A 144,179-nucleotide genomic window follows, 5' to 3' on the forward strand; every position below is an offset into this window, starting at 1 on the left:
GCAGTCATGCATGTCTTCACTATGCCACCTTTAAACAGTGGCAATTTTTTTGGCGCAAAAACTGTCTCACAGAATAAAATTTGACTTTATGAACCTTGGACTGCCTCTCCAGGCATGCCATTTTTTGATGCATTTAATACAATTATTACATCTCCATGGCAGCAATTTACCATGTTGCAATGACCACAGTATCATTAGCTGTGATGAACGTAGTGATATCCTGTCACCATGTGATAAGTGTCATGGCCATAGCTGCCATTAAGTCCTTTACTAAATGGTTTAACTACACAAATATTGGTATACCGGCTAATATAAAAGGACAACTTGAAGGTAACACAAATAGGCTGAAAAGTAACTTGCTGCCCAAAATGGACGGAAATAATGAGAAGATTTGTGAAAAATAAAAGTACCGGTACATATTATTTCCAAAGACATAAAAACCAGATGCTCAGAATGATGTCACATTACTTTAATTCAATTGTTTTTCTTTTTGGTAACACTTTTGGAAGCCATTATATTTCAATTATGTGTATATTATTAAAAGTCATCATTAGCCCAGACATTACATTCAACACATCTTGCACTCATGTTCGCTCAGCCATAAACTAGGCCCATAGACTTTAGTGGTAACACATTGCTTTACATGCACAATAAAATAATGGCAGACATTCATTTGAGCACTGAGTAGCCAGTAAAAAGTTCATGATACACATAACATGTTCCATCTTCTATGAAGGATAGTTTGTCCTGTTTGGTTGTGCAGATTTTCCCTCAGTTATAATACAAATAAAATGGCTTATGACATTCCAGTATGTCTCATAATACTTGTGTCCTCCTATTCTTGCCCATGACTGTACCTGTTATGAGAGGCCAGCTCATAGCTCATCACGTCAAAAGAAACACAAAAAAAAATAGATATGTGTAGATTAGTTCTTGAAGCTGGCTGTGTATTGGTCGCAGCATACATTTCTCATGAAATAAGGTGACAGATTCGTCAATGTAACTTGAAGAGATATTATGAATGGTTTAGATAACACCATGGCGGAGGGCAGATTATAAGGCACAGATGCTGTTCAATACTGTATGAACCTTGGCACACATTTGTTGCACTCTTGTGTGTCATTAAATGTGTAACAATGGGATTTGCCAAACCATAGCAGAAGAAACCGGCTCTTCCTGACGCTGTGGTTTGTGTTTCTTGTTTACTTTTCTGTGGCCCTGGCCACCAGAGATAACCATGATGGAGTCCGCCTTAAGCTTCCCTGTTCTTTGTCTTCGGCAGCTTTGTGGTGGTACATTGGGGTCACTTAGAAGATCATACAGAGTGCAATCTTCCCTCCCTATATCACATGAATTTGACCCATGAGACGGCGTGAGAGAGCCAGAGGAGGAAGATAAGTCACTTTTTTGTGCAATGGACCCCATGGAGCCCCCAAGCCAAACGGCGCTGTCATTGTTGCTGGCCGTAGAAGTGCTGGCCTCCTCATTTTGTACATGAGCACTGCGAGTGTCCTCCGTTTTCTCTTCCACATTTGAAGTCTGGCTAGATCTACTTGGTGTCCTCTTGTGTTTTTTGTTCACAGCAGTCGCCATTACCAGGAACTTGACAGCACCATGGTGTGCATGATAAGACACCATTCCTCTTCCTATAAAAAGACATGAAACTGATGATTATTTATGGCAATGTTATACAGGTATAGGTGACACTAATATATATATATATATATATATATATATATATATATATATATACACAGTCCTATGAAAAAGTTTGGGCACCCCTATTAATCTTAATCATTTTTAGTTCTAAATATTTTGGTGTTTGCAGCAGCCATTTCAGTTTGATATATCTAATAACTGATGGACACAGTAATATTTCAGGATTGAAATGAGGTTTATTGTACTAACAGAAAATGTGCACTATGCAATAAACCAAAATTTGACCAGTGCAAAAGTATGGGCACCTCAACAGAAAAGTGACATTAATATTTAGTAGATCCTCCTTTTGCAAAGATAACAGCCTCTAGTCGCTTCCTGTAGCTTTTAATCAGTTCCTGGATCCTGGATGAAGGTATTTTGGACCATTCTTCTTTACAAAACAATTCAAGTTCAGTTAAGTTTGATGGTGGCCGAGCATGGACAGCCCGCTTCAAATCATCCGACAGATGTTCAATGATATTCAGGTCTGGGGACTGGGATGGCCATTCCAGAACATTGTAATTGTTCCTCTGCATGAATGCCTGAGTCGATTTGGAGCGTTGTTTTGGATTATTGTCTTGCTGACGTATCCATCTCCGGCGTAACTTCAACTTCGTCACTGATTCTTGAACATTATTCTCAAGAATCTGCTGATACTGAGTGGAATCCATGTGACCCTCAACTTTAACAAGATTCCCGGTGCCGGCATTGGCCACACAGCCCCAAAGCATGATGGAACCTCCATCAAATTTTACAGTGGGTAGCAAGTGTTTTTCTTGGAATGCTGTTTCTTTTTGGACGCCATGCATAACGCATTTTTTTTTTATAACCAAACAACTCAATCTTTGTTTCCAAAATGAAGTTGGCTTCTCCAAATGTGCTTTTTCATACCTCAGGCAACTCTATTTGTGGCGTACGTGCAGAAACGGCTTCTTTCTCATCACTCTCCCATACAGCTTATCCTTGTGCAAAGTGCGCTGTATTGCTGACTGATGCACAGTGACATCATCTGCAGCAAGATGATGCTGCAGCTTTTTGGAGGTGGTCTGTGGATTGTCCTTGACTGTTCTCACCATTCTTCTTCTCTGCCTTTCTGATATTTTTCTTGGCCTGCCACTTCTTGGCTTAACAAGAACTGTCTCTGTGGTCTTCCATTTCCTTACTATGTTCCTCACAGTGGAAACTGACAGGTTCAATCTCTGAGACAACTTTTTGTATCCTTCCCCTGAACAACTATGTTGAACAATCTTTGTTTTCAGATCATTTGAGAGTTGTTTTAAGTAGCCCATGATGCCACTCTTCAGAGGAGATTCAAATAGGAGAACAACTTGCAATTGGCCACCTTAAATACCTTTTCTCATGATTGGATAGATCTGGCTATGAAGTTCAAAGCTCAGTGAGGTTACAAAAAACAATTTTGTGCTTCAGTAAGTCAGTAAAAAGTAGTTAGGAGTATTCAAATCAATAAAATGATAAGGGTGCCCATACTTTTGCAGCGGTCAAATTTTGGTTTAATGCATATTGCACATTTTCTGTTAGTACAATAAACCTCATTTCAATCCTGAAATATTACTGTGTCCATCAGTTATTAGATATATCAAACTGAAATGGCTGCTGCAAACACCAAAATATTTAGAACTAAAAATGATTAAGAATAATAGGGGTGCCCAAACTTTTTCATAGGACTGTATATATATACATACATACACAAACATTCAGATATAGCTTTACAAATATGTTAGCTACACAGTGGCATAGTCTTGACTTTTTAAATTGAGTTTAATGGTTTTTGTTGCCCTTTATGACAAGATATCACAGGGCAGCATGTTAGCAATGTAATGTTAAGTTTTGTACATACACTGTAGATAATGACAAAGTAAAATGTCCATATACATCATAAGATATACTAGAAAATGCACTTACATTCACCACAAATTGCGTCATCTCTTTCCTTCTCTGCCTAAGTTTAAACAGTATTGTTGAAATGCTGTCCATACCAAATAAAATAATGCTATTGCACCAGTATCATAAGGAAGGTTTAGCTGCAAAGGCTGTACGTCACAGGACTAGAGAGTAGAAATACACTAGGTAGTGCTATGTGATTCAGCATCATTTTACCTGGATTATAATTAATGGTGATTATTTAGGCCACACCCCTTAAAACATGGCCCTTTTCAAGTATGAGTACGTGCTGGGCAAGCCGTGCGCGATTCATCCAAACCGGAACTGCTATTATTACACTCTGGGGTCTCTTCAGAAACCCTTCAACTACCAAGTGCCAATGGGGCGTGAACCTGAGCTGCTCCGATTCTCCATTCAGGGTCTTTAGTGGCATGACCTTGTGAGACTGACCACAACACCTGGAGGTAGACGCGAATGTGTATATCTCACCTATCAATATATTTGGATGTTTTTGGTTATATATCAAAAGAAAACAAAAAAAATAATGAAAAAACTGAAACCATTTGAATGTGTATCATGTACACATTATTTACCAAATCTACAGTGGACTCGCACCTATAACAAATAGGCAACTTACATTGTGGGACACCCATGGTTAAAGGCGTGTTTAATCCTACCTGAGCTGAGACCTCTCTTACAAGGACCCAACAGCAAAAGCTGAGGGTTTTTACTATATATGCGTAACAGCAGAAGTTCAGATTTAGATGCATCTGTGGACTGGACAACATTTTTGAAGTGCCGTACAAATTATTCTTAAAATGCCATATTAATCTAATTTAATAAACTTATTCGTTTATAAATCTGTTTTAACTAAGGGATCTGTTGGATAAAGGAAAAAACTTCCTCCAAGCTCTATTGAATTCTTAACAGTGTTAACGTCATTAAAAGCAGAGTCTAAAAAAAACATGACAAAAAGAACACATTTTTTCAGGAAAATAAAAGCTGGTCTGAAAAACCAGCAAACAAAACAATGACAGTGTCAAATGAGAAAGATCATCAGGATTCTTATGTTCTGAGTTGCAAGACAAATAAAGAAGTTGGTGAGAGATTCCATTAACTTGGCTAAGTTATCAGTTCAGAGGAAAAACACTGAGCCCATGTTTTCAGCTTCACCCACATCACAAATACAGATATGTGAATTGGCTGGCATTCAGCAGGATGACCTCATATGTGCCACCCCACAATAGGCGAGTATGATTAAGAATAAAGGTGCTGGCATCCTGGCCCATGCCAGTCCAGGTGAAATATGTTGTTTGCATCAGCCAAACACAGCACAGTTTACCTTCAGTAGAGAAAGCACTTAAGTTTACAGAACATCTTCCTAAAACTAGGTTTTGACTTTAGATCTACTACTTAGACCTACTAAAAAACACAATATAAAATGTACACACTTGGCAGCAGAACACTTGGCAGCACTGAAAATATTGGTCTCCAGGAAATATTTTTCTACAGCAGCACTTACCGGTTACTTTTGGAATTCCTTGTAGACAGGGGACCGGAAATGCTACAATGACTCCAAGGTTTGTCCCAACCATTAGTAATCCATGACAAACCAGCAAGCTGGTTACAGATACACGCTGTTGACCTGAAATACAGAATACAAAAAACTTTAGTCAGGACGACTTAAACAATAAGAAAAATAGCAGAATGGAAAATCTGGAATCAGCATGGTTCAGAAAGAGCCACAGAGTAAGCAACACTTTCAAATAGATGACAAATTTAGCAAATATATAAAACTATTTTAGGCTAAGGCTCCACATTGCGGAAAAACAGCTTTTTTTGTTGTAGATTTTGTTGCTTATTTTGAGCCAAAGCCAAAAGTAGATTGAACATAAGGCAGAAGTATAAGGACTTCTTATATATTTCCCATTCCTTTTGTAGCCATTCTTGGCTTTGGCTCCAAAAACTGCAACAAAAACAGCTGCATTTCTGCAATGTGGGGCCTCAGCCTTAAAAATATTTTAGCGGCTTTGGCATAAATATCTCCTCGAGTCTACTATAGAAAGCATTACTGAGATGCACCGGCTTTCTCCAGTAAGGGGCAGAAGAGAGCAGCCCTCCCTTATCAATAAACTGGCGCTACCCCACTATTTTACCAAGACTAGTTATCGTTTAGTGATTTATCATTATAAGTTGACCAAGAAAAGGAGGGAGGAAGAGACATATGTACAAATACAGACATGACTGCAAGTCCATGATGGCAATGGTAGGTGACAGTACACAAAAAAAAATAAAATTGTTTTTCCTAGTGGGTGAAAATATTAGCGCTTATAAGAGAAAGCCTGCATGGTTAGTACAATAAAATTTTAAGAGTAATGTTAAGTTTCCATGTAGTTTTTAGTATATTTGTCAACAAATGTAAAATAATAAAAATATAGGTCACTCCACTAGACAACTGACAGAGATACAGATCATGCTTCTTATCCAAAGAACACTAGTAGCAGGGACACTTAGGGTTAGTTCACACGGGGGCAAGGAGGTGGATTTTGACAGCGGATTTCGCCTCTAAATCCGCCTCCATACAATGGTGGTCTATGAAGACCACTAGCGTTCTTGTTGCCGCTAGCGGAAAAAAGAAGTGAGCTACCCTTTCTTCAGGCGGATTCTGCGGCAGCAACCTCCACAGTCGGCCCATTCATTTGAGCAGACTCCGGAGGGGGAAGCCGCGACCGCGATGGTCGAGACAGGCAGGTTTTGACCCAAGAGTGACGCGGCTCCCCGCGTCACTCTCGGTGCCAAAATCCGTCCCACGTGTGAACGAGCCCTTATTAAAACTATGCATAAAAGGGATTATTTTGGCCAGAAAAAGAGAACTTTCATGTGAAACTCGACAGTTTATTCTTGTTCTTAGAAATGAAGGCTATTCCATGAAAGAAATTGCCAAGAAACTGAAGATTTCCTACAACAGTGTGTACTTCCTTCAGATGACAGCACAAACAGGCCCTAATCAGAGTAGAAAGAGAAGTGGGAGGCCCCGCTGCACAACTGAGCAACAAGACAAGTACATCAGAGTCTCTAGTTTGAGAAATTGAAGCCTCACAGGTCCTCAACTGGCAGCTTCATTAAATAGTATCCGCAATACGCCAGTGTCAATGTCTACAGTGAAGAGGCAACTCCGGGATGCCGGCCTTCAGGGCAGAGTGGCAAAGAAAAAGCCATATCGGAGATTGGCTAATTAAAGGAAAGATTAATATGGGCAAAAGAACACAGACATTGGACAGAGGAAGACTGGAAAAAAGTGTTATGGACAGACAAATCAAAGTTTAAGGTGTTTGGATCAGTTTGAGGTGTTTTTAGGAAACGACAGTCGCTAAACAAAGGAAGTGCACAAAAATTTGCCAGCAATCTTCACTTCCTTTCATTCAATTGTATTTTTTTCAGGTGCTCACCCATGTTCTCCTCACTGTCCTGTAAGACAACCAGCTAGAGCCTTCCCTTCTGCCCAGTATGCAGTACAATAAAAAGAATTACTCCTGGCCCTGAGATCAGCTCAGTCCTATCACATTAGTCACACTTATAGCAGTCACAAAGACAAAAACAGATTGCTGATAATAAGATAATACCTATAATAGAACCTTACTGAAATGCATCATAAAGGGATTTGTTTAAAGAGGACCTTTCACCACTTTTGGGCACATGCAGTGTTATATACTGCCAGAAAGCTGACAGTGCGCTGAATTCAGCGCACTGTCGGCTTTCCCGATCTGTGCCCGGTGTGAAGAGCTTACGGCCCCGTACCGTAGCTCTTCTATGGTCAGAAGGGCGTTTCTGACCTTTAGCCAGGAACGTCCTTCTGCCTCGCGGCGCCTATCGCGCTGTGCTGTGGAGCGGGGAGGAACGCCCCCTCCCTCTGCTCACACAGCTTGTCCGTAGACTAGCATTATCAGGAGAGGGAGGGGGCGTTCCTCCCGGCTCCACAGCACAGCGCGATTGGCGCCGCGAGGCAGAAGGACGTTCCTGGCTAATGGTCAGAAACGCCCTTCTGACTGTAAAGCGCTACGGTACCGGGACCGATAGCGCTTTACACCGGGCACGGATCGGGAAAGCCGACAGTGCGCTGAATTCAGCGCACTGTCAGCTTTCTGGCAGTATATAACACTGCCTGTGCCCAGATATGGTGAAAGGTCCTCATGGTATTCGAGTAGAGAAAAACTGCTAGGAAAAGAATCATTCACATATCCACAACATTTTTCTTTTCAAATTCTATAATGTGTTTTTCTAAGTATAAAATAAAGAGTTAGTCCCAGAGGTTTTCCAGTGCAGGTACCATTTTTAGACATCAATAAAAACTGGGCTATATCTTACAACAACTGAGCCTATTAGATCACTTCATAAATGCTGAAACCTCTCCAAAAGACCAACGTTAATAAGATCATCTCCTCATCCAGACTGCATTTTCTATGACGCATTTTTCAGATTTCCAACTAACTCTGAGAAGTCAACTCCCTTAGAGGACCACTTTTTAATACAATTTTGTGTGGCTGTCTCAAAGAGAGTTCACTATACATGTAAACATGCACACATACAATATACATACATGCTGTACATACAATGCGGCCTAAACCAGGGGAAGAGAGCACGGCTGGGAGCAATGAGGAAAGTACTGGCTGGGGGCGCACTGATAAGGGTGGGTTCACATCTGCACCCAGTCTCTGGTTTAGCCAATCCAGCTGGTTTCCGTCTTCTACCGTGCAAAACTGGACAGGAGACAGAAACCCGGAGGTCAGCTTTTAAACCCATTTATTTGAATGGGTTTGCAAAGGTGACCGCCCGTGTGCGTCTTCTGCCTGTCCGCGGGAAAACCAGTTTCTTTAGCCAGACACAAAGTCGGACTTGCAGGACTTTGTGTCCGGTTTATAAAAATGGTTTCCCCATGGACAGACAGAGGACTGAAACCGGCTGGATTGGCTGAACCGAAGACCGGGCGCAGATGTGAACCCGTTCTAAGCGGATATTAAACTGTTTGAAGCCACTGCTTAGGGTACATTAAATTGTATGGGGCATTGCTGGGGTTATTTAACAATACATTTGTACTGTATAGAATTTGTGATGTGGCCCTTTAAATTGAACTTTTTGACCAATGTGCGGCCCATTTGCCTGGCCAAGTTTAAGACTCCTGATCTAGAGGGATGAATGCCCTGAATAGCAATAGATCTGCAAGAAGGGGAAGGGAGCTGTTGTGCACCTGCTTACAGATTAGAGCATCTATGAGTAATTTTTCCATGTCTGCCCTGACTTTATGAAATGGAGTTGGACGTATCTGCACACTTATTTGGGAAACATTCAAGCATTGTTCAGAGGCACCTGGAATATTCTGTGACTAACCCCTTGGATCTCAATTATATGAACACATGTGGAAACAAACAGCTATATCAGCCCACAACATGGCTTCCTTGACAGGTCTCTCCTGAAAATTTAACTCAATAATTAGCATACTAGTAAAGTTTCACGCATACAATAGAGGTTGCATGGTATGCAGGTATAGTTAACATTTTTTCTAATATTTTATTGCACTAGTCCATCAGTAGTTCAACAAGAAGACTGAATTGAGTAAAGGTACATTTTCTGTACATTGAGACGACTAGTCAAATCATCAACAAATGAACAGTGGTTTGATCAGATGTGCATGACGGGGGAGATGAATGAGCAGGGGGAGACATCTGACCTTAAAGGGGTTGTCCAATTTTTGAAAAAGATTGTTACTTTCTTCCAAAAACATCACATCACCAAACCTGTTCATGAGTTGTCTCTGTTGTCACGGTGCAGCACTACTAAATTGAACAACTGTGATGCCATAAACAAGTTGTGGGTAAGTGTGGTGCTGTTTGTAGCACTGGTCACATAATCTCAGAACAACTTTAGCACAGTTCTCCCTCCCCTTCTCCCTTTTCACTGTCTCCTTTGCATTTCCATCTGCATACTCTGATATACAGCCAGTATTTCTGACACCTTTTTGACAATATGCAAATGAACTCTGGAGTAATTGGGGCTTTGCCACTGCTCCAAAAGTTAAATTTGCATATTGACATACAGTAAACAGCGATATCTTAGCAACAGAGACTCCAATTCACAAGGGGTTAAACACTGTTAGATAGGTTAGGCTGGCCTAAAACCATCTGTGTTGATATGCTGGTTTCTGGTTCTATGTAAGCATATCCTCAGATAAAACACTTCTACTTTCCCTGCATCTAATACTCATCTACTGTATGAAAGAATATTTTCTTTTTGTAATCAATGGTGTAATATCCATGCATTGCTACTGTGTGTTATTGTTCAAAGAAAAACCGTTAAGAGGTATTCCCATCTCAAGGCTCACATTCAGACTTGTACTGTAAGTGAACTGAAGTGTTTTACCTAATATGTTGCTTTACTCTATCTTGCTCTGTTCTCCAGATACAGCTAAAAAATGCAGTTTTCAACAAGCACAAGCATGCTGCTGCACTAAGCTAAAAACTAGGAAGTGGAGGGAAGAGGAGACAAGAGGACAGGTGAGATCCAAAAAGCCCTTTAAAATATAAGTATTATTATTGTTTATTTATATAGCACCATTAATTCCATGGTGCTTTACATTTGGGGGTTTACATACAATACACAAAATATACAGGTAGATATAATACTAACAGTGACCGGCTGGCACAGTGGGCGTATCAGGAAATTGAAGTGGATTTTTGTATTGTAGTTCAGTTAACATTTTTTATATAAAAAAATAATAATAAATCCATACCAATAATACAAACAGAGATTCTAAAAACAGCCAACTGACAACGCAGAACTGTCCTCATTGCTGTCATATTTGTATCTTTAAATATGATGCTTCTCACATTGGGGTGATTTATCAATATTCTCTAAAAAATAGACAGCATAAACCTTGTAGAAGAGATAGGGAGATGATGTGTGACGTGTTCACCATGGTGATGGATGCTGTGACAGATTGGATGCATGTTCATAGCCATGTTAGACACTTCATCTTTCGCTTACTTTAGCCCAATCTTTAGCACCCAAACTGAGCGGCACATCACCAATAACTATGGCAAGGTTTAGACTCCACCTGATCTCAACCCCTTTCCTAGAAAGCTTTAAGTGTATAGAATGTGAAAAATATGACACACTGCATGAACAGTTAAGCCAGTGTATTTGGCACAAATAGTAGCAGAATTCTGATACTTTTGCAATCCTGTGCAACTGTATTCAATATGTGACTATCACAGTTTGCTGCAACCTAACAATGCCTTAGGTCCGTCCATCGGAATATATTATGCAGGAGATTTATTTTTCTTGGTGCTAGTTCATAACCCATCACTATTTTTCTTCTTCCTCAAAGTGAGGTTACCAGGAGGAACATTCAGTGACACATATGGCATTGAGCGATAACCCTTCACCCAGTCATAAGCACGAACCATGGCTTATCATGTCATTGTATATGTGGAAAACATATTAGAGGGATATTTCCTACTTCCTCCAAATTTCCACTGTAGGCTGTTAATGTTCTTGCTGAACTACAGCAACAAGTTTTATTCTGTTGAAAAGACCAATTAAATATTTTCATATGAGATTAAAAAAAAATAATAATTCTATGCTTAATCTTTACTGCATAAACACTATAGTTTACTTGCTAAAAGACAAGGTTCTAAAAGACTGCACTGTGCCAGAGGATGTATGGAAATGTGTACCAGATTATCTACTATATTACCGTATTAAGACAACAGGTAAAAGTGAGCATTTATTTGCAGTGGGTCGTTCGGAATCTCTCTTTTGATGTACATCAACTTTAAAGGCATTCAATCATTAAATTGCTATTTTTTTCTGACTAGCATGTAGGAATAGCCTTAAGAAAGGCTATTCTTCTACCTTTAGAAGTCTTCTCCGCACCGCCATTCGGTAGAAATTCCAGTTTTCTTCGGTATGCAAATTAGTTCTCTTGCATCACTGGGAGGGCGGTCCCCAGCGCTCAAACAGCACTGGGGGCGTCCCCAATGCTACGAGAGAAATCTCCAGCACCGCCTCCATCTTTGTCTGGAACGGCCTTTCTGCGCGTCTTCTTCCAGTGCTGGCTTCAAACTTCTATGCATGTGCAGTTGGCTCTGCCAGCGGACCTTGGGCAGAGCTGCACATGTCCGCGGCCATTTTTTTTAGTGGCTGCTTACGCTCGCTTACACTCATTTGCATTCTGAAGAAAACCAGGATTTCTTCCAAACGGCGGCACGTAGAAGACATCTAAAGGTAGGAGAAGAATAGCCTTTATTAAGGCTACTCCTACGTATTAGTGAGAAAAAAAATAGCAATTTAATGATAGAATCCCTTTAACATGTAAGGTACCAGGATATTGGACAGTGCTTTCAGTATTCACAGGTAGGCATATCACATGGTACCCAAAGAGGAATCCAACCATCTATAGCAATAATCTAAGACTTTTAACTCCACATAGCCTTGAATGACTACAGACCTTGTAGATCTTTGGACAAGTGATATGCCTGTCCCCCTCCCCTTTCTCCCGAGGATTCAATTATATTTTATGATAATTGAGTGAAAAAAAACCAAAAAAACCCCAACTTTTTAAAATATTTTCTCATACAACCAACTATACTGAAGCCAAGCTGCGTATAAGGTTATATAATAGGTGTCTGATACAGTTATATATCATTATTTGTTACAGCACTGAAGTCTTGTACTCTGCATAATGCAGATGGGTATTTTAATATCGTGTTTCATTGTTTTGATCAGGGAATATCCTGTTGTTTTGGGGCAGAGGGTTCCAAACTATGGAAGATGTATGGTATCGTAGACAATTGTGTGTAGAGCAGCTGGTAGGAGGTTCGGTGAGAGACGTATGGAGAGGACAAGTTGTGAACAGCCTTGTATGCCACTGTTAATATTCTAAATTGAATTAGTTAAGCAATGGACACCCAGTGAAATGAACACTTTTCTTTACTGCATTGGTGAGGGAATACCTGACTATCACATAGGAGTATAGACCTACTGTGTATCAGGTTTCCACTGTAAAAATTTAGTTTTCCTGTACTGGAGAGGGGTTAACAGAAAATAAGCCACAAAAATACATGAAGAAACCTACAAGTATGTTGGTATACTGCGTATTGCAAAACATCAACCTACCTGATAGCATGTTGTGCACTGGGGTTGCTATGTTTATATCTTGAAGATGTTCAAAGGTCTCTGTATGGAACAGACGTAAAGTTGAGCCAGATGTAAAGGCAATCCAGATGCCAACCCCAGCAACTGCCATGTGTGAAATCACCATGCCCTCTTCTTGGTGAGCCTCAAACTGGTGCTGAGAATGCAAGGCAACAAAAGGAACAGAAAATAGTAGAAATGTCACCATAACATTATTGCTATAACAAAAAACGAATGCAATATGTAAATATGTAATGTAGGGAACATTATAATTTTACAATGTAGTTTAATTCACTCTACAACTTACCTATCGATTGAATCAGATCATTATTTTCATATTGCCTTAATAAACCCCAAATCGATATTTTCTAACTAGCATAGTGTCAACCAAAAAACCCCAAAACAAACAAAAAACAGTTATGCAGACAGTACCTGTACGGCAACTTTGATATTAACATAGATATAATTACCTCTATGCTATAACTTTCCTGGCCAATGATGAATATCTGTCCTCCAGAAGCAGCCCAAATAATTCTCTCCATTACTAACAAACTGCGAACAGGTAAAACACCCAATTTGATCAGCTCTGGAGACTCCGTGATCCAGGATCCATCTAAAGAATAGAATAAGTTAGGTTCATTGTATACATTAATGCCATCACAGTGATTGTAACCTCGTTGCTGTTAAAGAGGACAGAGACCTTTTCAGATGATAAAGGGATATGCTGAGCATGCTACAATAATGTAAATACATGTGTTGCTGTTGGAGCCACGTCTAACTATTATTACATTTACCATATATATATATATATATATATATATATATATATATATATATATGTTATTCTACAGTAATCTCTCTGTAAATGTTCTGCAACCTCAGTGCCTTCAAAAATCTGGATAATGTAAAATGGTAAGAGTGCCCTATGGTATTTGAGCAGCGGGAAATTACATCAAAGAAAGGACAAGCATCACAGAAGATATTCCTGAAGCTCACAAAACAAGGAAGAGAGAAGAAATCATGACACACGGTTGGTGATTTATAAAAACTGGTACATTACACGCCAATCTTAATAACCCCTGCAGAGAATGGCACAGGCCTGATTAGAAATTAGGCGAAGCCTCTGACAATGTTTGCCAACACTAAAATCACATTTCTGTCATCATTTACCCCAGAAAACTGGTATAAATTACGACAAACCTGGTGAGACAGTGGCTTCACCCACAGCACACCCTTGCTATGTCTATTTTCAGAAAAAAAGCAGAGAGTGGTGTAAATACGCTATTTGCTACATTTTTGGTCATGAATGCCATTTTAAAAGTCAGAAAACCTAGGTTTTTTACTTTTTTACTATACTTTTCTGGAGCAGGGATTGGTAAATATGACCCAAAATGCCTTCAAGTACATGTAATCTACAGCTGAAAGAGGACCCTTCAACACCTCCACCAAAGCCAGCTCTTTGCATCCTTAATATCAATATACACGACTGTACCCTATAATATTAAAGTTTAATGCTAAAACATAACTTTTAATAAGACGATTAAAACCAACAAATCAGTGCTCCAGGCCTAGATATGTGATATTCCTTCTAACTGGCAATTCCAGATATCACCACAAACAGCAGACTAGACCCCAGTGTATACGCCCCATATATATATAAAACCACTCTCGATATTTATAGATGTGTATCTAGAGTGATAGATGCTTACCGTATTTTACCCGTCTCGGGTTCATATATAAGGCGCACCGGACTATAAGGCGCAGTCCGGTGCGCATTATATGTTATTGAAAGCGGCGGCAGGCAGACTTTGCCAGCGGCTGCTTAACCCCCCGCGTGCCAGCCGCATCTATTGGAAGCGCTCGGCAGGCGAGGAGGGGCTCTATCAGCAAAATCATGCTGATAGAGACCAACCGTAAAAGTTAGATTAAACTACCCCCCTGTTTTAAAATAAAAGCCTGAAACAGAATGTGAAACTTACCGAGCGGTGCAGGGTGGGCGAGCATTCAGGCCTCCTCTTCCTCCTCCTCCGCCGCTCGCTAACTGATAATGGCCTGGGCGCATGCGCAGTAGCCGTAGTAGAAGCATTATGATATTGCGCATGCGCCCAGGCCATTATCAGATCGCGAGCGCCGGAGGAAGTGGTCAGGACATCGGAGAAAGAGGAGGCCTGAATGCCAGCCCGCCCGCCCTGCACCGCTCGGTAAGTTTCACGTTCTGTTTCAGGCCGGCGTGACAGCAGGGCTGCCGGACACTTCCCATTCATTTCTATGGGAGCCGGCATGCCAGCGCTCCCCATAGAAATGAATGGACTGCTTTTTTCCATTCATTTCTATAGGGGGCGCTCGCATGCCGGCTCCCATAGAAATGAATGGGAAGTGTCTGTCCATTCATTTCTATGGGGAGCGCTCGCATGCCGGCTCCCATAGAAATGAATGGGAAGTGTCCGGCAGCCCTGCTGTAACGCCGGCGTGTACGGCTGTGATACACGCCGGCGTTCCGTAGTGTGAATGCCCCCTTACGATGCCTTTTATGTATGTATGGAAGCGGCACGCAGACTTTGCCGCCGCTTCCATCCATATATAAGGCACACCGGACTATAAGCCACACTTACGATTTCTGAGGAAATCGTAGGTTTTTATGTGCGCCTTATAGTCCGGAAAATACGTTAATACTAGGCGCTCGTTTCCTTCCTTTGGGTCTGCGCTGACAATTTAGTGTGCAGTTTAGTCACTAATGTATCTATATGTCACAATAGCAGCTAGTGTGCATATAGCAATGACATAGGCAGGAGCTCGGGTAGTGCAGCAAGTTTTCAACTATTGGGTAAGGGTGCTTGTAGCTATTTAGCCCGGTCAGCCCTTCTCTTGATCACTTGATAATGTCCTTTTAACTGAAGCCCACTCTAGTAACCCTCTTACTCCCTGATGGGTAGTTCAGGCACACCCCCTTTTTGCCCTGCACTAGTCGCTACAATAGTTGTGTTCACTAGGTAAATCTAAACATATTCCTCAACGCGTTTCTCTAGTTGATCATCAGGAGGCAGATACAGTCACTAGATGCAGCATAGATGTGTGGTAAAAACCTCAATTCCCGGAGCCTTGATGGTAGACCCCGGTACTTGTGTAGGCTTGACTAATCAATTAATCCTTATTCCTTCCATTATAGCATTACTATAACCACGGCCCCGGGAGATAGGACAAGTGACGTCACTTACTCACTGCCAACAGGGCAATCCATTCAGCTAATTGCACTTTGCTGTTAAAGCTCTGTTTGTTATCTCTCTATGTAAACACACTGATAACACTGAATCCGTTCTGTACAAGAATGTGTATATTATTTGATCTTCTTAAGAAGGAAAGGGGAGGGAGGAGAAATACAGGAAGAGAGAAGCAGACTTTGCATGCAGCCTGGCTGAAAGACTGAGGTGGGAGAACCCCTTTAAGTCTGTGTCGAGAGTCTGTCCAGTGTAGATCTGTTACAAAATCACAGCTGCAAGTCCGATTTAAAAAAAATGGACACCTAACAGACCCCATTACCAATGAGGTCATGTTGGCGATGTTCTTGTTGGTTATTTTTGCGCTTCATTATTACATTCTTCTGGTTCTTCAGCAGACCAGAAGAATGGCCTTCAAGGCACAGATGTGTATGTGGCGTTAGGTTCAGTATTACACAGTGCTTTCCATTTTCACTATGACGTATTGTGTAACTTTCACAACGGAAAGATTGTTGGACTGTTATCCAGGAGGGACCTCCGTGCAGTTTCCTGCTGGTACAGAATCTGTATCAAACATGACCTTAGTATGTAAAGTTATTGTACAGTCATGGCCAAAAGTTTTGAGAATGATACAAATATTAATTTTTACAAAGTCTACTGCTTCAGTTTTTCTAATGGCAATTTGCATATACTCCAGAATGTTATAAAGAGTGATCAGTTTAACAGCAATTACTTGCAAAGTCAATATTTGCCTAGAAAATTAACTTTATCCCCCAAAACACATTTCAACATCATTTCAGCCCTGCCTTAAAAGGACCAGCTAACATCTTTTCAGTGATTGCTCCATTAACACAGGTGTGGGTGTTGATGAGGACAGGGCTGGAGATCAATCTGTCATGATTAAGTAAGAATGACACCACTGGACACTTTAAAAGGAGGCTGGTGCTTGGCATCATTGTTTCTCTTCTGTTAACCATGGTTATCGCTAAAGAAACACGTGCAATCATCAAAGCACTGCACAAAAATGGCCTAACAGGGAAGAGTATCGCAGCTAGAAAGATTGCACCTCAGTCAACAATCTATCGCATCATCAAGAACTTCAAGGAGAGAGGTTCCATTGTTGGCAAAAAGGCTCCAGGGCGTCCAAGACAGACCAGCAAGCGCCAGGACTGTCTCTTAAAAGTGTTTCAGCTGAGGGATCGGGCTACCAGCAGTGCAGAGCTTGCTCAGGAATGGCAGCAGGCAGGTGTGAGTGCATCTGCACGCACTGTGAGGCGGAGACTCTTGGAGCAAGGCCTGGTCTCAAGGAGGGCAGGAAAGAAGCCACTTCTCTCCAGAAAAAACATCAGGGACAGACTGATATTCTGCAAAAGGTACAGGGAGTGGACTACTGAGGACTGGGGTAAAGTCATTTTCTCTGATGAATCCCCTTTTCGATTGTTTGGGACATCTGGAAAACAGCTTATTCGGAGAAGACGAGGTGACCACCAGTCTTGTCTCATGCCAACTGTAAAGCATCCTGAAACCATTCATGTGTGGGGTTGCTTTTCAGCCAAGGGAATCGGCTCTCTCACAGTCTTGCCTAAAAACACAGCCATGAATAAAGAATGGTACCAGAATGTCCTCCAAGAACAACTTCTCCCAACTGTCCAAGAGCAGTTTGGCGATCAACAATGCCTTTTCCAGCATGATGGAGCACCTTGCCATAAAGCAAAGGTGATATCTAAATGGCTCAGGGAACAAAACATAGAGATTTTGGGTCCATGGCCTGCAAAATCCCCAGATCTTAATCCCATAGAGAACTTCTGGTCAATCATCAAGAGACGGGTGGACAAACAAAAACCTACAAATTCTGACAAAATGCAAGCATTGATTGTGCAAGAATGGACTGCTATCAGTCAGGATTTGGTCCAGAAGTTGATTGAGAGCATGCCAGGGAGAATTGCAGAGGTCCTGAAGAAGAAGGGTCAAAACTGCAAATATTGACTTGCTGCATTAACTCATTCTAACTGTCAATATAAGCTTTTGTTACTCATAATTAGAGATGAACGAACACTAAAATGTTCGAGGTTCGAAATCCGATTCGAACAGCCGCTCACTGTTCGAGTGTTCGAACGGGTTTCGAACTCCATCATAGTCTATGGGGAACATATTCTCGTTAAGTGGGAAACCCAAATCCGTCTCAGGAGGGTCACCAAGTCCACTATGACACCACAGGAAATGATGCCAACACCTCTGGAATGACACTGGGACAGCAAGGAAAGCATGTCTGGGGGCATCTAACACACCAAAGACCCTCTATTACCCCAACATCACAGCCTAACAACTACACACTTTACACATTCCAAAAAACCTCTATCAAAGTGGGAAAATACCTGGAAACGTGTATTTGGCCCTTGGAGTGAGGAGCGCTTGTCACCAGCAGTGAATTTGGCCCTTGTAGTGAGTTGAGGTTGGCACCAACATTGCTTTTGAAAATCAGGGTGGATTGAGCCTCTAACCAGCAGAGTTTGGGAAAATTCATGGTGGAAGGAGCCTCTAACCAGCACAGTTTTGTGAAATTCATGGTGGAAGGAGCCTCTAACAAACACAGTTTGGGGAAATTCATGGTGGAAAGAGCCTCTAACCAGCACAGTTTGGGGAAATTCATGGTGGAGGGAGCCTCTAACCAGCCAAGTTTTGGGAAATTCATGGTGGAGGGAGCCTCTAACCAGCACAGTTTGGGGAAATTCATGGTGGAGGGAGCCTCTAACCAGCACAGTTTGGGGAAATTCATGGTGGAAAGAGCCTCTAACCAACACAGTTTGGGGAAATTCATGGTGGAAGGAGCCTCTAACCAGCACAGTTTGGGGAAATTCATGGTGGAGGGAGCCTCTAACCAGCCAAGTTTTGGGAAATTCATGGTGGAGGGAGCCTCTAACCAGCACAGTTTGGGGAACTTCATGGTGGAGGGAGCCTCTAACCAGCACAGTTTGGGGAAATTCATGGTGGAGGGAGCCTCTAACCAGCACAGTTTGGGGAAATTCATGGTGGAGGGAGCCTCTAACCAGCCCAGTTTGGGGAAATTCATGGTGGAGGGAGCCTCTAACCAGCACAGTTTGGGGAAATTCATGGTGGAAGGAGCCTCTAACCAGCCCAGTTTGGGGAAATTCATGGTGGAGGGAGCCTCTAACCAGCAGAGTTGTGGGAAATCAGGGTGGAGGGAGCCTCTAACCAGCAGAGTTGTGGGAAATCAGGGTGGAGGGCGCCTCTAACCAGCAGAGTTGTGGGAAATCAGGGTGGAGGGAGCCTCTAACCAGCAGAGTTGTGGGAAATCAGGGTGGAGGGAGCCTCTAACCAGCAGAGTTGTGGGAAATCAGGGTGGAGAGAGCCTCTAACCAGCAGAGTTGTGGGAAATCAGGGTGGAGGGAGCCTCTAACCAGCAGAGTTGTGGGAATTCAGGGTGGAGGGAGCCTCTAACCAGCAGAGTTGTGGGAAATCAGGGTGGAGGGAACCTCTAACCAGCAGAGTTGTGGGAAATCAGGGTGGAGGGAGCCTCTAACCAGCAGAGTTGTGGGAAATCAGGGAGGAGGGAGCCTCTAACCAGCAGAGTTGTGGGAAATCAGGGTGGAGGGAGCCTCTAACCAGCAGAGTTGTGGGAAATCAGGGTGGAGGGAGCCTCTAACCAGCAGAGTTGTGGGAAATCAGGGTGGAGGGAGCCTCTAACCAGCAGAGTTGTGGGAAATCAGGGTGGAGGGAGCCTCTAACCAGCAGAGTTGTGGGAAATCAGGGTGGAGGGAGCCTCTAACCAGCAACTTCGACACCCAATACGTGTAGGGCGCAGAGGGATCGGAGAGGACAGGGCTGTGGTCGGAAAGGTATTCCCGCAACATGCGCCTATACTTCTCACACCTGGTGACACTAGGACCTTCAGTGGCGGCACTTTGACGAGGGGGTGCCATCAAGGTGTCCCAGACCTTAGACAGTGTGCCCCTTGTTTCTGTGGACCGGTGAGCACTTGGTCGCCTACTGGAGGAACTGCCCTCCCTGCCACCAACGTCACATGCTGGAAACATCTCCATCATATTCTACACCAATTGCTTGTGGCAAACATTGATGCGATTGGCCCTCCCCTCTACCGGAATAAAAGAGGAGATGTTGTTTTTATACCGGGGGTCAAGGATAGCAAAGATCCAGTACTGGTTGTCCTCCATGATTTTGACAATACGCTTGTCAGTTGTAAAGCACCCCAACATGAACTCAGCCATGACTGCCACAGTGTTAGTTGACATGACTCCTCTGGCCCCACCGGAAAGTTAAATCTCCATTTCCTCCTCATCCTCCCTTTCTACCCATCCGCGCTGCAACAATGGGACGATTCGAAGTTGCCCGGAAGCCTCCTGTATCACCATCACATCATCGGACAGCTCTTCTTCCTCCTCCTCCTCCATTAAACGCGATGAAGCGGACAGATGTGTGGACCTACTCTCCAGCTGTGACGGATCGGATGGTATCCCTGACTCCTCTGTGTGATCTGAGTTATCCCTGATGTCAATCAGGGATTCTCTCAGAACTCACAAGAGCGGGATTGTAAGGCTCACCATCGCATCTTCAGAGCTCACCCTCCTTGTGGACTCCTCAAACACCCGTAGGATGTCACAAAGGTCTCTCATCCATGGCCACTCATGGATGAGAAACTGAGGCAGCTGACTTTGTGGCACCCTAGGGTTTTGTAGCTGGTACTCCATCAAAGGTCTCTGCTGCTCAACCACTCTACTCAACATCTGAAACGTTGAGTTCCAGCGTGTGGGGACATCACACAAAAGCCGGTGTTGTGGCACATGTAGGCGTTGCTGGAGTGATTTTAAGCTAGCAGCGGCTACTGTCGACTTGCGAAAGTGGGCGCACATGCGCCACACTTTCACCAGTAGCTCCGGAACATTTGGGTAGCTCTTTAGGAAACGTTGCACCACTAGGTTGAAGACGTGGGCCAGGCATGGAACATGTTGGATTCCGGCAAGCTCCAGAGCTGCTACCAGGTTCCGGCCGTTATCACAAAAGACCATGCCTGGGCCCAGGTGCAGTGGCTCAAACCATATTGCTGTCTCATCGAGGAGGGCATCCCTCACCTCGGAGGCAGTGTGCTGTCTGTTCCCCAAGCTGATCAGCTTCAGCACGGCCTGCTGACGTCTACCAACGCCAGTGCTGCAACGTTTCCAACTCGTAGCTGGGGTCAATCTAACAGCGGAGGAGGAGGCGGTGGAGGGGGAGGAGGAGGGTGTTCTTCTCGTGTCCCTGCCAGGAATGTTAGGCGGGGAGACGAGGTACACCGGGCCAGTTTGGGAAGCAGTCCCAGCCTCAACTACATTCACCCAGTGTGCCGTCAGTGAAATGTAGCGTCCCTGTCCGCATGCACTTGTCCACGCGTCGGTGGTCAAGTGGACCTTTGTGCAAAACGCGGAACTAAGGGCCCGCCTGATGTTGAGTGACACGTGCTGGTGCAAGGCGGGGACGGCACACCGGGAGAAGTAGTGACGGCTAGGGACGGCATAGCGAGGTGCCGCAGTTGCCATCAGGTCCAGGAAGGCGGGAGTTTCAACAAGCCGGAACGCCAAAATCTCCTGGGCCAGCAGTTTAGCGATGTTGGCGTTCAAGGTTTGCGTGTGTGGGTGGTTAGCGGTGTATTTCTGCTGCCGCTCCAATGTCTGAGAGATGGTGGGTTGTTGTAAAGAAGCGCCTGATGGTGCCTTTGATGGTGCAGGAGAAGGAGATAAGACAGGAACAGGGGAGGATGAGGGAGAAGTCAACAAAGTGGCGGAGGCAGATGAAGTGATGTCCTGGCTCGTCCTCTGGAGTGCATCACCAGCACTGTGAGCAGTGGCAGAGGGAGAGGCAGTGGCGTGAACGGCGGGCGGCCTTTGTCCTGCCGTTGCTGCCTGCCACTGATTCCAGTGCTTGGATTCCAAATGACGGCGCATTGAAGTGGTGGACAGGTTGCTATTCTCAGAGCCCCTACTCAATTTCGAGAGGCAAATTGTGCAGACGACACTATATCTGTCCTCGGCGCATTACTTGAAAAAACTCCACACCTTCGAGAAACGTGCCCTCGAGGTGGGAGTTTTTCGGGGCTGGGTACGAACTGGAACATCTTGGGAGATTCCGGGTGTGGCCTGGCTTCGCCTAAGCTGCTGACCTCTGCCTCTAGCTACTCTTTTTGGTGCTGCACCTGCCTCAACATCCACACTACTTTCCCCGCTTGACATCCCCCCTGTCCAGGTCGGGTCAGTGTCCTCATCATCCACCACCTCCTCTTCCAACTCCTGTCTCATCTCCTCCTCCCGCACAATGCGCATGTCAACTGGCTGCCCTGATGGCAACTGCGTCTCATCGTCGTCGATGAGGGTGGGTTGCTGGTCATCCGCCACCAAATCGAACGGAGATGGAGGAGACTCTAGTGTTTGAGCATCTGGACACAGATGCTCGTCTGTTAGGTCCGTGGAATTGCGAAATGGAGGGGCAGGTTGAGGGACAATGAAAGGAACGGAGAACAGCTCTGGGGAGCAGGGACAGTTGAGGTTATTGTTCTGGGAAGATTGGGAATTTTGGGAGGAAGGAGGACAAGACTGTTGGGTAAGAGGAGGAGAGGAGGCAGAGGCTGACTGTTTGGTGGACAATGTGCTGTAAGCGTTATCCGACAGCATTGCAAGACCTGTTCCTGGTTCTCGGGCCTACTAAGGTTTGTACCCTGCAGTTTAGTTAATGTGGCAAGCAACCCTGGCACTGTGGAGCGGCGCAATGCTTGCTGCCCCACAGGAGTAGGCACGGGACACCCTGTGGCTTCACCGCTAACTTGCTCCCCAGAATCATTCCCCCGACTTCGCCCACGTCCCTTTCCGGGAGCCTTGCGCATTTCAATATGCTTTTCTTGCTTAAACACACTCAGAACCTGGGTGTATATGCCAATACCAATAAATTGAGGGTGTATGCAGGCCCCAATTTATTGGGTGGGATTAACACTCAGAACCTGGGTGTTTATGCGAATATAAACAACTTAAGGGCGGATGCAGCCCCCAATATATTAGGGGAATTCACACTCCAAAACTGGCACTATATGCCTATAGCAACAATTGAGGGTTGTATGAAGGCCCCAATATATTCTTTGAATTCCCAGTCAGAAAATGGCACTATATACCAGTAGCAAAAATTGTGGGTGTATGTAACCCCAATATATTCTTTGAATTCCCAGGCAGAAAATGGCACTATATACCAGTAGCAACACTTGTGGGTGTATGTAACCCCAATATATTCTTTGAATTCCCAGGCAGAAAATGGCACTATATACCAGTAGCAACAATTGTGGGTGTATGTAACCCCAATATATTCTTTGAATTCCCAGGCAGAAAATGGCACTATATACCAGTAGCTACAATTGTGGGTGTATATAGCCCCAATTCTATTGTTAGGGCACTTCCAGTGTATTCAAGTTAGTTTCTGGGGTGGAGGTGGGGGGGCACACTGTTGGAACGTGGATCGGGGGTATATAGGGTATACGGGAATACACTTTCAGTGTATTCCATTCAGGAACCTGGGAAAGCTGGGTTGCGGCGATTGAGCCCGTCAGTGCCACGTTACACTGACAAGCTTCTCCCTGGAATTGAAGGTATATGTAACCCCAATATAGTCTTTGAATTCCCAGTCAGAAAATGGCACTATATGGCAGTAGCAAAAATTGTGGATGCATGTAACCCCAATATAGTCTTTGAATTCCCAGTCAGAAAATGGCACTATATACCAGTAGCAACAATTGTGGGTGTATATAGCCCCAATTCTATTGCTAGGGGACTTCCAGGGTATTGAAGTTAGTTTCTGGGGTGAAGGTGGGGGGGCACACTGTTGGAACGTGGATCGGGGGTATATATAGGGTATACGGGAATACACCGTCAGTGTATTCCATTCAGGATCCTGGGAAAGCTGGGTTGCGGCGATTGAGCCCGTCAGTGCCACGTTACACTGACAAGCTTCTCCCTGGAATTTAGCTCTTATAAGAGCTGTTGGTTGTCTTCTCCTTCCTATCCTAGCCTGTCCCTGCCTACCCAGAATCTAAGCCCTAGCTAAATGGACTGAAGCCTCCGTTCTCGGTGAATTGCAAGCTCAGAATGACGCGAAGCTGGGCGGCGCTGTTCTTTTAAATCAGAGGTCACATGTTTTCGGCAGTCAATGGGTTTTTCCTACTTTTTTCAACGTCACCGGTGTCGTAGTTCCTGTCCCACCTACCCTGCGCTGTTATTGGAGCAAAAAAGGCGCCAGGGAAGGTGGGAGGGGAATCGAGTAATGGCGCACTTTACCACGCGGTGTTCGATTCGATTCGAACATGGCGAACAGCGTGATATCCGATCGAACATGTGTTCGATAGAACACTGTTCGCTCATCTCTGCTCATAATATGATTGCAATTATATTTCTGTATGTGATAAAAACATCTGACAAACACACATAAAAACCAGAGGGCAGCAGATCATGTGAAAATATAATATTTGTGTCATTCTCAAAACTTTTGGCCATGACTGTACAGCAATACAATGTAGAAAAACAGAATGAAATAAGATGTAATCTGTAACACAAGACCAGTGTAAGAGAAATCCAAAGTCTAGATATATATATCACACCATATGTATGCAAAACTACAAAGAAATGAATTAAAGATTAATTTAATTTTATCCACAAAGAATGAAAAAGGGAAAAATACAACATTGTTACCTTCTGCTTTAGAAAATATTAATGTGCTACTGCTGACTTTGTCTTATGTTCTCTCCATATAAAATACCAACTAAAGGTTTAGAATGTTGCTATGTGAGACACAGAGGCATATTTAAGCCATCAGAATTAGATGGCTAGTGACTGCACAGTACACTGTCATTATCCTGCCAGAACAGACTGTGCGGCACCGACATTCAGTGTGGTTAGGATCTGGTGCCATGAGTCCTGCAATAAACTGCAAACAGGTCTCTAGTGCAAATGGTGAATGGTATACATTAAAACTGCCACAGATTTCACAGCCAAGAAATCTGACATTCTATACCATATCCAGGACCATATGACATCATTTACAAATTAAATTTAGAATATTCTCATATATTCAGAGCAAAGAAAACCTTCGCATCGTATCCTCACAGCAGCAATGAAAAAGCAATACTCACATTGTGAAAAAAAATCTTAATCTTTTTTTTTTTTTTTTTGTAATGTGTGGCCTTAGCCTACATGTCCTCACAGAGATGCATGGCACATTCATTAACAACTAATTACAATATTACAACTCCAGTGGTGGAGGGGGGGGGTTACCTAATTTGCTTACACTGCAACTTGCCTATTTATGCAAAGATTCAGCTGCTCTCTTATACCCAGAGATTTACACTGCCAGTATTGCCATTCAGGAGTCTGGCAAAGCTGAGTGGTCACTCCTGTAGAACATTTAATTAGGGTAAAAAATATAAAGCTGAAAGAACGTGTTCACAAGCTGAGGCTGAGGTTTTTGCCATGGCTTCCCAAAATCTCAGCAAAGGTGCTGCGGTTTTGATACAATTTCTGGAGACCAGGGCAAAAACCACACAGTGGCTGCAACCCATCACGTGTAAACTAAGTTTGGCTTGCACAGCAATCCGGTCACAAACTTGTTGCTCTATGCAAAGGCATTGTGAGGCTCTTTACATAAAAGGGAGATTGTGAAGCCAGGTAATAAAACAGCTGTTGATTTTACAATGTCCTCCAATGAGAAGTCGTGTACTCTAGTAATCTGCTCAATATGCCTGCTAACCAGACAAACTCATCACTGGAAAATAGGTCAATGCTTATGAAAGCAAACCCTGTGGCTGAACACACCACAGCACTGCTCAGCATACAGCCCGTGGAGATACATAGTACGGGATCAATGCAAGGGTTTAGCAAAACAAATGATGACATTAGAGGTTACTAATCGGTTAAACTAAATTGGAATCACTTTTTCTTTTGTTATATTAGTGGTTAACTAAAAGGGAAAATAAAATAGGATGCCAACACTAAAATTTTTCTATAAGGCTATATTCACACCAATATTTAGCATCTGTGACTGTGTGCCAAAACCAGGAGTGGAGACTACACAGTGATAAGTTATAATGGAAAGATTTGCCCCTGTTCTGTTACGTCACGTACTCACTGCCGGTAGGGCAATCTGTTCAGCTAATTGCAGTTTTTCTGATGAAGCCGAGCCTGTATCTCTCTATGTAAACAAACGGATGACACTGAGTCTATTCTGTACAAGTTTGTGCATATTATCTGATCTGCAGATGGATTATGTGTCTGTTTGGGGGGAAGGGGGGAGGGCGTACTACCGGAAGTGAGAAGCAGACTCTGCAAGCAAAGCTGAAACAAGGAGATTGTAAAAACCCCTTTAAATCTTATATGTCAATTTGCTTAGTGGTCTGAATTGAACATGCAGATGGCCCATCCAAATCAAGATTACAGTTCTTCTTGTATTATTTTCAGAGATATCACCAGTAGAAAACTGGGAGTGGGAGTGGGTAAAGCCACATATAAATATGCCAATCCCAACTGTGCTTTCAGCAGGTGATATCTCTGGAAACATTGGGGCATAATTGTTACAGAATTTAAACTAGATATCCAGGATAAAAAAGCTTACCTTGGGTTTGTGACCTGCTAGATAGAATAAGTGGTGTGGGAGTTGTGCTACATTTAAGATCATTTATGCCAGTCTTCATAAATATGCCCCAATACATTGTTCATATTATAAAGTGGTAAAAGTCCCCCCTTCCACAAAATAACTTCAAGTAGGCAATTGTGCCAGGTGCAGAGTTTGTACATCTTATTGTGCATTGTATAACATGCAATATGTGGTTTATGACTACAAGTGTGATTATGATATATTGCATGTTTCATGTTACACTGTCACTTCAGTTTAATACTTTGTAGAAGGAGTGTGGCATGATGATTCTAACCAAATGGGTGTAATCCAGCTGCGTCTATTGGTTGTGTCTCAGTCAGTACCCTTTTAGCATCTTGGAACACAGTTGGCTGGAAACTTCTCATAACAAAGGAAGGCAATCTGCAGTTCTGTTGCGGCAACTTATCGGGTGCAAGACATTGAAGAGAGCCAGACAACTTCAGAAGGCAAGTACAAAATGTCTAGTATGTACCTAGGAGGTGGTTCCTGTGGGAGCAGAAACCAGTGTAAGGACTGGGCAAACACTGTGTATTGCTTTGGGTCCGCTACTAAGTTACTGTGTGTTCAGAGTGTTGAGTGAACTCCTGGTGGTGATCTTTGCTACAAGTGAGCAACTTCTTAAATGCACAACTTTCATCTTAGCAAAGCACTGTATCAACAATCGTGTGAAATGTATTTCTCTGGCCAACGCAAAGTTAACAGGGGTATGACTACCTTGTCCTGGGGAAGGTCAAGACAGTTCTGGGTGTCAAAATGCCACTATCACCCCCTCACCTCCTCCCATCACCAGCTTTTTGAATTTAACCCTGAGAACACATGGGCAGGCAAGATTACAGAATAGCTTCCTGGCCCTATCACTCAAAGAAGGGATGAGAAATGTAGGATGTATCAAAGCAGTGTGGGGCGTAGCGGTTTGGAACAACAAAGTCACCCGCTGGCATAATATGCTTCAGCGTAGTGACAGACTCCCTTTAGCAATAAGACTCTATGACGGATCACTGTTTAAATGAATAGGGCCGTTGCTAGATTTTGTCCAACAGCACAATACACTTTCTTCTAGTCTTACACAATTCAGGAAACCTGGTCTAAATAGGCATTCATTTGTATGTAGTATCAATACTTATTTACTCCAACACTGAACAGGGAATTAAATGGGGAAACAAGTTTAACAGAACAAGATGTCCGGTTTAACAGAACAATGTACTGGATGTGGCTACAGCCATATCCTTTCCATAGCCATTGGTGTAACAGCAATTCCTATCTACTGCAGATCATTACTGGCCAAGTGGTTTTACGGTTACAATGTAGGAAATAATGATATGAGGCTGAAATGAATCTTTGTTTCACTTGATAAGAAGTGAAAGCACCGGTGGGCCGGGGAATGGATGCGGCTATAGCTACAAGGTTCACATTTGTGTGAAGATTCTCTGTTGGACAGTCCGTCGCAGTGTCCGACTGAATATCTGTGAAAGAAAAAGTCCCGTACAGAATGGCATTCTTATGCAGCCAAAATACCTAGAGCAAACAACCACCTCTGAATACCTCCACAGATCATAGAGATGAATAATAAGCTTCTGCCCGTATGTAGTACCACCGCGTGGATGTTACAGTGTACCATTTAGCATTTTCAGGGGATTTAAAAGTGCAGATTTAAAAAAAAAGAAAAAAAAAAAAAAAAAAGAAAAAGGGATATGACTGCTATAAAGATTAAGATAAGAATGATGCTGTCTTATAAGACAGAAACCGAGCAATTTGGATCCATTGTAGGTTCACACTAGTGTTGCCTCTCTATTGTGCAGATGTGAATGTAGCTTTAGATCAATGAAGCATCATAAACATATCTTACAGCATCATATACATATCGATTACAGAATATTAACTTTACAGAATTATTTAATCCAGTGCTTATCGCTGAAATTTACCTTCCATCTTTGTGTAGACTGCAAGATTGCCATTTACAAGACCTGCGTACAAACTTCGGGGAGTGCTAGCAAGACTCATGACGGTGGCCTTCTCTGGGGTAAAGAAGTGTTGGAGGCGAACTTTTTTTGAGCCTTGGCTACTTTTGTAAACACATATACTAGAGAAAAAAAGATTGGAAACTGTAAATCTGGGAACGTGGTACTGTGTATGTGGTGAAAAGCTGCCTTATGTACATGGTCGACTTAAAGGGATTCTATCATTAGAATTCCCTTTTTAACCAAGTACACATCGGAATAGCCTTAAGAAAGGCTATTTTTCTCTTACCTTTAGTATACTGAACTGCGCCGCCATTCCTGAGAAATTTCTTTCTTCCGTATGTAAATGAGTTTTCAGACAGCACTGGGGGCGTTCCCCTGCGCTCAAACAGTACAGGAGGCATCCCCTATGCTGTCCGAAAACTCTTCAGCAATGCCTCTGTCTTCTTCTCCCACACCACTGTTGCGCTTTCATCCAAAAGCACCAACTGCGCATGTCTGTCGGCCATTTTCCTGTGGCCTCTCTCGTTCAGCCACAGGAAAATGGCCAACAGACATGCGCAGTCAGCACTTTTGGATGTAGACACAAAGGTGATGCGGGAAAAGAGGTGGTCCAGAGAAGAAGACGGAGGCTTCGCTGGAGAGTTTTCGAACAGCACTGGGGACACCTCCACTGCTGTCTGAAAGCTCATTTACGTATGGAAGAAAGAAGAAAATTTTCAGGAACGGCGGCACGGATCAGAATAATGAAGGAAAGAAAAGAATAGCTTTTCTTAAGGCTAGTCCGACGTGTACTTAGTTAAAAAAGGGAATTTTAATAATAGAATCCCTTTAATAGATCTGATAATTTAGGTATTAAGTAAAGTCATGTAAAGAGTCACTCAACCGTTAAAAGTGGATCAAGAAGGTTTTTACTAACAGATGACAATGTTAAAGATGGTGAAGTGCCATGCTCCTCACTTTACCAATTCCCTGTGCTTCCTCTGTTTCCCTCTGGATTTTGTGTACCAGGCTCTAGTGATTTTATGGCTTTTGAACATGTGACCTCTGCAGCCAATCACTGGTCTTAGCAGACGTACGGACACCACTAAAGTAGCCTCCGCAGTGGCTGGCTCAAGTGGCCGTATGTCAAGACTACAAATCACTGGAGCTGGGTGAAGACCTGCAGAAAATCTGGGAAGCATCAGTACAGGAGCGACAGGGGATTGGCAAGGAAAATACTAGTCCCTTTGTTACTGTATAGCACTGTAAACTGTAATAGGGTTATAAAACCCCTTTAATTCTATATTTAAACTGGAAAAAAATTAACATATCAAAGGGTGCCTTGAAAAATGGTAAAGGTGATTGTATTTGCATTATATGGGCCAGTTCACATGGAGTAAAATGGTCCAGAATCCGGACCAAAATGCGCCTGCTGCAGCTAGACGCAACTGTCGCAGCTTCCGACAGTCATGGCTTTCCGCTCTGGATTAGGCCCAAATGAATGGGCCTAGTCAGGATGGTGATGTCGCAAGGCGGACATCCGCCTGAAGAAAGGGCAGCTCGTTTCTTATTTCCACGAATGAGAACAAACCGCTCGTGGAAAAAGGAGATGACCAGCTCCCATTGATTTCAATGGGAGGCGGTTTTTTGAGCACGATTTTGACGCGGAATCTGTGTGAACTAGTCCTTATAGTGGCATCCATAGGGAGACAAAATAAAAATACAAATCGTACACAGTAGAATAAATACATGATAGAATGTACTTTACTGATATGTACAAATCCATCATATCATCACTATTATATAAGACTTTATAAATGGAAATGAGAAGCTCTCCTCTTGCAAAAATTGCTAGCTACTAATAATACTAGAGTGTTATGATGTAAGACATCTGGCCGAGCATTATTAATATGCGTATAGACGTTATAAATACTCGTATCTAGGCAACCAGAAATACTTATAAATCATCTTCTCCAAGTTTTTACAATTTCTTTAATGAGCCTGAAACCTGAATTTACCCGGAAACCATAAAGAATATCTTTAAAAACTGGAAGAACACAGACTGGGTTATGGCTCCTAAGCCAATATCTGAAATTTTCACTTGGATAAACATTTACCTTCCCTCCTCCATGCCCAGGCAAATTGTGGGCACATCTGGTGCTCGGGTAGAATCACACTCAGTATCTGGGACATCATTTAGTAGCTTGTGTTTTTCTTCCTCAGGGACGTAGACCATGCAGAGTATTCGTGATTCCACATTGAAACATTCTATCACCTTCGGGCTACGGTTGTGAAGTGAAACAATGGCAACCTGACCCATCTGATTAGTGCAGCTGCCAATCTATACAGGACAAACAACAGTGATAAGTCAGGGCATGATCTCCACAGCGTGGCATGGTGAGAATTCATTCATTATCTAGGCACTGATATATAGTGTAGGTACAAAGAGACATGGTTGATGTCCATGGAAAATAACACAAGAATGAACTATCAGTATCTTGTGGTGCATACAAATGTGGTCCTCCTCATCCTCCAGGGATAGTTGGTAATACACACCAGACATTGCTCTGACAGTTGTGCTTTCTGCTGGAGATTGGGGTTTGGATTAACTAGTCTGAAATGCATCAATCCCAGTAATAACTGGCACAAAGTACCAAGTATCCCTGGACGTGTGAGGTTATCCTTTTTTTCTGCATTCTGGTGGTTAACGCTTATATTAGGATGCTGAGGCTAATATGTAGACTGTGGTCAGTGATATGAATGCAGTTGGGGCGCTCTGGACAAAATAACACTCGATTCTGATTTGTACAAGAAACACTGGCCCATATGAATGCAGTGTCCAACAATGGAACCAGTGAAAACAGTTTTCTGATATCTTATTTCTGTGCTGTAGTATGATGGTTACAAGCTCAGGGCTTGAATATGTAATACTGTGAGATCCAGTAATTCAATATGTTGTGTGAGAGGTAAAGAAAATCGATTTGAGGATTGTGTAAAGAAATAGAACCATGAGGGCCCTAATTGGCAAATTAATGGAATTCATTTGATTACTAAACCAACTCTATAACCATCCATTGCTTTCATGTGCGCCCCCCTCTAATCCAGCTATGTTTTTCCTAAAACTGTACACCGTATTCCACATGTGGTTTGACAAGTGATTTAAATAGTGCCAAAACTAGGTCCATGTTATGAGCATCTATCCCTTTCTTGATGCATTCCATGACTTTATTTGCCTTGACAGCAGCTGCTTGGCACTGGTTCCTAAAATTAAGTTTACTGTTCACCAAAGTTGGGTGTACAAGTTCAAGTTACATTGTGTGTATATTTGTAGAGATAGATGTTTTTGGAAAGTTGGATTAATAAAAGTTCTTTATAAGAACAACAACACCACAACTGATAGGAAACAAGAAATGTCTACAGAATCTCTCAGTAGTGCAGGCAGTTTGTACCTGTCAGATTCTTGTGGCAGGCCTCTAACCCTTTCACTGCTAAGGAAGTAGAAGAGAACAAAGAGAATATAAAAGATAAAGCGCTTGTTTGAAGTCAGGCTTCAGTGTCTCAGTTGGGGACGACCAGCTGTATGTGACATCATGAAGGAAGAACACAGTCTGCTACTGTCATCTCAACACCTGTGCAGTCTCAAGCGATCCTTTGAGAGGGGTGGAGGCTGTGCCAATGGGGGGGGGGGGATGTCCCATCTACATATCTAATAACACCTTGCCCCTATTCAGGCCATTTGTCAGCATACTGATGCAAATGTTTACGGGCATCTGGATCACAAAATTTTGGTCTCTATAGTCTTGATGTATAGTATGATGTCTGCATGCTATTGCAGGCACAGGTGGCACCCATGAACATCTCCAGTTTTTTTAAGGAGGTCTTGGTCATCTGCTCGGACACAAACATGAATTTTATATATTACTGTTGGAATACAAGGTCCTAGGTGGCATTTGGTACCACCTGAATACTTTCAGAAAATATAACATATTATGAATAAATGAGGTTTTATTAATCATCAAAGTTTCATTTGTGATTGTCAAATGTGTGAAAATTGTCTTAAAAAACTTGACAGTGAAAGGGTTAGTTTTGCAAGGTGCAAAACAATGACTGAAGAATCCAAAATAGAAGACAGATAATCAATATAAATACATAAATAAATACACACACGCATAGATATTTTTATTTATTTCAGGACTAGTTGTAAATCAGAACCTTTAAAAGGTGTCACTTACCCACAGAAATCCATGATGCATTGAAAGAGTATCAGGATCATTTTCACTACAGAGATAAGGTTCGGGATTATAGACGGCACATTCAATCTGAAAATAAATCAGGGAAATACTAATTGGGTCAGAGAACATTACGTCCATACCTGGCTCTATAAATACACTTACATCATATACCGCAGGTATCATTAACGTTAAGAGGCATTAATCATGTGGAAGGTAAGATAGTCCTATTAATAAAGGTCATGCCTGGTGTTAAAAATATGTGCACTGGCATCTGAGTCTGCAATCTGACTGTCTGTATGTTACATATTTACTGACAAGACCAGATGGGCCTGCAGTCTATGTCCTCCAAATGCCAAGTCAAGATGGAGTTATAATCTGAGAAAAGATCTAAGCTGCTCTACACATACAACATATAATAGCTGTCATCTAGAAAACAGTCACCTTAAATTCCTGTTGCTTGGACATAATAACTGGAAGGTGCTTAACAAGTAATGGGTGTTTTTCCTTCTTGATCGGATTTCCCTCATCTTCCAGACAGAACCAACCCAGCTGGTTCTCCTCTCCTGTAGCAAAAATACAACATAAAATAAATTCATTGCTAAACTCAATAACATACTGTAAATACCCACACAGGGTAGTTTGTCATCTGTTGTTGTTCATCTCAGGTTGGATTTACCTATTTTTAAGACCTACTAAGGAACAGAATTTTGAATTTTATGGTTTTAGGTACCAAGACGTAATTTAGAAGAGGGTGGACTTTTTAGAGTAATTAGTGGTCCCTGAAATAGGCTTCTCCAACCCTATGTAATCGTTCAAGGAAGATCACAGCACGCAGAGTTTTATACTGTGCAAATCAGAACTCCATTGTGTTAAGCATAAGAAGTTCAGGGTGCACTTAAAGGGGTTCTCCAGGGATGCTGATTTCCCCAGTAACTGGTTCATTAAGCCCCAGTTGCAGGAGGGATACAGCCTCCTGCACATTACTATAGAGCTGATCTGGGTCCTGTAGGACCCAGCAGCTCTAACCCACACTGATACCAGCAGATCATGTGGTTGCTGAGTCAAAGTGCAGACATATGGCGGTGCCCATAGCGGTGTATATAGCATTCATTGAGTGCTGTATACATAGTGATAGGGAAGGCAGATCAGCCTTCCCTGCCTTCTCTCTGGGAGCTCCACTGACGTTACAGCCGACTCCCCATTTCAGCAGCTGCTGAAATCTGCTTGGGAGTACCAGTACGTCCTTGCAGAACAAGGAAGCCACTATCCGAATGTATATACTCTACGGATGGTCCGGAAGTGGTTAAAAGACAAATGTTATTGTTTGTGTATAATATAAAGTTGTATAATTTTTCAAAGTACTTTCTGTATCATTTCCCCCCAGTTTTATAGATCCTGGATGTCATTTATTCTGTTTACTTCCAGTGGGTAAAAATCAGTCACTGCTTTCTAGATCTCTGTATGTTTCCATTCATTGTTTACTTTCAGTGGTTAAAAATCAGTCCATGGTCAATTATATACAGTCCATGGTCATGTGATGGACACAGGTGCCGCTCGTTATAGTCACAGCACAGCAATCAGACATCTGCCTGGTAACGAGCTGTGCACCTGTGTGCTCATCACATGACCATGGACTGTATATCACATGACCATGGACTGATTTTTAACCACTGAAAGTAAACAATGAGTCAAAACAAGCAGAGATCTAGCAAACAGTGAGGACTTGATACAGAGAATAGATAGGAAAATTGTACAACTTCACTATACAAACAATGATAACACCTATCTACCAATATTGGCCTGAATCTGGACAACATATTGTTCATGCAAAAAAGAATGTTAATCAATTACATAAATTAGTTTACAAGGCCTTTTATAAGGGATAATCTCCCATCCCCATTAGGCCTACATAAAGACAAGTGTAGAAGTGAATGATTACTCTCTTGTACAAAAGACCCTCACACCCGTAACGTCAGCTATTGCTAGAGGTTAATGGCAATGGCATTTGTCGTATATAACTGTTAGGAGACAAGGGGCATTTATTGTAAATCTGTGACTTACAATCAGAGGTAATGGCTGGCAAAGCTTCTATTCATAGAGCACTTTGGTTTATAATCTTATAGGTTACTGGACATGTGAAAAGGGCACCATTAGATAATGTGTCAATGTTTTGTTTACTTCCATTCTACAATTATGGGATAAAGCTGTGAAACGGATATAAATTTAAAGTAGTTTTTTGCAAAGTTTGCTGCTTCAGTATTTTTAGATTAGCAGTGATTAGGCAAGAATGGATCATCAATAGTCAAGATTTGGCGCAAAAGCTGACAATCAGCAAGCCAGGACGACTGGTGGCTTGAAAAATAAGGATCAACAACTGTAAATATTGAGAGGAATTTATCCTTACACCAGTCTTAACTGACTCCTCACAGAACTACTAAGACACAGATTTGTGGAATAATTGAAGCCAGTTTTCTGGCATGAGTTATAGTAAATACGGAGGCCCAACTAGAATTCCTGATCTGCTCCTCTCACTGTGACAAAAAGTGGTAAAACAAGGCGCAGAGGCCAAGATATGACACAGTGCACCAAGTTGAGCAAAGTTTTTGGACACTTTCAAGGCACGTCTGCTTTGGTAATGTCAACCACTGAATCTTTGAATAGACTTGTGTGTGTTGAACCGGCAGAGGCCATTGTCGCATGCCGTGGAGGGGGGCGGTTGCTACGCCTGGGCAGGAGTGGCAGCCGCAGGTGCGCCACGGTGGAGGAACGGCCTCGGCACTGCCGGGCATGCGGGGGGAGAAAGACAACAGGTGTGCGGGGGAGGGTGGGGTTGCGCTGGAGGTGAGTCACGCAGGGAGTGAGGGGGCCGCGGATGAAGTCGTGGGTAATGCTAGTATATAATAATAAAGATACTGACAGGTGCGACCAGCACAATCCATACTCCTAACCAAGCAGTTAGAGGCTGCCTGCTGCTAAGTGCCTGAGGAATAATTCAGATTTTTTTTTTCCTAGGTATATGAAAGAGATCTTTACATCAAAAACACTGAGTAGACCTGTATGACTTACCAAGAGCAAGTTTTGCCATCTGTAAATTATTGACCCATGACTGTTTTGCAGCAGGAGTAAAAGTATTAAAGACTGCAGTAAAGAAAGTGGGACGTCCTGATCTGAAACACATTTCGAAAGGAAGATAAAAAGAATTTACATGGTGGAAATATTTATAGTGCCTCGAAAATTATCCTGTATATGATCACTAAGGCCGGAAAATTATCAAACAGAAATTCCACTGACTTGTCAGGCTTGTCAGGAAGCTGGAGCTGAATCCTGCAGCGGTCTGCAGCTCGAATTTCATTCTCTTTCTTCAAGATCAGTCTTTGTAACCCGGAAGACCAGTCCTGGGCAACTGTAGTATTCAGATTCTAGAAGATGATTAAAGTGCAACATATCAGTAAATCTATCAAAAAAGTGACAGATGAATTAAAAAGTGGCCTTCCTGTTTCCTCTCCTAAAACATATGGGCCAAATTTACTCTGTATGGAAAAACTTGGAGACTCTGCTAACAAAAAAATGTGTTCACTATCAAGTATTGCTCAAACTCACGATATTATCAATTCATTACAGACGTATAGAGCTAATAATATAGGCTCAAAGTTAAAAATTACAGTGCAATATTAAAGTGTCTTATTACTAGAAATACAGGTAACTAACCACTGTTACTGGGGTTGTCTCACAAAGACAACTCCTGATCATTGCCCTATTATGGCATACGGATGTTATGGAAGGTCACCCACTCAGGAACCATTTAAAAGAAAACAAAAAAAACAAAACACAAAAACTTTGAAAAAAATAAAAACAACAACAAAAAACTAATTTTAGATCAGCTGTTTCCTGGCATTCTTCACATGTTGGGTGCTGCACTGCTCACTCACCATTACCAGCAGTTATGGGCACTGCAGTTTCCTATTCATATCTATGGGACTTCGCTACAGTCCCCAATATCTGCTGCTATGGTACTAAAAGTACAGAAAGTGAGCAGCATAGCACAGGCATGTAGACAATACGAGGAAAAGTGAGGTCAGGAAACAGCTGATCTGTGGGAGCCCCAAAAGTCAGACCTCCACATAAAATAGGTGGCTTCTCTGACACTAGGTTCACACCTTGTTTTGGGTTTCAGTTTCCCGAACGGAAACCTAATCCGTTGAAAAAAAGCGCTTACCCTCAGAAACCCATAGACTATAATGGGGTCCGCTGGGTTTCTACCTGAAAAGGGCGGAAAAATGTGCAGTGAGAAGTCCTGCTTGCAGGACATTTTTCTCCACATTTTTAAAATAGAATGGGGCACAGAATCCCCGAGCGCAGTGTGAACCTAGCCTTAACGGTGGGTCATGAATTTTTAGTAGATAACACCTTTAGGTCCACATTGGGAATATGTGGTAAAAAAAACGTAGCCTATCGCGGTACCCGCAAAGTTGGTGGGATTCTGGCTAATCCCTTCTACACATTGCAGAAAAAAAAAAAAAATGGCTGTGGAAATACTGCGATTTCAAAAACTGCGCGTTTATATAAATCACAGCATATCAATTATACCTACAGAAATGCTGGCCATTTCCATATAGCTATAAAAAGGAAAGAAAGTCTGCAGAAAAAAAAGGTGATGTATTTCCACCGCTGGGATTCAATATCTCCGAGACTCCACACAATCCTAGAACTAGTGACATCTTTGCCACCTGGTATGCAGGGAATGCTACTGTCCAACAAACTGTGAGGGAACACAGTGCTTTTACTTTGTTAATGTCATGGTGGTCGGGCCTCTCCTGTTCATAAGGTGATAGAATGTCCTAACAATACACCATCACTTTATAAGATGGGACTTCACCTACCTGAAACTTATCTCTCATCAACAGGATAAAGGGCAAGCTTCCAAAGTGTAAGCTTTCCAAAAGCAGAAAACTTAGAAGATACAGTGCTGGCTATGTATTACATGGCGCCCATTAATTTGTATGAGAGCCATGAACAATATTTCTCCTGTAGCACTTTCTGTTGTTGAATTTCTATGAACTGGTGTTGTTACGTAACATGCAGAAAGTTCCCGGACTGTAACAGGTGTTTTTTTTTTATATATTTATTTTATATATTTTATATATTTTTATATATTTTATCTTATTTATTTCTAGGTTTAGTATACCTCTCTGCTATGAACAGGGATGTGCTGAACCCTGTTGCAGAGGAAATGTTGATTTTAGGAAAAGCAGAAGATGTAAAGTGATAGGAGGCTTGGCTCAGATGTTACATGACATTTACACTGTTACTCAGTGTGCTTCCTCAGATATCGTCAGAGTGTCTGGTAACCAAGGCACACACTTTCCATAGGAGTCTATGACATCATGGCCTGGTTCAAAGATCAAGATGATATACACATCACACAAACTTTAACACAGTAGGCCACATGACGTAGGTAAACAACTTTTTTTCTGCCAGCATTTGTGACATTAATAGATTTGGTAACATATTTTATGAGTGTATTTTGGCTCCTTTCCATAAAATCCACTTTCTATACTTTATTTATTTTGTTTCTCAATCAAACTGCTTGTCATCCAGAGTGCAGGCTCAAGCGGGGCGGGGGGGGGGGGGGGGTGTCATTTTACAGTTTTACAGAAAGGAAACAAAATCTGTTGAGGTTTACTAAAAAACTTTATTAAATGTCACAAATGCTGCCAGAAAGGAAAAAAAAAGTCGGCCATTTTCATGTGGCCTTGTGCAAGAGGCCACATGAAGATGGTCGGCTGGACATGCGCAACCGGCTCTGTCCAACGAGAAATGGCAGAGCGGACTGATCATGTGTTTATTTGAATCCCAAACAGAGACTTGGTGGGTGCTGACACTGAGGAGAGGGGTCAGCACAAGAATAGAGAGGTGGTGCTGGATCTTCAGCACAAGAATAGAGAAGTGGTGGTGGATCTTCAGAAGAGCGTCTTCTTTGAGCACAGAGGAGGCCCCCTGTGCTTTTTGAAGACTCAAAAAGAAAAATATAGTTAAGAGAAGAATAGCCTAAAGGCTATTCCAACGTGGTGTTAGTGAAAAATGGGTTTCCCAATGATAGAGTCCATTTAACTCAACTCTCAGTTTCTTTTCATGGGTTTTTGTTGCGTTCTGTGATAACATATGCTGTGACCAGTTATCAGTGTCAAATTAAACAAGTTTTTCACTATGGTGTTCCATGTGTCAGTCTCTCACTTGCTATTCTTTGTCCTGCATTTATTTCTAAATGTCATACTGAGGTTGTTGCACAGCATTGGTCTAAATTAAGCTACCGCAACAAGATTTCTTACTATAGGAGTCTTTGTGTCACTAATACAGACACCAGAACTTCCTGTGACATAAAATGCATGGAGGACACACACTCCTAACACTGGTACTGATGATGAGTAAACAGCATCCTGACTGTATACTTATACTGTGTTACCTTAGTCAAGAGAAGATTAACAGGTGGAAAGTTACACTGTCCTCCCTTTAAGTAGTACTGGCAGATGGTACTGGCTTTAGCTGCCCATGTGATGCTGTGTTAAGGCATCATTGGATTGGCAGAAAGGAGAAAGCAATCTAAGATCTACAATTCAGGATGAGGTCCGAGCTGAAACAGACAAGAAGCTAACCTTCAGAAAGGTGCCCAGCGTTGGCGTGTGATGAGAAAAAAAGTCTTAGGGGGCGTTCACACTACCGTCAGTGTCTGACAGGTAGTGTCCGCTCCTAGTGTCCATTCAAAATCTCGTACGGACATTAGGAGCGGACACTTGCTGTGCCCGTGACACTTGTCATTCATTTAAATGGCGATCGGGTGTGTTCTTTTGCACTCTGTGCCTGTCCTTCACATGTCGGGTTTTTCTGTCCGCTTGAGAAGTCGGACATCTTCACAAGCGGACAGTGACGGACAGGCACGGAGTGAAGAACGCACCCGATCGCCATTTAAATGAATGACAAGTGTCACAGACACAGCTAGTGTCCGCTCCTAATGTCCGTGCGAGATTTTGAACGGACACTAGGAGCGGACACTACCTGTCGGACACGGACGGTAGTGTGAACGCCCCCTTACTGGTTTGAACTTAAAAATTATAACTAGGTTATCTGTCCCATTTAGGGTAAGTTCACACAAAGTTTTTTGGTCAGGATTTTGAGGCCGTATCCGCCTCAAAATCCTGACCAAATCAATGAAATCAATGAGAGCCGGTCAGTTCTCTTTTTCTGGGAGCCGGTTTGTTCCGGCTCCCAGAAAAAGAAGTGAGATGTTCATTCTTCAGGCCGTTTCGCCTCTCGATTTGGCCTGAAGACACTCCCTCCTCCCGACTAGGCCCATTCATTGGGCCTAATCCGGTGCGGAGTGCACGACTGGATGTTCAGTCGCGGCTACCTGTTTTTTGGTGCGGAACCTGAAGTGGCCTCTGCCTCGGGTTCAGGACCAAAAAACCCTGTGTGAACTTACCCTTAAGGTAAGAAAACTGGAATGCAGAGTGTCAGCCTTCGCAAAAGAACTCAAACTTTACAAGTTTTCCCTAGGATATAAACTCCATCTATCTCCTCCTCCTGTCAATCATTAGAAAATGACCTTTAAATGAAACAGAGATTTTTTGACATCTTACTCGATGGATCTTAAGTTGATAAATTGCCGGATCAAATTTAAGACATTCCGCAGGCTTACCTGATAGTTTCCTTTTAGTTGTGATATAAATTGTGAGATTTGGTTTACAACATCTAAATCGTGAAGCAGATTCTGTAAGTCTTGATAAAGTTGCCCAGGTCCCATGTATAATTTATCTGCAGAAATACAGTTATAGTATACGTTATATACATAATGTACTGCATTCTGAAGGAATAAACAGAGAAGAAGGTATAAAAACAGTAATGGCCAAAACTGTTGACACCCCCTGAAATGTTTTCAGAAAATTAAGTATTTTCTTCCTGAAAATTACTGCAATAACACATGGTTTGTTAAGCACATGTTTATTTCCTTTGTGTCTATTGGAACACACACACAAAAAAAAAAAAAAACTGAAAAAAAGTTAAATTGGTCTATTTTGGAGTTTTGTGTGAAATTTTGTCCAGACCAAATTGTTGGCACCTTTTCAAAATTGTGGATAAATAACTTTGTTTCAAACATGTGATGCTCATTCAAACTCACCTGTGGAAAGTAACAGGTGTGAGCAATATTAAAAATCACACCTCAAACCAGATAAAAAGGAGAGAAGTTGACTCAGCCTTTGCATTGTGTATCTGCATGTGTGCCACACTAAGAATGGAGAACAGAAAGAAGACAAAAGAACTGTCTGAGCACTGGAGAACCAAAACTGTGGAAAAGTATCAACAATCTCAATGTTACAAGTCAGTCTCCAGAGATCTTGATGTTCCTTTTTCCACATTGCACAATATAATCAAGAGGTTTACAATCCATGGCACTGTAGCTAATGTCACTGGATGGGACCAGAAGAGAAAAACTGATGAAAGGTTGCAATGCAGGATGGTCCGGATGGTGGATAAGCAGCCCCAACCCAGTTCCAAAGAAATTCAATTTGCCCTGCAGGCTCAGGGTGCATTATTGTCAGAGCAACTTATCCGTCAACATTTGAACGATAGGAAATGCTATGGCAGGAGACCCAGAAGGACCCCACTGCTGACACAGAGACATGAAAAAGCTGTTCCAGTAGAGAGGTGTTTATGGTTATAGAAAGCAATTGATTTCAGTTATTTTTTCCAAAAGGATGTGCAACCAAATATTAAGTTGAGGATACCGGTAATTTTGTCCAGCCCATTTGTGGAGTTTTGGGTGAAATGATATCATTTTTTACTTTTTTTCCCTCTGTTTTTTGTGTTGTTCTAATAGATACAAAGGAAATAAACATGTATCTAACAAAACGTGTAATTGCAATAATTTTCTGGGAGAAATACAGCCATGACTGTAAGTGTATAAAAATTCATTTAAAAAAATGCAAAAAATACAATGCCAACCAACAATGGTAAATCAGTCTCAAGGCTGCTCTGGAAAGATAAAATTTTACTGCCTGCTATGGCCAGCACTAACATATCTAGGCACTGTTCGCACTGGCGTCATGGCTTCTGTTTATGAAGGAGCCATGACAAGTATGCAGAACACATTCTGGTAAATCCTAAAGGATCCCACAGAGTTACATTATTCATGGCTACACATGAGCACATAACTAATACAAAGAAGCCATATATGGGAATTCATAGATTTTCCCTTTAACCAAAAGCTTACAGAAACATTTACTTACTAATGATATACAAAAATAGGGTGAACCCTTTGCCTAAAGAATTAATCTCACACCATTATAACAGACAAAAAACAGACGATTTTATTAAAGGGATTCTATCATTAGAATCCCATTTTTAGCTACACCCACGTCAGAATAGCCTTAAGAATGGCTATTTTGCCCCTACCTTTAGAAGTCTTCTTCGCACCACCGTTCGGTATATATTCCCGATTTCTTCATTATGGTAATGAGTTGCGAAAAAAAACAATTTTTTGGACAGTTTTCTCGCAGCACAGGGTAAACCCCCAGTGCTGTTTCAGTGAAGTGAACCGCCCCCAGTGCTGCGAGAGAATTCATTACCACAATGAAGAAACCGGGATATCTACCAAACGGCGGCACGGAGAAGACTTCTAAAGGTAGGGGAAGAATAGTCTTTCTTTAGGCTATTCCGATGTGGGTTTAGCTAAAAACGGGATTCTATTGATAGAATCCCTTTAACATGTTGCCATACTTATTCCATTGGTTTGCTGAGGAATTAGAGTTCTTAACCGTGTTGAAATTTTTTTTAAGCTTAAAGCAAACTAAAAAAACCTTCAATCCAGACTGGAAAAAAACAGATGCAACCTTTTAACATGCATGATTGATATATTATTAAGGAGGTTGTCTTATTTTCATAAACCCTCATTATACGGAAACCAACTTACCAACCAAATGATGACCGCGGGTCTCACCAATCACCTAATTTAGGATTATATATGACTGTCTAAATAAAGTAACAATCATGCAGTACATTATATCTTTACACTACTTATGAACAACCCCTTTCTTCTTTGGTATGAGAAGATCGTATAAGCCTTGTAATGCTACAGGCCTGTGAAGGTCCACGTTAAATGTAATTCAATTAAATTAAAATTGAAGGGTTTTTCTTGGACTTGGGTCATTAATATTAGATTTGTGTGGTACAATTCCTCCTTAGGATAGGTTATCAATATTGATCTGTGGGGGTCCAGTACCCGCATGAATAAGCTGACTGCAGAAGCCCCAGCCTCTAGAACAGGGGTTCTCAAACTGCGGCCCGAGGGCCACATGCGGCCCTCCAAGCACTTCTGTCTGGCCCCGCCAACAACGCTGGCAGGCGTGCATTTATAATGAAGTTCCTGGGGAGCTCAGGCCAGGCCATGGAGCGCACTTCACTTTTACCTATTGGAGGGCACCGCTCCCGATGTCTGTGCGATTTGCTCTGCCTCCGGCCCACTATTTAAAAAGTTTGAGGACCCCTGCTCTAGAAGTTGTACAGTGTACAGCGTTGTGCTTGTGGAAAATAAACTGCTCGGTACATTGTGTAGTTGCTGTTATTGGATACAACAGCTCAATTTCTATTCAAGTGAATGGAAACTGAGCTACATTAACCTTGCATGGCTAATACACAGTATACGCAGGTGTGTACTTTCGGCAAGCACAGCTCTGTACACAATATTCTATAGCTGACAGCTATGGCTAACAGATGATTGTGGGGGTGCCAGGTGTCAGACCCTACTGATTTGGAATGAAAGGGATTCTACCACATCATCCAAATATAGTCCAAGGTCACCACAGATTTAAAGAGCACATAAACATCATACCTTTGTACTTATGTATGTCACTTTTGAAGATTTGACTAAGAGCCGTCAGCATAACCCATACATTTCATGCTGACTGACCCTCAATAATACTACCTCCTAATATAACCTTAATAAAATCAGAAGATGATGAAAGGCACACATACCATTTAAGGAGATGGATATAAAATGAAATGAAAAGAACTGGTCCAAAGTTAGAAATACAGAAAAAGGGTAACTCAATCTAAACTCAAGCCAATGCAACTAGGCTATTAAAAAAGGCACATAATCTCAGTGAACTGTACAGCAGAAGTCTTAGAGGCATGTGGACCCCAAACAACTAATTAGTATGCAGAAATGCTAATGAGTGCAACAAATGGATAAGAATGGCCTTATTGTGTGGTGCCAATGCAGCGAGGGCAGCACAGAAGCTTTAATCATGTTGCGTATAGCCACAAGATGAAACTCTCTGGTCAAGGAGGGCTATGTGCACCATATAGAAGTTGAGAGGAACAGAACAACTGCAGCACTATTCAAAGAAACTCAATAACAGAAAACTTTGCATTTATCAAAAACAAGCATAACTTAATCTCCTTCACTATTTATCACTAGCTGATGGTCTTATAACAAATCCACTAGAAGCAGCTGCACATTGTAGACATTTGTAGCAGAAAGAAGGGAAAGGTATGAAGGAAAAAAAAAAAAGAAAAAGGTGTCTGTCACAGGAGCCTGGCATATCACCCCAGCCCCGCATAGATAGTTTAGGGTCACCGGTATCAAACGATGTTTACCCCTTGTGGATTGGCGCCTAATTTACTGAGATAACACTGTTTATGTCAATGTGAAAATGAGCTCTTCGGTGCAATGAAGATATTGTCACTTACGTCTTTGGAGCATCAGCAATATCCCTCATTGCTCCAAATACCTCATTTGTACCGTGTTTCCCCGAAAATAAGACAGTGTCTTATATTAAATTGTCGCTCTAAATATAGGACCTGTCTTATTTTCGGGGGATGAATTATTACAACCGGCAGTCATGCCGGCACTTCCTTAGTGGAGCGTCAGCATGACTGCCGGTTGTAGGTAGTGTAGTGTAGGGGAGGGGGCAGGGGGAGGTATCATACTTACCTTTCCCTTCTTCCTACCAGCGCTGGTGCTGCTGTTCGTCCTGGTAGTGGTGGGCGGGGCTTCGCGATGTTTCGGGGGCGGGGCTTAGCGATCTCCACTTCACTGACACAGCAGCCGTGCTCTGTGCTTCGTGTGCACAGGAAAGCTGGCTGCTGCCTCTTTTGTATGCCGGCTGCTGCCTCTGGGATGAGCTGGGAGAGCTTTGCTGTGCACACGGAGCACAGAGCACGGCTGCTGTGTCAGTGAAGTGGGATCACCAAGCCCCACCCACGAAAGCTCCACTAAGCCCCGCCCCCGAATCCCTGCTAAGCCCCGCCCACCACTGTCAGGCATGCCTTATTTCCGCGGTGCCTTATTTTCGGGGTGCCTTATATTAGGCAATTCAACAGAAACCCCCCGCATGCCTTACTTTCGAGGAAACACGGTATATTAAAAAGGTGATTTTGGCAATGAATGTAAAAACACCATTTTATTCTGTAGACCCCAACCTATTTATATGCAAAGCTTTGTTAACATGTTGGGTTCTGATATCAGACTCCCTATACGGTAGCAGCAGGCTTAAAGGGATCCTACCGTGTTTCCCCGAACGTAGGACACCCCCTGAAAGTAAGGCATGCGGGGGTTTCTGTTGAATTGCCTAATATAAGGCATCCCCCGAAAAAAAGGCAAGCCCGGCAGTGGTGTGCGGGGTTTTGGAGGGCAGGGCTTAGCAGATGTTTCGGGGGCGGGGCTTAGCAAGCTCCACTTCACTGACACAGCAGCCATGCTCTGTGCTCCGTGTGCACAGCAAAGCCGGCTGCTGCCTCTGCTGTTGTAGGATGAGCTCTCCCAGCTCATCTCAGAGGCAGAGACAGCAGCTGCCATACAGAAGAGGCAGCAGCCGGCTTTCCTGTGCACACGGAGCACAGAGCACGGCTGCTGTGCCAGTGAAGTGGAACTTGCAAAGCTCAGCTAAGCCCCGCCCCCCGAAGCCTCGCTAAGCCCCGCTCACCACTTCCAGGACGAACAGCAGCACCAGCGCTGCTAGGAAGAAGGGAAAGGTAAGTAGGATACCTTCCCCCCTCCCCTACACTACACTACCTACAACCGGCAGTCATGCTGACGCTCCACTAAGGAAGTGCCGGCATGACTGCCGGTTGTAATAAGACACCCCCCGAAAATAAGATAGATCCTATATTTAGAGTGACAATTTAATATAAGACACTGTCTTATTTTCGGGGAAACACGGTATCATACAAACGCTTTTTATTCTCATTAACACATCGGAATAGCCTTAAGAAAGGCTATTCTTCTCCTACCTTTCGTTGTCTTCTCTGCGCCACCGTACGCTTGAAACCCCGGTTTTTGTCGGTATGCAAATTAGTTCTCTTGTAGCACTGGGGGCGCCCCAAATGCTGCGAGAGAGCTTTCTCCAGCACCGCCTCCATCTTTGTCAGCAACCGCCTCTTCATCTTCTTCTTCCAGCGCAGGTTTCAGATTTTTAGACCTCCGGCAGAGCAGACTGCGCATGCCGACAGGCCACGACAAAATGGCCGCTTACAATACTGTGTAAGCGGCCATTTTCTTGTGTCCTGTGAGCATGCGCAGTCTGCTTTGCCTGAGGCAATGGAAATGGAAACTTTTTTTTGTTGCCAATTTTGTTTTCTGAGCCAAAGCCAGGAATGGATTGAGCAGAAAGCAAAAGTATAAGATCTTCCTATATATATATATATTAGAAGCCACACTTGGCTTTGGCGTAAACAAACTGAAGGAAAATCTGCAAAAAAAAAAAAAATCTGCAGAGGAAAGCTCTGCAAAAACACAATGAGAAATATTGCAGAAAATAATGCAATGCGTTCGCTACATGAGGCCCTAGGCTGAAAGCATCCTTCACCTCAAATTTAGGGTGTAGTTTGTTGAGGAAAAAAAAAGGATGTACTGATAGCTGAATATTACTAGTACAGTATTGCAGTCATTTCCACCGCTAAGCTTTTTGTCTGGTATATGTATTAGACACTTACTTGGTTTGACACAAACAACTTTCTCAGCTGCATGCAATGATGAAAATCGGGACGGATTTCCTTGTTCCTCATTCTCCCCATATTCAATAACTTCAACATGGCCCAAGGGTACACTCCATTTTAGTAAGTATTTTTGACTTGCTGTAACCATATTACTGCCTTCATTAGATGATCTAGAACAAGAAAGAAAAGTTTAAACCCATACTAAAGATTAATGCTAAGGCCCTACATAGTGGGCTGCAGCCAAAAAGCGGAAAAGACTGCATCGGAAGCGTATCAATTTTTTTTTTTTTTTTTTTAACTACAGTGCTTTTCACAGAAAGTCTGTAGAGTTTTCCTGTGCGGACCTTCTGTCCCGGTTACACCTATATAGAAAACACCAGCGTTTCCTTAGATATAAATGACATACAACTGTTTTGAAATTACAGCATTTCCACTGTGGACATTTTTCTGCAGTGTGTGGATGAGATTAGCCAGAATCCCATCCACTTTGCAGGTACTGTAAAAACACTGCGGTATTTGCCACAGTGTTTTCACTATAAAATGTGTATAATGACTGTCTTTAAGGGAAATGTCAGGTGTTTTTTCCACCCTAAATTGGCCATAAGTCTGATCAGCATCAAGTAATGACCTTTCCTATGTTGCTGAAAAGTTGTGTTATAAGCTTAGAAAAGGCTTGTTGGAAAGTCGGGCATGATGTTCAAGGGAGCTTCCCATAGAGGGCAGCATACAGTTAGGGCCAGAAATATTTGGACAGTGACACAAGTTTTGTTATTTTAGCTGTTTACTAAAACATGTTCAGAAATACAATTATATATATATATAATATGGGCTGAAAGTGCACACTCCCAGCTGCAATATGAGAGTTTCCACATCCAAATCGGAGAAAGGGTTTAGGAATCATAGCTCTGTAATGCATAGCCTCCTCTTTTTCAAGGGACCAAAAGTAATTGGACAATGGACTCTAAGGGCTGCAATTAACTCTGAAGGCGTCTCCCTCGTAAACCTGTAACCAATGAAGTAGTTAAAAGGTCTGGGGTTGATTCCAGGTGTGTGGTTTTGCATTTGGAAGCTGTTGCTGTGACCAGACAACATGCGGTCAAAGGAACTCTCAATTGAGGTGAAGCAGAACATCCTGAGGCTGAAAAAAAGAAAAAATCCATCAGAGAGATAGCAGACATGCTTGGAGTAGCAAAATCAACAGTCGGGTACATTCTAAGAAAAAAAGGAATTGACTGGTGAGCTTGGGAACTCAAAAAGGCCTGGGCGTCCACGGATGACAACAGTGGTGGATGATCGCCGCATACTTTCTTTGGTCAAGAAGAACCCGTTCACAACATCAACTGAAGTCCAGAACACTCTCAGTGAAGTAGGTGTATCTGTCTCTAAGTCAACAGTAAAGAGAAGACTCCATGAAAGTAAATACAAAGGGTTCACCATCTAGATGCAAACCATTCATCAATTCCAAAAATGGACAGGCCAGAGTTAAATTTGCTGAAAAACACCTCAAGAAGCCAGCTCAGTTCTGGAAAAGTATTCTATGGACAGATGAGACAAAGATCAACCTGTACCAGAATGATGGGAAGAAAAAAAGTTTGGAGAAGAAAGGGAACGGCACATGATCCAAGGCACACCACATCCTCTGTAAAACATGGTGGAGGCAACGTGATGGCATGGGCATGCATGGCTTTCAATGGCACTGGGTCACTTGTGTTTATTGATGACATAACAGCAGACAAGAGTAGCCGGGTGAATTCTGAAGTGTACCGGGATAAACTTTCAGCCCAGATTCTGCCAAATGCTGCCAAGTTGATCGGATGGCGCTTCATAGTACAGATGGACAATGACCCCAAGCATACAGCCAAAGCTACCCAGGAGTTCATGAGTGCAAAAAAGTGGAACATTCTGCAATGGCCAAGTCAATCACCAGATCTTAACCCAATTGAGCATGCATTTCACTTGCTCAAATCCAGACTTAAGGCGGAAAGACCCACAAACAAGCAAGACCTGAAGGCTGCGGCTGTAAAGGCCTGGCAAAGCATTAAGAAGGAGGAAACCCAGCGTTTGGTGATGTCCATGGGTTCCAGACTTAAGGCAGTGATTGCCTCCAAAGGATTCGCAACAAAATATTGAAAATAAAAATATTTTGGTTGGGTTATGTTTATTTGTCCAATTACTTTTGAGCTCCTAAAATGTGGAGTGTTTGTAAAGAAATGTGTACAATTCCTACATTTTCTATCAGATATTTTTGTTCAACCCTTCAAATTAAATGTTACAATCTGCACTTGAATTCTGTTGTAGAGGTTTCATTTCAAAACCAATGTGGTGGCATGCAGAGCCCAACTCGCGAAAATTGTGTCACTGTCAAAATATTTCTGGCCCTAACTGTATATAGGCAGTGTTTTCCTATTTACACTCTGGGAAACATATTTGCATATAAGGGCTTTATAAGACTCCACATGCCTACATGGTGGTCTCTCCCTAAGTAGTGGCAATATTCCCATAATCTGGTCTAGAAGTCTCTCACCTCTGCCAAGTCAGTTCTCCCTAGACTGTGCTGATGAGATCCAATCAGATTGAAACAGCGCCGTCCACAGTTTGGATGATACTGACTTGGCAAAATCCCACATCATTGCAATTAAAGGCTTGTTGGAAAGTTGGGCATGATGTTCAAGGGAGCTTCCCATAGAGGGCAGCATACAGACGCAGTGTTTCCCTATTTATATCCTGGGAAACATACAGTATTTGTATATTATTCCTAGAAAACCTTAGTTTATCAAATGCAAATTTATCTTAACTTGTCACATAGGGCAGAAACAGCTTCATGAAGTCATGCAGTCACTGCGCTAAATCGCAGCAGCAGTTAGGTAGGGTATGAGGCTGATGTCTGACAGTATGGCCGGTTTCAGACGGTATTTCACGGAGAGCACACTGACCCATTCTTTTCTATGGGTCCATACACACAACCATGATTATCACGTTCTGTGTGTGGGCCGACAGTCCAGGCTGCATCTGATAGGACAGGTCCTATTCCTGTCCTATTTTGCAGCCTGTGCTTCTGTGGCTCCTATTCATTTAGTGCCTGTGCACGGGAGGCACACGGGGACATCCTTTATACAAAGTTTCTCCTATTTGACCAATTTATCAGCTCCTGAAAGCTTATAATATGGTTAACTTTGTTTTTGCAGACCTGGATGGTAGGTGTAATAGACTGCAGCCAAAATAAGGGAATAACTCTTAGCAGCTTCTACTAGATGTGTAGTGAGATCTAGCTTGGAAGGTCTCAGTATTGGACTATTTTGCTTTGTATCCGACATGTCAATTTATGTATCCCCTAACAAAAAAAAAAAAAAGTTTCCCCTACTAAGTAGATAATAAAGGTCATGCATAGATTAAATCCAGTTTCATATGGATACTTTTAGCTTACACAAACAACCTAATAAATGTAGTCCACATGTATATAGATAAGATCGCACATGAAACAGATGCATCTTACTTCCCATTTTCTAATCATTTTGTGACATAAAACTGGATTTGCACAGTTGTTCAGATTAGGCTACAGCTGCTTTCTGTAAGCGCTATCTGCTGCCACCTGCTGGCCTTCAGCAACATGCCACATGCCCTGCCATAGTATAGGTGCTCAGGATGCAGCCGTCTGATCACACAATAGCATGTAATACAAATAAAAATGAGTGGACTGTAATACTTGGTATTGGATGAAACCCATGCTTATAGAAAACGTTTCACATGGAACCTTGGTATATTGATGTATGTTTGGTGATTTTCCTGGCGCAGTCACTAGACTAACCATTTTCGTACATAAAAAAGAACATAGGTTTTTTAAAACCGACCTTGCATTAGCTGTGGCACACATCAGCACATCATTCAGCATGAAGAGACGTCTCTGCTTAGTTTTCAGTATCTCGCCCCTCTCATTGTACACCGTTTCTACCATGTCATCTGAGCGGATGAGATATCTGCTTCCATTACTGAGGAGCTAGAGAGAAAGTAACACAATGGTCTGTGAAGAATATATCGGACACCTTGAACCTTTCCCTCAATAACCATCTGACATTTTATACGTTTCTCCACATGGAGAAAGCTGCGGATTAGCAATATAACACTAACTCCAGGTCATTCCATGTAAAGATAATAACAGATATTGTAAGATAGCAGAGATTTTATTGCCACTTTATTTTATGTAATGGGTTTGATGCATCAAACATGAAATTCTTCACCATGGTAACTCTTTTCAGCTCCTGTCAGAAGCCTAGCAAAGTATCAGCGATAAACCATTTATAGAGCGGTACGTATGTTATACGTAAGCTCTGGAACGTCTGTCGGTTTTTGACATGAATAGAAATTGGGAACCCGACATCGTAGAGGTAAACATTGTTTTATTTAGGTACAATATCCAAATTGTCTCAGAACGGAGAAGTGGCCTAGATCAGTGGTTGACAAGTGTGGTACATGTATACTAAGGAGTACATGTCACGGTTCCTGGACATACACAGCGGACATACATTCTGTGTCTACCCATCGTGAGACAATCACTGTGTATATAATAGATATAATGAACGGAGGTGTATTCTTACACATACGGTGCAGAATTACAGTACTGGAATTATATTATAGTACATACTAGTCAGTATGATTGTAAGTATATTCCTGTACATAAGGCACAGTATTATAGCAGCTATATCATTGTATTATAATAGCTAGATTCTTATCAGCAGCGAGCAATATTATCATAATTACTGGACATTGGGTATTAGTAGTAATCTGCAGTAGTTATGCTATTGTACATGGGACAGTATTATTGTAGTTGTGTTTTTTATATATGGGCTTATGAAAATTGCTGAAAACTAAGAATTCTTTCAAAAATATTATTATTTTTGTCAATTAAAAAGCAAAATGAATAACAAAAGAGATATCTAAATCAAATCAATATTTGGTGTGCCCACCCTGTGGCTTCCGTCAGGTCTAGCTATACTTGCACACAGTTTTTGAAGGAACTCTGCAGGGAGGCTGTTCCAAACATCTTGGAGAATTCTCTTTACGTAACTCCAGACAGACTGGATGATGTTGAGAGCAGGGCTATGTGGCAGCCAAAGGATGGTCACACCAAATACTAATTTGATTTAGATTTCTCTTTTGTTGTTGCTCATTCAGTTCATTTTTAGGGTTAAGCCGATCTTTAGATTTCAGGATTGATTTTAAAATCCGATTTCCGATCATTTTCCAGCCAATCCTGATCACGAATGTGAAATTTGCTCGATCGCCAATCAGGATCCGATCTTTCCTGATCGTTCAACCCTATTTATGATATATACATGAATAGGGTTGAGACAATCTTGAGATAACCTCTGACCTCGATCCCACCAGAAAAGATCAGGATCGGAATTCCGATCGCGATTGTGAAATTTACTCGATCGCCGATCGGAATCTGATCTTTTCCGATACCGATCGCTCAACCCTATTAATTTTGTTAATTGACATAAATAAACGATTTATACTTCTATTTTTTATTACTTCTCAGCATCCCCCCCCCGAAATGCCTACAACTTTTGCACAGTATTATACATAGAGTCAGTACTATGTTATACTCTTGTACATATAGAGCTGTGACTGTAATGGTTAGGAAACAGTTATATTGTAGTTATATTCTTGTACCGTATGTAGGAAGCAGTTTTATTGTAGTTATATCCTTGTACGTAGAACAGTATTATAGTAGAAGTATTCTTGTACATAGTAGTTAGGGTTATACGTCAAACTGTTTCTTCTCTGACATACAGTACATCCACACTATAGAGGAAGACCTTAGGATGCCTCCTGCTGTGTAAGGGCAAGTTCAGAAGTTGGCAATAATTTCCGCTGCATATCTCCATATGTATAAAGTTTAAAACTGTACCATTTTCTCTCCAAAATATCTCAGCTAAACTACTTCATTGATGTAAGGCAATGTTGATGTTGTTTTTCATAGAGAAAACATCACATCAGAAAATGGCTCCATATTTCTCCAGCATTATCCTATGTGACATCAGAACTGTATAAAGCCATGCAGTCCTTAAACTTTTTTTGTCTGCCCTCACAATACAAGGCACTTATATTAATTAAGCAGTAACATTTTCCCCTTCCCCATAAAAGCAGATTTGGCAGTTAAATGTGGTCTATGTAAAACTAAGAAATACTTTGTGGCAAATACATTTTTGACTTCAGACATTATTTTACATGTGTGTGCATCCATACGTTCACATTTTATTATATGTTATTACCATGTGACTAACCTTGTTGAGATATCTTTCATTCATTGCCTTGGCAATTTGCTTAATTTCACAGCGTTGATCGGCATCTCGCTTCCTCTCATTGAGTTTGTCTGCTAATGTTTCCAGTTCTGTAAGAGCCATCTGTAGGGGAAGTCGATCAGGGTGACCCTTTATTGTGTTTTTCAACATATCCTGCAAAAAAAAGAAAAAAAAAAATCAAAAGGATCAAGAGAGCAATAAAAAGTCGATGAGGCAGATCTAGTAAAATGGTCTCAAAGTAAAACTTCAACGTCCATTTTGTATTCTTGTACTGAAAAACGCAATCTGAATTGTGATTGGATGTTACGGTTTTGCTTTTTAATAAATGCGCCCAATGAGTTGCATCACAAGAATAGTCCGCTCCCTTAATGAGAACGTAAATAGAGCATGGTGAGCAGATTTATCAAACTGTCTTTATTGTCCACAGCAACCAATCACAGTGCAGTGTTCATTGTTCCAAAGCTGGAAGATTTCCAGTAGAAGGTTCCCCATCATCGTCTTGTCTCAAAGGACATCTAAACTAGAATGGTGTCTGTGCCAAAAATACAACTTTTAAAAATAACACATGGCAGATACAGAATTTGCAAAAGTGTTACTGTTTTTCAGTATTAAAAATAGTATAGTATAGTATAGTATAGTATAGTATAGTATAGTATAGGTTTATCAAACAGTACTTTCCAACTGACCTGTAGCAAGAGGATAAACTGTGGGAAGCGCTGGATTGGCTTCATCATCAAGCCATACAGAGTAATGCGATCAGGGCTGCCATCTTGACTCAGCTATAACACAAGATCAAGTGTGAATCAGAATGTTAATAGTAAAATAACACTCTCACTTATTTTTCAGATAACGCAAATGATCCCTTTCCAGGAACAGTATTATTTGCAGAATAAAAAACAATGGTACAAGTATATCTAAGGGGAGGGGTCACACGGTGGCTCAGTGGTTAGCACTGCAGCCTTGCAGCGCTGGGGTCCTGGTGTTCAAATCCCGCCAAGGGCAAAAAACCCATCTGCAAGGAGTTTGTATGTTCTCCCCGTGTTTGCAAGATTTCCATCCCATATTCCAAAAAAAGACATAGTGATAGGGAAAAATGTACATTGTGATCTCTATGTGGGGCTCACACTCTAAATTAAAAAAAAAAAAAAAAAAAAAAAAGTATATCTAAAGGGAGCAAATAAATTATTTTCAGTCTGCTTGTGTCAAAATGCTCAAACATGCTATGGTAAAATAAATCAAACAATCATGCATCACCTAAAAATAACATAAAAAGGTGACCCACAGTCACAGTCAGATTATAGTTTGGAGAATGAACCTCCTATCATGCAGTTTTCTGGAATTTGCTTAGAATGCTGAACTCGTGTGAACTTCACAAGGGATTTTGCTTATTTCCCTACTGCAAATGGACTCATGCCATATAAGATAAGATAGCTTTTTTTTTTATTAGACAAATCCTAATTAAAAATTGTTAGAATTATATTTGTAAGAACATGCCCAAACAATATTTTTAAGTACAATTAAAGGGGCTCTATCACTGGGAAAAGTCATTTTTAACTAATCACATCATTGCACAGGCTTTAGAAAGGCTATTCCACACCTACCTTTAGTATGTAAATCGCCTCAGTGGTTTCTGAATAAGTCCGTTTTTATTCATATGCTAATTAGACTGGTGCACACACTGGTGCACCCCTTTTGCTATTGTTTCCTATGGGAGGCTGCAGCTGCTGATGAGGATGATGACTCAGCTTCCTGTTTGCAGACACACATATGAGATAATAGCAGAGACAAGTGCTTCTGGGAACTTCCTGTGCTGGTTGAAAGCAGCATATGAATAAAAACGGACTTATTCAAAAAACACTGAGGCAATTTACATACTAAAGGTAGGAGTGGAATAGCCTTTCTAAAGCCTATGCAATGATGTGATTAGTTAAAAATGACTTTTCCCAATAATAGAGCCCCGTTAAATATTGTAAAAAAAAAAAAAAAAAAAAAAAAGGACTGTAGATTATCCGACTGGACATACATGTACCCCCAGAAATAAAGGGAACTCTTCTGTTATACTTGCAACTTGAAGAAAGCTTCAGTCTTGTTTTTAACAGAGAGAAGGAAGACAGATGCAGGGGGAGAGAACAATTTAAAGAATTCAACAGGGAAAATAGCTAGGTGGAATGGGCCAAATCAGCCTCAAGAGGGCGAAAATGTACTGCAATTTTATGAGAATATTAGTAATAGTCTGCATTTAACGTAAACATAACATGCATGCAATATAGCCACAAAAGCATGAACTGAACACAGGAACCACTTATTACATGTTGTACAAACACACACTGTACATCACCTTTTATAACCTAGAATACTGAAAAATAATGACAGTAAGTCTCCATGACATGCTGTAAGAATGACAGAAAAAAAAGTAAATAAGGATGTGTGCAAGTAACATGAATCTGTATAAAGCTACTGAAGTCTTGTTGAGAGGTCCATAGACCATTATTACTGAAATGATCTCAAAGAAAAAAGTACTTGACATAAAATAGCAGAAACCGAAATAGTCAAAAAGTATACAACTTTAATGTATAGCAGTAAGTTAGGGTAAAGAAACCTAAAAATGGGCTTACTTTTAAAAACTCCAAAAAAGCTGGTTTGGTTGCACATGTTTTCCTGAGGACCCCAACTGCAGTGCTGAAATTGTTGACATATTCACTATACGCATCAAGTACCATGGATTTTGAAAACTGTAAAGAAAAGGTAAGACATGTGAAGTGTAGATGTCGTACAACTGAACTTATCATCAGGTGGTAAAAAAGAAAACTTCAGTGCAAAATTTACAAAACCGGGCCTATTTTATTATGAAAAAATTCTTAGTAATACAATGAAGCTGAAAAGCCACATAAGTCAGCACACAGTATTCAGTTCCCACAGTTGATGAAACGTTCCAGATGTTGATAATATTAATAATAACAACATACCAAGGAAGAGTTATTGGAATCGATTGAAACTTCTATATGTGTGAATGTAATAATGATATACTGTATGTAAGTGAAAGCTAGATAGGTTAATTGGGGGAAACTGTACAATTGAAAAGATGTTTTAGTACCCCATTAGGCCATTTCTAGGCTTGATCCATGATGAGATATAATCAGGCATGGAGGCATACGGGTTCTTTATAATATCCTACAATCCTAAATGTGGCAACCGAACAAGTATAGGAAGTGTTGCAATCTGGTGGAGGAATTCCTGGGAAACCCTGGCTGTGTGTAGGCTAGCATTATTCTACTGAAAAACGCCAGTTGAAATCCTACGAGAGGGAACACATTGATCCACATAATGTCTGCACTGTAAGTGTTCTTCAGTTTACTACAGGAGACCGACTGTTGTATGAGATGGCTGCCCAGATCATCACACCAGTAGTTGGAGCAGTATGTCGCTCCGCAGCAAAGGCAGGAAACCACAAGGCCTTCATACTTTAACCTGACAATTGGAGGACCCAAATACAACCTTGATTCATTGCTAAAGAGTATTTTGTTCCAGTCTGTAGCAGTCCACAAGTCTTCAATTACATCACCACAAACAAAGGTATCATGGCACAAAATGTCCTTCTGTTAAGTGCCTTCAAATGGTCTGGGCAGAGACATGGGTATGAAATGAAGGTGTCACTTGTGGGAGCTGCCTGTGCTTGTTGGCATATCAAACAATCTGCTTGTTTAAGACTGGTGGTCTTTCTGAACTGTATGCTTACCCTCACGCACGAGTGTATGCGTCTCTCCGTCCAAGAGGCACACTCTGTCAAAGTCTATCAACTGGGCAAAATGCTTTCCGGCATGTTGCAGAAACCTCTCTAGCAGTCAACATTCTCTCAATGCCCAAAACCGTCTCTGTCCACATTCACTGCGCTCTAAATTGCATTTATTCATGACTGAGTCTACAAAGAATCTGTACATTTATATAAATAAGAAAAGGCTAAGAAACAACATAAAGCTGGAATATCCCTTTACTGTAGCATATCTTCTCATCAGCCACAGCCCCTAATCTCTTCTCTATGGCCAGCCATGCATTCTGTCTTTGCTTCAGTGAACCCGTCTGGATCTTAAACTACCAGTGTGTATATCCTGTTTAGTGTCCCTGTCCAATCCCCTCTCCCTTCTGTCTCTCTGTTATTTAAGACACCTTCCCCCACAGGAAAATGCATGATCATTAAAGTTTTAACAGTCCTGCAAATGTGTTTGACCACACTCTTGTTTGCTCGTGTACTGTCTGTTACCCTGAACCTGTTCTGAGTGTGCTGTCCAATGCCCCTTGTATTTGAACCTGTGCGGTTTTCCCTGACCCCCATGTAAAAGAATAGCTAACCCCTTCAGGAGCTGCCCCACACTAAATCAGTTTAGTGGTGCAAAGAGTATACAACCTCTGTACTCTGATTAAGCTGAGTTTAGCCAAGGTGGTAAATATGGCCAATACAAGGTTCATTTTTTTCCAGCCTGAAAACAGCAGTGACATGGTCTTTATATGGCTGAATGCCCATAAAGTATTTTCCTCTACACTCTCATATACATGTTCTGAATGGGGAAATAACCTTCCCCAGTAAGCCAAACCACTCCATCTCCTCCATTTTTTCACAGACCGACTCCTTCACAAATGGCCGATAACCATGGTCAGTCAGAACCAGTAAAGATTCTCTAATTCATTATAAATCTAGTGAGTGAATTTCTATGAAAGTAAATGCGTAACAAACTATAAATGTCATTTAAGGGAGTCTAGCATTAAAAAAACACCTTTTTAACTACTGGCATGTTGGAGTAGCCTCTAAAAAGGCTATTCGACTCCTACCTTCCATTCTTTTCTTCTCCCTGCCATTTCTAATAAAATCAGTTTCTTCTGTTATTCAAATTACAATCATGGAGCACTGGGGGCGTTCCCTCTGTGCTCCGAGCACCCCCTGTATCATACTCTTCTGCTGCCCCTTAGATAATGGTGTTCACTCCCCTCTTCCTCTTCTCTGGATTTTCTGCTTTTCGTAGGTATCGGTATGCTCCATTCTCCAGAGAACTACACGAGTGTACAGCACAGTTTTTACCACTAAATGGGCATGGGATTCACTAGAATCCCATCCACTTTACGTTGACTGTAAAATGCCACGTTTGTTTCACCGCGGGCAAATCACGGCGTTTATGCCACATGGTGCTCCGACCTAGTATGTGTTTCTGGCATTCCCAAACAATTTTTAGAAATGATGCAAGAAGAGATTCTCTTGGTAATTGTGTCAAACACTGAAGCCTCACCTGCAAAGTCCCCATGAAGAGACTGTAGAGACTCCTGAGAGCCTGTACTAAACTTCAGGTGGAGGAGCTGACATTTTCAGCCTGTGAAGCTACACTGTATAATGATGCTCCAATTTCTATATACAATTTGTTAGGGTTTATTATCAGAAGCTTATTCAGTGGACGTCACATATTGTAAGGAAAAAAATCCTCTGTATGTGGACAGAACTTTCTCTGTCTTCAGCAAAGTACGGGTGAGTTCACACGTGAACTGCCCGCTCGGGTTTTGACACCGAGAGAGACGCAGCGAGCCGACATAGGATTGAGCTACCGGGGGCGGAAGCCACGCGGCTGAGCCCGCGCGGCTTCCGCCTGAAGATAGGGCAGGTCATTTCTTTTCTCCGCTAGCGGCAGCCCGGGCATAGCACAATGCGGAGAAGTGGGGTTGGGGGCAGTAGAAGCAAAGGACACGATTTAGCTGCAGAAAGACATTGAGATGATTTCTTTCTATATTTCCCAGTTTTAATCTCTATTTAATATAAAACAAGCCTTAGAGCAAGGAGGAGATGAAGGGAGAAGTGTAGAGAATTTATTTGGTACATTTTCCTCGCTTAGTGTTGTTTTAGCAATGAGTCTTCATGGTATGCCTGAACCTCCGATTGAGTACTTCAGCATTATATTCAATATTAGCGATTGCTATTATGTGTTTGACTCTGCGTGATAAGTACTGTTTTCCCTTGTTCAGTGTGTGTTATGATACTGCGCCCCTTAACCGTACTATTGTTCAGTCACAGTATGATGGATTTATTCAGAAACTGTATAGTGGAATTATTCAGTCACTGTGCGAAAACTTTATTAAATCACTATATGTCACCATTATTCCGTCACTGTATGGTTAAATTATTCAGGCTCATCCGGCATTGGTCTATGATTGATAACTTGTGGACCAACTTAAAGATATTTAAGCAACAATAGTGTGGCATTTATAGAAAAAAAAAAAAAAAAAAAACCACACACCCCACCATTTACTTACTGATGCTACAAAGACATCTCCAATCATTTCAGTTGAGTCCCACTCAGATACCCGGCTGGCAAGAGCAATTTGGAACAGTGAGTGGCACTGGAGAATTTCTTTTATCCGATAGAAGACGATTTTCAGCTTCCTTTCACTTAATAACTTTGGCTCCATTTCACACAATGGCTTCTCATAATTCTGAAGTACATGGCAAGGTAATGAAAATGAATATATTTACACACACATTATAAATGCATATATTTATAGAGGACTTAAAGAGATCAGATCTCCAAACATAACTGCAATGAAACATCTCCAAAAGACCACCCGCTTACCCAGACCACATTTTCTGTGATGGATTTTCAGTTTTACATATTACTATAGAGGTTTAATGGGGGTTTAGCATCCCAAATCCTGACACCAGTACAGTTCTTCACTGGTTCTAGAGTGCACCTTGGCTTCAGGACCTCTGGCACTTGCGTAGTGAAGCCAAAGTATACGTCTTCGGCTTCACTCAACAACTGCGAAGCCGCTAGGAATGTCAGAAATTCATTTCTAGGCAAGCATAAAGAATATTTTTTAAAATGCGGACACAGATGAATTTAAAACAGGAACAGGGGTTTAGTGTCCCAAATCGTTCTGACATGTTCCCTTTACAAAAAAAAAAAATAAATAAACTTCTGAAAATGTATTACACAAATGAAAAGACTTTAGCGACTATGAACACTGAAACATTTCACTTCCTTTCAGGCTTCATTCTTCTATTCCTATGTGTACTTGTAATTAGTACAGTACAAGATCCCGGATGGTTTGCTGATAATAAAAATGATTACAAGCAATAGCAGCTTCATCAAATGGGACTCTATAGGGATGCACTAAATAAAGGTGACATCTGCACAGAAATGGCCTTGGCAAACAGTACACTTGCTAAACATCTGTTAGCAGAACCAAAATCTCCCACATGGCATACGGAAAGCCTCAGCGTTACAGCTGTAATATCAGGAAGGGGAAACACAAGCACTACTCTATAACTGGCACCCGTTTCCATGTTTTCATTCCAAATCATCCCACTTATATAATGTACTTCTTGGTATTTCCAGAGATACCGTATCTGTACTTATGGTTAGAGTACCCATGGATTAGACATCATTTTATAAATTGTACTTCATGCATGTAATACACAGTTTTGATTATCACATAACAATACACACACTGCAGTTGAATAAGAAGGACAAAATATAAAGCATGAATCATGTTTTTATATGGAGTGTCAGATATAAAAGGCTTCACAAACGAATAACAGTGCCATGGACCATTAATATTATCACAGCATACTTTTCATGTCTCCATGTGATATAACATTGCTTGAAAAATGTTTTTATAAATATACAAATTAGTCTGAAGTGCTATAGAGGAGAGTCAAAACTTGTGAGTGCTCCTGCTTTCCACTTGTATTTCCTCCCCCTCAGTGCTGCCCCCTCTGCTTGGCTCATCTATTGCTACATTATAACAGTCTTCAGTGAATTCTTTCACACACACTTAGATTCATGACCAGTTGTATTTTACAACCCTGACCCTCCTGTTGGCTGCTGTATCAATGTCAGTAGTGTGCAGGTAATGAAATTTAAAGGCGTATGCATAAGATTTCATAATGACACAGATGCAAGGTAAACCTGTCAATCGATGGTAATGGGGCAGTGATTCAAGATTTTTGGGCTGCAAACCCTCTCCCAATACAAGTTAACTTGCAAATAGATGAAACATAATTGAAAAGGTTGGTTTGCAACACTCCTTCAGTAAAAAACTTTTCTTTTATTTAATCCATTAAAAAGAGACACATAACAAAAAAAAGGAAGTGCAAAAAACACAAGAGGGGTACGTTTAAAACGCACCCCTCTTGTGTTTTTTGAACTTCCTTTTTTTTGTTATGTGTGTCTCTTTTAATGGATTAAATAAAAGAAAAGTTTTTTACTGAAGCAGTGTCACAAACTAACCTTTTCCATTTCACACCATTGCTGGCTTGCCTTCTACTAGCCCGGAGGCTAGGTTTGGCACCTCCCGAAATTGTTTCTTCATATGCGGTAAGAAAACAGTCATCCATTCTTTTTTTGTATCACAGATGAAATATAATGTTCTCTGAATTGCTGTATCACATGGTGGCATGATAGGTATGTTTATAATTGTATTAATTGCCCCTACAGGTTACCTTTGTTGACTTAACGTTGGCTTGAAATTTGTGTCAGGAGTCCAGTGAATTTAGTTAAAAATAAAGAGCCCTCTTGGCTCTGTACACAGATGGACGTTGTCCAATTACTGCTAATACTATCAGACACACCCTTATGACAAGGGATAGTTGTCAGCTATTTTAGATAAACCCATTCCTGAAACAATCATTTACATTTCTACATTGTAATTTTTTACTCCAAATTTGAATAAAAGAGGCATACTGGAAACCATATAATCACATTTATAACCAATTTACAGCAGTCATTTACTGCTGCCATCTTTTCTACCAGTGACTCTAGTAAATACACTGTAATATTATATGAGGTTCTGATTCCACAGGCAGTTTTATTGCATTTATTGCTATTGTAGATGCAACCACTTAATCATTCTTTTACCAAACCCTTTCACTCTCCAAACTCAATGCACATTACAAAGCAATGTGTTACATGGCCAAGCGGACCAGGGAGAGTGATGGAATGAGTGCGACAAAGAGAGAGTTTACACATCATCGTCATGTCCCCTGTCCTATAACTGGTCAGAGGGGGAGTCACTCCTCTCTGGGAGGGGGCTGAGTTATCTCTCTGCTGTGTGGTCAGGACAATCAGTTCAGTTAATTGCAGTTTGCTGATAAAGGCTTGGGCAGTGTAAAATCTCTCTATGTAAGCACAAAGATACAGTAACTAAGAGTTTACTGCAAGAAGGGAACCTGGTACATGTTCTGTACAAACATGGGTAATATACATTTACTGTGCACATTATTCACTCTGCATTTACATTAGATATCTAGTAATCAGAATAATTAATCTCTCATGGCAGAGTCTATATCTATAGAGGTACTTCATAGTGTCCTGTCAAACAGTCAAAGCCCTCCCATCTGCTCCCACAGGAAGGAGAGAAGAGGAGATAATTCCTATTTGACAATTGCTCAGTAACATACAAATATTACAACACAGTCATTTGTTTTTTTTAATTCTGCATCATAAATTTTCACCCATTGTTATGCACATCTGTTATATCCTGGTCCATTACTTTACAATGGTTATAAAATCTTTTTAGTACCTCAAGAATTCGTTTCAATGAGTCAACATAGTTTTTCTCGCTTTCCACAATTGATCCAAGAATGTATCTCCTAACCACCTGTACAAAAATAAAATAATAATAAATACAATAAATTGCAGTTCAGTATTAAGTAGGTCACTCCTATATTATGGTTATAATGCAGGGTTATTGGGGTCATGATGGTTAGACTATAATGACATATTTAGGCTGAGGCTCCATGTAGCAGAAACACAGCTTTTTGTTGTTGCTGTAGATTTTGTTGCGCTTTTTTGAGCCAAAGCCAAGAATGGCTACAGAAGGAATGGAAAATAAATATAAAGCTCTTACACTTCTACCTTCTGCTCAATCCACTCCTGGCTTTGGCTCAAAAAACCGCAGCAAAATCTGCAACAAAAAAGTTGCATTTTTGCAACATAGGGCCTCAGTCTAAGACTTTAATAACACTGTTCAGGTCCATCCATCACATACTATATCCATTAATTGGACAACCATAATAGTGAAGACTTACAGGTCCATCATAACAGTCATGGCACTAGAAGCCATGATACTATAGTGAACACAGCATCCTAACGATTATACAACACCAAGGTCTAACAAATTATCATGCAACAGAGCACAGTAACAAGTGCAGGTAAGAAAATTGTGCCTGCGATTTCCACTCACAATGATTCTGTCAAAGCTTTCCAGTGCAAATGGAGAAGTAAAAGAACTGAGAAGAAGATACAAAGTCTCAATGTTAGCAGCTCTATATGGCATCTCCTGAGCCTTTAATTCAGAGTCCTATCAATAACATCACCGGATGGAAGGGTCAATTACCCTGAAAGATGTTGGAAGTCGTAACATCTTCTCAAGCCAACTGCTTTAGTAGGGACGTAAAAAGACTTGCTTAAAGCAGACCTATCACTAGAAAATGATCCTCTATGTAAGATGAGCATACTAGAAGGACATTTTCTCTACTGTTAGACAATACCAAAGCATAATGCATTACTGTATATTAGTCAATAGTTTTCATGTAGGAAATGTTTCCATTGGTTATCCTCACAATGACTAACAGCCATCATGTATACAGGCAGGAGAAGATAGCCAATAATGGGGGGGCACTTCATACATGAATACAGCAGATTCATAGCTATGGTTAAGTTATCTACCTATCAAATGTCAACATATTTTTATGCCATCTGAGCTAATAATATGAGCCTTTTAGGTATAATATGCTGCCCTTCAGTGACAGGAACAGAACAATAATAGTAGTAATGGAAGCCGTTCCACACTATCTGCACTAACTTATTTAATATCTAGTTTGCCAAGGGTGAAGTTTCACCTTGGAGCAGCACTACAGCGTAAACTATATTACCAATTCCTGTATACCATATTAGGAAACCTGCCCTGATAATATGTAAAAAGATTAGGTCCGCACTCCTGTATTCCTTAAAATTTCATCTTTATTCCATTCTTTTAAAAGTTCATCTTCTTACAAATATAAAGTGTGAAAAAACTCCCCAAAGTGACTTAAAAAATCATCACTAGCTCTAGCTGACACGTTTCTGGGCATACTCGCCCCTTAGTCGTAGCCCTAGGGCTATATAGATAGAGAACATATATATAATTTTGTATACTGTCAGAAGCTTGTAGTCCTATTTAAGCAAAATAAAAACATTTATTCGACAATATCTTAGCAATTTGACCTGATAGAGCAAAACGGGTTTCAGATTTGAAATCGGCATAAAAAACTACTTAATGACACTTAATGACATTTAAGATATCCACGGCGTGTTTTCCAGTGTTCTGTGTCAAGGATCATTTTTCTTACTGCATCTTAAGGGGTTCTCCAGGATACACAATTTCTGCAAGGATGTCATAGAAGGTGAAAAGAAGTAAAAAAAAAAAACCACACACACCTGTCCCCGGTTTTGGATCCCACGCCACTGTCTGGTCTAGCGGCTCCCCCGTGGTTCTGGTGAAAGAACTCACTTCACGTGACTGCTGAGGCAATCAGCAGCATCAGGAAAAGAATTGGGACGTCACTTACATACGTCATCTGTGACCTCCTGTGTCTTTCCTTAGTCCAATAATTGACCTCATTGGTCACATGTGGCAAGGAGGTCTGCTGGAACAAGCACCCAGGACAGTCAGGTATGCTTTTTTTTCCCACATTCCCTGGCCTCCTTTTGACAAACTGTATATCCTAGACAACTACTTTAAATTTGAAGTCTCTGGATCTCCTCTATTATGTTCACTTGGGTTTTTTTCTTCGGTATTTCGTCACTATTTTAGTTACTTCTGGTAGAATTACATGTAAAGAAATCAGTAGTAGTAGTAATGAATGAGGAGAGCAGGCTGCATTGTACTGTAAATCCCCTGCCCCAAAGAGAAATGCAAAACATGCTGACCCCTCGTTCACATATGAATAAAAAAGTGGTTTATATGAAAATTGGGCTCTAAAACTGAATAATAGGAGCCTTTAAAAGGGTACCTGAGTTTTCATCAGAAGTTTAAATATCTGCACTGTCTTGATGGACAATTTGTTCTCTGGCTGTGTAAACAGACTTTTCTCGCTGCATTTTTCGGGTGGAAACCTGGCAGACCCCATTATAGACTCCATAGTCTATAACTGGGTCTGCCAGGTTTCCACAGGTCAGCGGGTTTCCGTGGGTAGCTGAATTGTGTTTGCGTTTTTCAGGTCCCCAAACAGACCCAAAGAACAGAAACCCGAGCTCAAGTGTGAACCTAGAGTCAGACACATCCCCAAAGTACTTTTATCACCTGAATATAAATAAAATGTCAACTTACAAGAAAATGGGGCTTCAAAGCTGAATAATAGAGGCACATTTGGACACTGTAGAAACACCTTTACAGTGATTTGGTTTATAACCAATTTACCGCAGTCATTTACTGCTGCTGTCTTTTCTACCAGTAACTCTAGTAAATACACTGTGATATTTCATTATATTTTGCTTGTACAGGCAGTTTTATGGTACTAATTTCTATTGTAGATGGAACCACTTAATCATTCTTTGACTTTCCAAACTGAGTCATGAGAAAAAAGCCTCTGTAATAATATTTCTGATTTCTTTTTACCAATACAGTGTAGGGGGAGCCGGCCTGAACTCGGAGTGATTTGTAGGAGGAAATGAGTTGTAACATTACCACCGCCCACTACTCTTCATTCTCCATTCAGCTTGTTCACATTCACTGCTGGAGGGGCCGAGTACGCATTACAAAGCAATGTGTTACATGGCCAGTAGACTAGGGGGAGTGATGGAATGAATGCAATAAAGAGAGAACAATCTCTGACATTAATAAACAGCATGGAAACTTACACAATGGTTTTAGGAAATGTGCAGGACATGAAAAGCTGATTGATGTATTAGACCCTCACAGTGGGCAGCACATTTATATAAGATATACAGAAAGCTATTCTAAAGTCTAATAGTTTGCAGAAAGTCAGGCTTAACAACAACCCAGCACTGATATTTCCTAATATTTGTCTAGTCCAGAAAGGTTGACTGCTTGCAGGCTTGTGTCATGAACGTAGATATCAATGTTTAAAAACAAGTTCTTGCTCCAGTTGTGATTATTATTGCAGTTTTGTCTCATTCACCCCACCAATGTGTTATTACCACTATGAAAAGTATAGCAATATATAGCACAGACCAAAGCAAACACCGAAGAGTCTGTAGCTGTACACCCCACTATCACTGTTGGATAGTGGGGTGTACGGCTCTAAACCGATGAATCATTTTGTTTAAGCTGCTCATGTAGACTGTTGACTAAACTATCCACTAGATGGCAGACTCAGCAAAACAATGCCAAGTGAATACTACGGTATATAATACAAGCAGGGAATGCTCACACAGAATCAACACACTTTGTAAAAATCTGAGAGAAATCTGCAAAAGAAATCAAAGAATTTCTAAAGCAGTTTTGCACTTTACACTGCATTGGATTCTCAGAGATAATCAGCTTGCGCCTACACTACGGTTTCCAAACTGTCGAGAGACCATGCCAGGACTTGAAACGCTGCTTCTTATTCCCTCCACCCATTTCAGCAAATGGAGAAAGAAATACCCTATGCACTAATAGCATGGATTGAAACTGAAATCAATTGCATGTATTTATTGGTGCTTTCTTACAGAATATACACTGAAATCCATACAAAATGTTATATAGAACTCAGGAGACAAATGAAAGGTTTCAAGTAATACTCTTAATTTCTACATGAACTTCCACCATAGATATTTAAGAAAAGGCATTACCTTGGCTTGTCTGATACATTTGGTGCTACACACATAGCAATAAACAATAATGGAGTGAAAAATGTACACTACTCAATGAAATAAATTATTGTAGAAGTACATATTGACCATTTTACATTACATTACTGTAGATTGAGGAAAGAGAACTGTTTACCTGCTGCTGGCTTAATCCTTCTGGCATTGGGGACATGATGGCCTCTGTATGCATGCAGTCTACATCTATGAATAAACTAGAATCTTCATCCTCAATACAGGCAGACTTACGGTCTAAAACAGAAATCAATAGGTTTTATTCAGTATCATTTTGCACATGCATTCAATTGTTTAACAGTAGAACAGTAGAGAGACAGTAGAGACTTCATCCTTCCAATGGCTGCTAAAGACTTGTATTTGGAATTGAAAAGCAGCTCCACTTAAGTCAATAGAACTGAGCTGCAATGGGACACGCAAACCACAGACAAAGTGGTTTCTGCAAGAAAGCAAACCAGGCTCTGTGCCATACAGCGTATGGAACCAGAAATGGAGGGCTCTGTGCATTGTATAGTACTGGACCCAGCAGCAGGGTTAGATAGGTGATAACTACAATGGTGCGGATCCCACCAATGGGACCCCATAGATCAGGATCACAAGGGTCCCATTTCCCTCATGTGGACTGGTTGCCATTTCATTTACTCTGTAAGGAAGTGCTGGCAGTCGCATAGACCGTGAATGAAGTGCGCATCCTGTGACTTCATTCAAATGGAGGAAAGGCCTCCCCTTCCCCTGACTGATTGGGGTCCCAGTGGTCAGACCCTCACAGATCAGATAGTTAGTCCCTATCTAGTGGATAGCCAATAACTTTTAAAGTTTGCCCAACCACTTAAAGAGGATAGTATGACAACTCATTTTCTGCTCCTGGCATTCAGTTTTAACCAATAAAGGGCTAGATCAGTTTCTTTAGTAGGGTCTCTGTTATCTGTGTATACAGGAGCTCCATGCAAAAATATATTGAAAACCAGGATGTGGTGGGGGAAGGAGACAGAGGGCAGATTAAAGCCCGAGATAAGAAAACCCCTTTAAATAGCTAAACAGACCTCCCAGTTTGGAGAAGCTGGACCTAACCATATTGGCACTATTAAAGGGGTTATCCAGCTTCCAGCTATCTGCAAATATATTCACAGCAGCTCTGAATACTCACTGTAAGCTCACTCCCACGCCCTCCTGTCAGCAGCAGAGAGTGAGAGCAGACAAATGAATCATGGGAAATGTAGTTTGTCCACATATTAACTGCATGTAACGAACAGTGATACAAGGAGCAGCAGTGGCGGATCCAGGTCAGCCTCGGCATAGTCGGGCAAGTGCCGGGGCCCACAGAGCCTCTGGGCAGATGGAGGGGGGGGGGGGGAGAACGGCATGACACTGGGGCAGATGGAGGGGGGGAGACTGGCAGGACACTGGGGCAGATGGAGGGGGGAGAACGGCACGACACTGGGGCAGATGGAGGGGGGGGGGAGAACAGCATGACACTGGGGCAGATGGAGGGGGGGGGATAACAGCATGACACTGGGGCAGATGAAGGGGGGAGAATGGCATGACACTGGGGCAGATGAAGGGGCGAGAACGGCATGACACTGGGGCAAATGAAGGGGGAGAGAACGGCATGACACTGGGGCAAATGAAGAGGGGGAGAACGGCATGACACTAAGGCAGATGAAGGGGGGAGAATGGCATGACACTGGGGCAGATGAAGGGGGGATGGCATGACACTGGGGCAGATGAAGGGGGGGAGAATGGCATGACACTGGGGCAGATGAAGGGGGGGGAGAATGGCATGACATTGGGGCAGATGAAGGGGGGGAGAATGGCATGACATTGGGGCAGATGAAGGGGGGGGAGAATGGCATGACACTGGGGCAGAGACGGGGGGGGGGGGACATGAAACTGTGGGCAGATAAAGGGGGAGAATGGCATGAAACTGGGGACAGAGATAGAGGGGGGGGACATGAAACTAGGGGTAGATGAAGGGTGTATATGAAATTGGGGAGAGATGGAGGGGGGACATATAATTTACGGGTGACTGTAGGAGGATTATACTGTGTGGAATCACATGAAAAATGAAAGAGAATGGGCGGAGTCAACATAAAAGTGGGCGGTGCCTAATTTGCTGCGGCGCGCTGCGCGTAGGGCCCCGCCAAAGTCAATTGCCCAGGGCCCCGCAAACCCTGGATCCGCCACTGAGGAGCAGCAAGTATAATAAAGCCAAACAAAGACGGCACGAGGGAAACGTGAGTATTTAGCACTGTTGTGGATGTTTTTGGAAGCTAAATAACCTCTTAAACAGTGGTTATCTACCGCATCTTTGAGTTGTGTTCTTGGAAGTGCATCTTAACCTAAAATTCACAGAGTTTATTGAATATTGACTGTACCATGCAAAACAAATGATCTTGTTCTGATGTAGGAGCGCCCCTTCTTCACAGCAGCCTTAGTCTTCTCAAGGCCATCTTTAGTGCCTTCCTTTGCAGCCTTCATCAGTCTCTGCACCTAAATCACACAGTACAATAAATGGGTAAAGAAGGGTGTAATCCAAAAGATCTAGGAGGATCTACTGTTCATGCACTAAATGAGGAGCTAAAAACTCAGCTACATCACCTTGAGTTCATGTTTTTGTTTTAACTGTTGGATCTCTACTCCTCCCACTTTGTTTGCCACCAAATCTTTCATCTTTCTCTCGTAGTGCTGTTTTATACGTGTTAGGTCCTGAGAAAGCTACATGGAAAAATATAGCATAATCTTTGTGAATTAAAATGGAATGACAAAGTAGTTGTTTGAACAATCTTTATTTTCAGCATTCTCCAAATAATCGGAATGGTTGCTTTAAGGGATGCAACACAAAGTTGTGTACATGCCATGAATCAGAATGCATGTAATGTCTGAACCGCACGGGATAATCTGTTTTTTTTGGGGTTTTTTGCCCTTCCATCTTCCTTGTATTCTATGACATAAGGTAATAAAGACTAGATTGTTTTTAATTCTCAAAGTACAGACTATTTCCTTTTCTTTGCTTGTGTGTGTCCATCCCCAAGTAAAAAGAATATTTGGCATCTGTAACAGGTACCACTGAGCCACCGATCGGCATCAGAGTGGCAAAAGCTTTCTCTATACATCAGATCACTTTTAAATACCGTATAAATATAACAGTTTCATGTTTTAGATTTAAGAAAACAGAACATTTATTTCAAAATCAAGTGTAAGTCTTTAGATTCTGAGCGAATCGTTAAAAATGCTGTTGGGAATTGAGAACAGCAATGGGATCTCAATGCCGATTAATATTTCTAGCTCCAGATCTGTAACGGCTATCATGAAGATCTTGGTATCATCTTAAATATTAGATTCAAATGATCTTGATAGCCCTAACCATTTACGCTACAAAAGTGGCACTTCTGATGGTTGAGTTCATGTCCACTTTCAAAAATAGCTGAGGATGGCTTAAAAACATAACTTTTGACTATATAAGCCTCAAGTTGGAATCTTGTGTGTGAACAGGAAATCAGTATATCTGTGAATTCCTATGAGAGCCTGAGAATGTGAATCTGTGTTTCTGACAGAGAAACTAACTCCCTGCCCACGGATAAGCTACTGAGTTAGTTTGAGGTTCTGATTGTTGGTCACATGACACTGCTAAGGACCAGAAGGGAAGGATAAATAACAAGCAAAACCACCAGAAAAAAATCCTAACATAACAAATATACCGTATCTTAGTGAAATAATAGTAAAAAGAAAGGTGGGGACACTCAAGTGTTTGGAATATTGCTCGGAACATGATTATCTTCATATACCCTCAAACAAGAAAACTTAAAGGGGCTCTATCAGCAAAATCTTGCTGATAGAGCCCCACATATGCGTGAATAGCCTTTAAAAAGGCTATGCAGGCACCATAAATGTTATATTGAAACACCCCCCCCCCCCCCCCGTTTTAAAATAATACCCTAAAAAAGAATATTATCTACTTACGGATCGTGCACGCTGGGCGGGCATTCAGGGTGTGTCTTCATCTTCATCCCCGCCTCTTCTTCCTCCGATGTCCTCCGGTCCCGTCCTCCTCCGGCGCTCGCGAGCGGACACTGATATAAAAAAAATGGCCTGGGCGCCTGCGCAGTAGCATGCGGCTTCTACTACTTCGCATGCGCCCAGGTCATTTTTTTATATCAGTGTCCGCTCGCGAGCGCCGGAGGAAGACGGGACCGGAGGACATCGGAGGAAGAAGAGGCGGGGTTGAAGAAGACGGCGCACCCTGAATGCCCACCCAGCGTGTACGATTCGTAAGTAGATCACATTCTTTTTTAGGATATTATTTTGAAACCGGGGGGGGTAGTTTAATATAACATTTACGGTGCCTGAATAGCCTTTTTGAAGGCTATTCACGCATATGTGGGGCTCTATCCGCATGATTTTGCTGATAGAGCCCCTTTAATCATTTCTGAATCCTTATATATCTTGCAATTGTGTGCAATCTTTCATTTCTAAACTTAGTTTCTACATAACACTTCTAGCACAATGCCCATACCTTGTCAGATGGCCAAACTCTGAGACTGCAAGTTTGTGTCTGTAGGGAATCATGCCTGGCTTCTCTTCACCCTAACGCAAAGCAATGGCTGTGATTGTCCAGCCAACAGCCATCTTAGGTGTATGATCATTAATATGCACACACACATACATTATGTGTGGGTATTATCAAATCCTTGCATGGCCTAGCACAAGGGACTGAGATTAAGCATCTTAATAAAAATCTGAATCAGAACGCTGTAAAGAAATGGCTGAGCTCAAAATAGAGATACTACATGCTACCTAGTATATACACAGGGGGATTCATGGGCACTGAGGAATATTCAATTTTGTTAAGTTTTAAGAGGTTAAACTAAATTACAACCTACAAAAATGGAATCCCACATTGAATAGAAATGTTTTCCTTAAACACAGATAGAACATGTTAGAGATTTATTTTTCCATGACTAAGAATGGGATTATTACTCAAGATGTGTACAAGAATTCACTGAAACATTCCTGAACTAATATATCATTCCTTGGCCTAAAAAGGCATATCCAGCTGTACTAAGCACACAACTCAGTCACCTTGTGACATAGCCAGCACAGGACAATAAAAGTATGTATAGAATGGAATTATATAGTACATAAAAAGGTCTATGGTGCACATTATCGGGTCCAAAATTTTCTGTAGACCAATAATACTACATGGGCCTTGAATAGGAGTAGAAACATACATCTGTGGTCATAAACATGTGAAGCAATGGTGAGATTTCGGAGCTTTTTCTGGACGTGCAAATCAGTCTGCAAGTGTGCCGTGTTTTTGGGGGTCTTTTTTTTTTAAAAGCCAAATAGCAGTTCTAAAATAGTAGTATGATCGTAACGTTACCTCATTTTTCAGTGCTAAACAGCGCTTTACTTTTATGTTTTTATTTCTGGAAGTTTTTGTTTTATTTTTAATTTATTTTAATATCCGAGAAAATGTAAAGAAAAAAGTCTTGTCTGTTTTTCACATTTTTATTTTTTTTTACAGCACAATAGTTCTAATAGTGCTACTAAAAAATTTTTTAAATAAATAGTTTTTCCTTCTCTGTAAATAGTAATTTTTATGTAGGAGACACTCACTGCTGGGATGGTAATCTCTGCCTTCCCCATAGAAGGTCCAGCTGTATTAACGTCCTTGCAGGGTTATAAGTGGACTGCCTGGACGTATACAGCCTACGGGTGGTTCAGAATCAGTTAAGTGAGTTTTCCAGAAGTTGAATATATTGATGAATTATCCTCGGGACAGATCATCAATATCTGATCAGTGCAGGTGGCAGTGACGATTGGGTCAGTGATGTTATATGGTCTGTTTGCAGCAAAGTCCCATTTAGCTGCAATAGTAAACAAAACCTCTATACAATGTAGTGCGCGCTGTGCTTAGTATTCATTGAAGAGTTGTAGCACTGACTTGAACGCTGCAGTCTCTTCAAACTGCTGATAGCTCAGGGATAGGCAACCTTCGGCACTCCAGCTATTGTAAAACTACAACTCCCAGCATGCATACTTGCACTGCTGTTCTTGGAACTCCCATGGAAATAAATGGAGCATGTTGGAAGATGTCATTTCACAGCATCTGGAGTGCCGGAGGTTGCTGACCCCTGTGATAGCTGCTCCCTATGTGTCGGACCCTCACCAAACAGAAATTGATGACCTATTAGTCATATTCAACTCCCAGAAAACCTCTTTCATGTCATAACTGCCCTAGTCTTACTTCCACTGATCAACGGGAAGTGGCTGTTGGATCTTACTATTGCAGATCTGCATGGGAGAAATATAGAGTGGTCGCCAAGACCTTGGTCAGTAGGGGACATTTAAAGTCTGCCTTCTTTCACAACTACATACAGATTGTCTTTTGGGCAACATTCACAGCACTGTTCACATCAGAGCCTTCATTAGAATCATTCATCTGAATCTATTAGGTTTTCATTTGGATAAATTCATGAGTTCCGTGAACATATTCCTGCACTACTGAACACGATGCATAAACCCAGATATCTAAATTGGTGGTCTCAATGGCAGTGCAATAGAAGCACACAACAATATCATGTAAGGTATAGACTATAAGCGATACATCGTAATGTCTACAGATTGCAGAACATGGAGAGCCAAATGAATCATTTACTGGTTGTTCCTTACATGTAGTTAGCAACTGTCCCCCCTTGTGAATATGCATTACAAATATACCGTAAGTGAATGTTAGAGAAGCTTAGAAACAAACAGCAGGAAACAGCAAGAGTGACATTTGTGAAAGGATTTCACCAGTTATGTACTATGTAATGTAGTAAAGAGCTCCTGGGGTAAGTTTATAATCCTTATGACTGAAATACATCACAATAGCACAGCTTGTAAGCTCGCATTATGGAGAAGAGAATGAAAATACAAATCTTAAGTGCATTATCCCATAAATAACCGCATATCAAAATAACACCAGCTAACACAATAACAGCATGAAATGAATGTAAACTAGTCAGTGAATGTTTGGGTGGAATATACCATGATGGTCTTCTGTTTACATCCATCATCTAATCTGACATGTGAAAGGAAATATAGGTAGGGTACCGCAAGTTCCAAGACTGTGACCCTCTTAGGTCTTCCGAAACACTACATTCTGGTACTGACAAGGTATACACCTGTTCCTAGTTAACTCAGTAGTATGGATTTTTGGTTTGTTCTTTAACGCTATCATTCATTTTTGGTAAGTTTCAGACACCCTTCTTTGGCAACAGGTAACAATGTGGAACAGACTGTTGTAGCCTACATACTGACAGTCTGAAACAAATAAGCAGCACTTTTCTCTCCGCATGTTTCGTGCGGAAACAGAGTGGACACCACACGGACCTCATTATAGTCTATGGGGTCCGTATAGTTTCTTAGCTAACCGCTTTTTAATGTGTATAGGTTTCCATTCGGCAGGAAGGGGGGGGTCCCCAAGCGGACTTGCCAAATGGAATACCGAACACAGATGTGAACTGGACCTTAGCTGAAAATCTTCAGGAAGGGCTGTTTGAAGCAGTTTTTTTTGTTTTTGTTTTTTTTTTGCGGTTGAAGCCAGGAGTGAAGCTTTAAGTTTTTATCCAGGGAGTTTAATTTGCTTTACTTCCTCGTTGCACTGCCTTCTCCTTCGTCTCCTGTACTCACAGGTTTTCCTCTTATGGGGACTGATCTCACAATAGTCAATCAGAGGAAAATTTGCTGATTAGTGGGTAGTTTCGCTGCTCTTGAGAATTGGGGTGTTTTGCACCCCTGATTTGAATGGAATGGCTAGTCATAAAGCATCATGAAATTCATTGAATAGAAAACACTGGAGATAGCAGATTATGTACTTGGCCATCTCCAGGGGCTCCTCTTTAAATGAATGGCGAAACCTGTGCTCTACGACCAGTTGTTCCATGTATAACTGGTGTGCAAAACACCCTAATTCTCATGGTCAGTGTGGATAGGAGAGAGCAGCTGGAATACCCCTTTAAAGAGGGGTAAACGATAAAGAAGATACTTGCATATTTCTACTTTTTAAAATATTCACTGTGTGAACCTGGCTTAGGTAGGTTTCACACTACCATTGGATATCCGTTATGATGGTGTCCATTTAAAAAAAAAAAAAAAAAAAACCAGACTCCTATCATAACAGACAATAACGGACACGGATGTAAATATGTTTTTGTTTTTTTAACTGATCAATTTAATAATCATCAGTTAATATCATTTACGCTGGGTTCACACTAGCGCCCTGAGTCCGTTCTGAGCTTTCCGTCTTCTGCATGCAGACCGGAATCTGTCAGACTGGGTCCGGCCGTGTGCGCCGGTGAGCGTTTTATGTTCTCCGCCGCAAAACCGTTTTTTTTAAAACTGGACACAGAGTACTGCATGTCCGACTCTGTGTCCGATTTTTAAAAAACTGTTTCGCAGCGGAGAGCATAAAACACTCACCGGCGCTCACAGCCGGACATCTTTCAAACCCATTCAAATGAATGGGTATGAAAGAGTCCTGCAGGTTTCCGTCTCCTGCTCAGTTTTGTGCAGGAAACGGAAACCTGCATGAACGGAGACCGGGCGCAGATGTGAGCGAGCCCTTAGTGGCATTAACAGGCACAAATGGACACAAGATAAAATCCCACTGAAATTAATCGAAACTTTAACAGATTTCTGACGGTTCAGCTAGTGTCCATTGCTAAAATCTTGTAGCGGACAATAGCAACGGACACTACTAACAGTCACCAACAATAGTTTGAACGCCCCTTTAAGTTTAACCCACTCAATGGTCAGTGAACTCTATACCACATTGCATATGTCACTGGATATCTTTAAATACATTTTTCACAGGTAGCACCAAATATTTTAAGTTATTCTTGGGAAGAGGAGTTTAAAAATCTATGAACAGTTCTTTTAGGTGTTGAGAGAACTTGTTGGCTGAAGGACTTACGTGTCTTTTGCTGCCTCCTCTGAGGAAAGAGTTTGGGATGCCATGCTTTGATTCCGAATCACTCTGTTCATCATAGCTTTCAAATTCGCTAGAACTCCATCCATAATCCAAAGAGCTGTTCCCAGCCTCCTCTCCATTCTCCACATCATCATAAATCATCTCCTCAGGATCTAAAACAATATGAGGTTTATTGTAAGGGAGAATAAGACAATTGATTCAAATGCTTAAAGGGAGGAAGTGTCATTTTTGGGGAAATGTATTTTAAACATTTTCTAATATACTGTACTTAAAAGAATTACTGCAGTTTGTTTGTAAAGTCTCTCTTTAACACAAATTGAGCTTCACTAAGAAGAGTCAATATTAAGCATTTACATGTTGAAGACAAACACTGATAACTGAAACAAAGTAAATTGAATAGTAAAATTGATATACAAGCATTGACAAAAAGAAAAACACACTCGGGTGAAAATGTCAGATTTCTGCAAGGTTCTGCAGTCTTGCCACACAAGGTCATAAAAGTGCTGTCCCTGTGGTCTTTAAAAAAAAAAGTCAGACTACTTTTGGGTAGTGTACCCTCTGGTGACAGATCATTGAATGCTACATGTGACTCTATAAAACACACTAAAGATATTTTGTGCAGTTTACTGACTTTGAGAAGGGGTGCACTAGTGCACTGAGAGAAGCAGGAAGATCATTTCCACAAACTGTTCATTAACCAGGCCATTCTGACCTAGCTATAAGGTGTTGGGAGCTGTAGTTAAGTGAGGTCACACACACACACACACACACACACACACACACACACACACACACACACACACACGGCAAACAGGCTCCAGGCAGCCCAAACAGACCACCAGGACTCTTGGTGAGTGCTTTATTAATGCTTTGCTAAGGAGCTAGCTACTTCCCCAACTTATAGTCTGAAGATCTGGAGAGCAAACTTAAGCTGTGAAGATCTGAGGAAGTGATACGAGGGAATGATACGAGGGAAACTAAAATCTCAGCAAAATATACAGGACACCTTGCAGTCATATGTGTTGCCTTTCATGGCAGGTCTTCAAACAAGATGTTTGCCCATGAACAGCAAGTTTCCCAGGAATGTCTCCATCAGATTGCAACAGTCCCAAGCAATGAGATTCCAGTTGTGGCAACATATAAGTGTTTAGAATCTTCAGGTTCAGGTGCAACCTCTGTGGGCTTTGGATGCCATATATGGAACCTGAATGCTACCATGCCCTGCCACATCTCATCTTGTATCCAGGCTAGAAGTGACCCAACAGTGTAATAACGCCTCCTTTCAATTGTACAGTTTTCCCAATAAACGTATCCTTTCACCCTAATACTATAATCACCTATATACATACCACCACATATATCACCACCACTTTCACACATCAAAAGTTTAATTGGGTTCCTACAACTTCTCCTTGTTTGTTTGTTTGTTTTTGTCAATGAGTGTATTTTCTAATAAAGGTTCGACTGCTCAAACTGACTGAATACATTTCTATCATTGGGAGATAATTTAGTGGTAGACATAATGATCATTTTCTTGATTTTTTTTTTTTTTTTGCCTTGCAAGACTTCAGGATTATAAGGAATACCTGTGGCTGAATCAGAGTTTTCCCTTGGAACATCATCATAAATAACTTCATCAGGGTCTAGGAAGAACACAACATAAATGAGAACACAAGATAAAACACTAAAATCATGTACAATATCATTATTGTACACATTTTACAGTGTACACATCACTAGATAAATACACTATAAATAAATGTAACTATGTAGCAGTTATGTACAGGAAGCTGATGGGAATGTAGCAAAAAAGGAGAAAGAAAGAAGAAAAGAAAATGACATATGGGGTACACAAGGTGTTGGAAGACCCTTCTTTCATTTAAGATACAAACATCGCATCATATCCATGAAAATAAATTATGATATAATAGAGTCAGGCTAAAAAAGTTGAGTTGATGCACTGCGTGAGCCAAGAGTGTTTTTCAGTTGAGAAAATTCACCTTTTCAGCAAATACAGTTTTATTGGGCAAGCTGCAGTGAACGGCATGCCCTACACTAAAGGATTTCCTGTGGAAGTGCCACTCATTTCACCTGGTGAACTGGAAAAGGAGAAGTCAGCAACAAGCATGGAAATGTGATAGATCAGCTGGTTATTTGGAGGTTTTACAGTGACTTCTGAACTTAGACTAAGGAGACCCAGAGCCTCTTGTGGTGAGGTACAGCTAGTGATTAATGTGGACAGTGGAAGGTGTGAGTGTAAGCAGAAGTGGAAGAAAAAGTCACCGAGAACCTCACTCCTCTGATCCCCAGCCCCTCTTTATATATAGACAGTGGCCACCAGACTCTATGGCTAGTCTTTTTACTGTGCTTTAGTAGTCTGATCCTCCCCCCCCCCCCATTCCTACTCTTACTGAGCCAGCTGACAACTCAGAATAGAGGAGCATCGCATACTATCAATGTATAATGTGCATACAGTAGTCAGAAGCTGGTGGCTATATAACACAAACAAAGAAGGGACTGGAGGAGGTGTAACTTGAAGATCCTGGGCCCCAATGCAAAATCTGTAATGGGTAGAGGGACCTTAGGGGCTCCCTGACATTGCAGGCTTAGAAGTAACTGCTAACTCTGTACCTCCTATAGCTACACCACTGACTATGAAAATTGGAGGAGGAAAAATGATAGTACAAGCAATTTTTAATATCAAATATGGATTCATTGTGAAGTTTTATTGTAAGCCTGAAACTCACATTTAGAAAAGGAAGAACACCACAAAATGTTCATATCCCTTTGTACATGAATTGTACATCTGTGTGCTTGCATAAGTATACCTGTATTTTTTCCTGATATGGCAATATACCTGTATTGATACAGAGTGTTTAAATGGGACCTGTCGCTCTTCTGATGACTTCTTTTGTAAGATTTGTACATTCTGCCCCCCACCCCCACATTACTTCTTATGATATTTGGTATTATCATTTCCCTTGTCACACATGGTGTTCTCTATCACTGTCCAATTAGTGCATACAGTGTCAGATTATGTAAAGAGATTGACAACCAGGTGTCGCCAATCATTCACACTTTCCAGTAGGAGTAAAGGTGCGTTCACATGATGTAACATGCCGCGTGATATGGCACGTATATGGCGTGTGAGAGTTTGAGCGCCATAAACGCTCCCATTGATTTTAATGAGAGTTAGGATCGTATACGCCGCGTTATTTTGCAGCCGCAAAATCACGGCCGCAAAATAACGCGTCGTATACGATCCTAACTCCCATTGAAATCAATGGGAGCGTTTACAGCGCGCAAACTCTCACACGGCGTATACGTGCCATATCACGCGTCACGTTACATCGTGTGAACGCACCCTCAAGCTAAGGCCCCACTGGGCGGAAATGCAGAAAAAAAAAAAACGCAGCGTAAAAAAACGCAACAAAAACACTGCATTTTATGATGCGGAAAAAAACGCACATGTATACGCGGTTTTCCTTGCATTATTCAGTTTTGTGCTGCGGAAATTCATGAGTTTACTGTTGAGTTTTTCATCACGTTTTTGCTCGAGTTAGCCTTAGCCTCAAACAAGCAAAACAGTGAGTTTTTGTCTGCGGATTTTGATGCTTTTCCACAGTGTTTCGGCTGAGTTTCCGCAACACATTTATCATGCTGCGTTTTTGCTGCGGTTGTCACACTCTCCATAGAAATCTATGGAGGAAAAACTCAGCATTTACGCAACTATAATTGACATGCTGCGTTTTTGAAAAACGCAAACATTTTTGAAAACGCAGATTTTCTGCAGCGTTTTTTTCCCGCAGTGTGGGGCTAGGATTAGACAAAACTGCATTCACTATGCTGGTACTGTAAAATGCAGCGTTTTCGCAATGCCCAAAAATGCTGCATTTCCACCCAGTGGGGCCTTAGCCTAATAGAGGAAAGGTAAAGTTCTAAGAAAAGATACTGCAGAAGAGGTGTCAAGTCCCCTTTAACAAAAAATAAACCAAAAAAACAACACGAGATAAGAAGGTGAAGTTATAATTAAGAAGAAATTGGTAGGAAGCAAGGTAAAGAAAATGAATAAAAAGATGTTGAAAGAGCTAAGGTAACAAAAGTTGTTGTATTTACTCTCCATCCATTCAGTATTTGCTGGATCAGACACCCACTTAGCCAGCACATCTTCTTCTTTCAAGGCCTGGAAGTCTTCACTGTAATGAGGAATCAATACTAAAATACTGACATTTCCTGCATAGTGTTTACAAACATAGAAAAGCACTCAAAATGCACAATATTCTAACAAACCTATGAAAAAGCACAAGAGCCTGACTCCTATATAAATAAATCATTTAAAGTGTAACTACATTCTCGACAACACTTGATTTGCTGTCATTATTTGTGTAATTACAGGGAGTCCATCATAGCAGAAATCAAATTTTTACTGACTTTTTTCAGGCTATTCTACTTCTACCTTTATTTCTTATCTTGTCCCCGTAATTTTTGAATGATGAAGTTTATGCAACTTAACTTTATGCAAATGATGCTCAGAGAGCACAGGGACGTTTCCCCTATGCTCCAAGCACAGTTTCGTCATCCCCGCAAGGAAGGGTGCAGGGCTTCACAGTCTTTTTGTCCTACTTAAGACAGAGCACAGCAGGGAGGTTTCTGCTCCAGCCAGTTGTCTTACAGTCTGACAGAATAGTGAGGAAGGGGCTTCCCTATTTACCGTACATTTTTAAATATATTTTCCCATTTTAAATGTAATATTAGACAAAGCTAGACCTCTGGAAAAGAGGAGATGAAGGTAGAAAGTACCCAGATATTGTATTTATTGTACATTTCAATTATTTAGTGTTCCTGTAAGGACATTTAATAAACTAAACAAAGTAACCAAGTCCTGTATTTACAAAGCAACACAAACATGGTATCCTGAGAGGAGCATGGTGACCCAGCAAACAATATATATCCTTGCTGCTTGCTCTTTCATTTTCTTCAAGTCCTGTATTTGCCCAGTTAAACATATAAGATTTCATTGACATTTCATGTTTTGCAATTCTTCATAAGGATACCCTTAAATATAAAATATATGACAGCATAATAAAAGATATGCATGTTCCATTATGTTATACATACCTTGCATGATTGTCAGTCACAAGCTGTAGGTGAGGATTGGAAACCTCCTCTTGAACTCCTACAAATAGTGTACAAAAGAAAAGAACGATCAATTCATCATACATATGTGTTTCTATTTACAAACTGGTCCTAGATGCCTAAGCAAGAAACCAAAAGTCGGGCCTTATGAAGCTGGAAGAATGAGTATGTAGACTTGGTAGATTAATGACAACATGTATGGTCTTAATTGTGTCAGCAAATGAAGTAGCCATTGGCTCTAATTAAGTGAGTCCGGGGGCCGATATAGCTACGTATTATTTACACCATGTAATACACTAATAATTTGCACCGTAAGATTTTTAGTGTATGCTATCATTATATTTGTTCCCTGGTTCAATGTTTTCAACAGCATTTAGTAGCCGTTTTGACACACTGAATTACACATTGTAAAGTGTACAGAACTTTCTGCAGACTACTAGCTAGAAGGAAATACAGTATTTAGAAGATGTTGCCCATCTAAACACATGGCAGCATATTACTTGGATATTGGACCTCACCACCTGCAAGTATGAAGTAGCTGTGGCTCTCTGTTGAGGACCATGGCTGCTTCTGAACTTTTGCCAATTTTGTATGGGGCTGCAATGTGCCTTCTTTTACATATTCGGTCTAGCTATCACTAGCTAAGATAAAGGGGTTCTCGGATACAGTAAGAGAGGGAATAACTGACAAGAGATCTGTGCTCTGCTACTGAACACAGTGCACAGGCAAGAAGTCTGGATAACACAAAGTACATAAAGTCAGAAGAAGTCTTTACAATGTTCATAGCTTGGTGTCTGAAATTACCTTGTTCATCCACAGAAATATTCCGGATTATAACTGGTGTGGAGTATGCTGGCAAAAGCAAGGGCAAGTTAGAAGGGACGGCATATCCACATGGCACTGGAACAGAATAACCACTTGGCACCCGGGGATTCGAGCTGTCTTCAACAGACTGTGACTCTTGGGAAGTAGACTCTCCCTCTTGGAATGGCGTAATGTCAATCACAGAATAAGGGTTCACTTTTTTTGGCGCTGTGCTGAGATCACTTTGTGCGGGTGAATCTTGCAGTATAGCTCCACAATCATCTTCTAATAGCTCATCTAATTTTTATAAAGTTAGTAAAATAGTTTTAATACTTTGCTTTCTATAATTTGATTACTATTTACAGCTAATAAAAGGAAATCATAAGTTAATTGTCATCAATATAACTGAACTGGTCACTTTCCAAAAGGGAATGATATGATAATAAACCTGCAGGATTCTTAGGAGTTTTTAAGCTTCCTGCTTAGATCCTGAGAACATTAGCCATCAGCACATTACAGTAGCCTTTGTCAGCGGTGTACTTCATTAATACCGGCTGCTATGAACACATTTGGCTGAGCTATCTGAAGGGCAGCATCAGCACTGTATCCAAGTCTCCCATAGCCTGGCAAGTTATTATCAAAACAGTCTGCTAGTATTCAGCTAGTACATTTACACCAGGCAAGAGAGGGTGAGAGAGATTATCAAGCCTGAACACTACAGCATCTTATGCTACACATTCACGTCTGCCTCAGGCTTTCTGAGGACCAGGAAACCAGAAAACCACTCTGTCCAAAGATAGACAGCAATGTACCTTGAAAGACCCCTTTGAGTGTAAGGGGGTCGTAGGGTTTTGTTATTTTTAAAGAGATCCTATCAATAAAACACTATTTTTTCTCACTAACACATAGGAATAGCATTAAGAAAGGCTATTCTTCTCCTAGCTTTAGAGGTCTTCTCCGTGCCGCCGTTCAGTATAAATCCCGGTTTTCGTCGGTATGCAAATGAGTTCTCTCGCATGGGCGGGTGGGCTCCAGCGCTCAAACAGCACTGGTGGCATCCCCCATGCTGCGGGAGAACTCTCCAGCGCCACCTCCATCTTCTTCAGGAACGGCCTCCTCACGCGTCTTCTTCCTGTGCTGGCGGACAAACTTGTAGGTCTCGGGAAGAGCCGACTGCAAATGCCCACAGGCCACAAGAAAATGGTCGCTTACTTACTGTGTAAGCAGCCATTTTTCTTGTGGCCGCAGGCATGCGCAGTCGGCTCTGCCCGAGGCCTACGGGTTTGAAGCCAGCACAGGAAGAAGACGCGTGAAGAGGCCATTCCTGAAGAAGATGGAGGCGGAGCTGGAGAGTTCTCCCGCAGCATTGGGGATGCCACCAGTGCTGTTTGAGTAATGGAGTCCGCCTCCAGTGCTGCAAGAGAAACCATTTGCATACTGACGAAAACCGGGATTTATGCGGAACGGTGGCACGGAGAAGACATCTAAAGCTAGGAGAAGAATAGCCTTTCTTAAGGCTATTTCTATGTGTTAGTGAGAAAAAAAAAATTGTGTTTTAATGATAGGATCTCTTTAACAAATATTCCAGGCGAAAAAAAATTGGGCTTGTGGGACTTTTTGTTCAGGATTTCTGCCCGACACTGAACTAGAGGCACTGAACAAAGTCTCTGGCGCAGACATGAACACAGCCTTACACAACTTGTTAAGCAGGGGTGCAGGGAGTTGGACTCCATCCCCCACACATTCGATATTTACAGCCTATTCTAAGAACATGCCATTGATTCTAAAAGGCTGAATAGCCCCTTTAAAAAATTCTCTAATAGCTAATGTGCCTTCAAATGGAATCTTCACAAAATTCATACTCTATCCACAGATAACAAGAAAAGGTAGCCATAGTGTCCTTTTTTAAATGGAGCTATAGTTGAACATGTGCAGCACTGTAATTCCAGTCTTCTCCCTGTAGGACTGCCAAAGCAAACCAGAGTACAGCACTCGGCTATCTCTCAGTCCAATAAGGGAGAATGGAGTAGTGGCATGTATCCCTGACCTTCAAACAAGGGGGCACAGGGCAAGCCAAACTTTCACATCATGCTGTTATTGCTTAGCACAGTAATAAAAGTGATCAAAAGTTGTACATAACAGTAAATGATACCAACAAAAACTATAACTTGACCCACATAAAAAGACATCAACATCAAAGTAAAAAGATATGTCAGTAATAAGATGCAGTGCCCTCATGGCACTGTTTATTCTTACAAAACGGTGTTTTACATTGAAGTGGTAAACAATTATATAACCAATATAAATATTGGTTATATGGGAGATGTTATATATCTCATGGGAGATGTACTGCATCACTGTAATAGTAATGACCTCATTTCATGTAAATCACTGTTTTATTCATAATGCAAAAGAGAGAAAAAATACTTACGGTAGCTTATTGTTATGGTTCTGTCTATATATATATATATATATATATATATAAAAATAATAACTTCAACATAAACAGAACCGCTAGACTGCAGAACACTGCAGTGAGGTCCACAAGGCCCAGGAGGGCAGCCGTCTGACAGAGCACAGCGAACTACCAGCTAACTACACTGGCAGTGGTGTTTGTACGGTACTAAATGTGAACAGGCTGCAACCAAACCCCACCAGTTGACTTCACTGGAAAGGAGCGCCCGAGTATAGCTGATATAGCAAGGCTGCCAAGGGTTAACCGTCACCCCTGGTCAGCAACAGAACATGCTCAGCCTAAGCTAGGAGCTACAACAGTAGAAGACAGGTGACAGGCCACCCTGTGTCCTTTAGAGGGATACGTTGAAATAATTAAATCAGAAGTAAAAGGTACAAATAATAATAAAAGACAGACCTGGAGGATCAGGAAGTTTAAGCTTCATGTCAATTAAATCATCCTCAGCCATCTGAAAAGGCTGCCTATCAGCTTCTGGGGCATCATCGCCACTGTCAAAATCAAATTTCTCTCCTTCATCTTCATCCTCATCAGCAGCAGCATTTTCAAAGACTGAAGAACAAACAAAAAGTAGAACTTTTTACTACAGCAATTTCCTGAAAAGAAAAGTGAACAAAAGTACACAGAATGTAGCATAAAGCGGGGCCACACGGTGGCTCAGTGGTTAGCACTGCAGCCTTGCAGCGCTGGAGTCCTGGTATTCAAATCCCGACATGCGCAAAAAACCATCTGCAAGGAGTTTGTATGTTCTCCCCGTGTTTGCATGGATTTCCATCCCATATTCCAAAAAAAGACATACAGATAGGGAAAAATGTACATTGTGAGCTCTATGTGGGGCTCACAATCTACATAAAAAAAAAAAAAAAAAAAGAAAAAAAAAAAAGAATGTAGCATAAAGCTACAGATAACATAAAAATAAATAAAAGTATAAGAAACAGTTGCGAGACCAATATTGAGAGACAAATATTACGGTTTGTAAAATCAAAAACTAGTAGATAAATATCAGTCCATGCTCATGTGAGATGTACAGCTCTTTACTGAGCGGAGACTGTGACAAGCGCTGCACCTATGTGTCCATCACATGAGAATGGAGAAGGACAGCAAGCAAAGATCTAAAAAAAACCCACAAGGAATTAATATGGAAAGTATATTGGAAAATTGTATAACTTTTCATTATACAAACGTTAACAGCTGTTTATTAATATTGATCTGAAACTGGAGAATCCCTACTCCTTCTCACTACACAACCTTGTTGAGAATGATACGGAATGGAGAGGAGGTCAGGCATACATCTTGCCACCCTATTTAAAGTATAGAAGACGGACAGAGAAAGCCAAGCACACCACAGGCTAGACTGCCACCCATTCAAAGTCTATGGGGCTGATCAAGGAAGCCTAGAAGCTCAGCAGGCCAGGATTGAAAACCATAACTGTTTCTACATACCTGACCATGGATTGTGTCTAACTTCCCCTGAAGTGAACAGTGCTGAAATGCAATCCCACACAAGCTGTGGATAGATGTGTTGTAGGGCTGGGCAATTATTATTTATTTTATTTTTTTAAATGTAAAATATAATATTTGCTTTTAACTTTAACGGGCACTTGTCATTTAAATATCAAATCTCATTTTTGTGGACCTTTCAACACTTCTACCAATTCTAATTTTTAGCATCTATTAACAGGTGCCACGCCATGGATTCTAGTGCAGTTGGTGTTTTTTCTCTAGCTTCCACCATTTTCGAGCAATCTGAGCAGTTAGTTTTGGTTCCTGATGTGCAATTTAAGCTCTGTAATGTCACACAGGCTGTGTCAGAGCTCAAAATTACACCCTTTGACCTGCTCCTGCCTGACACCACCCTTCAGACAATACAGAACCTAAATAGCGTATCAGGCACCAAAATTAAGAGCACTGATTGCTTGGGAACGGTGGGGGCTAAAGAAAAAGAATCCAACTGCGCTGTAGTCAGTGGAGCGGCGCCTATTAAATGATGTAAAAATTGGACGTCAGATATATTTGATGCAGGCTTCCTCGTCCTACCATAAACACAGCAAACATTGTTTATCATAGCCTGTGGGGAGAAAATTAAAGGGGTTGTCCCATGAAAAGCATCCTATCTATACTGCTAGTGTATGTGGATTTAAGGCTTTTCCTAAATACAGGAAGTGAAGAGAGCACAGAGCCCTGTAGGCTGCAGAACAAGAGTTATGGGAATACCCCTTTAAGCCTGCATAGAGTATTTAAGGCTCCAAGCTGACGCGAAAATGGATTTCACTATTCTGATAAAAATACATCACAATTGTGATTCTCTGAAATAGATTTAAATTTGATTAATTGCCCAGCCCTAGTGTGATGCGGTTTTTGGATATAAATAATAACTTTAATTGTAAAGAGTGTCCCCCTACCACCTCACAATCATTGCAAGTCTTCTGTTCACTTTCTTAGCAGCTAATACATATATAATATATCCTATAGTATATACAAGATCATAATACTTTAACATGCACAATTAGAGAAAACATACTTGTAATCGATTATTCTTTGACCAAAGTTTCCCTTTAACGCATTAACCTTTCCAGGATAAGCTGCCCTATGTATATAGATGAACAATACTATATCTACAGTTATATGACTTGTATCCTGCATTTTAGTCAAGGACGTCATATGAATAAAGCACTTGGCACAAGTCTTTGCCTTTCTCTGCATCTGGGTATTTCCTTACTCTCACTCAGTGCGCCCTCCTGTCATCTCCAGAGATTGTTATTTTAGCTGACAGTCCCTCTTGTTCCCTAGATAGATTCAACAGAGATTTTAGAGTAAATATCAGTCAAAAATGGAGGGTGGAGGAAGAAAAGAGGAAGGAAAGTGGAGAAAGAAGAATTTTTCTTTGATAAGATGTATTTCTGAGTTTTTTGTATTCCCTTGTATTGATTCTTTTAAAGTTTGATGGAAGATAAGCCACTGAAAGAACCACCTCAGCCTCCACCTATATATCAGTTAGTCTATAGCTACATATTGGGATATACATATTTATGGCAGAACCCAGCTCAGGAACCAATTAGTGTTTCCCAACTAGAGGTTCCCCAGGGCCTGGTAAAGGGTTTCCGGAACACAATAACCATGAGAACCGAGTTTCACACTAGTCTGGTCACACTGATTCCAGTGGAAAGACATTGTAGAATGTTTTACACCCCTTTGAGGGACAACTGGGACTAGAAACTTACTCTGCACAGAACATTTAAGAAAATAATAAATCTTTAATTATAACCATTCTATATAATATGCATACTCTAATGATACGCCTGTATATAAACAGACAAAGAGGTGCATTGTGGGGGCACATGCTTAAAAAGTGGTCTGGTAAAAAGTATGTCCGTTCCCTCAATCTAACTATTGTAGCAAACAAGTGACATGCATTTATGGTGGCTGAGCTGTGCAGCCTGCCATTATAAATAATCTTTCCTTTTCATGAAGGCCTCAGAGTGTGTCAAGCACCAGTGACAAGGGAGCTTTGATAGGAACAATTCATATTCTGTCTTCAGCTCTTCCACCACACTGCCCCCTCATATCACCCGTGCTCCAGCAATGTCTCTGGTGCCATTGCAAGAATAAAAGAGAATGAGTCCTGGACAATGAGCCACCAGGCGGCACCTCGCCGTCCTATTTAGTGATGTGTTGTACTAAAGAGCAGGCATCCATCCTACTACTAGAAGAAACACTAAACTTAGAGCTAGCCATACATTCATCTTTTCACATTTGTAAATGTTCCTGTAACTCCCTAGAACTGCCATAGTAAATATATATATATATATATATATATATATATATATATATATATATATATATACATACACACATACACACACACACTATTAATATTATAAAGGTGAAAGTTTGTGAGTTTGTGTGTTTGGATGTTTGTTCCTCAAATCACAGCCAAACGGCTGAACGGATTTTGGGGAAATTTCACACACACACACACACACACACACACACACACACACACACTTGCCAGGAAAAGGTAGTAGGCTACTTAAAATGTGGGTCACTCACCCCAAATCGCCACCGTGACCCTCCAAAGACACCTCCGGCTCGGCTGTAGAAGCTGGCATTCCGCCAGCGCTGGTCTGTCCACGCACCTCCTATTGATGCATGGCAGGCTGTGGGCGGGCTATAGAGCCAGGGCTGCGGCACCATAGGTTGGGGGCTGAATGTGGGCGTGCCGATTGAGCAGGGACACCGTGAACAAGATGGCAACAGCCCACATCGTCCCGGAGCTGCAGCTATATTAGGCTACCTGCACACATCGCGGACGGAAGAGGCTGCTGCACCCGACACTCCACATACAGGTCAGTGCAGCGGGGGGAGGGGGTGTCCCGTGGAGGGGGAGGGGGGTGTCCCCAGGGATCAACCACGTTCCCCAGCTTCATGTCCCCCTCCTACATCGGCCCCAGTGTTGTAGCACTCACCTTCGCCACGCTCCCCCCGCCGCCGTCTCCGCTTGCTCAGTGCACATAGTTCGCGCGCTGCTGCCTGTGTGTGTCGTAGATGCAGCAGAGCGCGGCCCGGCGTCACAGCAACCTGACGCCACACACAGGCAGCAGCCCGAAAACTATATGCACTGAGTGAGCGGAGAAAGCAGCGGCGAGGGAGCGTGGCCAGGATGAGTGCTACTACACTGGGGCCGATGTAGAAGGGGGACATGAAGCTGGGGGCAGAGATGGTGGGGCAAGAAACTAGAGGCAGAGATGGAGGGACAAGAAACTAGGGCCAGAGATGGGGGGGCATGAGGCTGGGGGCAGAGATCGGGGGACACAGATGGGGGGGACAAGAAACTGGGGGCACAGATAGAGGGCCAAGAAACTGGGGGCACAGATAGAGGGCCAAGAAACTGGGGGCAGCGATGGGGGGCCAAGAAACTGGGGGCAGCGATGGCTCGACAAGAAACTGGGGCCAGAGATGGGGGGACAAGAAACTGCGGGCAGAGATGGGGGGACATGAAACTAGGGGGAAGAGATAGGGGGGACAAGGAACTGGAGGAAGAAATGGGGGGACAACACATACAAGCGGTTCTACGCCACCGCCAACCCGCAGATGAAGTCGCGGGTAACTGCTAATAAATATATATATATATATATATCTATACACACGCACGCATACATACATAGCCAAGATTTATCACTGGGCATTTAATTAGATATGTTTATGAATCAATCATTCTTGTATGAGAGCAAACAATGTTAACCCCTTACTGATGTAGCAAATTTTGGCCTTGAGGACTCAGGGAATTTTTTTTATAGTTTTCCTTCATTGTGTTCCAACGGTTAAACTATTCTAACTTATTTTTATTCCATTTTGATAGACAAATTGAATTACGTTATTTAACAAGGCCACTGTGAGGTACATATATAAGCATTTAAGATACATGATTTCTCTGTGAGCCTGAACTGATACAGTGTAACAACCTATCAATGAGATATATACCGTACAACTGCTGCATTCAGCTCCCAAGTATTGCCTAGATTGGATACCACTGTATCCACTTACAGCAGTGCTAGCCATGCAATGTCATGTAGTCTGTGACTGTAAACACGGTCTTCATGGTGAGGAAATGAAACTAAGTATTATGCAATTTCTTTATTTTTAGGGCGATATTAATTCCATTGTGATTTACATTTACACACAAAATGCAAAAACAAATACAATAGTCTGTAGTGATAACGTAGTGACCAATCGGTACAGAGGACCTTGCCTACAAGAGCTTACAATCTTTATGGGATAGACACCATAGGTTAGGACAGAAGCTGTTCAGATGGTGCTGTGGGGCAGCAGAGTTATTGAAGGTTATAGGCTTTCTTGAAGATGCGAGACTTGAAAGCCCTCTTGAAGGTTGTGATTGTGGGGGAAAAAGGGTTATGTATCTTGGTAGAACATTCCAGAATTTACATATATACTAGTATATTTAAAAAAAATAAAAAAAAATAAAAAGTAGCTCTTTTTACTTATATAGTAATTACACTTTATTCATAAGAAAAACTATACGAGTTGTATCCACAAGTGGATGAATTTCCGTACAAGTATTCAGTCCACGTCAGACTAAGGCTAACACTAGTGTTTGTCCCCCATTCACAAGAGTACATCCCCCATTTTGCATAAAATCAGTGGAGAGAAAAGTCCTGCAAGAACTTCTCTCTCCACAGTTTTTGTAGGCAGACCACATTATAGTCTATGGGGTCTGTGGGTTTCTGCGTTTAACCACTTTTTAGGTTTTTAGTGTTTTGGGTCCCCAAGCAGGCACAAAGGACAGAATCCAGAATGCAAGTCTGAACCTAGCGTAAGAGGCAAGACAATTGTCTTTAATGGTGCTAAATCCATGTACTCCATAAAACAGAATTCAGTAGAGCATGCTGCAATGTTCTCCACTCGGAATGTTGGTCTTTGTGGAAAAAAAAACAGTTGTGTGAATTGTAGCATGCACTAGTATACATTCACTGAAAGAGTAAATCTAAAACTTATCCTTTATTAGGTATGTTAAAAATAAACAAGTGCCCAAAATGTGATTAAAAACAAGTGAGGGAGTATATATCCGTTAATAGAGATGGAGTAGGTAGAACCCCAACCCCTATTATATATACATACTCCCAAGTTCCTTTTTCTAAAAATTAAGTAGATATATATGGATTATAGTGTCGCTACACTGCTGATTCCAGGGGCAGGTAGGGGCTATTGTTATAGAGATATGTGGATTCTTCTCAGTCAGGGTCCATATGATAATGATAGCAAATATCACTTAACAAGGGCTATTGTTATAGAGATGTATAGATTGCACCTAGTCAAAGGTCCATCCAGGATAGCAAATAGCCCTTAGCAACTATCCACTGCTCCTAGTACAAAAAGCCCCCATATGCAGATCAGTCTCTTGATGTATTTAGACCCAGCTACAACAAGGAATCAGGTAAGTATATGTGCATAGCAAACACTTACTCAACGCTGCCTTTCGCTAGTTACCCTGAAAGTCTAGCTCATCAGGAGGATAGATATAGTGAAGATAAAAGTTGTGCAGTAAAAACTGCAGTTCCCACACCCTTGGTGGTAGGACGTGGTACTGTGTGGGTCTGCACTATTATAGGTTTGCGTGCTGCCCAGGAACATGAACAACACATGGTCCAAAAACATGCCATCTGAGTGAAGCCTTAGACTTGTAGGGTATTTTAAAATAAACAAGTTGTAAAGTGTGACAAACTATTAGGCCTTACGTAGTCCATCATACAATAGGTGGTATGAGCCTCTATTTTTATTAGATGTGTTAAGAATCTTTGATTTTGTTTTACCTTCAGGTGGTGGAGGAGGGAACTCCTCTAAATCTGTATTTTCCAGACTTCCCATCCTCCCGTTCTTTTCTGTTCAGCATAAAATGCCATCCTGTAAGCAGCACATTATATACAAAGCAATAGTTAAAAATGTAATGAAGCAATGAGATAAAGTTAGCACAAACAAATAAAACTCAGGAAGATTCTGTAGTCATATAGCACCTAAAAGTAGTGATAAGCAGTGATGTCTACAGTTACAGTGGTGGTAGGACCCCATTGTTGGTAGGATTAGAAAACAGATCCTAAAGGAAATGTATTGATACAATAATACCACTCTCTTTAATGTAGTAATCTCAGCAAACATAGTCCAGATGCCTTGATCCCTGTGATTGTAAATTTGGGATGCAGTGTGGTAGGTTTTAAAGAAAGTCAACCACATAAAACAGTTACTTGTTTTTGGTAGGGTCATAAATATGACACTGGAGGGGCCAACAGTCACCTTTGAGCATGTCCTCTGAGGATATGTTCACACAAAAGAATCTGCCACAGATTAAGGCGTGGATTCCATGGCAGATTTCACCCTGAATCTGCCTCCCATTATTTTCAATGGAAAGCACAGATTGCAGCAAGACCCGGAGGGGGAAAAAAAACAAAAAAAAAAAAACAGTATCAAGCTTGATGGCCCTGCGCCTAAGTGGAGAGAAAGCCACAACCGAATGCTGATGTATTCCATTGCGGAAGTCCCAGGCCCAAATATTTCAGCAGAAAATTAAGAGAAATTTCTCTTAAATTTTCCGCCATGTGAAATTAGCTTTAATGTTAATATAGTAGGTCACGTTTCTTTATCATAGTTCAAAGAGAGTAAACCACCAGAACTCAGCCCTGCAGATAGATTGGTTAGGGTCACCTAAACCTAACATCCCTTGTGAATCGGGGCCTTTGTTGCTGAGATAGTACCGGTTTGTCTAAATGAGCAAGTGAGATGTTTGGAGCAATGAGGGAGTTATCATTGCTCCAAATAGGTAATTTACGTATTGATGAAAACAGCCATATCTTGGCACAGCTTCACAAGGGGACAAACAGTCTGTTTTAGGTGACCCTAACCTATTTATATGTGGTACTGGACTGAAATGCTGGGTTCTAGAGTATCAAAAGTCACCCCCATTTGTAATGGTTATCAAGTAAAAAGTAGTTTATTTTAAAAAAAAAACAAAAAAACAAAAAAACACAGCTACATTCACACTGGCTTTAGTCCATTGTTCTGATCAATCATTGTATCAGGACTAAAAAGCAAACAGAATTATTAATGGAGATGGACCTCAATGGTATGGCAAGTCATAGCTATCTGATGTACAGGGTAACATTATTGAGAATACCCTATTAAATGGAAGAGACAACCAAAACATAATTTTAGGGATTTACAGCCTCAAACAGGACATATACCATATTTTTCGGACTATAAGACACACTGGACTATTAGAGGAGGAAAATAGGGAAAAAAAATCTTGAAGCAAAAAATGGTAAAATATTTAATATATGGGAGTTGTAGTTTTGCAACAGCTGCAAGGCCACATTGACAGGTGACCCTGCAGCTGTACGGGGATGCATAGAGTGTTTTTTTTTTTGCGGGGCCAGCTGTACTTTTTAGTTATACCATTTTGGGGAATATCTATTGCTTAGATCACCTTGTATTGATTAAAAACCCGGTGGTTTATGATATATATATATATATATATATATATATATATATATATATATATATATTTTTTTTTTTTTTTCTAGGGACAGGAGGTGATTTAGAACTTTTATTTATATTTTTTAAGCTTTTTTTTTTTTTTTACTATTTTATTCCCCCCCGGGGGCTTGAACCTGCGGTCACTTGATTGCAACTCCCATCGACGGCAATACAACTGTATTGCCGTCTATGGGACATTCTGTCTATTAGTATTACGGCTGGTCATAGAGACCAGCCGCAATACTAATATATAGCCGTGACGGGCCTGGGAGCCTCATTAGGCTCCCGGCTGTCACCCGAACAGGTCGGCTCCTGCGATATCGCCGCGCAGGAGCCGGCCTGCAACTTCACAGGTACGGGGCCGGTGGGGACCGGTCCCGGGGGAGAAGGGGCCACCGATACTGACCCGGCATCCGCTGTACTAGAGAGGCGGATGCCGGCGAGGGATAGACGCCAGCACAGGTGCCGGGGCCTGAGACATCGCTGCGCTCCTCTGCCCTGCATGAAGCCAGCGGCGGGGGGACGGAGGAGCGGAATAGCATCGCCCCTGCCGCTGCTGGCTTCATGCAGGGCAGAGGAGCGCAGCGATGTCTCAGGCCCCGGCGTCTATCACTTGCCGGCACCCGCCTCTCTATTAGAGCGGATGCCAGGCGCCACATTCGGACTATAAGACGCACCCTTCTTTTCCCCCCAAATTTTTTGGGGGAAAAAGTGCGTCTTATAGTCCGAAAAATACGGTAAGTTACAAAGGACCATAATAAAGAAGCATTATGTACTTCAATCATAAATGATGTTGCAATGCAGACTATGACCAGACATCAAAGAGCGATTGGGCATCCTTTTAATTTTAGAAGATACATAGTCATGAATGTCAAGACAACTACCTGAGATGCTAACAAGGAAAGCACAACCAGCAAAGTCTGTTTTTAGACACAATTTTCATTGCCTTTTACAACTCTTTAATGAGTATCGCCTACACTATTATTTGCCTTATACTTTCATATTATGGAAGAAACTTAGAAAACAGATGTTTCCCAAAATTACAAACACTCACATATCCATGGAGAGAAGAAAAGAAGACTGGAAAAGGGAATGTGCTTAACAGATGGCTGAAAACAAAAGCTGCTCCCCTCTGTAGTGACGCAGTGACTTTTATATCCCAGCATGACATTCTAGGTGGACCCTAATGCAATGAACTTTACTATACAAAACTGAAATAAAATCATCAGAACTGTGGCGTATATTTATACAATGATACGTGACTGAATGGTAGCAGTCGGACTGCTGAGACGCCTCTGATCATAGGAACTATATAAATGTGCTACCCCACCATTCATTCCTTTAAGACTTCCAACAGCAAAAACAGCACTCTATTAATTTTTGCAGAACTGCTGAAGATACCAAACTGGAAGTGTCCATTTTCAATCAGGGGAACACAGGTTGGTAATCGGTGGAGTTCAAGCAGACACTTATCTGTCTTAATCTTGATACAGCTCCTTTAAAGTTGGGAGCAGGCCCCGATAACTAGCAAGAGAGTAAACTCCATACATGTAAGATAGATGTCAGTTGATCGAACCATCTAATTTATATGAGGGCGGCCCTAACTCTACACTAATGGCAGATCTTAGGACATAAAAGGATAAGGCAGCTAGTTTTCAACATATCAGATAGAGCGCTTTAACATCCACTTGTGGGGAATGAACGAGCATTTTCTTGTTCATTGAGTTATCAGTGGATTTCAGTAGGACATCACCCAACAGCACAATGTCCTGTCTAATAAGAGTTCTGCTGCTACATGACAATGAACGTATATGCTGAAGGACCAGTCACTTTGGTGATCATCCCCCTGCAGGTCCTCTGCACTGGCCTGTAGATCAGGTGAATGTAAAACAAGCGCTGAACAGCAGGTCTTGTAGACAAATGTTCAGAAATATCTTTGGGTCTAATAGGACCTTAATTCTTATCACCTGAGGAGTCTGCCAATGGTTAATCCCATTGTGGCTACAGAGAACACGTGTGCTTGAGCACATGTTAGAGCTGTCAGCTACTGAAGGAACACGGGCATCGTACAGCACAGATGTGCAATGTGCAGTAGCAACAAACTGGTTGAGGTTTAAACAAATCTTATACAGATCCAGCACATAAAAACAGCGGTGTAAACTGACCTGCAGGGGCTTTCAGGCTATAGCACGTCGATTTATGCTGCAGACTTTCACCCTTTGAGATAATCCACTACTGATATCCTGCAATGTATAATCAATGTGGACATGATTCCTAGAGCACAATGAGACCTGTCTATAGTTCTGAGGAAGACCAGTGAAACAAGGGAGGAAAAACAGTTTATTGGCTTACAAAAAATGTAGCAATTTCAGGGCCATAACAAAAAACAATCTATTATAGGATAGGGCCCCATGTAGCAGCAAGAATGATCTGCAGGAAAAACTGCAACAACGCATTATATACAGTAGACTAGAGGGGTTTGAATACTGTACATTATACCTCTCCAGACCATAATCCCAGAATGTGGACTAGTGTGAAGTTCCCTTGTGAAGGCCTCTTCATAGTGCTGCTTATATGGTCATTGTTTCCAAGATAAAAGCGGGACTCATTGCTGAAGTGGACAGACCTGTATTCCAGTCTCCATTGCAGTCCAATGCTGGACTCACACTACCGTTGTTAATGTCTTTTGCTGAACTGAAAAGTGCGATTTAGGAACTACAGCAAGACACAAAATGGTAGACCAAGTACAGTTACAAAGGTGGGTTGCTAAGTGCAGAGGCATACAATGCAAAAGTCCCCAAAACTGTTGACTCAATGCACAATCCTAAACCTTCTCTGGCACTAGCAGCAGCACAAGAGTTGTGCACCACAGGGCTGCATGGCATGGGTTTCTTGGCTGAGTAGCTACAGTACATGTATGCCTTACATCACCAAACACACTGGCACTGGATTATGGAGCAGTGGGAACGTGTTGCGTGGAGTGACGAATCACATTTCTCAATCTGGCAGACAAGTCAATCTGTCTGATGTTCGGTTAGGGCTGTTTTTCAGGCTTGGCCGAGGTTTCTTAGTTCTTCTGAAGGGAAAAGTTATTGGTTCAGCATACCTAGACAATTGTATCTGTCTATAAAGGCATGGTTGGGCTTGTTTGGTGTGGAAGATTCTGACTGGCCAACATAGAGCCCTGACTTCAACACCATGAAACACTTTTGGATAAACTAGAACAGTAGATTGTCCATCCATGTCTGACCTCACAAATGCTGTTATGGAGGAATGGGAAAAGATTCTCAAAGACAAACTCCAAAATCTTGTAGAATCACTTTGCAGAAGAGAGGAAGGTCTTTTAGCTGTAACCCAACTCAATATTAAGGTTCATGGATTTCAAATGGCATGTCATAAAAGCTCCTATAGGTGTAATATAGAGGTGTCTCAATATTTCTATCCATACAGAGAACATCATTCTGAAAATATTTCATGGAATATGATACCATTGACAAAGCTTTACTAAGAACATTGTAATAAAGTAGTTGGAAAAAAGGATATACAAGTAAAATTTTGTCTGAGCAAGCTATAATCATACAGTCAACGTAGGGAAGTAATGTGGAATATACACCCTTTCCTTAGGGAACCTCACCCATCTAAACGTTTTTGCTTGCTTAAATATTGTAGAAGAATGTAAAATTATTTATTTTTAGAGTACTATTAATTCATGGTGCTTTACATTTTTAAGATGGCTAAGATACAAAACACAAAATACACAAGAACAAGTACAATACAACCATCATGACCAAGTGGTACAGTGGGATAGAAGGCTGGGCCTGCAAAGGCTTACAATCTATAGGGGAAGGGGATAGAGACAGTAGGTGAGGGTAGAACCTATTTGGATGGTGGTGCGGTGGAAGCAGGGTTACGGTAGGTTGTAGGCATTCATGAAAAGATGAGTCTTCAGAGTCTTCTTGAAGGTTGTGATTGTGGGTTACAGTCTTATATATTATGGTAAGTAGTTCTAGGGTATAGGGATGTGCAGGAGAAGTCTTGGAAGTGGTTGTGTGAAGAGTGGATAAGAGCAGAGTGAAGAAGGAGGTCCAGTGAAAATGGATTATGTGTGGATAGGTAGTAGAATATTAGGTCAGAGACGTATGCAGAGGACAGGTTGTGGATTGCCATTCTTACCATATCATTTTTACAAGGAAAATTGGCACAAGTGCTAATAAATCTTTTAAAAAGTGGCGAGGCTGGTGTACAATGGCCACCTACGCAACAAGATTGTGCAAACGGTGTTTCAAACGATTTTTCCGACTTTGACTCAAAACAAAACTGGCTCTGACTGAGTCTATGTCACCGACGGTTATGCAAAGTTCACACCTGTACCTGTTGGGGTTCCCGTCCCCTGAAATCTGCTTGAAAAAAAGTAAAAACAGGACTCTCTGCAGTTTTCAGGTGGAAACCAGGCGGTCCCCATTATACTCTATGGGGTACGTGGGTTTCTGCAGGTAACCGCTTTTCAAGTGGATTAGGTTTCCATTCTTGGGGTTGGATCCAGCGATATAGGAAACCAATAGAAGGTGTTTGTGTGACATCAGGCCAAGAGTCCAATTGTTTTATTTTTGAGCCACATGTCCATTTACAGGTGTTCCATTAACCTCAAGCTTCTTCTCTCAGAGGCTAAAATAGTGAACAACATAGCAAGGGAGGCTGGAACGGAAGTCTAACATTTTCAGTGGATGAGTGCCGCTTTTATTTTGCAAGCAATTTTAACAAGAGATTGGTCTGGAGACTATATGGGCAACTCCATGAAGGGGTCTACACAAAGGAAAATCAGACCGGTCCTCCTTCCAGGATTATGGTGTGAGGCGGTACAATGTACAGCAGTCTGACCCTTCTAGTCTTCATTTTAGGTATACTAATAGATTGGTGTTGCATTGATTTGGTCATGGAACCATATTTACAAAGTGTCCTAGGATCCCTTTTTCAACAGGACAACACCGGACCATATTTTGCTTGTGTTATTGTAAGCAGCTTGCGTGTACTACCATGGCTTGCAGAACCTCAAACCGAGCACATCTGGAGCATCATTGGTTGGCAATTGTCTATCAATCCTGTCATTCCATAATTCCAAGAATTCCTTCTTGGTGTTGCAATTTCACTGTGGAGAGTAAGTCTATCTTCTATGATACATTTCAGAGAATATCAGTCTCTGTTCACATCATGATAGAGCATTCCATCAATTACATACTTTGACAGTATTACCCAACATACAGTATATCCTCAATTGAAGGCTAAAGCACATGTATATTATGGAATACACTGTCCACAGATTCCTATGTTGAAAAAAGTAGTAGTTTATGTAATATATTCTTTTACTGGACATCATTTTCAGCTGAATGGAGTCCTATCAATACATTCAGCGTATACGGCATACTGTATGGTAAATGGAGAGCTTGGTGTGATATGAACCAGGGCTTATCTAAAGCATGATATAACCTCATGATCATCATGTATTATTTTTTTTTTTTAACTGGTCTGGGTGTGGGACTAGAAATGATTAATGCCTTGCACATGATGTGTTGTGCAGAGCTGCCAAAGACTGACATCACCACAGAGAAAAGGCCTTCATAAACTTCATTCAGAACATTATTTTAAGGAGTAATTTAACGCATTTCAAGTTTTTACTGTGATCAATGAATATTACCTTAAAAAGGCCTAATTAAAGCTAAAACCTCAGTTTCACTTAATTTATTGCCCAAATACAAACAATAACGAGCCATTGAGATGAATAGGTTAGAGGAGCACTAAACACAGACGACTCATAGCAATTCCTATCTCCTCTAATGATATTTCATCAAATGGTTAAAAAAACATATATATCTTGTCTATATGTGCCAGATATCCAGACATGCCCTCTCCTCACCCTCACTGCCCAGTATCTGTTTGGAAGACAATGTGCTGCAGCAGGACTCAAAATGTATTAAATGACACACTGCCTCCATCCGAAGCCATTGTTCTTCACTTCTGAGTGAATTTTGTCATCATCAGACACGTACAGTACAGTACAGTTAGTATTGTGTGCGGAGGCAGAGGAGAGAGATGTCAGTCAACTAGCGGGGCGGAACTGAGCAGCAGTTAGGAGCAGCTGACAGTGTAGTCCATTGATGGAAAACCATTCCCCTAAGTTTTTTTTTCTGCTGGATTGCTTTAGGGATAAAGGGAATTTTTTTTTTTTTAACAAGAAAAGAGCAGCGATCTTGAATAAGTAATACATCATTGAAATACATCATAGAGTAAGTAGTCACCACACCCATCCTGAGATGCTAGATAGGAAGAAATACCAGGCCAAAGGCTTTGGCAATCATGTGTAAGCAATGGGGAGGAATAATGTCACAGAGCAGGTAGTAGCAGCATAGCAGCAACTCTAAATTAATGAATTTTGGAAAAGTCTTTAAATTTACATAAGTTAGCAGGTGAGATCCCTGAGATGGGGATACCCCTTTAAGGAAAAGGGAGACTAAAACAGCAAAGGCAAGATTTTCTGTTTATTCTTAAAGGGGCTCTATTAGCAAAATGTTGCTGTACGAGCCCCACATATGCATGAATAGCCTTTAAAAAGGCTATGCAGGCACCGGTAATCTTATTTTAACCCCGCCCTGTTTTAAAATGCGATTGGTTCAAATTTGAACCGCCAGAAGAAGACGACGATGAAGCTGGGGAAGAGCCAGGACCGGAGGGTGTCGCCAAAAGAAGAGGAAGGCGTGCCAGAAGATGATGTCGGATCGTGCACGATAGGTATGATTCACATACTGTATATGTTTTTATAGTTTTATTTTAAAACGGAGGGGGGGGGGGGGTTTCAAATAACATTAGCGGTGCCTGAATAGCCTTTTTAAAGGCTATTCACGCATATGTGGGGCTCATACAGCATAATTTTGCTGATAGAGCCCCTTTAACAATCGTTTACACTAGACTCTGGAAGAACCAACCTCAGAGTTTACATTAGACTGTGGGCTAAAAATGTGGCAAAAGAAAGTTGCTCTACTTTCTGGCTACTTAGAGTGACCATTAGGAGGCATGTAGGAGCTTACTACTGTTATACATGGCACTTAGTATAACACTGTATGCTCCCGCTCCCTATGATTCTTCTATTGTTGTCTGCTGGTAGCAAATATGTTGCGTTTTATCCTACTAATAACGCAAAAACGGCTGAACGGATTTGAATGAAATATGGCGCAGATAATTTGTAACCTTGATTAACACATAGGCTACTTTTTATCCCGATAAATGAAATTGAGTCATGATTATTATGAATTTATGTTCACATACTATATTAACTGTTCTTGGCAGCACCTTATCTCAGCTTCTGAGAAAGCAAGGGCTGTTATCTCTCTGTGTTAATACTCAGCTAACCTCAGTGGATTGTGTACATGCATTTGCATATTATCTGCTCTGCTCCAGGCAGTGCTGACAAATTGACATGGGCAAACAACTCTAATCCAAATTGGCAGTTTTCCAATTTTAAGCATGTCTGGAAAAAGAAAATCTAATTTGTCGCAAACAACGACAGCTATGAAGGTGGCCAGAAGTCACTGAGTTCTCCTCAATCGGAGCTGAGGGGGTGTGAAGAGGTAAACTGTTTTGTGTTATGTTTACATGTAATTTCTTCTTTGTAACCTTAGTGGTGGTATAGCAGTCCCCAGGTCTGGTAATATCTCTGTGTGAATGTTCTATTACTGCTTCTTATTTCTTTCTTTCCTCATTAGGCTGGCCACCTAATGCTCTATTTTCCTACTATTTCTTGTCTTACCATCTGGGAACCATATACTAACACTAAGGAACTGTTCACATTAACATGGATTTATAAAGTGTTTTTGCATATTTACCTGCAGTAGTGGAGTTGCACTGGGTGTGTCTGCCCTGATCTTATAAGAGGCAAGTCTACAGCAACTCCAGGGTTTTATAGGGAAAACTGCAGAGTATTATGGGAAATGTCTAAGGTATAAAATGATTCCAATTCCCAGAAAGCTGGGTAGGGGTTTGTTGGTGAAGTTCACATGATGAATTGTTTGTGAGACTACAGCAGCCTGAGGTACAAGGTGTTTGTTGTATACATTATGGAGATTTTTTGAAGAATTATTTTTTTTGTTAAAACTGGACTTCCTGAAATAAACTCCTTGGATTCTTTTCATCAATCAAGGTCCGATTGTTTTTTTGAAAAATCCCATGCTTCACATATGGTGTCAGAAGTGGGATGATTTTCGGAGTATTGCTGCAAGTACTCAAGCCTAAAGAAACAAGGGAGTTATGTACAAGGCACGTTCCTGGCGTATTAATGCAAAGCCACCAACTAAGTCTGCAAAGCGAACTGTTGCAAGGAAACTGGTGAATATGGAAAGTCAAGGTGTCAGACAGAGAGCACTGCTAGAGGAGGATGCAGAAGTGCAAGGAGCCACAGCCGCTCCATTAACTCCAAGTGTTGCTGAGCCTTCTGAAAAGACTTTACCAGAGAGCATTGCTGACCTTATGAAATGGTTAACTGTGCAGCAGATCAATGCAGAAAAAAGGCAAATGGAGGAAGCCAGGAGAAATTGTGAGGAATTGCGACGTCAGGATGAACGCTGGAGGGAGCTGTTTCAAACCCTGAGACCGCCTGTTGCTTGGAAAGACCCTCGCATGACAAAACTTTCTCCAGAAGATGATATTGAAGCATATTTAACCACATTTGAAAGAATTGCACATACCTGTCAGTGGCCTAAGGAACAGTGGGTTGTAAGACTGGCGCCATATCTTACTGGGCAAGCTCAACTGGCATATAGCCACATGAACATGAATGATGCAAATAACTATGACTTGGTTAAAGAGACTATTCTAAGGCGATATGACATCAGTGAGGAAACCTACAGACAGAGGTTCAGAGAACTCAAGTACAGCTACACTGATGGTCCAAGAGAAGTCTTTACTCGCCTGCAAGACTTATATATGAAATGGATGAAACCAGACAACAAGATGACTGAGCAGATCAGTGAAGCGATCATACTTGAACAGTTTCTACAAATTCTTCCAGCTGATGTTCTGGCTTGGGTTAAAAAACATCGACCCAAAAATGCTGACAAAGCTATTTCTTTAGCAGAGGACTTTATCCTAGCAAAGAGAGACCTAAGCAGGTCTGCAACTGGCCCAGCCAAACCATTCAGAACTTTCTCTGGAGGGAGAGGTCAAGAAACCAGAAGTCCATTAAAAACTGTCACCAGTGAAAAAATGTGCTATATTTGCCAAGAAAAGGGACACATAGCTAAATTTTGCCCCAGGAAAAGCACTAAAGGCACAAAGTCTGGATCGTTTTTTGCTAGCAGTGACTTCATGCTGCCAATCCAAGTTAATGGACAGAACGTGGATGCTTTGCTTGATTCTGGCAGTAAATTAAGCTTGGTAAAGGAGGACCTAATAACTCAGAAGATGGACTTTTCCAAAGTGCCAATTACTTGTGTTCATGGAGATACAAAAAAATACTCCACATCAAATATTGACCTGCAGTTGGATGAGAAATGTTTTACCAATGCAGCAGTTGCTGTTCCAGAACTACAAGTACCAGTGATCCTTGGAAGAACCACACCCGGATTCAAAGATTTGCTAATGGGGAAAAGCCAGCTGTCTGCTGTGACTACCAGAGCTAAAGCAAAGGCACACAAGAGAGGTGAGACTTTGGAGGACATTTTCCCATTCCATGAGGACATCATGGAGCCGCCATCATCAAAGCCTCTGAGAGTTCCAGGACAGCAGGATGTCTCTAGGAGAAGAGTTTCCCTGGATGGCAAGTATAAAAATGCTGACTTGTGGGGCACTGATATTACATTTGAACAAAAACAGGACATTGACTTGTATGCATTGTATGAACAAGGTTTAACTAACAGTAAAGTGGTTGCAGAAAGTGGTAAGCAGCTTGTTACACCCTATTATCTGGTTGAAAACAATATTTTATATAGAGTGTGTAGTCACCCAAAAACAGGAGAACGAGTGCAACAGTTAGTTGTGCCAAAAAAGTTTAGACCAGAAATTTTGAAATTAGCGCATGATGTTCCTGTTACTGGACATTTGGGTTATAAAAGAACCTTGGCCAGAGTACTCTATTGGTTCTATTGGCCTGGAGTTTATGATGAGATAACTACTTACTGTCGTAGTTGCCCAATATGTCAGTACACGGCTTCAGCTCCTCCCAAAGCAGAGCTTATACCCTTACCAATAACTGATGAACCATTTAATACTGTGGGTATGGATATTATCGGTCCACTAGAAAAAAGTTCCAAAGGTAACCGTTTTATACTTACAATTGTAGATTACTGTACCAAGTATCCTGAAGCCATACCTATGCGCACAGTTACTGCTAAAAGAGTTGCAGAGGAAATTTTGAAGGTGTTTAGCAGGGTGGGATTACCTAAGCATATCCTTACTGATCAGGGGAGTAACTTTACATCTTCCTTTCTGTTAGAAGTTTATAAGCTTCTTGGTATACAGCCCCTCAGAACTACCCCTTATCATCCACAAACTGATGGGTTGACTGAACGGTATAACCAAACCTTGAAAAACATGCTTAGGAAATTTGCACATAATGATCCAAAACTGTGGGACAAATGGTTGCCCTTTCTATTATTTGCCTATCGTGAGGTTCCACAAGAGTCTACAGGGTTTAGTCCTTTTGAATTGTTATATGGGAGACGACCCAGGGGACTCTTGGATGTTATTAAAGAGGTATGGGAAGGTAAAGATGGTCATCAGAAGAATGTGGTGGAACATGTATTGGAAATGAGAGAAAGATTAATGAAATTGATTAAGGTAGCTCATGATAATGTCCACAAGGCAAAAGTTTACCAAAAGAAATGGTATGATCAACATTCCAAAAATAAATCAATTAAAGTTAGGGATAAGGTTCTTCTCTTGCTTCCCAGCAGTGAGAATAAGTTGTTGGCCAGATGGCAAGGGCCATATAAAGTGGTTAGACAAACAGGTCCTGTTGACTTTGAAATTGAAACCCCAGATAAAAGACAAAAAAATAAGGTTTACCTTGTAAATTTATTAAAACGTTGGATTGAACCAGAGGTTGGTCCTAAAGATAACACTACGTGTACTATTATAGCAGAGTCTTCACAAGATATGTCTGAAGAAATGTATGATTTGTTGAAAAATTGTGCTCACTGGTCAGAGGTAACATTGAATTCAAAGTTATCTAAAGAGCAATATTGTGACCTGAGGAAGATTATTGGGTCTAGTTCACATATTTTTGGAAGTAAGCCTGGCCGTGTGTCTTTAGTTTCTCATACAATAAATACTGGAGATCATCCACCTATCAGACAGAGACCTTATCGAATACCTGAAAAATTAAAGGGTAAGGCTGAAAATGAGGTTCAAGAAATGCTTAAATTGGGAGTTATTGAACCCTCTAAAAGTCCTTGGTCATCACCTGTAGTGATGGTTGGGAAAAAAGATGGGACAATAAGATTTTGCATAGATTTTCGTAAAATTAATGCTATATCTAGTTTTGACAATTACCCAATGCCGCGTATTGATGAGCTCATAGATAGATTGGGGTGTGCAGAATATATTTCTACCCTAGATTTATGTAAGGGCTATTGGCAAATTCCACTTGATGAGAAATCAAAAGAAAAAACTGCTTTTGTGATGCCTAATGGTCTGTATCAGTTCAGAAACATGCCATTTGGTCTTCATGGTGCTCCAGCCACGTTTCAAAGAGCCATGGACTTACTCTTGAAGGATCATACGGAGTACAGTGCTGCTTATTTAGATGACGTGGTAATCTTTAGCAAATCATGGGAAGAGCACTTGTATCACTTGGAAAAGGTGATAACTGAAATTGGGAAAGCAGGATTTACAATTAATCCACGTAAATGTGCTTTGGGATTCCAAGAAACAAAGTACCTTGGGTTTATTGTGGGTAGTGGTAAAGTAAGGCCAGAGATATCCAAAGTACAAGACATTCAATCCGCGACTATTCCAGCCACAAAGAAAGAGGTCAGATCCTTTTTAGGTCTTGTTGGCTATTATAGACGTTTTATTCCAAACTTTGCTACTATCGTTGCTCCCTTAACTGACCTAACTAAAAAGAACAGTAGAGAGGACGTGATATGGACAAGAGAATGTGATTTAGCTTTTGAACAAATAAAAGAAATTTTGTGTAAAGAACCAGTCTTACAAAGCCCAAACTTTGACAAACCATTTACTGTACAGACGGATGCATCTGAGGTGGGACTTGGGGCAGTCCTGAGTCAAGAGATTAATGGTGAGGAACACCCTATTCTTTATTTAAGTAGGAAACTTTTTCCCCGTGAACAAAAGTATTCTACAATCGAGAAGGAAGGGCTGGCGATAAAGTGGGCATTGGAGGCATTACGCTATTATTTATTAGGAAGAGAGTTTACTTTAGTGACGGATCATCATCCCCTCACTTGGATTCATACCATGAAGGACAAAAATGCCAGAATAACTAGATGGTATTTAGCATTACAGCCATTTAAATTTGAGATACAACATCGGTCAGGGTCCAAGCACCAAAATGCCGATCATTTGTCCAGGTATGATGCTGAAGTGAAAGCTGTCTGAAGAAGGACAAGCTTCTTCTTAAGGGGGGAGGAATGTGAAGAGGTAAACTGTTTTGTGTTATGTTTACATGTAATTTCTTCTTTGTAACCTTAGTGGTGGTATAGCAGTCCCCAGGTCTGGTAATATCTCTGTGTGAATGTTCTATTACTGCTTCTTATTTCTTTCTTTCCTCATTAGGCTGGCCACCTAATGCTCTATTTTCCTACTATTTCTTGTCTTACCATCTGGGAACCATATACTAACACTAAGGAACTGTTCACATTAACATGGATTTATAAAGTGTTTTTGCATATTTACCTGCAGTAGGGGAGTTGCACTGGGTGTGTCTGCCCTGATCTTATAAGAGGCAAGTCTACAGCAACTCCAGGGTTTTATAGGGAAAACTGCAGAGTATTATGGGAAATGTCTAAGGTATAAAATGATTCCAATTCCCAGAAAGCTGGGTAGGGGTTTGTTGGTGAAGTTCACATGATGAATTGTTTGTGAGACTACAGCAGCCTGAGGTACAAGGTGTTTGTTGTATACATTATGGAGATTTTTTGAAGAATTATTTTTTTTGTTAAAACTGGACTTCCTGAAATAAACTCCTTGGATTCTTTTCATCAATCAAGGTCCGATTGTTTTTTTGAAAAATCCCATGCTTCACAGGGGGATCATCGACGCCAACAACACATTCATTATATGGTGTCCCAATGAGCTGCCGAAACAATCACAGGCCAGCTTTAGAGCTGCTGAAATGCCAAAGCATGCGGATCATCAACGCTCATTATATGATGTCCCAGCAAGCTGGAATGATCACAGGCATGGTGTGAGGAACAGTTTCAGCAGCAGGCCAGCTTGAGAGCTGACAAAATGCCCGAGCAGGCAAACTATCGACGGCAGCAATTTGCTGAATATAGGTGGGTCAGCGATGCCAACAACCCGCAGACAAAGTCGCGGGCAGAGGCTAGTACATAGTAAAATATATTATGTGTAAACAGAAGCTTTGTGACTGTGAAAAGTTACCCAACTACAGGAAAAAGGGTTAACATCTTCATATGCAAACTACAGCAAAAACTACAAATAATGAAAAATAAAGAATAGTCAGTGGGGCCACATCACTTGAGAATGTAATGAAAAAGTCCTACACAAGTTTAGGACTGACAGAGGGAGAGATTGTTATGACAGGTGTTGTATGGTAAATACCTCCTCACCCAACTTAATGAACAGTTACATGTCAGGCCCAAAGTGCAAACAAATATTGATGGATTGCAGAATTATTTTCTTGCATCACTCCAACCACTTATGAAATACTAGCCTCTGATCGCGATTTTGTCAGCGTGTTGTTGGTGTTGATGATCCGTTTACATTCAGAAAATTCCTGCCGTCAAGGGTTTGCCTGCTCCGGCGTTTCAGCAGTTGTCAAGCTGTCCTGCTGCTAAACTTGTTCCTCGCTCTGTGCCTGTGATTGTTTCGGCATCTCAGCAGCTCGGTGGAATGCCATATAATGAGTGTGTTGTTGGCATCGATGAGAACCCACAACTCTGTTGACTTCTGGCTACCTTCAAAGCTGTTGTTTAGAATTTTGTGACAAATTAGATTTTCTGTTTCCCAGCATGTTTAAAAGTAGCAAACTGACAACTTCGATTAAAGGTGTTTTCCCATCCAGTGTGTCAGCACTGCCTGGAGCCGATCAGATAATATGCAAATGCATGTACAAAACGGACCAAGGGTTAGCATGTGTTTATATAGAGAGATAGCAGACCTGGCTTTAAGAGCAGTGCAATTTAGTATGTGAATATAAACTCATAACAGTCGTGAAGCTATGTCATTTACCGGGATAAAAAGTAGCCTATGTGTTAGAGGTTAAAAACTATCTACGTGCCAAATTTCATTCAAATCCATTCAGCTGTTTTTGCGTGACTGAGTAACAAACATCCAAACACACAAACCTTTACATTTATAATATAAGTAGGATAGGATAGGGTTTGGGACTATACTCAAACGAACAAATGCTCAATTACAGAATACTTGCTGAGAAAAACAAACATTCTATACAAATGCTCCTCTAGAAAGCCCACCAAGGCTGTAATGATTGAGAATGGACATTCCTCAGGACTCTTAGATTCCCATTGATCATTTGGGGATAAACAAATCGATTTGTATTGTAAAACGTGGCATTGTGCCCAATCTAGAATTTTTAATCTTACCTAAAGGAGTTTCCTGTCCAAATCCTACTGAAGACAGTAATACCAGATAAGCAGGAGTCCAGCACCCTGTAGCTGCTGACCAGATGGCCACCAGCCACTATATAGAGATTGGGGCCACATGCAGATAGCTCTGTCAAACTGTGCGGTGGTAACAATGAGTTACAGCAGATATCTATTTTCGCCTCTGTTCCTCCAATGTGATATTAATGAGCTATGCAAAGGATATCACTAGCCCAGAATACAACACAATCACCTATAATCTGTAATGAATAATTCTAATAGCGCTGATTGATTTTACTGATATGCTTACAAGACTTTCAGGCAGGGACTAATATCCTTACAATTACTGTATGCCACACAGACTACTTCATGGATATAAAAGTAAATAAAAAGTTGTACGCCATACAAGAAAGGTTGCCAACCCTTGGGCTAAAGGATATATCACTAATGGCCAAAACCAAAATGCAACAACACAGTGAGGCACATAAATAGGGGGCATATACAATGGGGAGTGTCCTATAGTAATTGTTCATTAATCATAATAACGATAAAATGTTTTATTAAGCGAGATTCTTATTTGAGAACATAACCGCCCAACTCTAGTCGGCAGTCCGAGTATATTACAAGAAGGACCATAAAGAGCACTTCAACTTTTTTTTGTTGGAGTTATTCACTTATTTATTAACATTTAAAGCTGAAATGGCAAGTGAAATGGCAAGAAAGAAAGAACATACAGATGCCTATAGTGAGTCAGAGGCTGGAGGAAGAGGGGGATTGACTGAACAATAGATCACACATTCTTCTGTCGCTGTTCCCTTAGTTACCAGTGTAAGATGCTCCAGCCTCCCACATACACTTGCATCTTTGCAGAGACAAGAATTCCCCATTATATTTCTAATCAGTGGTGTAAGACAGCCCGGGTCAACAAACTCAGATGGCTCCCTGCTGTCCAGCATCACACATGGATCCTATAGCATCAGCAAGTACGGAAGGAACAACCCCCACAGAATAATCTACAAAGAAAGATGGAAAACTGCAAATATTTAGTCACTACTACAATAACGGCTTACAGAGGACCTTTCGTGTCCTGGGCACATGCAGTATTATACACCACAAGAAAACAGAGAGTGCGCTGAATCCATAGCGCTGTACTGTGAGGGGGCGTTCCTTACCACCCCGTGATTACGCTGAGCGGTGAGGAACGCCCCTTCCCCCCTCCCCCAATTACTAGTCTATAGACAAGCACTATCAGGAGGGGGATGGGGCGTTCCTCACCGCTCAGAGTCATGGCTTAGAGGTAAGGAACACCCCCTCACAGTACAGCGCTACGGACAAGTACTATCAGGAGGGGCATTCCTCACAGACTGCCAGAAATGCCCTTCTGACACTGAAGAGCTACAGTACCAGTACCAATATCTCTTTACCAGGGACACATAAAGGGAGAGCCGATATTTAATACCGCATGTGCCCAAGGACACGAAAGGTCCTCTTTAATACTAGTAGTGAAATGGGCAAAACTGTAACAGACCAAAGGAACTAACAAGAAGTGGAGGCCGACATCCATTTCTAAAATGAAAGGGGTTGTCTAGTTTCAGCAAATGAATGTTGCTGTTTGTAACGTAAGAAGTTGTACAATTTTCCAGTATACTTTCTGGATCAATTCCTCATGGTTTTCAACATCTCTGCATGCCAAGTTTCATTGTTTACTGATAGTAAAGCATTGTACCGTTCCTCTGGAATTCTTACCGGAAATTTAAAAATAAATTGATAGCTCAATGTTACTATCTGGGGGGGAGGGGTGTTCCTTTACAGTCTTATAATGACCAATCAGTACTGAGAGTGTCAAAATGCATACAGACAATCCCCTTTGACAAAAGAAATAGTAACACCCACTGCTTTGTTTGAAATTATTCCTTCCATTGTTTACACATCATTGTCAGTCAAAGCAACAGCCTGTCAGGACAATCAGGTAGTTTGCTGATAAAGGCTCAGACAGTGTTTTATATCTCTATGTAACCACAAAATAACATTGAGTTTGATAAAAGTTGCCTCAGAGCATAAGTGTTCTACACAAGTCTGTGTAATGTAATATACATTTACTGTGTATATTATTGTATCTGAATTTATATTAGATATCTGGTAATGATAAATCTCTCATGGTAAAGGTAATGTTTATATCTACTGAGGTACTTCATAGTGTACACTTCATCAAACAGTCAAAGCCACCCACCAGCTTACTGAAGAAAGCAGTAAGTGAGAAGAAGAGACAAAGTTACTGAGAAAGAGAGGTGGAAGATTCCCTTAAATAGGACCTTTCATGTCCTTATGCATATGTAGTTCTATATACCGCTAGAAAGCTGACAGTGCGCCCCCTCTGACAGTACAAGTCTATGATACAGTACTGTTGGGGGGCATTCTTCACAGACCAGAAATGATGTTAGACTATCAGGAACGCCCTTCAGTGGGGGGGGGGGGGGGGGGAGATCAGTGTCGAAATTAATGCCACCAATTTCGTCATCCACGGGCATATACCAGGAAAGCCAACAGTGCGCTGAATTAAATGCTGCATAATGGCTAGAGTAAAAAAAATTATTTATAATTACCTGCTAAAAAAAGAGAAGGAGGGGGAGCCAGAGCTTCATGTCAGAAAAACTGAGCTTTATCCCCTTTAAGATGAGAAAAGTAATAAGCAAGGACTTCTGAGGTGGTCAATCCCTTCTGACCTCCATTGGTATGTCAGGCTGAGGATTTCATGCGTACTCAGTGAAGTGAGGGGTACAAGCCACTAGAAGACATCTTTGGCAGCAGTTTATCTCGTGTGAGAACAAAGGATGAGGACATTCACTATCCCCAATCTTTTGTCAGCATACCCCTATATGAATAGGATACTTGGCTGTCGCCCCTAAATGTGGAGGCTAGCCAACTTTCCAACTATGGCATTTTTACAGACATCTCACTGAAAACAACAGAATGACAGCTGTGCTGAAGTTTTCAAGTTCAAGTAATACTTCAAAAAGACACATTTACTCCCCAAAATGTCATACCGAGCACACATCAGGGTGTACATTAGGGCACTTATAAGATAGGCTTTGCTAAATAAAGTAAGTGAAAGGAATTAAATGCAGGGACACATTGGTTACAAAGCACATATAGACACTGGTCTCTTAAACGTCCCCTTCTCTGTCCTGGGCGTCTGAGAAGGAAAGCTTTACTGGCTGCTGCCAACAACTGGCAGCATCACCGCAGGTCAATGTTTGCCCCAAGCAGCAGAAAAGTTTACTTTCCCCCATGTACATAGCCAGTGTCTGTGGTAAGATGGGCACTTTGTGAGGAATGCTAACAGAAGTAACAGAAGAAGCAGATTGGTTTTTCTGAAACACATTAAAAATGGCTATTTTTGTTTAAAAAAAAAAAAAAAAAAGGTCAAAATTGAGAAGTCTATGATAGTATGAAGGGCTGGCAGCCTTTATTGAGGGCTAGTTTTCAGAACCAAGCAGGAGGATAGACGCTAAAGAATAAAGCTAGCAAAGAACGAGAGGAAAGTCAGGTCAACAAATCCACCGTACTAAGTAATGCCAATAATTTCTAGTGATGTGCTCCTTGGCTGGCACTTAGAAGCACGGGGTTTGGAAACAACACGTCACCAGCATCATCATGACACTAAAACCAGAAGGCATCTCTGCTGTACAGTAAAAACCACTGAAAAGATCATCTCAGGGGAATTCTATTAAGGCCACTCGTTTCATGAGTGAGCTATGGAAATATGTCTGTAACCTTATGTGGCCAATTGTTCCATAAAATAACACGTACACAAACACTGGTAGTGGTACCGATAGCACTATCATGGGATGCCACCTGCTTCAAGTCAGTTCATGAGATCTCTCATCTGTATCAATGACTGTAAGTACATTGACTAAGAAACAGAAGTCCTTAGGAGTAACAATGAAGAGTGCAAGACAGTATGGCATGTGAAAATCAAGTACCCGCATTGTATCATTGCAGAGAACCAAGGGGGTTCTGGCAGTGACATCAGCATATGAATCGTTCATCAGAGTCATGGTCAAGCAGATGAATACAAGTTCACCATGAACAATGCCAAGAACACTGGTACTCGACTCTGGAGTAGTGGAATTGTGTTCCCTGTAGTGATGAATTAGGTTTCCCTACTGTTTCTTAGTGTATAGATGGGGGAAAGCCCTTTTATTTTGCAGTATAACTGGGCCCCAGTGCACAAAGCAAGGTCTATTAAGACATTAGGAAAAATATATCCTTGGATTCATGTTAATTTCTGGCAATGAGTACAGTATTCCTATGAAATAAACATTAGAGAGAAATAGAGTTAATGAATTCCAGAAAGTGGAACAGTAGACGCTGTATTCTTCTTTGAGATCACCTCCCACATGGGTGGTAATGTGGCACATGCTTGACAAGACTATATCTTGCCCCTAAGATGTGACACATCCCCATTTCTGTGTCTTGCTCAGTACTTGCTGTAAGTGCAATGTGTACAATGGGGAGGAGCAGACATGCCTCAGCCAGACATACAATATTTTAGATTTCTGACAGTTCCTGACTGGCGTGCAGACAATTTATTAAGAGGTCAGATCCTCTGGAGAATTCAGGCACACCTCGTGTCTATTGGGCCCTTTATTAAGACTGGCATACAATGCCAATCTTAAAAAATCTACCCCAATGTATGAGCCAAGCCTTAGAGAATGGACCACATTTTTGTTGTTGGTACGTACACATAAGGATATATACAGATGTTATCAATATACTGCAGATTTACAATATACAATTAGTTATTTTGTGGAAATGCTGGAGATCTTCACATTTGCAGATTTTGCTGTTGTGAGAAACACCATGCCTGAAGAAACCCAAAAATGTATTGGACATATCAATATTTTTGTAGAAATTTCCTTATTGGCACACGGCGGTATTCCAAACTACGGTAATTCATGAGAACAGTAATCCAATGCAATGATGTAAGGGACAAACTACACAGTCCTACTGTACCTGTGACAGCTGTGAGGACATGATGGTCAGGACAGCGCTGTACACTGCACAATCCACAGCTGCATACCTACATTCCATAGACATATAAAACAAGCAACCTAATCCAGGGACTTGTCTTCTGCCAGAAAACCCTCACAATTACTTTGTTGGGAGTTACCCAGGGGCAGTGCACAGAAATGACTACAATGCACTTGTCTGAGCAAGCCCTTGATAGATACATGGACAGAGAAAATCTGATTTACATCAAGTAACTATTTCTACCTGCATTCAATGGTTCATAGAAGAGGCTTCAATAAAGTAGGACTCTGAAAAAACATATAAAGTGGGACACTCTGCGAGCACTGCGGTGTAAAGCATACTTATGACAATATAAAGGATGTAATTCTAGTAGATTTCCATGTAGGTAAAGCGTATACATTGCAGTGCTGCATGTACAGGCATGTCAAATGTAAAGCGAGACTTCTGTATCATGTTCCTGTATCACCATACTCTGTTACACAGCAGGAATTGCTACTCGCTTGTACTATACAGCGGTTTTATTTATTTGATCTATTATTATTCTCCGCATTTATAATCCCTATGTAAACCTTTCCATCCAATGTTTGGGACAATGAGCGTGTTTTGAGATGCACTTTCTTGTAATATACACAGTCTAGTAATACTTAGGATTAGTAATACTCCTAGACAATACACATTGCTGAAAAATACAGTTTTTCCAGACGCGCGGCAGCCATATTCCAAGATAACCCAAGAGAATACCATAAAATAGAGATTTATAGCAGATTAAGCGAATAAATCTTAGTGAATGTGGCACATCCAATAGCCCAGCCACAACTCCTCACTTTGAGAAAAGTGGCAAGGTCATCGTAAAATCACTTGCAACTAGTTTTATCATAAGTGGCACTAAACAGTCACAAACCATGAGATCGCAACATTAACCCTCAAAACTGAGGCACAGATTCTTAGTGAATAGGCCCCACCGTGCCCAAACAATGGCATTTACTGTGTCAATAGACCTAAACCAGCCCCAGCTGACTTGCTATATGGCAAACTGATGCTAAATAGTGGCAGAAAATCTACCCATATAAATATGCCTTTATATGCTAAACATTACAAAGGCCCCAAAAGTTTAGGAGCCATTTAGATCAATCCAGGCTGACTTTTCTAGTGGCCGTGGAATAGGAACCATCATAGGCCCTATTTTAAAGAATCCAGAAAAGGTAGAGATCAGTGGTGAATATGTGAGCACATGAGGTGGCAGTCACAAAGCAGGTTATGTGATAAGTAATGAACCCTATAGTCAAGTGGTAACGTGTTGTTCCATAAAATATGTTATAAATGTCTGATAGGTGAGACTCGCACCTATGTGGATGGGGATCAAATACATGAAACACAATGTGCAATGCCTAAAGGACTGAATACACCGGCCATTAACTATTGGAAAGGAATGTTTGAAGGAACATTCATTCCCGATACGTCCTGCGGAAATGTTCCAGCATTCACCTCAAGCTAGGTGCATACCTGCGCCTAGTCTCTGGTCGGGGTCTCTGTCCCCAAATCCACTTAAAAGATAAAGAGAGACCCCATGAACGGAAACCCGAATGCAGGTGTCAGTCTAGCATCATAGGCCTTTACATCCTTTGTTAGTATTCTGTCCCAAGAAATGATTTTGGGGTCTACAGTTACAGTGGGATGACCACTAAGTAAATACCCATATGGATAAAACACTTGGTTAAAAAAATTCAAGTGTCCTTAGGGTGCATTCACACAGAGGAAAATGGTGAGGAATTTGGTGTGGAAATTCAGCACTGGAAAAAAAATAAAAAGCCTCCCATTGACTTCAAGCAGAAAACTGAACCCATTGAAGTCAATGGGAGGCTATTTTTTCAGCTCTGAAATTCAGCGCCATTTTCCTCCGTGTGAATGGACCCTTACACAGTGGCCAGATATGCTATTATAGTGAAGCTTTAAGAATAGCACATAAATGCCAATATTTCAGAAAAAAAAAACTTTAAGTGCAAGTCATGCAACAGAAAACCCATAGGTGTCAACAATGGCCATACATCAGAACTTACATAATATTACCTATAGCAAATACCAGAATTTTGTGAAGATCAGACCATTCTTTTATGTGGACTGTGGTGAATATACAGTGATTTTTAGTATTCTTTTATGACACCGATCACAGTCCACCACAAGACGCCAGTCACTCCTGTGGTATATACATACAATACCCTCACATGTCTGACAACACTCATTATTACATGTCATATAATAACCCCTGAAAAGGATCACTTTATGCCAATTACACACAAAAATTATAGAGAAGCTGCTGATATACCGTAGATAGCTGTGCGGAGTTACTGGAAAATAGGGGATAAGGTGATCTAATAGGTAGATAAGACAGCTATGTCAAGTGTGCTGGAAATATGCAGCAGAGTCAGGGCTGGGGTCACAGGAAAGTCAAGGAGATGTATGAAGCAGTCTTCTCTACATTCTTCCCAGTGATATAGTGGGGATTACAATGGCCACAGAAAGAACGTACCAAAAAACACCAGACATCCACCGTGTGCCAAGTAAGAGATGTCCAGAAGTGTCTCATGGAATAACGGGGTTACCCCTCCGCCTCACAACAAACATTTCTGCAGTTCAGAAAATACTAAGTGGGGAGATGTAACACAGTGTTATTAGGAACAATGCCATGTATTCTCCAGCAAAAAATGTGGCAGCCAGAAGTTAGTACTGATGAAATCTCTAAAAGAAAAAAAACAAAAAAAACCACCCATTTAAAAAAAAAAAGAAGTGATTATTGCATTAAAATGCGTGAATTACATGGCACTATTCACAAGTCCAAAAAAGTGCCACAGAAAATGTGCGTGAAGGAAGCCTTACTGTCCTAAACAATGGGAAACACATGCAATGGAGTTGCACAGGCAAGTTGTCAGGCACTTTCACCACTGCAAAGGGAGAAGGCTGTCAGGTGCCTGCACGGGGGAAGAAGGTTGTCGGGAGCCTGCACAGGAGGAGCAGGCTGTCTGGCAATTGCACAGGGGGAGCAGGTTGTCAGGCACCTGCACAAGGGGAGCAGGTCATCGGAAGCCTGCATGGGGGAGAAGGTTGTCGGGAGCCTGCACAGGGGGAGCGGGTTGTCGGGCAATTGCACAGGGGGAGCGGGTTGTCGGGAGCCTGCACAGGGGGAGCGGGTTGTCGGGAGCCTGCACAGGGGGAGAAGGTTGTCGGGAGCCTGCACAGGGGGAGAAGGTTGTCGGGAGCCTGCACAGGGGGAGAAGGTTGTCGGGAGCCTGCACAGGGGGAGAAGGTTGTCGGGAGCCTGCACAGGGGGAGAAGGTTGTCGGGAGCCTGCACAGGGGGAGAAGGTTGTCGGGAGCCTGCACAGGGGGAGAAGGTTGTCGGGAGCCTGCACAGGGGGAGAAGGTTGTCGGGAGCCTGCACAGGGGGAGAAGGTTGTCGGGAGCCTGCACAGGGGGAGAAGGTTGTCGGGAGCCTGCACAGGGGGAGAAGGTTGTCGGGAGCCTGCACAGGGGGAGAAGGTTGTCGGGAGCCTGCACAGGGGGAGAAGGTTGTCGGGAGCCTGCACAGGGGGAGAAGGTTGTCGGGAGCCTGCACAGGGGGAGAAGGTTGTCGGGAGCCTGCACAGGGGGAGAAGGTTGTCGGGAGCCTGCACAGGGGGAGAAGGTTGTCGGGAGCCTGCACAGGGGGAGAAGGTTGTCGGGAGCCTGCACAGGGGGAGAAGGTTGTCGGGAGCCTATACAGGGGGAGAAGGTTGTCGGGAGCCTATACAGGGGGAGAAGGTTGTCAGGAGCTTGCACAGGGGGAGAAGGTTGTCGGGAGCCTATACAGGGGGAGAAGGTTGTCAGGAGCTTGCACAGGGGGAGAAGGTTGTCGGGAGCCTATACAGGGGGAGAAGGTTGTCAGGAGCTTGCACAGGGGGAGAAGGTTGTCGGGAGCCTATACAGGGGGAGAAGGTTGTCGGGAGCCTGCACAGGGGGAGAAGGTTGTCGGGAGCCTGCACAGGGGGAGAAGGTTGTCGGGAGCCTATACAGGGGGAGAAGGTTGTCGGGAGCCCTGACAGGCACTTGTACATGGGGCAGGTTCATCACAATACCGAACATAATAGGATTTTTCTATTGCATCTTCACCATGGACTTGGCCGCTTCAGTAAATAATAGAATTAGCACCACTAACCCTGTAATAGATATCACAGCACAAACACACACCACGTATATCACACGTATATCAAGTGTACTGAGCGCACAAGCCGATAGCACAGACACGTCACTAATCTCCATCCCCAGAACATGCAGTGTTTGCCCGCAGATTGTAGCAGTAATAAGAACACTCACCATCCTTGAGGAAGATGCCGCAGCCTCAGACTCCTCACATCCCGCTCCTCCTCTACCAGCCACACTCACCCAAGTTTTTTCTCATTCTTTCTGCTATTTTTTCAAACTGGGATGTACGAGGCGTGCTTCAGCAGGGGCGAGCAGCTGATTGGCTGGTTTCATGAATATCTCCTTCTCTATTGGTTGAGGCGCGCGTCAGTCAAATGCTGGAGTGGGGTAGACTGAGCCTCTCTGCCCCACACACACTCTTGTATACGCAGCGGTGGCGGCAGCAGCATTCCTGGGAGGTCACCTGACCGCCCGATGGCTTATCCCAAAACAGCTGTCAGTAGGACGAACTGGTGTGGGTTGTGACCGCCATGAGGAGAGGCTGGCATGTTTGGTCATTAGTCCTATAGTATGTCTTACGTCGTCCTGCTCATGTTGGACTAGGGTTCTTATGTGCTCAGTGAATCTTTGCAGCCAAACCATAGACTTTCTGCCTATACCTTAGACTTTGTGTCAGTGTCATAGACTCTCAGTGCCAAAAAGTTGGCTGTCAGCTAGGAAGCCTCTCAGTGTCATAGAGCTTGTGTCAACGACATGGAAGCCGGCTGGCTGCATAAGCTTAGCTGGATACTGAGCAGCCGTGTGTGAATGGGCGTTCCTTCCCCTCTGCTGGCTTCCCATTCATTGGTTGGCTCAGGGAGGGGGCGGGGCCTCCCAGGCATATTCAGTGCAGCTCTGGGCGGGGAAATCCTCTTGGATCCCTGCCAGCAACTTTCTCTCCCCCTGCTTAACCCTCGCCCTGCTGCTTCCAACCCCAAGCTATGGAGCATTTACAGGAGCAGCAGCACCACCAGCGGTTCTTGGAGCAGCAGCTACATAAAGTAAGACAGAAAGAGACAGCATGGCTGATGTCAGGGCCAGTTTAAGACAAAGTGTGGCCCTCGGCAAAATTAAAAGTGGGCCCCCCATATCTTGACATACCAACGCCATCATATTCAGTCATTTCAGAAGTCAGGGCTGCATTTCGAGCGGCAGTGATATAGTCTCAAAAGATCAGGAATACAAAAGAAATTGTAAAGATATATAATGTTGTAAAACTGCTATGTGTGTACCGCTATACTGGGGAGAATTATTACCACTATACAGACAGTTACCAAACAATACACATCATATATAGACCAACAACACCTCTGTACAAGGACCAGATAGTACACGACCTACATACTGTGACTACCGCCATTACATTGTATAATGAATCAAAGACCATAGTCGTGCACTACACAGACTTCTAATCTAATAAACATCACATCAATTATAGAGTTTTCTGGCCTCAAATTGATTCTTTAATTCTGATAACCTATCCACAGGACAGGTCATCGGTATGTCAGTATGTGATCGGTCAGGGTTCAACACCCGAACCCCACTCAGATCAGCTGTACTAGCAGCTTCCGAGTGCCAGACGCTGCTAGTGGACAGGATGCCGCACCACTACTATTCATGGAGCGGTGCTGCAATTACCCAGAACCACCACTACACAGTGGATGGCTCTGCTTTCCAGTCCTATTACTTGAATAGTAGCAGTGTGGCATCCTGTCCACCGGCAGCTTTCAGGTTGGACCCTGACAGTTCACATACTGAGGTCCTGTCCTGTGGATCCTGTGGACAGGTCATCAGTATCAAATATCAGTTTGTGGCTAGAAAACCACTTTTTAAAATAGTGATGTAATAATACTCTTTCCTGCCCCCAGGAATAACAGCCCCCTCCACCCAAAATTGGCACCAACTCAGAGTCCACCCAATGCACTATCACCAGTCTAAGAATTTACATTTTATGTACTAACATTTTTTGTGGTACAGTAATGAAAAGATATATATGTGCTCAATACATTTTATGGAACTCTGTCTGTATCAGGATGTTCCCAGCATAACGTATATGACAACAGTATACCATAAAAGTGGAGTGAATTTTACACATTTTTGTTCACTGAGCCCATGTGGCCCAGGGCAGTAGAGGTCCCTACTCATGTAAAAGATGGAATAAACCTACATTGTGACCATGTGAAAGATGAAAAACTTGATTGCTGCAAAATAAATGATTAAGGAAGAGGGGATTAAAATATAAGGGGCTAGTTCACACGGGGCTCCACGGGAACACATTCCGTCGCTGCTTTCCGCTCTGGATTAGGCCCAAATGAATGGGCCTAGTCCGGAGGGTGCCGTCGCGAGGCGGACGCCACAGCTGAATCAGTCATGGAATCTGCCTATAGAAAAGGCAGCTCATGGAGACTGCTGTGGTCCGATCTTGGACTCCGCCTCCTCACAGACGAGCCTCCAGCAGAACCAGCGTTGATTGGCCGAATGCTGTACACTGGCCAATCAACGTTGGTCAATTCATTCCTATGAGAAAAAGTAAGCTCTCTCGTAACAGCAAGCTGCCTGCTCCTAGCAAGGAAAAGCCTGCTGCAGAACCAGCGTTGATTTGCCAATCATCACTAGTTCTGAATCGAATATTTACTGCGAATAGCTAGTAGTATTCGATCGAGTACGAATATTTTGAATACCGTAGTATTCTATCGAATACCTACTTGATCGAATACTACTCGCTCATCTCTAGTGGTTATGTGTATACGTGTTTTTCTAATGCACCATTTATGGTTTGTCTGCCATCTTCATACCTTCTACTCTGATGTGGTTTCCCTTCGGGAATGTTCACAGGGAGTTTTGTTTGAAGGAAAAAGAATCTTCCTCAGGTTTTGAAAGCAGATTTTTCAAGAAGATTCCAAAGCTCAAGCATTTTCATGCATGTTATTTGATTTAGTTTTGCCATGGTACCACCAACCATCAAAATCTGCTAAAAAAAAAAAAAAAAAAAAAAAAAAAAAGTTGTGTGAGCATACCCTTATTCAGCCTCAATTTCCTAGGTTGCTTCTGGATTTATAGAGATGGAGGGGCCTGGGTCTCACCACACACACTACTCTGTTCTGAGTATTTAGGACAGCACTTGGTAGAATTTTCTACTAACTTACCATGCAATGTCTGTACAGAGAAACAGCAGAACTTGGTGGGGTAGGGGGAAGTCTGAGGCCCAGTTCACATCTGTGTTCAGTATTCCATTCTGGAAGTCTGCTTGGGGACCCCCAAAATGGAATACTGAATGCATTAAAAAGCGGTGAGCAATGAAAGCACACAGACCCCATAGACTATAATGGAGTTTGTGTGTTTTCTTGTGGCATTTAAAAAAATGCCTGAATAACCAGAGAAGGTAAAAAAAAAAAAATCATACTCTCCTGTCTTCAATGCTCTGGTGTCTTCCCAGCATGTTCCAGGCAAACATGGGCATTAAGGCATTTTTTTGTTTTTAACTTACAACACATCGGTCTCGAGAACTGAGTGTTCATTTGCTACTTAGAGTTTCCAACAAGATGTTAGGTGTCGTTACCCCAAGATGATGTTATTCACTCCACTCAATGTTATAGCTGATCGGTGTTGCTAAATGACTGTTAGCTAGTATTTGGATACCAGGAGGAGCCATTGTATTTTTACTGCATTCTCTGTGTTCCATTTCATTTGAACTTATCATCCACTAGGTGGCATCATATGGAAAAGAACCAAAAAAAAATACCATCACTAAATATTATTAGATTAAAGGGGCTCTATCAGCAAAATTTTGCTGTATGAGCCCCACATATGCGTGAATAGCCTTTAAAAAGGCTATTCAGGCACTGCTAATCTTATTTTAAACCCCCGTCCCGTTTTAAAATAAAACTATATAAACTAGAGATGAGCGAACAGTAAAATGTTCGAGGTTCGATATTCGTTTCGAGTAGCCCCTCAATATTCGACTACTTGAATCGAATATCGAACCCTATTATATTCTATGGGGGGAAAATGCTCGTTTCAGGGGTAGGCAACGTTCGATCAAATTATACTTACCTAGTCCACGAGTGAGGGTTGGGCTGGATCCTCCGAACAGTCTTCTCCTTGCAGCGTCCCCGCGGCATCTTCCGGCTCTTCATTCACTCTGCCAGGCATCGGGCCTGGGCAGAGCCGACTGCGCATGCCCGCACTACAAGCGGACATGTGCAGTCGGCTCTGCCCAGGCCTGATGCCTGGCAGAGTGAATGAAGAGCCGGAAGACGCCGCGGGGAAGCTGCACAGAGAAGACTTCTAAAGGTAGGAGAAGAACCAGTGTTGATTGGCTGACTGTATAGCATTCGGCCAATCAATGCTGGTTCTGCATCAAACTTTTACATTCGAACAGTGAGTAGTACTCGATCGAGTATTTCGAATACCGTAGTATTCGATCGAACACCTACTCGATCGAGTACTACTCGCTCATCTCTAATAACATATATGTAAATCATACTTTTGCATGCAGGGGGGCGGTCGTGCACGATACAATGTCATCTTCTGGCACGCCTACCTCTTCTTTCTTCTTCTTTCGGCGACGCCCTCCGGTCCTGGCTCTTCCCGGCTTCATCTTCTTCCGGCGGTTCAAATATGATTGGTTGAAATCCGGTGCGTGCGCAGTGGCGCTCCCTCCGGAGCTACTGCACACACTCTGGCGTAAATTTTTCTCAATGGCAGTGCCGCCGGAGTGTGTGCAGTAGCTCCGAAGGGAGCGCTACTGCGCACGCGCCGGATTTCAACCAATCGGATTTGAACCGCCAGAAGAAGATGAAGATTAAGCCAGAGAAGAGCCAGGATCGGAGGGGGTCACAGAAAGAAGAGGTAGGCGTGCCAGAAGATGACGTTGGTGCACGTTCAGGTATGATTTACCTACTGTATATGTTTTTATAGTTTTATTTTAAAACGGGACGGGGGTTTAAAATAAGATTAGTGGTGCCTGAATAGCCTTTTTAAAGGCTATTCATGCATACAGTGTTGGCCAAAAGTAATGGCAACCCTGCAATTCTGTTACATAATACTCATTTTCTTCCAGAAAATGATTGCAATCACAAATTCTTTCGTATTATCTCCATTTAATTTTCTTCAATGGAAAACCACAAAAAGAATTGTCAAAAAGACAAATTGGATATAATTCCACAGCAAACATAAAAAAGGGGGTGGACAAAAGTATTGGCACTGTTTGAAAAATCATGTGATGCTTCTCTAATTTGTTTAATTAACAGCACCTGTTACTTACCTGAGGCACCTAACAGGTGGTGGCAATAACTAAATCACACTTGCAGCCAGTTGAAATGGATTAAAGTTGACTCAACCTCTGTCCTGTGTCCTTGTGTGTACCACATTGAGCATGGAGAAAAGAAAAAAGACCAAAGAACTGTCTGAGAACTTGAGAAGCAAAATTGTGAGGAAGCATGAGCAATCTCGAGGCTACAAGTCCATCTCCAAAGACCTGAATGTTCCTGTGTCTACCGTGTGCAGTGTCATCAAGAAGTTTAAAGCCCATGGCACTTTGGCTAACCTCCCTAGATGTGGACGGAAAAGAAAAATTGACCAGAGATGTCAACGCAAGATTGTGCGGATGGTGGATAAAGAACCTCGACTAACATCCAAACAAGTTCAAGCTGCCCTGCAGTCCGAGGGTACAACAGTGTCAACCCGTACTATCCGTTGGTGTCTGAATGAAAAGGGGACTGTATGGTCGGATACCAAGGAAGACTCCACTTCTTACCCAGAGACATAAAAAATCCAGGCTGGAGTTTGCCAAATCTTATACTAGAAAAAATGTGAACAGTTCACAGCTCACCCACAATAAAAAGAGTCGGCTAAACCTTTATGTGCACGAAAGATATACCCCCGGCTAGGGCAATACTGTAAACTGAACAACAACAAAAAAATCTTCAGCACAAAAAAGGTATTATAAAACATAGCTTTTATTACAAAAGCATGAAAAAATAGTACCAGATGTAGATAGAAAATAAAGCACTTACACGGTAGATTCCATAAATAAATGCATGTTTGAATAGAATGAACAAGCCTACGCGTTTCAGGACATCCGTCCCTTACTCATGGCGATGTTTTCAATGTTCAAACCTTCTAAGCAATATAAAGTCCAACACACAGGTGTCAACCCCACATGTGATTACCATTTAATTAAAAACAGCTAAAACCAAAACAAAACAAGCAAAACCCATATATACAAATATGGAGTTTCAAAATAAAGGCAATCCTACAAAGAAATACCAACCCAAGAAAAATGGCAGAGTAAATCAACAAAGTCACCCTCAATGACACAGTATCATAAAAATAACAAAATCGCATGCGATACCGCGTAGCCGCATATAAACCCCATACAACACGGAAGCAATTGAAAAACAGACAGACCAGATTGAGAAAAGAAAAAGAACATAGAGGACACATATTCCATAATCAAATAAATGAGCGATCACAGACATATCAACAAAAAGCAACCCATAAGTACATGTTATTAAATCAAGCCACAATTAGGTACTCACCCCAGCGTGTGATACAAGAAAACCGCCTAAGGATCTCCTTCCTAACATTATAATTCCAAGGCATACTGCGATGAAAGAAAGGGGGACTCGAAGAGGGAAAAGATGCAACCCAAAACCCATCGCGATAGAATAATAAAAAGTTGCCTAGAGAACGGTCACATGACACATGTCACATGACCAGGACCAGATTATTACACCCAAAAGGAGTATACCAATGGATCTGTATGAAAAATCCGACTAGAATGTACACACTGATGAAAATTCATCTCCCAAGCATGTCAACATAAAGAAAAACAAAAAAAGGGGAGAAAAAAAAACTCTTAACACTTTTTTCTCCCCTTTTTTTGTCTAAAGGTTGTGCTACCATATTAGGCTGAGGGTGTCAATACTTTTGCCTGGCCCATTTTTGGAGTTTTGTGTAAAATGATCAATGATTTTACTTTTTTTTTCATTCTCTTTTGTGTTTTTTCATTGCAAGCAAAATAAATGAAGATATTAATACCGAAGAGTTTGTGCTTGCAATCATTTTCTGGAAGTAACTGAGTATTATCTGACAGAATTGCAGGGTGCCAATACTTTTGGCCAACACTGAATGTTGCTGATAGAGCCCCTTTAATGTAATAGTAAAACTGGCTAAAAAATGAAAACAATCAATGCTGTAAAAGTATATCTTATGGTCTCATGGGAGACTGGAAGGGGTCATATTTCAGCAAATAAAATGTTATTGTTTGTATAATGAAAAGTTATACAATTTTCCAATATACCTTCAGTATCAATTCCTTGTGTTTTTATAGAGTTCTTCTTGCTATTATGCTTTCTTGACTTCCTGTGGAAAAACATTAGTTCATGGTCATGTAATATACAATCCATGATGAGTGCCAACATATTCCGCAGCACTGTACAATCTGTAGGGTTCAACTAGAGACAGAAAAGATACATTACAAAGAAATAGTCACTTCACACAATGCGACTGAGGGCCCTGCTCACAAGAGTTTACAATCTACAACGTAGAGGGGGTGACACAAGAGGTAGTAGGAGCGGCATCGGAGGTAGCATTGCTTATACAGTGGTCAGACAATTTTGTAATAAAGGTGACTGTCATTACACATAAAAAAGCTGTATGAGACATCACCAGTCGTGTCCTTTAACATGTGGATGGTGCCTGGACATATAAAGTTACAATCCGATATGGCATGAAATACTGTGGGATGATGCGGGAGCGTGAACAGAGGAGGGTTCGTTTTAGGAATTCTAATTTCAGAAGGGTTTACATTAGGAATTGGGATAGGCCTGTCTGAAAAGATGTGTCTTTAGTTTGCATTTTAAACTGTAGAAATTGAGAGCTAATCTGATAGTTTGGGATAGAGCATCCCAGAGAAGTGGTGCAACTCATGGGAAGTCATGGATATGGGAGTAGGAAGTTCTGATATTAATCTTAGGTCATTGAGTGAACGGAGAGCATAGGATGGGCAATAGACAGAGATGAGGGAGAAAATGTAGGAGGAGCAGTGTTATGGATGAGGGTGATAAGTTTATATTGTATTCTGTGTTAATGGACATGATGGATACACAGGTGCACCTGTGTCCACCACATCACCATAAATTGTACATCATATAAACATGGACTAATTATTTATTCCCAGGAAGTAAACAAAGAATGACAACAAGCAGAGATTTAGAAAACTTTGCGGAAAATATACTGGAAAATTGTATAACTTTTCATTATACACATAACAACATTTGCTGAAACTGGGCAATTCCTTTAAGGCCAGGGCCCCACGTAGTGTTAACACCATGGTTTGCCTGCAGTGGAAACGCCAGGCAAAAAAACGCAGGGTTTTACAGTCACAGCAAAGTGGATGGGATTCTAGTGAAAATGGCAATTTTTCCAAAAATATACAATTTCAGTGCACAATATACCCAGCTTGTGTCAGACATGAACGCTCCAAAAGATGTGGTGACTGGGATAGCCTCCTTAACAGATTTTGGAGTGTGTGTCTCTGCTGACACTAGTTAGGGCACTGCATTTAGCGTATCTCTGGTAAAATTGCAATTTTCACATTTAAATATCAGCTGCACATTCTTTTGGAAAACTAAGTTATTTCAACACTCAAGGACTAAAAATGCTTTCTACAACACTTGATAAATCCTTTAAAGGGGTGTAGTTTCCAAAATTGGTCAGACTTAACATCTGAGTACCAGAGTCCACCATTGGGACCTGGGAAACACAGTTTTCACTGCAAAGCACGTCTTTCATTCTGGTGTATGGGACATGTTGTGACTTAAGGGTCTCCTGAGGAAACCTGAGACTTGACCCCTGAGGAGAAACACGTTGAGACCTGGCAAACGCTGGTCTGTCCTTATATCTGATATTTGTACTGAGGCATTAACTGTTTGATGTCTTAGGTTACAAGCAGTACTGTTTATCTATGGACTCCAATATATTCATTTAGGCCTCCATATATCTTTTTTTCCCTGTGGTGACCCTCACAGAATACTTAGGGACAGTGCCGCACCTCCCATGAGGCGACCTGAAGCGAGCGCTTCAGGCGGTGCTATGCCAGGGCCCCAGGGAGGGCGGCATTTTTGGTTACCTAAGCCAGGCTGGACTGGCTTAGCACTGAGCGGTGGTTTGGGGAGGCCACTGGAGCAGCGCTGCTCCAGCAGCCTCCCCTCACGCGCAGGCAGAGAGCAGGTCATCTCCGTGCCTGCGAACAGCGCTAAGCCCCGCCCCCTCCACCACACCCCCCTCCTCCCAGGGAGGGGGGGGGGGAAGGGAGGCTTTCTGTAGTTCGACTCAGACGGCGAAAGGGGCAGGTTCGCCCCTGCTTAGGGATACAATATTAATACCCTATTTTTTTTTATATGGCCTCAGTATAGATCCACCTATGTATCTACAGTGGGTCCTTATTAGGGATATCCATATTACTGCCTAACATATGTGGATGTATATTGCTACCACCAGTACAAGATCTAGCTTTTTTGAACTCATGTGGTTGATACAAGTATTGCTTACATTGTGGTTTAAAGTGCAGTCCATTCCCTGAGCATATATTAGAGTATCTTGCTGTATTCATTACCAAGGTGTTTCACACCTCAGATGAGAGAACACACTGTTACTATTGACATATCTTGAGATCTTCTGCTCTGCATTTTTTATCCTCACATTTATGATATATATGTATCCCTTTGTGAGATTTTGATATATCACAGTCTCTATTAGTTGTCTACTGTATATTAAAAGTTATATTTTTCAGGATTCTAGTTCCTTTCTAGTGGGTTATGTGTCAGGTGGGAGAGACTGAGTGCTGGGAGCAGCTCTGAGCTGTGTATGTCTCTGCCACAGTCAAGCAACAGGGCTCCTCAGATAGGGGAAGGGGGAGGTGAGTGACCCAGGATTTCTGAGCTTTTATCTCCTGCTCTTCCACTTAGCAGTCGGTTTAATTGAATTTGGCAGATAAGGGATGAGATAGGGAGTCCGGTACCGCTCTATGTATTACAAACTCACTCAAATCCAGCTCTACTACATCAGCCTCTATATCAGCTTCATACTGTGGTAATTCATTTACAAACAATCCCTCATTACTGACTGCAAACATAGCAGAGCAAGTGAAACCCCGCCCACCAATGTGCCGAGAAAACCAGGAAGCGAAGAGAGCACAGAGCCTGCAGGCTGCTGTACAGGCGTGATGGAAATATAAGGGTCCTTACTTTGCCAAATATAAAGTACTGTGTAATATATTTGCTCTAAATAAAGACTACTGGGACATATTTCAGACAATGATCTTTTTTTTAATATCTGTACAGTAGTAATAATTCAAAACACTGTGACAATGATAAATCATCATAAAAATCCAGAATTCCAAAAACATTTTCTTTTACATGTTTTGTGGGTTTTTTTTGTTTTTTTCAAAAACACTTCACTGGTTGACAAATTTATAAAAAAAATAACTCAAAATATTAATACAGTAGACAGTTTTCTTTAATTATAAACATAATGTCCAAGTCTTTATTCTGTAGCCAAAGTAAAAGAGTTAGTTTTGTACCATTAGTACCGGTAGTTTAGTTAAGTCAAATACTCTTTAGAAAATAAAAACCTTGCAGTGCCTATAATCTATACGTTAAACAGTAACAAGCATGAAATAGATGCCATTAAGAAATACATTATTTTAAAGGCGTTATACCATAAAGAAAAACACTTTATTTGTACACTCACCTATCAAGAGGAGGCTGCAGAGGAAATGCAGTACTAAAGGACACCCATTGTATTTAACAGGTGACCATATACAGTCCTATGAAAAAGTTTGGGCACCCCTATTAATCTTAATCATTTTTTGTTCTAAATATTTTGGTATTTGCAACAGCCATTTCAGTTTGATATATCTAAAAACTGATGGACACAGTAATATTTCAGGATTGAAATGAGGTTTATTGTACTAACAGAAAATGTGCAATATGCATTAAACCAAAATTTGACCGGTGCGAAAGTATGGGCACCCTTATCATTTTATTGATTTGAATTCCCCTAACTACTTTTTACTGACTTACTGAAGCACAAAATTGGTTTTGTAACCTCAGTGAGCATTGACCTTCATAACCAGATGTATCCAATCATAAGAAAAGGTATTTAAGGTGGCCAATTGCAAGTTGTTCTCCTATTTGAATCTCCTCTGAAGAGTGGCATCATGGGCTACTCAAAACAACTCTCAAATTATCTGAAAACAAAGATTGTTCAACATAGTTGTTCAGGGGAAGCATACAAAAAGTTGTCTCAGAGATTTAACCTGTCAGTTTCCACTGTGAGGAACATAGTAAGGAAATGGAAGACCACAGGGACAGTTCTTGTTAAGCCCAGAAGTGGCAGGCCAAGAAAAATATCAGAAAGGCAGAGAAGAAGAATGGTGAGAAGAGTCAAGGACAATCCTAAGACCACCTCCAAAGAGCTGCAGCATCATCTTGCTGCAGATGGTGTCACTGTGCATCGGTCAACTATACAGCGCACTTTGCACAAATAGAAGCTGTATGGGAGAGTGATGAGAAAGAAGCCGTTTCTGCACGTACGCCACAAATAGAGTTGCCTGAGGTATGAAAAAGCACATTTGGACAAGGCAGCTTCATTTTGGAAACAAAAATTGAGTTGTTTGGTTATAAAAAAAGGCGTTATGCATGGCGTCCAAAAAGAAACAGCATTCCAAGAAAAACACATGCTACCCACTGTAAAATTTGGTGGAGGTTCCATCATGCTTTGGGGCTGTGTGGCCAATGCCGGCATCGGGAATCTTGTTAAAGTTGAGGGTCGCATGGATTCCACTCAGTATCAGCAGATTCTTGAGAATAATGTTCAAGAATCAGTGACGAAGTTGAAGTTACGCCGGGGATGGATATTTCAGCAAGACAATGATCCAAAACACCGCTCCAAATCCTCAGGCATTCATGCAGAGGAACAATTACAATGTTCTGGAATGGCCATCCCAGTCCCCAGACCTGAATATCATTGAACATCTGTGGGATGATTTGAAGCGGGCTGTCCATGCTCGGCGACCATCTAACTTAACTGAACTTGAATTGTTTGTCCAAAATACCTTTATCCAGGATCCAGGAACTGATTAAAATCTACAGGAAGTGACTAGAGGCTGTTATCTTTGCAAAAGGAGGATCTACTAAATATTAATGTCACTTTTCTGTTGAGGTGCCCATACTTTTGCACCGGTCAAATTTTGGTTTAATGCATATTGCACATTTTCTGTTAGTACAATAAACCTCATTTCAATCCTGAAATATTACTGTGTCCATCAGTTATTAGATATATCAAACTGAAATGGCTGTTGCAAATACCAAAATATTTAGAACTAAAAATGATTAAGATTAATAGGGGTGCCCAAACTTTTTCATAGGACTGTAAATAACACTGACATGTCAAACCCTCTAGAAAGTAACCCATAACCTCCACATGCCCCAATGCAGCAAATGGAAATGGATTATACAGAGAAGACAACTTGTTCAAAGGCAATCTATAAAGCTATACTTTATTGAACACTTTCTTTGTGAACCTGTTAAGGTTAGCATAGTTAATAAATTATTATTGTACCTTCACACTTTGGCAAAATTATTGGGATATAGTAGAGTACATGAAGAGTAGGCTGAATACTCAAGACTGATAATACTATCAGACTGCCATAGGGAATGTATCATAGAAACACCTTCCTTCAGTAGGGTAAAGAGTAGTACAATAACCCAACTAAGGCTAAGGCCCCACTGGGCGGAAACGCAGTGCTAAAGCGCCGCGGTAAGAACCACCGTGAACACACTGCAGTTCTTCCCGCAGCGCTTTCAACAAAAAGTTCACAGAGTTTTCCTCCGCGGACTTTCTATTACAATTATATCTATAGGAAAGCCGCCGGCGTTTCCGTAGATATAATTGACATGCTGTTATTTTCAAAACCATGATGGTTTTGGAAATCACAGCGTGTCCGCACTGCGATTTTTTCCGCAAAGTGGGCATGAGATTCGCATGAATTCCATCCACTTTGCAAATATTGTAAACCGCCGCAATTTTTACCAGCCCCGGCCTAAATGAATTTAACAATACAACCTTGTATAAACTATGGAGGCCTGTTCACATGGAGGATTATGGGGTTGATATCACCACAAAATCAGAACCAAAAAGGGTCTAGAATCTGCCTCCCGTTGTTTTCATGCACATTGAGGCTGAGGCCCCACGTTGTGGAAACGCAGCTTTTTTGTTGCGGTTTTTAGAGCCAAAGTCAGGAGTGGATTAAGCAAAAGGTAGAAGTATAAGAACTTCCTATGTATTTCCCATCTTTTTGAAGCCATTCTTGACTTTGGTTAAAAAGAACACAACAAAATCTGCAACAAAAGAAGCTGCGTTTCCGTTCTGTGGGGCCTTAGCCTGAAAAAAGTAGCGTTCTGCTCAATCTTGCTGATCTAGTCACTGTCAGTGGCGTAACTACCGCCATAGCAGCAGAGGCAGCTGCCACAGGGCCCGGTGACAGCCACTACTGCTGCTATCATTATACTCGGAGTCTTTTCAGACCCCCGAGTATAATGATTGGCGGACCGGGAGAGGTAAGAAACATAAAAAACACTGTTACTTACCTCTCCACGATCCTGCCAGGCCTACTTCCTGACGTCCTTTCTGACGTCACCTGAACCCGGCCTGTATCCCGGGTCATGTGACGTCCGATGTCATAGAAGAAGGACAGCAGCAGAGAAGACAGCGTAGGAGCCGGGTGACAGGTAAGAAACAGTGGTTTTTTATGTTTTTATTCCCCCGGGTCTCTGATTATTATACTCTGGGGGTCTGAAAAGACCCCAGAGTATAATAGTTGTTTATGGGTGTCCACTATGGGGTATAATACCGTGTGCAGGGGCCACTATGGGGTATAATACCGTGTGCAGGGGCCACTATGGGGTATAATACCGTGTGCAGGGGCCACTATGGGGGATAATACTGAGTACTGGGGCCACTATGGGGCATAATACCGTGTGCAGGGGCCACTATGGGGGATAATACTGAGTACTGGGGCCACTATGGGGCATAATAGAACGCACAGGAATGCGTAGGAGGGGGTCGGGGTCTTCGGCGTCGGTATCGGGAGGGGGGCCATGTCAAAACTGTAACTGCTCCTGCCCCATTGTATCTGAGGCTAATCAGCATGCAGACTTGCATCGGAAACCCCAATATTTGTAGAGGATTTTGAGGCAGAAGACCAACTGAACTTTGCTTTCTTCTGTGGCCTACCTGATCCAATCAATGCAGATCTTCTGCATTGCATACATTAAAGTATATTATTCTGTAGGATTCTATCCCACAGCACATGTCACTTAGCAATGCAGGTTATAGGCAAAGCAGGAAGATGAGATTTGCTGAAAATTACTGTAAATCTCAGCAATCCCAGTGTGTCTGTCTAGACGTTGTTTCTGTTTCCACTGTGATATCTCCAACACATGCTATTATGTAGGTGTACAATGGTTTATTACTGAATCCCTCTGCAGGCTATGCTTTTACATACGCCAAAAGGACTGTTATCTGAACAGTGTAGCTCAGAGGGCTACATTGTTTTCATTAGAGTAACCATCAAGGCCAGTCTTCTCAGGGAATCGAGATCCGAGGCATGGAGGCTGGGTTCATTTTAGACATAAATGTGGGTTCCACCTTTTATGCCATAAATGTCTTTTGTGGAAAAATCCTTTTAAGCTAAGGCACCATGGTGCGAGCTGCAGCCAAAAAGCACTGTGCGAAAAACTGCGGTGGAAATGAGTTTTCCTCTGCAGACTTTTTGCTTCAATTATAACTATATGGAGAATGGCCGTTTCTGTAGATATAATTGACATACTGCGATTTACAAAAGCACAACAGTTTTTGAAATCATAGCATGTCCGCTGTGGATGTTTTTCTATAATGTGTGGATGAGATTAGTTAGTCTCCCATCCACTTTGAAGGTGCAGTGAAACACTTATGCTACATGTGGCCTGTCTTAAAGTAGGTTTGTGTACACCAATCTACACATACATACATAAGCATGTACAACTACAGAGGACAGTGGTGTTGAAGATATACAAGCTGTAAAGACCTAGGCAAGGACCACAAATGCATACACCATGTTGGAAAGGCAGAATACAATGCAAAGACCATCATCAGAAGTTAAAAAACCTACAGTGGATAAGCTTACTTAATGTATAAGCAGGTCCCCTGTCGCCCACCTTTCCAGTTTTGCAGAGTGCAGCGAAGGAACATAAGTCTTGTTCATCTGCCTCCCCTGCTAATGCTCTTGGTCATATAACAGACTCTGCTCTACTGTATGTACAAGCAGCAGGAGTAGAGCAGAGCCAGTCATATCAGAGATTCGAGCTGCTGGGAGAAAAGACTGAACATAAAGACTACCTGCACCTGCTTCTCTCCGCAAACTAGAATGAGGGCACTGAAAGGCCTAAAATGTGCTTAAACATGTTCCCATGTCTCATTTACAAAAATTATATATATGCATACTATGTATTTATGAACAAAAATAAGTGCCCAGTTCTAGCTTTAAAGAAGGTTTCCTCATTAAAGCCTGGGCTTAACTATTCAGATATAACTGCAGACTAACTAAACGCATTGGGTTCTATGCACTGCAGTGGTCACTCAGTAGTTAAAAATGTATTAATAATACTACAAACAGTCGCAGTGTAGACTGCGTGTCTACACAGAGTGTGTCAGCAAAGAGAATCCAGAACTGGGCTGCAGAAACGATTCTGCACAATACACACAACCCCGAGATGCAGAAAGTAGAACACTTATTTCCAATGATTTTTTTTGTAGTCAAATCTATTAATAAAATATCAATATATTTTGTGTATATGCAGAAATATATTTTGTAAAAATAGATATTACAGTTAAAATGGATGTATTAAATAAAGGCATGTAAACAAAACAGATACCAGACTGTACTCTGGTATCAGGCCTGCTCCAAACCTGCTGGGGGATTTCAAAGTTCTAGGTCAATGTATCCTAAGGCTAAGACATCATGTAAGGGAGCGTTCACACTACCGTCGGTGTCCGACATGTAGTGTCCGCTCCTAGTGTCCGCTCAAAATCTGTCACGGACACTAGGAGCGGACACTAGATGTGTCCGTGACACCTGTCATTCAAATGAATGGGCATCGGGTGCGTTCTTTTGCACTCCGTGCCCGTCCTTCCCTGTCCGCAAGAGAAGATGTCCGACTTCTCAAGCGGGCAGAGGAACCCTGCATGCAGGGCTTTTCTGTCCGCTTGAGAAGTCGGACATCTTCTCTTGCGGACAGGGAAGGACGGGCACGGAGTGCAAAAGAACGCACCCGATGCCCATTCATTTGAATGACAGGTGTCACGGACACATCTAGTGTCCGCTCCTAGTGTCCGTGACAGAATTTGAGCGGACACTACATGTCGGACACCGACGGTAGTGTGAACGCCCCCTAACAAAACGCTGCAAAAAAAATGCTGCGGAAAAAAACAAAAAAAAAGAATTTTTTTTTCCCCCACAGCGTTTTTCATTGCGTTTTTGCATTGTTTTGCCCTTATTATACCAATGTGGAAAATGCCAGCAATTCCGCAAGTATAATTATTATTGTCACACGACAATTTTTTCTTCATTTTTATAGATTTGTTAAAAGACCTGAACAAGGGAAGAAAACTGATCCCGGTTTAAACTCATTGGTAGCAGCAGGTTTATGTTAGGTTCACACTAGTGACATCATTCCATCGGAGGACCAGAACAATAGACATTTGGACCACTGTAATAACAGTTACATATGGACTGCGTTGTTTTAAAACTGAAATCGGGCAACAGACTCTCCAACAGATTTGTTTCCAACAGAAGGCAAATGTAGTGCGAGTCAGACATTATCGTCCGGTGGGTTCAGTTTAAAATAAGACACCCGACAGATCCCATTTTAGGTAAAGGAGTCTGTCAGGCTACATACTGTACGTGATTAATGTTGTAACGGTCCGCCTATTTGTTGGTCTGGTCCTCTGACGTCATGGATGGAGGAAGATGCTTGCTATTATCTCCCCCCCAAAAAGGTGATGCCTATTGGAAGATACACATCAGGGTTATTTTTTTCTGTAAAAAACATGGACATTGATGGAAAACTGGTAAAAATTGAAGGTTTTCAGTTTGCAACAGTTTTTCCATCTGTCTTTTTTGTATCAGTTTTTTGCATAAAAGGTCAGAGTAAGGCAAAGTTCACACGACCATCATTACAGTCAACTGCTCTCATCCATCATATGATGAGAGCAACACATCGAAATGGCTGATACAGATGAGGCTTTTAAAGTAATGTAAAAAACACAAATGTGTTCCTTCAGTCATGTTTGTTTATTTTTCTAATGAAAGATAAGGACTTTTTAACATTCCAGTGAATGTAGACAATGGGCGCTTCATATATATCAGTCATTCTATCGCCATTTATGTCCATCTCTCTCATCGTATGACAGATGAAAGGAACAGATTGTAAGGATAGTGAACTTGGCCTTAAAAAAATAAGATCTGAAGACAACCGTTGTGTGAAAGTAGCCTAACAGATACAATAAACTATTTAGTTTTCTTGATGCCAATTCCACCATTTACTTTCCTTGATTTTTTGGATGTTGATTCAAAATTCCAGTCAACAGGGGTCAGAAGCTGCTGGGTCTTCTTGTATGTCCAATATGGGTTCAGTATAAGAGTAACTAAAGTCAGTCCAACAAAGAAGAAAGCCACATATAGCACAGTGACCGATCTCACCAGGCGATCCCAGTTGTAGAGAGATACCCACCACAGGTGATAGGTAAGGACCATGCGGCAATGGAACATGTGAATCATAATCCACTGATTTACCTTCCAAAATAATGTTTGTGACCAACCTGCCTAGAAAACAAAAACACACAAATTAAGGAATGATACACATTATGTACACAAAATGTCCCAGAAATTAGATGGCAGCCATAAACTGCCATCACCTTGCAGCAACAAAACTGAACTGATAAAGCAATAATATAGAAATTATTACCAGTTCACACATAAACCTTGCAAAACAAGGCTATCTAGGGAGTGGCATTGTACACCCAATGCAGGTCTGCTGCATAGATGGCAGCTTTTTCATTACAGAGGGCTCAGCAAAGTGAAGATCCATTTGCTATCTGTCCCAGTGAACTACGTATGGACTTGGGAAGCAAGTGGGTTACATACATGTGTTTAGTTGTAACACTTCTATGGGATAGCTGAGTCGGTGGAAACAGATCTTTATTTTTACTACTTCACTGTGTGTGTATTTACATGTCTAATGGACATGACGAGAATCTCGTATAGCAATACTGTATATACAGTGGTAAACATATTATGATGCTGTAGTAGTACTGTATATACACTGGCATACATGTTGCCACATGAGAAAATGATTAAAGGGAGGAGTAAAGACAGAAGGAAGTATTCTATACATTCCCATGAGCATCAAGGCTATTTTGCTTTGAGAAGGAATCTAAGCTTTCTTGAAGGAGTCAGTTGTTGCTGCTGTGACCAGCTCCTGGGATAGGCTATTCCATAATTTCCACAGTGTTTACAATTGAGGAAGCTTAGACGGATCCAGATATTAAACATATTTTTCTCCAGACACAGGGAGTGTCTCTGTCATTTAAACACCTCTTCTCAAGACACTGCCCCTTTATCAGCTTTGTATATACACTGACAGATGCTACTATAGCAATAGTCTATATACATTAGCAGACAGTGCTGTGATGCTGTAGTACTTCATAAACATTGACACGTATTGATGAGATGATGCTGTAGTAATACTGTATATACACTGACATACAGTATTAGTATAGTTACATCTCATTATTTTACCTTCTGCTTCTTGATAAACTATCATTCACCTGTCACACAAAGGGATGGGCGTTTGGGGACCATTTTTTATAATTTACTTTCTTAAGCTAAATAATTTAATTTTTATTATAAAACAGGTTGTAAAATTCTCCTTAGCAACCACCCAAGTCCGCTCTGCTCCCCATCCTTTGTAGTTAGTGGAAGAGGCATTTTAAGAAAAAGTTGTGAGGCTGACATGTTTTTCTCCCCCCCCCCCCCGATGCCTGTAAAAATTATTGCTGAATATAGCGGAAACAGGAACGGGCAGTGAATGATTGAGTAGATAGATGTGTTTCTGACATGTGCCAACCCATAGACAGTTTGTACATTGTAAGCTGATGGCTGGTCAGGTAATGGAGGGGTGTACATCTCACCCAGACTACTCAAGTGGGTGAGATGAGAAAACTCCAGGAATGTTTGTTCTCAGCAGACAACTTTTGTCTGCTGAGCATTTTGGTAAATGCTCAGTATTGGGCTGGATTTTTAGGAATGACAGGTAGGATTGGTAGTGGGACCTGTCATTCCACCCTCCTCCAGTCCACACCTTGGGGATGTTCCGGCAGCAACTCAGCTGCAGAGAGTCTCCTCGCCAAGGAGGCTTAAGAAGCCAGCTCCAGCAGCAGAAATTGGGCAGAGCTTGGCTGGAGAGTGGACAGAGAGGTCATATTTTTGGAGCTGTGTCCTGAATGATTCTACAGTTTTTTTTGGATTTCTGTTATTCTAGGTGAGGTAACCTGTTCTATGTTTAGTTAGAGCTTAGCCAGGCAGGTATTTATTTTTGTATTGTTTCCTTTTGTTGCTGCACTACCTTTTTGAGTGAAAATAAACTCTTCCTTTGTTTTGGACTAAAAGGAACTGGACTTGTGTGTCTATGCCACCCCACCTAGCAACCCCAGACCCTGACAACATTCATAGTTGTATACATTTATGTCTGTGGGAAACCTCCTCTCATGGCCCAATTATCCATAAATGATAGAGTTTATTTCAACTTTTAAGGAATTTTTATATAAAATTCCATCCCTTTTACAACAACACATGCTTACCTTTAGCAGCATCCACGAAATACAAGTGAAAGGAGTACTCATCTCTAATAATAATGTAACCATTGGCAAATAATGTCCCGCTGTACTGCAGATGACAGCACCAAAATATCCTATAAAAGCAAAAAAATGGTGGACAGCCAAAAAAATATCAAATGTCCAGAAAACACAGTTCGAGGTGTGAAGAGCAAGATTTTCAAATAGGAAAAATCCAGTTGCAATTAATATGGTAAAAAAAGCCCAACCCTGCTGACCAGTGATCTGATCCTTGAGCAGAACAGTGTCAAAGAGTAGTGCAGTTAGCCCAGCCACAATGCACTGCACTCCAAATACTGCCCGTGTGGCGGCAAGGTCCCAGAATACCTTCTCTTTGGCAGAGAGCGATCTATAGGTGGCAAAGAGCAGTACTGATACAATGTGACAAAATGCAAAAATGCCCAAATAAAATAGGAACCCTCCCCCTATCAGAATCAGGCGGGTGTTCCATGACGAGTAGTCAAAATCAAAGTCTAAGTTGCTCAGGGCAGCTTTGGGATCATGGTGAACAGCCATTTTCCAAAAGGAGCGAGTAGTGCATGTTCTTCCTGTTGCACGTTGTCTGGATGGTATGCGTCAGCTATGGGAACATTACCTGCAGAGTGTCAAAAAATATGGTAAAATAACAGAAAACACTAAATAGTCATCAAGCGTTAATACACCAGTCATTCATAAAACAGACCGTATGCTGTACTAAAACTGTGACCTGGAAGTAACAACTAAGAAGGCTAACACTGTTCTTCAGGAAACTAGTATTGTCACTTACACTGCCAAGAAGGGATGTGCCATCTATCACATCACACCACAAAGCCAATGCCAGCTTACAGGAAAATAAAATGGAGTTGAACAACAGTCTGTCACCAGCTGCCTGAATGGTAGCCATACACATGACATTTAGCATCGCTCAAGGGAAATTATATTAACCCCTTTCCGCCTGATGTTGGATCTTGACACCAAGAGGTGAGGTGAGATTGCGTAAAATCATTGCTTCCAATGCTTTTTACAATGACTTTTACTATTCAAGTTAAATAACCTTTTAATTTTATTGAGCAGGTTGTTGTGGACGTGGCAATACCAAATATGTATTTTATATTACTCTTTACATAAATCATTTTATATATTAAATGTATATTTGGTTTGTTTTGTTTCAATCATTTTATTCTTTCTATCACTTTGTAATTTTTTTTTCCACTTTTTTTTTTGTCCCGACAGGGTATTTGAACTGGCAATCATCTGATCATTGGTTCAATGTTAGACATTGCAGAACGCATGTATTGCAATGTGTACAGTGACCCCTGGGTCTGCGTAAGAAAAATATCCACAGCGTAAATGCTGAATTTCAAAACCTGTCACATTTTTGTAAATCACATCATGTCAGTTATGCCTACAGAAATGCTGGCGTTTTCCGTATAGGTATAATAAGGATAGAAAGTCTGCAGTGGAAAACTCTTCTTAGCTGCGGGTTGCTACATGGGGCCTTAGCTTTAATCCATCATTTTGGAATACGTTCCTCTAAGTATGGGCAGCTTTTCTGTCCTTGGGACAGTTTTTACTCTCTCAGTCACATTTTATGGCAGTTACATTTTATAGACTACATGACGGTGTTTCACTTCTGCTTCTCTAAATTGTTTACTATCTAACCTTGTGAAGGGTAAACTAACACCAAACAGCTATATGAGCAACATCCGGGGTACAATCATCCCCCGAGCACAGGTGCAATGATACAGGACAAGAATTTGAGTAGTTCTGTGATTTTAGCTACAAAATTGTGATATTTTGCTATGGCTAACTCGCCAAGTAAAAACGCTCATGTGGATTTCGTTTTGTGTTGAACTTGACTAGCACCTTTGAATAGTGCTCGCCAGCGTGTAAACCTAAGACCTGCAGAACATCTTTGATTCCTGCCAGGGTTCCACAGCAGAAATACATGCTGGATTTTTCTAACATGTATTTCAACAGAGTAAACGTGCCCTAAAGGTCCTACGACTACAAATCTACATGACAGTGCCAGATTTTTTACAATAAGAAGTTGCAGCACCCTCAGGGCGACATTAGAGCGACATAGTGATTTATGATCCCATGATGCCAATCACAGCCGTCACGTGTAGTGTAAACATTCAATTTAATAGCAGAAAATACATTTTTAGCAGTTTTTTGTCAGACACAAAAGCATAGAATAAATCCACTTTTTTGTGTCCACACTCGCAGTGACTGCCTGCATTCGGTGGACAAGAGTCCTACATGTATGACTCTTCCATCTGCCGCTATCAGTATAATAACAATGGACGCTGTATGTAACCACAGGCAGGCCAGCACAGATGTGATAATATTTCCATTGACCTCAGGATTCCCATTGTGCAATCTACCAGTTACTGGGATAGTCCCCACAGCATAGTGCACTGTGGTGTATACCTTTAGTGATGGAAGCTGGGTAAGCGACAATACCCCAATGTCACCATGCCCCAATCATATAGCAAACAAGGCTAAGACTAGTACAGAACAGAGCCTCCCTATACAATGTAAGTGAACATCACATGACTGCCTGAGTGCCAAGACATAGCACACTTTACTTCTCTAGGCACAGGAGATATTGCAGGAAACAGAGATATATGACGTATACATTGTATACCATGCCAATATACTAATCTATTGTATACATACACGCCGCCATACAGACGTATTACTTACCGCACAGCACAAAGTGACAGCCGGCAACACAGCTCGGTAGATGCTAAATGAGAGGGAGCTGAAGGACCCTTGATGACGTCATGGTCATGTGATCAGCCTCTTGTGTGGGCGGAGCTACTCTGGCTTCTAAAGGACAGTGTGATAGGAAGTGGAAGCTGCAGGGAGCGGAGTCTGGGGGACGGTGAAGAGAGTATATGTGACCAAGAGGGGGACATAGGAGTGCAGGCTGTGTGTGACCAAGAGGGGGACATAGGAGTGCAGGCTGTGTGTGACCAAGAGGGGGACATAGGAGTGCAGGCTGTGTGTGACCAAGAGGGGGACATAGGAGTGCAGGCTGTGTGTGACCAAGAGGGGGGCATAGGAGTGCAGGCTGTGTGTGACCAAGAGGGGGGCATAGGAGTGCAGGCTGTGTGTGACCAAGAGGGGGACATAGGAGTGCAGGCTGTGTGTGACCAAGAGGGGGACATAGGAGTGCAGGCTGTGTGTGACTAAGAGGGGACATAGGAGTGCAGGCTGTGTGTGACCAAGAGGGGGGCATAGGAGTGCAGGCTGTGTGTGACCAAGAGGGGGGCATAGGAGTGCAGGCTGTGTGTGACCAAGAGGGGGACATAGGAGTGCAGGCTGTGTGTGACCAAGAGGGGGACATAGGAGTGCAGGCTGTGTGTGACTAAGAGGGGACATAGGAGTGCAGGCTGTGTGTGACCAAGAGGGGGGCATAGGAGTGCAGGCTGTGTGTGACTAAGAGGGGACATAGGAGTGCAGGCTGTGTGTGACCAAGAGGGGGACATAGGAGTGCAGGCTGTGTGTGACCAAGAGGGGGACATAGGAGTGCAGGCTGTGTGTGACCAAGAGGGGGACATAGGAGTGCAGGCTGTGTGTGACCAAGAGGGGGACATAGGAGTGCAGGCTGTGTGTGACCAAGAGGGGGGCATAGGAGTGCAGGCTGTGTGTGACCAAGAGGGGGACATAGGAGTGCAGGCTGTGTGTGACCAAGAGGGGGACATAGGAGTGCAGGCTGTGTGTGACCAAGAGGGGGACATAGGAGTGCAGGCTGTGTGTGACTAAGAGGGGACATAGGAGTGCAGGCTGTGTGTGACCAAGAGGGGGACATAGGAGTGCAGGCTGTGTGTGACCAAGAGGGGGACATAGGAGTGCAGGCTGTGTGTGATCAAGAGGGGGGACATAGGAGTGCAGGCTGTGTGTGACCAAGAGGGGGGCATAGGAGTGCAGGCTGTGTGTGACCAAGAGGGGGACATAGGAGTGCAGGCTGTGTGTGACCAAGAGGGGGACATAGGAGTGCAGGCTGTGTGTGACCAAGAGGGGGGACATAGGAGTGCAGGCTGTGTGTGACTAAGAGGGGGGCATAGGAGTGCAGGTTGTGTGTGACCAAGAGGGGGGACATAGGAGTGCAGGCTGTGTGTGACCAAGAGGGGGGACATAGGAGTGCAGGCTGTGTGTGACCAAGAGGGGGACATAGGAGTGCAGGCTGTGTGTGACCAAGAGGGGGGACATAGGAGTGCAGGCTGTGTGTGACTAAGAGGGGACATAGGAGTGCAGGCTGTGTGTGACTAAGAGGGGACATAGGAGTGCAGGCTGTGTGTGACCAAGAGGGGGACATAGGAGTGCAGGCTGTGTGTGACTAAGAGGGGACATAGGAGTGCAGGCTGTGTGTGACTAAGAGGGGACATAGGAGTGCAGGCTGTGTGTGACAAAGAGGGGGACATAGGAGTGCAGGCTGTGTGTGACCAAGAGGGGGGCATAGGAGTGCAGGCTGTGTGTGACCAAGAGGGGGGCATAGGAGTGCAGGCTGTGTGTGACCAAGAGGGGGACATAGGAGTGCAGGCTGTGTGTGACCAAGAGGGGGACATAGGAGTGCAGGCTGTGTGTGACCAAGAGGGGGACATAGGAGTGCAGGCTGTGTGTGACCAAGAGGGGGGCATAGGAGTGCAGGCTGTGTGTGACTAAGAGGGGGGACATAGGAGTGCAGGCTGTGTGTGACTAAGAGGGGGGACATAGGAGTGCAGGCTGTGTGTGACCAAGAGGGGGACATAGGAGTGCAGGCTGTGTGTGACTAAGAGGGGGACATAGGAGTGCAGGCTGTGTGTGACCAAGAGGGGGGACATAGGAGTGCAGGCTGTGTGTGACCAAGAGGGGGACATAGGAGTGCAGGCTGTGTGTGACCAAGAGGGGGGACATAGGAGTGCAGGCTGTGTGTGACTAAGAGGGGACATAGGAGTGCAGGCTGTGTGTGACTAAGAGGGGACATAGGAGTGCAGGCTGTGTGTGACAAAGAGGGTCACACACAGCATAGGAGTGCAGGCTGTGTGTGACCAAGAGGGGGGCATAGGAGTGCAGGCTGTGTGTGACCAAGAGGGGGACATAGGAGTGCAGGCTGTGTGTGACCAAGAGGGGGACATAGTGCAGGCTGTGTGTGACCAAGAGGGGGACATAGAAGTGCAGGCTGTGTGTGACCAAGAGGGGGACATAGTGCAGGCTGTGTGTGACCAAGAGGGGGACATAGGAGTGCAGGCTGTGTGTGACTAAGAGGGGGACATAGGAGTGCAGGCTGTGTGTGACACAGCGGGGGGCATAGGAGTGCAGGTTGTGTGTGACCAAGAGGGGGACATAGGAGTGCAGGCTGTGTGTGACCAAGACGGGGACATAGGAGTGCAGGCTGTGTGTGACCAAGAGGGGGACATAGGAGTCAGGTTGTGTGTGACCAAGAGGGATACATGTGGGTGCAGTCTCAATGCGAACAAGGAGGGGGGGTGAGAGTACAGACTATGTTAGAAATAGAGGGGGATGTTCAGGCTGCTTGGGAAATGGGAGTGCAGGCTGCATGAGACTGAGAATTGGGATGGAATCCTGCATTATAAGTGGGGGTATAGTTGCGTGTGAGAAGGGGCCGTGGGGGTTAAAGAGGTTGTCCAGGGTAACTCTTAAACTTTTAAATAAGCCAGGGGCAGTGAAAATAAAAAAAATATCATACTCTTCTGTCTTCTGGTGCATCCCAGTTCTTCTGGTCTGACGGCTTCTCTCGGGTCCCAATCAGCGACCTAAGGAAGAAACCCATGATGTCACAGATAGTGACACCGCATGCCCTTCATTGATTGGACTTAGCAGTCAATAAAGTTACGGGTGTCAGAATATGGTGACTTAAAGAAAAAAAAATTTTTTTGCAAAGTTTTCGAACTTTGTTAAGGGGTCAAAATGTAAATAAAACTATATAAAATTGGTTTCCCTGGAGTTTTACTGAAACATAGCAAACAGATAACATCATTTTAGCTGCATAGTGCACGCAATAAAGACGAAGCCTGTAAGAAAGTTGCACTAATGTACTTTTTCTCAAATTCCACCCCATTCTAATATTTTTTCCAGATTCCCAGTACATTGTACTGAACAATAAATGGTAGCATCATGAAGAACAATTTGTACTACAAACATTAAGCACTAATATGGCTCTGTGAATGGAAACATTTTAAAGTTTTGATCAGTACTGAAGACTATCAAGTTTTTTTTTTTTTGTTTTTTTTTATATTTCCTACCCACTGGCTAACACGGTACGAGAACAAACATTTTCCTTGTTCCCATTTGCAGTGTTTATGTGGGATCTTTGAAAATGTTTGCCCAAGATGCATATTGCCATTTTATATCTCAGTCGTTTGAAGAAAGTCTTACTTATGTAGATAAATTGCTCTCAGTTATAAAGTTGTCAAGTGACAAATGGAACAGCTTGTTCACTGTACCATGTACAAGAACTAGGGGAGTCATATAAGGGCTGACCATACGGTTACATGCTGACAGTCATAAATAGTAAAGGGAACAGAGGTTTTAATAAAAAGTAAAGCTTTTTCAAGACGACTGAGAAGCAATATAGAAATTTGCATCAGGGGCACCTATTTATCAGTTTTCAAAAGGATGGACATCAGACAGACCCCATTATTACCCCTCAGATCTGTCAGGCACTGTATATCACGGTTATTTTAGCAGTCCACCTATCTGTTGTACAGGTCCTCCAATG

The 144,179-nt window shown here is 41.9% G+C and overlaps 2 protein-coding genes across 6 annotated transcripts; both read right to left on the reverse strand.

Annotated features, from left to right (window-relative positions):
• Nucleotides 1–456: 456 nt before the first annotated feature.
• On the reverse strand, nucleotides 457–117,752 carry ARHGEF10 (Rho guanine nucleotide exchange factor 10). Of its 5 annotated transcripts, XM_075268414.1 has the most exons (29): nucleotides 117,602–117,751; nucleotides 91,716–91,806; nucleotides 84,787–84,939; nucleotides 81,915–82,211; nucleotides 81,093–81,150; nucleotides 80,091–80,170; nucleotides 77,561–77,617; nucleotides 75,957–76,126; nucleotides 69,599–69,715; nucleotides 69,376–69,490; nucleotides 67,125–67,237; nucleotides 62,715–62,792; nucleotides 59,448–59,627; nucleotides 55,775–55,891; nucleotides 53,846–53,938; nucleotides 53,142–53,312; nucleotides 50,706–50,851; nucleotides 46,855–47,027; nucleotides 40,562–40,677; nucleotides 36,160–36,287; nucleotides 35,935–36,035; nucleotides 33,310–33,431; nucleotides 32,869–32,955; nucleotides 30,754–30,977; nucleotides 28,619–28,776; nucleotides 13,260–13,402; nucleotides 12,772–12,946; nucleotides 5,123–5,245; nucleotides 457–1,646 (listed from the first exon to the last, which is right to left on the reverse strand). In XM_075268414.1, the coding sequence occupies exons 2-29, from the start codon at nucleotides 91,768–91,770 to the stop codon at nucleotides 1,123–1,125; spliced, it is 4,074 nt and encodes a 1,357-aa protein (XP_075124515.1). In that variant the 5' UTR covers nucleotides 91,771–91,806; nucleotides 117,602–117,751; the 3' UTR covers nucleotides 457–1,122. The 5 variants fall into 5 exon arrangements, with proteins under 5 accessions (XP_075124515.1, XP_075124516.1, XP_075124518.1 ...); XM_075268415.1 differs by lacking the exon at nucleotides 69,599–69,715 and having other exon boundaries at nucleotides 117,602–117,752; XM_075268417.1 differs by lacking the exon at nucleotides 91,716–91,806.
• A 17,142-nt stretch (nucleotides 117,753–134,894) lies between these two features.
• On the reverse strand, nucleotides 134,895–140,188 carry CLN8 (CLN8 transmembrane ER and ERGIC protein). The gene is made up of 3 exons (XM_075266674.1): nucleotides 140,159–140,188; nucleotides 137,438–138,065; nucleotides 134,895–135,401 (listed from the first exon to the last, which is right to left on the reverse strand). The coding sequence occupies exons 2-3, from the start codon at nucleotides 137,984–137,986 to the stop codon at nucleotides 135,087–135,089; spliced, it is 864 nt and encodes a 287-aa protein (XP_075122775.1). The 5' UTR covers nucleotides 137,987–138,065; nucleotides 140,159–140,188; the 3' UTR covers nucleotides 134,895–135,086.
• Nucleotides 140,189–144,179: the final 3,991 nt, after the last annotated feature.

The sequence above is a fragment of the Leptodactylus fuscus genome, chromosome 3 (genome assembly GCF_031893055.1).
Source record: "Leptodactylus fuscus isolate aLepFus1 chromosome 3, aLepFus1.hap2, whole genome shotgun sequence".
Classification (NCBI taxonomy): domain Eukaryota; kingdom Metazoa; phylum Chordata; class Amphibia; order Anura; family Leptodactylidae; genus Leptodactylus; species Leptodactylus fuscus.

What these genes read in the sequence shown, in the direction of transcription:
- ARHGEF10 (XM_075268414.1), bottom strand. Translation starts at nt 91,770, where the DNA reads ATGGGAAGTCTGGAAAATACAGATTTAGAGGAGTTCCCTCCTCCACCA. An exon ending in CATTGAAACGAATTCTTGAG is followed by an intron (nt 59,628 to 62,714) that starts GTACTAAAAAGA and finishes CATGTACTTCAG; the next exon opens with AATTATGAGAAGCCATTGTG. An exon ending in AACTAAAAGGAAACTATCAG is followed by an intron (nt 36,288 to 40,561) that starts GTAAGCCTGCGG and finishes ATCATCTTCTAG; the next exon opens with AATCTGAATACTACAGTTGC.
- CLN8 (XM_075266674.1), bottom strand. Translation starts at nt 137,986, where the DNA reads ATGGCTGTTCACCATGATCCCAAAGCTGCCCTGAGCAACTTAGACTTT. An exon ending in TTTCGTGGATGCTGCTAAAG is followed by an intron (nt 135,402 to 137,437) that starts GTAAGCATGTGT and finishes TTTGTTTTCTAG; the next exon opens with GCAGGTTGGTCACAAACATT.